Source organism: Caloenas nicobarica, chromosome 2 (genome assembly GCF_036013445.1).
Source record: "Caloenas nicobarica isolate bCalNic1 chromosome 2, bCalNic1.hap1, whole genome shotgun sequence".
NCBI lineage: Eukaryota > Metazoa > Chordata > Aves > Columbiformes > Columbidae > Caloenas > Caloenas nicobarica.
Window position 1 is genome coordinate 155,247,640 of NC_088246.1, and position 144,179 is coordinate 155,391,818.

General features: G+C 41.8%; 1 protein-coding gene across 2 annotated transcripts; it reads right to left on the reverse strand.

The window, feature by feature from the left end:
• Positions 1 to 59,109: 59,109 nt before the first annotated feature.
• CYRIB (CYFIP related Rac1 interactor B) lies at positions 59,110 to 111,431 on the reverse strand. Of its 2 annotated transcripts, XM_065628119.1 has the most exons (13): positions 111,412 to 111,431; positions 100,604 to 100,682; positions 89,121 to 89,157; positions 76,110 to 76,192; positions 69,920 to 70,041; positions 68,138 to 68,243; positions 66,960 to 67,096; positions 66,252 to 66,329; positions 66,037 to 66,153; positions 64,850 to 64,929; positions 63,551 to 63,677; positions 62,685 to 62,755; positions 59,110 to 59,944 (listed from the first exon to the last, which is right to left on the reverse strand). In XM_065628119.1, the coding sequence occupies exons 4-13, from the start codon at positions 76,180 to 76,182 to the stop codon at positions 59,881 to 59,883; spliced, it is 975 nt and encodes a 324-aa protein (XP_065484191.1). In that variant the 5' UTR covers positions 76,183 to 76,192; positions 89,121 to 89,157; positions 100,604 to 100,682; positions 111,412 to 111,431; the 3' UTR covers positions 59,110 to 59,880. The 2 variants fall into 2 exon arrangements, with proteins under 2 accessions (XP_065484191.1, XP_065484192.1); XM_065628120.1 differs by lacking the exon at positions 89,121 to 89,157.
• Positions 111,432 to 144,179: the final 32,748 nt, after the last annotated feature.

A 144,179-nucleotide genomic window follows, 5' to 3' on the forward strand; every position in this document is an offset into this window, starting at 1 on the left:
CTTTGTGGTTTTTTCTGGTTTTGGAATCCTTCTTTCGTTCAGTTTTAGAGAGCCACAGAGACAGGAACCTACCTGGTTGATAATGCAAAGAAATGGAGAACGTACAAAAAAAGTGTCAAAAAGTACGCAACAGAATCAATTCACTAAGCAGATATTCCAGACCAAATAATAATCATTAAGACATGGTTCAACTGCTTTATTAAAATAGCTTTTCTCCATGAGAAGCAGATATCATCATGCCCTCTCCTGGCCTGTGGCACTTCTACAGCTCACCTGCAAACTTTTCCCATTTCATCTCTCTCTCTCTGAAGCACTCACCCTTAGCTTAAAGTGCCCTACTCACCCTTTCTTCTACCTCTTTTCTTGTTTCCTTGTCAACCAGTTACACAGACAAAGAAACCTTTAAGAGATCTACGGAGAACACCTGCTTTAGTGAAAAAAGCTTGAAGACATGACAAAACATCTCAGTAGCTTCCCATAACCAGGTGCCTCCCATGCCATGACTGGTCTCCCCAGCTGTATCCCCAACACAGGAGCTGGTTCCAGCCTTGGGAAAGAAGGTCATTTGAGATGGTGCTGGCCTTGCCAGGACCACAAGCACCCAGGTAGTTTGTTTGTGGTAGCAGCACATCACAATGTCACTGTGATCTCTTTCCTGAATGTTGCTCCAAGACTCTGCACATATGAATAAGTGCTCCACAAGCTCATCTGGCACAGCGCACAATGCAGCTGGCAGATGTGGCCTTGAATCATCGGCTTGTTTGCTACCGAACCCTCCCCATGTACCTCCTGCATCCTTTTAATGGAAAACATTAGCTTCCACGAGAACTCATAAGATGGTCATGTGTTGACCCACAAGGGATGGGAGTCTGCTCTGCTCCCTGGCGAATGAATCAGACTCCTGAACGAGGGGGCTCTGTCTTTCCAGCTTCCACTTTCCCAGTCATGGCCCGTTCTTCTGTTCCTCGCTTACGTTAAATTCCCACACTGGGCCCTTCTTGTGTAATTTAGACTGAGATTTTCTTCCCTTTCTTTTCCCTCCCTCCACTCCGCCCCCCGCATCCTCTGTACAACAGAGCTGGCCACACAGCAACAGAGGAAATGAACAACATCTGGTGAGACTGATTCCTCCTTCTTGTAAGCAGTGTGAGCTAACAGCTGTGTCAGGCATTTCATCCAGCCCTGGAAGAGAAAAGAAATCAATCATGCATTCCCCTTTACCACACCTCCTCATTCTGGCATCTGTACCAGTCCTGGAAGATAATTGCCTGGTTCACTTTCCTGAAATTATATGAGAATCCTGTCCTTTGTACAGAGGACACTCCTTGATACAAATACAATGATTCTTTTTTAAATACCGAAGAGTTCATTCAAAAAAAAAAAAAAAAAAAAAAAGCATGTGCCTGCCTTAAAGAAAAGGAGCTCATTGGATTTAATAAAATCATGCATGATTTATGTGCAGATTAAAAAAAACAGGTTGGTTTGGTTTTTTTCCCTATGCATTTAGGAGACTAATGGCTCTTGTATCCTGTAGCTCTTGGTAGTACCTCAGCACTTAGAAAAGACGCTTCTAGGTGTAGACATGAGTTGTACCATTGTTACCAATGATGCCATAAGGGTGACAACATATCTTCTCGGATTGAAACCTTACTGCTGGCCACTCTCGAAATCAGAGCATGGAGACAGATGAGATCCAAATGAGTAGTAGCCATAGGATAAGCAGCAGACATAGCAAGAGAAGGGCAATTTTCTTATAACTTACGGGTCCCTGAGCCAGCTTTGGAGTTAAGGATTAATCTCTTCCTCTGAGTGTTTCTACGAAGGAGCTGCCAACTGTCTTTAGTTGCCTGGGAAGTTTCTGTGATGCAGACATCTGACCACTAAGAACTTACCGAAGATCCACCAATAAGCTTTCCGTAATAATTACAATCCCACAGCCTCAGCACAGCACAGCACAGCTCAGGAAGGAGGATTAAAAGGTAGTTTTTAGCAGAGTCTGAGATACCTGAGTTTTGGGCAACTTGCCCTTTCTGTCTCACAGCTGCTCATGCTCATGGTCTCGCAGATAAGCCAGCTGCAAAGAGCTAAAAGCATCTTCATATTTCGCTTGGGGTGCCATTCACTGGCATGATGGTTATGACTCAATTTCATTGGGATTCAACAAAAAGTAAGGCCACAGCAGTCTAGAAAGAGAAGCCTAGTTATTATCAACCTGGCCAGGTATCTGGTCTATAGTCACAGCCAAAACTTGGACTCCTCTGGCAGGTTGGCTGTGCAGGCTGCATGCTGGACTTTTCAGCAGAGATTTAAGCAGCCTGTGTTCTCACCACCCAATTTCTTTCCTGGGAGCACTTCAGAGTAGTGAAGCCCACCTCCAGGTCTCCAGAGATGTTTCCTGAGGGCCCTATAGGACTAGTCATGACCATGAGCAACTGAAAAGCAAAGCATGATGTCCTTCTCAGACAGTAAGATAAGATGTTGCATGTGGCACACTTTTCTCCACAGTTTTGCTCACACTGGAACACCTACCTTAAGAAAATGAGAAAGTAAGAACACCTTATCATTTTTTTAACCTCAGATACTGTCACAGGTGTCTCATGCTCACAGTGAATTTTTCACTGCCTCTGCATTGACCTTCATCCTAAAAATCTGAGCAGCAGTGAGCACAAAACTGCTATAAAGTAAATTGCAGGACATATTGTATAGCTCTTTTTGCCAGCTATACGCACATGAAAACAAGTCCTCTTCTCCAACCAGTGAGGTTCACTACTAGAAAGTGGAATGGAGAATTTGGAAGCAGGGAGAGAAAGCAACCTATGAGAAAGTGGAAAGCAACCAATAAAAGACATATATAATCAAGGGAAGCAAGCTATATGTCACCGGGGTTTGCTTGAGGTTGAAGATTTTCCAATAAGCGATGTAACGGAACAGATTTATGATTTCACCATAAAGTTGCATGATACCATTTAATGAATTAAACATTCGCATAAGGGTTCAGAGAAAATATTACTGACTGGGAGAGCATAAAAGCGTTGTGATATTCTTCACGTTTATTACTCATGAAAGCTAAAGAAAGCAAGCAATCACAATAGAAATGAAACACACTTTTCCACCCACATAGCATCTGATCAAATATTCACAGATGGAATTTATATAGGGGTTTTGTGGTAGTTTTTTTAAGCTGCAGTTGTAAGTTAGGTCCTGCTAAAATCCAAATATACACATATATCTTTAGGTATTTATAGGAGTCCTATTACCATAATAATTGAGCACCTCACCTCTTTTAATGTATTTATCCTCACACCATCCTTGGAAGGGAGGATAGGCCACCATTTCCAATGCTGAGATGGGAACTAAGGCACAAGAGAGGCTATGGGCAATAAAGTGCCTACGCTTCCTTCAGTTTGGATATTGCAATGCCTAGAAATGAGGCATTTAGCCACATCAGAGAGCTTGAAAGAGGCAGACCTAGACAGCTTCTGAACCAGTCAATAGGAAAGGCTATGTGCCCCCTTGGACACAACAAGAAGTATCTAAAATAAAATAAAATTCCCTGAGACATTCGCATTTCAGAACACTTCACCAGAATGGGAGAGTCCTGCCGTTCAGCAGAATTTAAGTAAAATGCAGCTCATGAATATACAGATCTAGAAACCAGCTGGTTGAGGGAGTTTTTTTACCACTTGAGCGTTGTCTTTGCAGATCACAAATATCCTTCAGGTCCTAAATTCTGCCTAAGTAGCCTCTGTGAATTCTGACTTAAGACAGTCTCTCCAGATAAGTGGCAAAGGCTGTGATGAAATCGTTGTCTCCCAGGACCAGGAACAGTCCCACCGAATAGAAGTGAAAACGCTCTGTGGTTATGAACATGCTCCATCACCTTTGGTCCCACCCCATCACACCAGTGCCTTCATCCCAGCAGCACTCAGCTGTGCAAAGAACGGCTCACATGAGTGACCAAACGCTGCTCAGTCACATACCTGAGTGTTTTCCACTCTGACACCCAACCTGAACAGGTCCCTGATGAGCTACATTTACAGAAGTCGCAAGATCAATATTTCTGAAGTTACTGAGCAGAAGCAAATAACTCTCGTTTTGCAGCTTCCAAACCCTTGCTCTTTGTTTGGACTCGTGTCACTGTCATGAAAGCATCTAATTGAAGCATGGGTGACATGACAGTAAGACAGGGAAGTCTTGCATAATGTGGGCTAGTTTTTAGAAATATAATTCACCAATGAGGTTGAGTATATGTCTGAGTCCCAGGAAGGGTCATTCAGTTGGATTCACACAAAGATGGGTTTCAATTCAGATTCATTGTGCTGGCACAAAGCCGAAGGCCATCTGCCTACGAATTTTGCTCAGAACAACAGAAACTCATAATGTCACAAGGAAACACAACCCAAAGCATCCAAAAGCAGTAATTGGCTCGTAGCAACATGGGAACAGGCCAGAACTACATTTGCTTCAGATACGGTGGGAAATCATTCAAACCTTAGCATCAGTGTTGTGGTCAGTTTGGAAATGGGGGTGAATTTGACAGAACTGCTGTGTTGAAAACATTCAAAAGATTTTTCCCACTCTTCTCCCATCCACACCTCTAAAGATGAGCTCAGACCTGCTTAGCCCCAAATGTTTAAGAAAGATATACATGTTACCTAAATCCACTTTGACAGCCAGAGGTTAGAGTATATCTGTATAAACAAACAAGGTCCATCTAGTTCCCAGTTACCAAACAGAAAGATTATGTAGCAAAATCCTCAAAACACACAGATATCTGGCTTGAGCACTGTATTCATTCCTCCCAAAACACACAAAGGCACCTTGTTTGATCACTGATAGGTATGTAATACAAAGCGATACACACTCGCACACCAGGAGGAAGCACAAAGTTGGTACCCTGAGGTGCTATGTGCCATTGGCTGTCACTGAACTCAATAGATGACACTGACCATCTGATACTCATCCCTCTAGACTGTGACTTCTGCAGGACACTGCTCCAGAGACTGCCTGGCCTTTTCCAGCATCATCAGCCCAGCAAAAGCCTGGACCTTAGGGTTGTTGATTCATGGCAAATGGAAAGTTAAATGTGGATATTTAACTGTATGTGATGCACTTCTCAAACCATCACCTACAACGTGGGTGCAAATGGTTGTAGTTCAAATGTTACTTGACACGCCATTCAGCTTCCCTGCAAAGGAAAGGAGCAGCCTCTGGTAGAGAGGAGACAGAAAATATTGGGGAAGGCAATTATCTCTATCATTTAGTTTTTATCTTTCCGCCACTGTGAGCTTAGGAAAAAATCCATCTGGAACTTTGAACCATCCTACTAAAAACATGCCATGTGTTATTTGTTCAGCAATGTGTTTCAGTGCATTATTGCTGTCATCTTATTTGTTATTTTAATTTTTGAAAACATTTCATTTGAAATGAGTAAAGAAGAAAAACCTCAGGCTCTTTTTTTTTTTTGGTTCATTGTTTCTAGATTGAAGCTGGAATATATAAAAATCTGTTCAGCTGTTTTTTGTCATTACTAGAAATAAAATAATGACTTAATGACTTACTATCACATGGCATTCAGATTACAAAAGCAGCACTATATAAAAACCAATGCAGCACATATTAAATAGATTAAAATTGAACTAGATTTCTAATAGTGACTGTATGATGTGGTTACTTGAAATAGCTGGGGATTAGACTCAGTGACCCAGGAGGTCTCTTCCAGAGTTAGACTCCTAAAAAGCAATTGTTAATGGAGAATCATCATCAAAGGGCTGGGTATTTTCTGTGGGCCCTACACAGATCTCCTTTTGTCCAATGTTATTCAACATCTTTAGCCAGGATGGTGAAGTTTTCAGAGGACACAAACATTTGGAGGACAGTAAACAATAATGGGAATGGGTCGATTGTGTTTACAGCTTGGTAAACTGTGTTATTTTGAACGTCACTCTGGTGAAATGCAGTATTCTTACTAGATGTAAGACAAAGTCACTCTTAGAGCATATTCAGAAGTAATCACTTCCAAAAATCTTGTATACTACCCTGTAAAACAGAAGATACAATGCTTCATTATACTAAGAGCATGTTGTGCCAAAATGAAATGTTATAATTACCCCTGCATACAGTGCTGGTGAGACCATTACTCAAATAACATACACAGTCCAAGGAGGCAGCTGAAACACTGGAAAGAGATCTGAAAAAGGCTACAGCAATGATTTTATGTCTGGAAAATCTGTCTTAAAACAAAAGACTTAAGAAGCTCAGCCTCTTTAACTTCTCTAAGAAAAAGCTGAGAGGTAATGAAATCGCAGTCTGTATTTGGGGAATGGAAAGTATTTCTGAAAATAAAAAGTTGCTCAGTTTAGCAGACAAAAGGCATGCAATGTCTGACCAGCTAGAATTTGAAATTAGATTCAGGTGAGGTGAAATATACATTTTAAATAATGAGTTCAGATAATCACTGAAACAACTTACCAAGGAAAGCTGTAGATTTGTAACTCCCATGAAGTCTGAAAGGCCAGGTATCTTCCACAATGACATGACCTGGCCGAAGGAAATATTGATCTTGATGTGGGAATGATGAGGGCCTTTGCTGAGACGAAGAAGTTCAAGCAAGTCGAAGTCTCTTTACTGACTTTAAAACCTGTGAAGAAAGCTAATCTGCCCACTTTTACAGACCATCACATGCAGTCTCTTGGTCACAATGTAGAGTCTCTCAGGAATCTCTCCATCCAAAAAAGAACATTTATTTTTACTTCAGTGAACCACCTATTAGGCCTTTATTATTTTTAAACCTTTTCATTCTTTGAGTTCTGTTTTCATATCTTCTTTTAATCCAACAATTCCTCTTTCCCTTCCCATAAAGTTGTCATTTCCTTCAGATGCTCAGACTGATAAAAGAGCCATACTGAAATAAAAGCTAAATGAGGTGAAAATATATCCCATAAAAACCCCCATTAAGGAGTTTACAGAGAGATTTCCTACTCCTCTGGCTCAGATAGCCATATTTTATTCCTTCTAGGAAACAGAAAACCCTTAATCCCATAAGAATGCAGCCAAAGAGTAAGAGGACACACTAGGCTGCAAGAAGAGGAGGCAGGAAAGAAAGAAGAATTTTAAAGTCAACCCTTCAACACAGTGTTAATGAATGGGCCACCACCACAGCTACTGCACGGAGCACAGGCACAGAATGGAGCCAATACGGGAGAAAAATATGATAAACTGGAAATCTACACGAAGTCCACGCTCAGAAAGCGCTGGGTTAACATAGTGTAATAGGCTGTTGAGTGCTTAATGAGCCAGATGCCGTTAGGAAAAATGTGTATTAGAGGAAAAGAATGGAGGGAGAAGAAAGGCATGAAATGCTTGTGTGCAGTCATGATTAATTAAGAAATTGAAAGAAACAGTAAATTTTGTAGTTTCTCATCTTACACAAGAAACTGAGTCTTCTGCAGAGCAAAATATATTCTGTCCTCAGCCAGCTCTCAGGTTATTGCTTCCCCTGCCTTGTCTGTCTATTTGGGGTTTTTTGTTCTGTGTGTGTTTATCGTTCAGTATTACAAGTTGGTCAGTGATCAAATAAGACCAGCAATTACTCAGTATAACGTCCCAGATTATGGAAAACCAGTATTTTGTGAAAGGTGCCACATACTTTTCTCAGTCTGCTCGAGCAGTTACATGGTTTTGTGAGTTATTAATTTTAAATTTTTGATCAGGAAATCTTATGTGTTTTGGTTTTATATTGTTAAACATTGATTCTTGTGATGTAAATCAAATTCTTTCACTCATATCTTTCTGGTAAAAGACGGAGAGGTTAAACCTGGTTTTGTATTTTAGTGAATCAACGCTGCACCAGATGATAGATACAGCTTTTCCTGGACATTTTCATATGTTTCTGGAACAAATCCTGCCTGAACCTCTGGCACCTTCTGTTCAAGTCAAGTACACCATACAACTCAGCACCACTCAGGACTTGGGCTTGTATCATTTCAATTATTTTTCCCTAAAAGGAGTCCTAATTATTTTTGCAATTCTTCTTGTCTTCATTGTTGTCAAATTGCTTCTAAGAAATGAACACATGGAATTCATTGAGCTTACAACAAAACCCACATTCAATTAGATATTGACGGTCTTGAAGGATAACAGCAATAAAATGTGGCCAAGGGGAAATCTGTTCACGGGTTTTGGTACAGTGACCCAAGTGTTGTGGGCAGAAGGGAATGTTGCATAATCAAAACAACGAGGCAAGCATGGGGAACGGCATTGTCTTCTCCACGCCCTGCCATCACAGCACTGTTCCTGGAACCAGCCTCACCACTTGCGAGAAATCCTCTTTGAAAATCAAACCCCCGAATTTTCAAGTTGCCTTCAGCCATATGGACCACAGATTCACCTGAACTGAGTCTGGCTAGTTCTCTGCCATGACCATGACATGTTTTCTCACTCCATCCTCCACATCAACCACACTAGTGAGACCAACAAAGTGAACTGTCATCTGTCAAGTTCAGTTCCTCAAGAAACCATGCAATTTGCCCATTATATGGACTAACCCTGAGCACATCACCCTACCATAACTTCTAGTACAGCCTCTAAGCCACCTCTCTTTGGCTGTTTATCCAGATTAAGCTGTTTGTCTGGACTTTATCTAGTCAAAGGAGAAGAATTCATCTCAGAGCAACTCATCCTACCCAACAGAGGTGTCTTAGGGAGATGACTTTGTTACTCTTTTAATGACATATAGGGACCGAATGTGCAGAGGGCCGTGTTAGATGGACTGAATTACATCCTTAATTTCTGACTTCAGAGGACAGTTTTCAATGGATGTGACAGTAAGCCTATTGAAATCCACTTTATTGACTTAACTTGGCTTTGAACCAGAGCAAACAAGAGCTAAGAGCATGAAGAAGGATGCTTATCCTCTGTGAGACCATCAAGATCTGTATCCTTCCTTGTCTTCATTGGTTATTGAAGAGGGCTAAAGTTACTAGGCTCCTAAATGAGACACCTCACTTGAATAACTGAAATGAGGTGAGGTAAATCTCTGCTTTCCCGATGTTCTCTGCAGTTATTTCTTTGCAGCACCCAGATCTGTCAGCTGTACAAATTCTGCAGTACAAATTCTGATAAAAATCCTAGCCCTTCACCTACTTTTGCAGAGATGCCTTCTCCTACCAAAAGCTGAAATAACACAGGTGAGCATCAGGCATGTCACTAAAGCTCACACACCTTAAAGCTCCAAGTGTATTTCTTCTTTATTTTCTTCCTCCAACTCACATTTAATCCTTTCCTCTCCTCCGACACTTCCTAATTGTGCACATTATTAAGTTCTCATGCCAGACTCCTTCCCACTCTCTCCTTTACCATACCTATAGGAGTTTATAGTAAAGATTGCAGCCCTGTTGTTCTGTGGGCTGAACCACAAGAGAATCATAAGTAATGTCCTATGTAAAATGCTCCCATTTCCTAGAATTCACTCCCACTTTCAGTATTTTTAATAGACAATCTTCTTTGGGAAGATACAAATAATTTTCCTTTTCTCCTCCCTGGCTTAATATCATGGTTGATAAAACCTACTAATTTCCTTTCTTCCCTTTCATAATATGTCAGATCTAAACCACAGCAAGTAGCGCCAACAGGAAAGCTGAAAACTCTCTTCTGAAAACAGCTGAGAATACCCCATACTGTATATTTGACACGATTCATGACTTGCTTTAACAGCTCAGGAACAGGACTACTCCATCCCAAGGATGTTTTGTGGCACTGTTTTTGTCTAATTTGTGGGTGACAGCATGGTCTCTATTAAGAGTTCCACCCAAATATATCTCAAATATGATCACAAATTTGTGTGACCAGACCTGGTCTTTGGTGGTTTTGCATATGTCTACCAGTGCTTCTATGTTCATCTCCAAAATAAAGGACTCAGCTGGAACTGTTGTCTACTGGACACGAAATTGACATTCCCGTGTACCTTAACACAGGTTTTACAGGGTGGGGATCCACTTTTTACTGACTTTCTGATCTCACCCATCTCTCCACTGTGCAGTTTCCATGGATCCAAGTCATAAAGCTGACTATACTTTGAGGATATTACCTTGTGGAGGCCAGTGAAATTCCTTTCCCTGCCAATTTGCTATTAGAGTCAGCAATGCCTTCCCCTCCTGTTTCCCAGAGGGAAGACGGGGTGTCTCCATCATCCCTCTCCACAAACGTGGGACATTGTCATGGATAGATGCAGCCAAAGGAGAGAACACAGTTTCCTACCTCAAGAAACACAGTTGCCGGTGAAGATATTTCATGTGTACTCTCTGCAGATCTGTGCTAAGTAGGGATGCACAACCCACTTTACATCAAAGGACTGATGTGAACTTTCATCCACAATTCAAACAAGTCTGAGAAGCATGGGGAAATGCGGACCAGAAGCAAATACATTCGCACTGGACACAGCTTTGTGTTACTCCAGTGCTAACATGACTTACTACTTACATCTTACTGTACAAGTCATTTCAAGGAGTGCCCTAAAACTAATGCTAAAATATTACAGAACAAGAATGACATGGGGGTGATAATTCAGCCGCTCTAGAGCAGCCTTATTCCACAGCCAGAGATAAAACACCAGTGGTTTGCTCCTATGTGCAAGTTACCAGCAACACCTTCTTCAGCAAGGCTAAGTCACAAATTTCTGCAATGTGCTCCACGATTCAGCCTCTTCCTCTTTAAACTGATCATATAGATAAGCATTGCTCACACCAGTTGCAGCACATATTTCTTTATTTCAATTTAAATTCACTCATTGATATGCATGACTGCTTCTTTTGGTCATGCACTATGTCTGTGAGTTCACATGACACTTGTAGTTTTTAAAGTAACACTTTCTAAGCTGTGACATCCATCTGTTTAATGAACCTGTCTTCATTTATTCATAAAAATCCTAGTTTGGGGCTCCAAACACCTGGCCACAGAAATACAATTACTCACAAAAAGCACATCAAGAAGTCCGGAAGAGCCCAGACTGATTTCTAGATTAACAATTAGGCGGCAACAGAACCTTTTTATTTTCGGCTGTCCAAATCAGGTGCTCTCCCCTTTTCTGCATATCCAGAATCATGCACCATGAGACAAAATGACCTTTTACGAGAATATTAGCTAACACATTAGATTATATATAGCTGTAGCTGAGATCAACATGCTTGTTGCCTTCTGCTCAGAGTTTAGACCTTAAGAACAAGCAACAAATGTCCTAAAACATCACAGCTAGATCCTTTGAAGACTCATTTATCAGACACTTTATGTCCATGGAAGTGAATTTTATGAAGCATATGAAAATCTACATATTAAGAGCAGTTTTCTCAAAACAAGTGTTTTAGAAATTCTTGCATTTTGGGCTCATGTAATCGCTCTTTCCTGCAGAGCACAAAGGATACTTAATTCAAATTCCAGTGTCTGCCAGTTCTGGGGAACCAGCATTTGTTCAAGTATCTTTTCATGTTTTTGTTAATTTTGCATCATGCATCAGGTTTTAGAGACTGATCTTTCACTATCACACCCTGCTGACCTCCACATACATGCATGGACAGTAGGTGTAAAAATAATTCTAGAGCAGATATTGTCCTTCTCACGTCATACCCCATCCTCTTCCCACCAGCTCTGGATGCAAACCACCGTGCAAATAATTAACACGCTTTCCTCCCTTTGGGTTGACTGATAAAATGGAATCAGACAAATGAATTTTTGGTCCCCACTGATCTTTGAGTGCACTGTGTTATGACAGGGTGTGAGGTGACATGTCAGATAATATATCATGTCACACTCCCCAACTATTTGATGCCATTTAATGTAATGCATCCTGGCATGCTGTGATGGGATGACACAAAATGAGAAAGAAGCCAAACTGGAAATACCAATTACCCACTCTTAACCCTGAGGCAGTAGGGGAAAATATGCCTGTGTCTGGGTGACCCTTGCTCTGCTTATTGCCTAAACTTCATAATTCAGGGAGTTTGTTTCGGGTACTCCTCAGTCCGAGGTCATTAATAACCATTCAGATGGCCAAAGCGTCTGTAACCTTCCACTTCATCAGAAATCCTAGAGAAGCAGCAGAGAAATCAACTGAAAAAAATATAAGTTGCTGTTCCCAGAGTGTCAAGTTGAGCTGATAATTTGTGTCTAACGAGCTGCAAAGCCACAGGGTATGAGCAATAAAGAAAAGGCAGGAGAGAGCACGGAGAAGGAAGACTGCATGGGCAGGGAGGCAGAGACGAAGAGCATCCAAAAGCTGCATGGACAGACAGGGTCAAAGCTTGTGAGCTGTCTAGCAGAGTAGAAACAAGCAGGAATAGGAATAACACACCCTGTTCTGCTGCAGGTCAGCCCTGGGAGCAGGTTCCTCTCCCATCCTACCCCGAGTAGCTCCCTGTCACCTTCCTCTCCATCTGAAGTCACTGCTCCTGTTATTTACCAACCAACCTGCTCAAGTAATTTCTGCCTAAACTGGTCCACTCAAATGATCCAAGTCAAAGCACAGCCTCCCGTTTGACCCCTCAAGCACAGAATGAGGGCACAATTTCACAAGTGGGTGTGTTGGCAGAGGGAGAGCTGAGCAGCCAGCAGAGGTACAGGGGTGGTCCCGTGGGGTCCTGTGTCTCAGCTGCCCCACAACAACACACGTGCCCAGCATGAACAAAAGTGCCCAAAATATTTCTGGCGAGTGGCACAAATAGGGTGATGCAGAATTGTGGTTTCATGACATCTGAGCTTAATATCACAGACAAGACAGAAGTCAGCAAGGTTTCAGCAGTTTTCCTTCTCAAAATCATCTTCTGATTTCACACCTTCTTGCATCCATACCATATACTTCTAAAAGCAGCGATTTCTACCCACATGTCTAGAGCTCAGATTCCAAATACGTCATACCAGGAATGATTTCAGAGCAAGGATATTGTTTCCATTTGATCCAAATCTAGTTTACCTTGTTTCCTCTCATAAATCTGCATGAGGCTCTGTTCTCCAAATACTCTTCTGCCAATCTCAATGGCAAGCCCTTTGTCATCACAGCGTTCTTTTTTCCCCAATAACTAGTTCCTAGGAAACATTATCTGTGCAGACTCACTGTCTGAGTCTTCAAGCATCTGTCAGTGCCAATATCTATGTATGGTTGCATGTGTCATGCCATTATTTGCCCATTACTTCCCCAAAACCTGTTATGATGAGTTGGCTGAAGACACCTGATTCTTCAGATTTTTTATGGGAATAAAGAAGTCAAACACTTTGGTGTGATGCAAAACACTTGTCACACAAATCCTGCTCTCAATGTGTACTGTGTTGAAACCTCTACATGAAAATTTGTATTTGTAAACTCATTCATAATATTCTTCTTGGAAAAAAAAAATCATTATTCAAACCAAAATTATACCTTCGTGAATAATGTCATAAAGATATGAGATGTGCATTCATGGTATTTGTCAAAGGCTGCCTAGGTCTGTTCCCATGCAGGCTTGTGCATTCTGGAAACAAACTATGTTTAATGATATGCTTCCATTAATTACTTCCATGGTTGGAGAAATATTACCCTAGCTATAAAAGTTTTACTGATATTGTGAGAAAGATGGAGAAATGCTCCACATTGCTTTCTGTTGCAACTGACAACAAGCATATCTTGTTATATCATTTAACAGCTGGCAACTATGAATACGATATGGCAGATCACAACTACACTGGCTTTACATACGGACTAGCAAATTCCACATTGTTCACAGCCAAGCAAAATTGAGAATTCCTTATGGCAAAGCTGAGGGAAACACAGATTACCAAAAGATGATTTTATTTTGTTGGGGTTTATACTATAGTTATTATCTACTTTATTTGAACCTCTTTTTTAAACATAAGTTCCTTCTTTGTAAAAGAGAAAAAGCCTAGCCGGTCTTCAACAGAATGGCAAAACTGAACAAATTGAGAAGTCACACCATGTAATTGCCAGAAGTGCTAAAATGATGCAAATTCCAACCTGATGGAATACCGAACAAAAAAAAAAATTCAGGCATCTGAAACTGTTGCATCAAATCAGTGTGGCAACTGCGGGATTTAAGATAAAATCTCTCTGTTAGGTCCTGAACAAATTATTGTGAACAGGAATCCAGACATGAAACACTCTCAGTTCAGAGACACAGACTCAGCCCCAAGAGTGACACAGCTCAAAGCTGCAGGACTTTTCAGACCTAGTGATGACAGGGTTGGGATTTTTTTGCAACACAATGTATTCAACACTTGTTCAATGCTTGAGACAGTCCTACACAGAAGCAAAGTACTTTTAGGACAGCAATTGGAGGCTAATAGAGAAATGAGATTCCTAGAGGCAACAGGTCAGGCAGCCTTGAGGTAAGCAGCAACATCCACCTTCACCCAAAGCAAAGCAGATAGGGGTGAGTTGGTCTTGCTGGCATCCAGTAAGCCACGTCTCTTCACCAAGTAATAAATAACCTCATTCAACACTGCCCCATTTCTGACTCCTCATCCTATAGCCCACCTCTGAAAAATGCCAGTATAGCCCTTTCAATCATCAGAGCAGCATGCTTTCCTGTTAAAGAATGTGTGTATATGTTATAAGTGCAGATATTGACATGTACACACACAAGGAATTCTCTCTAAATAGAATAAATAGGTAAAACAAGCCTCATCTACCTCCCAATTCATGTTTAATATATTTATGAGTATTTCTAGTTCATTTTTCCTTTTGACTCTAGACCTGTCTGTTGTAACTCTCTTACAGTTTAAGTAGAACACCCTTGTGTTCAGTACTTAAACTCCATGCTTTATAGACTATACAAAATACTGTTAAGCCTCAAAGGACAGCCACTATAAGAACAAGAACAGTCATAAGGATTCCATGGGAGCCTCTCCATTGCCTTAATTTCTTATTTTATTGCAGTAAAATTTTGCATGCTCAAGTCACTCCATTCTCAACAAATTGGTAACTGCAGGTAAACAAAATGCTTGAACAGTTTGGACAGTGATCAAAATCTCAGTCCTGTCAATGACCATGTTTCTGTTGTTAAAGAAGTGTTGGTGCAATATGAAACTAAAACTCTGTAATTGAAAGGTCAAGCATAAAAGCAAAGAAAAGACATCTTTTGGTTTGTTAAGGAACCTGTGAGCATCATAGTATCCTGGCAATTACTGCTTATGGGCATGTTTTCTGTTGAAAACAGTTTCCTCTATCATTCAACTCTTGATCGGTTGACATTGAAAAGACTCATCAACATCCAGCCTGAAAAAAATACACTTGATTCTGTAGTAAAATTGCCCACATAACTTGGACTGAACTTTGCTCACAGGGTAACTGCATGTGTTTAGTGGGAAGGAGATGCCAAACAGGGTCTCAGTGTCTGTGGCCAGAACAGCTCTCGCCAGAGCACGACACCTGCTAACACTGCTGCCGGGGCTTCGGCAGAAGGGAACGATCACGTTAGAGCAGAAAAGTCATTATCTTATCAAGGGTCTTTTCCAGTCTGTAGCTCAGTGTCACTAATCCAGTCTCTGTTTCCTAGTTTTCTTTCGGTAGAACATCTTTAAAAGGCTTGGATTTATTTGAAACCAATTAATATTCGTCTTGGTTTAAATCAGGAGCACCATGTAGAAAATGTTAAATCAGCCATACACCAGACATTATAGCTGAAAGGCTCTAAGACCCTTGGTTTGAAAAATCTAATCCCGAAGTTTTTATTTCTTTCTAACTTGGTTCCTTGAATAAATAAGGCTTAGGATAACAACATTTTCTGTCAGACAGTCCTTCACCAATAGCTTGAACATGTCAATCCACACCAATCAAATGTGGCAAAAGAATAACCACCTCGGAGACGCTGCATTCCTACAGTTTTTCTGAGCGTAGGTAGGAGAGCAAGACTTGTTAATGACAGCAAGGTCAATGTGAAGTAATTTATCTTATATACCAAGAATCCACAGAAATGGTACCTCTCATACCCTCCAATAGACAAACACATAAGAAACTAGATTTCTGGGACTCTACTGCTCATAACGCTTCCCACCATCCTTTACCATCAAGCAGTAAACAATACTGAGAAAGATGAAGAGGCAACTCTTCTTTATATTAACCCAAAGCAGATCATCTCCCTTTTCAATTGAATTTTACAAACAGAGGAAAAACAAGATCAAGATTGTAAGAATCTTATTCACAATGACAAGTAGTTGCTAAGACATGACTTTACATGACATTGCAGCTATCATTCACGCCTGACTGAAGGAAATAGTGCATCCCCTGGAAAAAGGTATTACACAATATTCAATCAAGTATCAGGTGCTGACTCATAAACTATCCCATCACCATGATGAGGTTTATATGGGCATAAATTTAAAGTAGTTCTAAATGAAGTCTTGAGCACTGTAGCCATCAGACTTGATAATTCCTATGTGGAGTCCTATTGTTTACAGATGAACTGCAGCCTACCATGGGAAGTAATTTATTTCCAGACTGTAAATCACCAGTCTTTATCTAGCTGATTACCACTGTAAGAACAAAAAATATAATGTAATTTAAGAAACAGTAGACACAAAGTATTATTATTGTTATTATTTAAGGCAAGATATCTATAGGTAACTCCACCTGAATAAGCAGCAGCACCATCTCTGGCCCTCAGGGTTTCAACAGACAGGTATATACAGGGTTACAATTATCACCCTCTGACCCTGTTTTGCAAAACTAATGACTTGGTCAAGCAGTACACTGATGGAAATGGAGGCACTATAGGAAAAAAGATGAAACATCAAGTCAAGAAGAACCTTCAATACTTTGATAAGATTCCCTAATTACAGTCTCCTAAGAGGATGACCTTCCTCACACTCACAAAGGGTTTGAGGAAACAAGTTTACTTCAATACTTCTTATACAGACTTATCTCAGGACAAGTTTTGTCGTTGGATTGTTGTTTTTACTTTCACCACAACACTGGGAGCCGGGCTGGGAAATGATGCTGTAATATTCCAGGGAGACATGCGAGAAGTGATGGGTTCCTCCTCCTGCAAAGTAGCTCATAAATTATATCACAGAGGATTAAGCCCTCGAGTTTTGGGGACCTGTGGTCATTCTTGGCAGGCACTTTCCCAGCAGAGAAATGCCATCTCTTTCAGCTCACCTGTGGCGGCATTTTGAGAAGTCAGCAAAAATATTCAAGCATTCTGCTTCTTGGTTCTGACATAAAATACAACCAGACTATGCCAGGAAAAGTCCAGAAAAAATAGCTGAGAAGAATCACAACCCAGTGGAGCATGACTGTAAATCTGAATGGATCAGCCATGCAGTTTCCCTTATTTTCACTAAGGTACCTGCAGAGGAAAGAATTGTGAGAAAGTGACTGGAAGTTTTCCTATATGATGATGGTCTTGCTACACTTAGCTGAAAACAAAAAAAAAAAAAAAAAAAAAGACTAGAGGGAGCCTCTGGAGCACAGAGAGTTCAGGTGTGAAGTGAGGAAAAAAAATCAACATTAAAAAAATAATTGGTTCAAAGAAATCCTGTCAGCATGAGCTGAGCACTAGTGTGGCACTTTGTTCTATTTATTATTTGTACAACAGTAGGACATAGAGGTCTCCAAGAACAAGGTCCTTTGTGTGAGGTTCCTTGCACAAGCATTGTAAGAGATACTACCTGTCAAAAAAGCTTTTCTAAATAGACATGACAAATACGGGGAGAAAGCAAGCAGTGTAATTTTCTGTATGAGGAGCTGAAGAGAAATTTGAAAATATGCCCAAAGACATTACAGAAACCACCAGCAAGGCACTGATGTGATCCCAGCCCCTTGGTCACAGTCACCAGTAGATGATTAGTTATACAGTAATCACCTGTCCTGGCACATTAATCGTATGTTAGTCCTCCCTGACTACAACTCACTCTCTTACTCAGGCCTCAGAAAATGGAAGGTAAACAAATAAAAATACATTCCAGGGCACTTAATTTTTTTTTTTTAATTATGAACATTGTAAAAAATTATTAAGAGAAGCTTCCACTTAGTTCTAACAAAACCCACTTAAGCATGTTCTCAGATAGCTTCTTAATTCCTGCTCTTAAGATTCCTGATTTCCTTCAACTAGGTGCTCTTGAGACAATCACCAAATATTCCTGCTTACTTGTTGCATTACTCTAAACGCTTCTGTCCTTTTCCTAAAATCTAGGGGATCTGTCCACCTTTGTCAGATGACTACTGCCAGTGACTGGACTGACTGGTCTGAGGAAAACAAGCAGAATTACACCCTTGAAACACATTTTTCAAAAGTCTTATGAGATCTTGATAAGGACAGCCAAGCATTGAAACAGGCTGCTCGAGGGACTGTGCTCTCTCCATCCTTGGAGATTTTGAAAACCAAGTGAGAAAAAGCTCTGAGCAACATGCTCTGATCTCATAGCTGACCCTTCTTTGAATCAGAGGTCAGACAAGAAACTTCCTGAGGTCCCTTCCAACCTGGATTTTACCCATGATCTTTTGATCTTACTGTGTGAGACAGATTATTAGCCCCACTTAGAGTGGATTCTTATTTTAAAGACGCACCAAATTCTGCAATATGATTCAGGTTAAACTATGTCTCACTTGAAGAGACAGAAATAAAAGTGACTCTTCTGTCTACATGAATTTGATATTGGACACTAAAAAGTCATTTATGTTGTTGATACTTGTGGTGGTGTTTCCAACAGCAGTCAGATAGCCTAATCACTTTCTAATGTTGATCTCAGATGCATAACTCTCAATAGGAAATTTTATAGCAGAGTGGTAAAGGGGGTCTTGAAACCTGATGTCCCAGCCCATCCTGAATCTTGTGCTCCCCTTGTTGTCTACGTGCTGTATCAACTCACACCATCTTGCAAAGCCACTTGAAGCATCTCAAAGCCCTAAGCACTCTGTGTGTAGGCATGCGTGGAGGTCTCCGATGAAATATGTATGATTTGCTGCACAAACTTGATGAACAGTAGAAACCCATGAGCAGTAGAAGCGCAGCTGCACCTTTCCAGTTGTTGGCCAGGGCAATAGGCCACAAGCCCATAGCAGAAGATAACAGTGGTGTCCTGCCTTATACGTATTTATTCATTTAGGCCAGACAGTCTTTGCCCTATCTACACAGCTTAAAAACATCTACTACAAAGGGTCTTGAATTTTGACAAGGCTTATTCATTAATATTCAATGCATCCCAAGAGCACTTAACAGTTCCTAATGAGAAAAATTATTTTTCTTGCTTATTTCTGGACATTTATGTGTTATTTTTGTTCACATGCAGCATATTATTTACCTCTGAAAACTTTAAATCAGTTTTGACTGTCTTCCCGAAACAATATGCACCAGTCGCATGGCACATTTGATTGATGAAGTGTTAGCTGGATGATGTGCTATGAGCTGTGCCACAAGAGTTTATTGCATAGACTCTGGTTGGGTTCATTACTTACGCCGTAGGTTGACAACTTCAAAGTTGACTCAAATCTATCCACACAACTCTGATTTCAGTTTGCTGAAATGTGAAACTTTCATACTTTCCACTGGCACAGTTTAGGCTGATGCTGCTGTATAATAGTTCTGCGGTACATTAAAAGAGAGAACGTGGGCTGCCACTGCCACAACCTTGACATTGCACCACTTCACAGAAGCCAGTAGCCCTATTGGGTATTAATATCACCAAGGGCTTGGTGTACACAGCTGAGAAACAGTGGCTTCATTAATTATCAGTGATCAGCTGAATGGTGGAGACTGTCCATATGATTGCTCATCTCCAGATATGTGGAAATATAATGTAACTTTAATATTCTTTATCAAAGTTTAAGGTAGGAGACTTGACCTCATCGTCAGGCCAAGAGTGTGTGCTCTGATGGTTGTGGAGAGCTATAGAAGCTCAGCTCCTACACTTAGGTGAGTTCAATTGCCATGTCTCCATTGCATGTTTGAGCCCTATGTATACTTGATTTAAGCTGCTTGATCCCATTGCCTGAGATCCCTGTGTAATGTATGGATCTAGCTCTCCACAACTTCCAGCATACCTATGCAAAAAATACAAATATCAGCTTTGATTTTATAGGGACAGTAAAGGAACCTTTAAACACAAAGCTATTTCAAGAAAAACCTGGTCATCCCAAGAAAATCATGTCATGCAACTGTTGAAAGCTAATGATGACCTACAGACAAGGGTCTGCAAAAACTGCAACAGCAATTAGAGCCACAGCTCTTTCTGTTCCCCTGAGCATCAGAAAACACATCAGATACGCAGCAACAGTTATGTAATAGGAAGCAATAATTTCCGGCAATTTCCACATCAGCATAATATATAATGAACACATTGATGTGGAACTGACCAACGACCAAGCCACAGAAGGATGTAACTTTGGCAAGTAGATTTATAACTTTTAAAAAAATTTAAAAAAAAAAAAAGGCGGAAGTAAGAAAAAATGTGCTAGTTCCAATAACATGCTTTTTTAACTAGAAATCTTCTAAGCACTTTGAAACATTGTGCAATGCACTTCTACAAAGCTCCAAGAAGGATGCCGGATGGGTACAAGCGTTCCTATTTCATATCTGTGTATAGTAAGAGAAGGATGGGAAGTGGTAAAGTAGTGGAAGGAGAATGAAGGAATTCGCATTCCTGTGCCAGCCCCTCCAGAAATACCCAACATGACATTAGGAAGGCTACTTGAAGCTAAAATTCAAAGGCATTTTAAAAATTTTGGTTACCCAGCCAGATCTTCAAATGCGTCATAGCTGGATTTTATTGATTTTAAGAGAACTTAGTGCAAAATGTTTTCAGGAATCTTTGGGATCCCTCCTGAATCTGGCACTGGTGATTAGCCCCAGAGACTATATGCATGCTTCTTGTTATACATATGTCAACCCAAGGTCTGGCTAAGTTTGTGCTTAGGTGTCTCTTTCTAAACTAGAGTTGCTAACATTGCGTTTATTCACTTGTCTGTCCAGGAGCTAAGCTTTTTGGAGGGTAAATAGCCTACCTGTTTATTCCACGCCCAAAAATGAACTCACAAAGGAATAACAATGCTATTAATAATTACTAATAATGTAATAACAAGAGGCAACATTAAACAGGCAAGTCCTTTTTAATCTTTAAAGGGATAAACTCAATTTAACTTGAGCTTATTCTCCAATTCAGGTGACCACAGCTTTTCCAAGGTGAAAGAAGGCCTGATTCAAATAAGGGGTAAGGCTCATATATGCCCCCTTAACTCTCTGGGATAGGAAGGTTTCCCAGGACATAGCATAGGAAACCACAATCTTTGTAACCTCAGTCTTGCATAAAGTACAATTTACTGTGATTTATAAACACACGCAAGAGTCCTGGTTCTTCTTCTAGGAAAATCAATGGAAGCTTAGCCACTAATTTCATTAGAAACCACCTGTGGCCATAGTAAAATATCATTAGCCCTGCATTTTTTTTCAGCAGTGATCTCTACAGCCAGAGCACGATGAACAGAAATATTGGCTTATTCATGTTTATTCTGAAATGACAGCATTGGGTTTGACAAGTGACAGACTGAACGCAACAAGTCTTTGATTTTGCCAGGCAGTTTCTTTCCAGAGTCTCAAAGGTTATGCAGATTAGGAAAGAACTGTTTTTATATTCAGTCTGCAGAGTCAGGACACCAGGGAAATTGTTCCGTTTTACTTTGAAGCCTTTGGAACATTAAATTTTATAGACATAGGTTCACATCTGCTTCCACACTTCTAAGACATTTACAGGTGATCTGACCTCTTTTCAGCCTCATTAGACTTACCAAATAATTGCAAGCAAACAATCAGATGCCTCTGAAGGAGAAAAGCATCCAGACTGTGCAAGTATGATGCATTCTTAATTGACACATCCATGCACCACTGACTATTGCTTGGGCTCATTGCCGCTACGTGATTTAATGCAGCAGTTTGTACTTCCCCCTGTGTCTGAGAGTAACGTGACAAGGGATGTTAAAATGTATGCGTCTGGGAAATATAATGAAGTAAAAATACTGGGGAGATAGCAAAAGAGCGGCTGTATATGTATAATCGGCTTTGTATAAGCAGAGCCAAATTATAGTTCTACCAAAGTTTAAAAGTGGGGAGAACACGTTGCAAAGGGGCATTTGGATAAAAGTACATGGCTAAGCACTAACAGAACCTGTGGATGCTTAGACCAACTGAAAATCATAGAATCATAGAAAGGTTTGGGTTGGAAGGGACGTTAAAGGGTCATCTAGTCCAACTCCCCTGCCATGGGCAGGGATATCTTTCACTGGATCAGATTGCTCCAAGTCCCATCCAACCTGACCTTGAACACTTCCAGGGAAATCAAGTCTAAGTGTCTCAAATACAGAACTTGGAGGAATACAAAACCTGAGACTCCTTAAAGATGAACACATATAATTTGTTGCTTGGGACTTGACATAACTACAAGGATTTACACAAACAGGTGAAATTCAGGACTCTGTAAGTGTTCCCAATTTAAACCGGTGGTGGCTCTACACTCCTGTTTCACTCCCATGATACGCATGGCTCAGGAGGTGAAGCAGAGGCACCACTGTGTCAGTTCTTGATTTATTCTGATCTCCAAAGCATCCATCACATCCCTGGAAGGAACAAGAAGGAGGCTACAGGAGAGGAGACACCTGAGCAGTCAGGAAGCATTGGGTGAAAGGAAGTCTCGTCATTGCCTCTCCTTTCACTGTTGACTCGTGGCCATATTGATCAAGGAAAGAACCTGCTCCAAGATATTTCAACTCTCAAAACTTTTTCCTTCTCCTGGAGAGAATTTTCCGTCGGCTCATTAAGCAGGCTCTGGAGGCAGTGCCTAAACAAAATGGTTAGTGTGCCATAGTTCTAAATTATCTTCCCACTGACATAAGGGTTGATTCATAAAAGGTCTTCACAGTGGGCTCACACTTTAGAAGTGGTCCAAAGGGATAAAATGAGAATGTGCTTTGTGGGAAGTGAAGGTACAGGGAATACAATGGGAAAGTCTAGTTACACTCACATGCTACATTAAACCTAAGTGTTTTGAGGTCTCTTAAGAAAATGAAGAAACTCAGCTATTTAAGGATCAAATGTGCCTTCAACTTTCCCTCCATGTCGCTTATGAAAAGTGTTGATTACCTGCAAAACTGGCGCAACAAGACTGCATCAGTGGTCATTTCATTCCTGTCCCAAGACACACCACAGTGGTTGAAGCAGTTCAGTTTCCACAGTCCAGTCACACTAAGGTCTCTGCTGAAAACATAAGCGATGCTGCTAGTGTAGCTCCACAGGACTGGTGAACCCTAGGACGAAAACATGTGTGATCACTGAAAAGTGTGCAAATCCCACCATCTCATTCCACCTGCCCTTTCCACTTTCCAAGGGAAAATTTGACGAGTACCTGGAAGGGGCTGGTGCAGGCTGGAAATGAGAGATATACATCCAACTACCACCCCTTGTGTCAGCTTGCTCAGAAACAATTTGTGAGGTATCAGGGCCACCTCTCCACTCATGGATACCAGCATCAACCAGGAACAGTGCCCCAGGAGGACCAGAAGCCCAGTGTTGCAAGAGAGAACAGAAACATGAACAATTTGGGGTCATTATAACAAAGCTCTGGAATGCTCTGGAGTGTACATCCCCACATATGCCAGAAGTTCCTTCAGCTCTCATTGGTGCAAAGAAGGTTAACAGTAAAACTCTGGGCAGTGCACATCCAGTACTTTGAGTTTCAACAGCTTCTAGCCCAGAGCAGTAAAAGGAAAGAAAGGGATTTATCTGTTTCACATGGATGGGGAGATGTGGGACATTTAATCCAGTGCAAGATCTTGTGTCCCACCTTGGACAGCAGCCAGAAGCTGGAGTCTGAGAAGAGGGCAGGAGAACCAGGCTGGTCCACGGATGTGGGCAGACCACATGGTCCTCTGCTTTCTGATGGCAACCACATTGCAAACCAAAACCTGTCCTGTGTGCCTAGAACAGCACAGGTTGTTCTTGAGTCAACTCCACCTTTTTCCTCAGGAGATCTGGAGCAGAGTTAATCATGTCTTTTATTTTCTCTTTTTGAAAGAAAAAGATCCAGATACCGCTGAAGTCAAAAGGAGTTCTCAGCCCTTGATGGGATCTGGACAGCAAGATAGAACAAGGCTTTATTCAGGGGAGACGCAGCGGACGCTCACTGACAGTGATCAATGGGTCCCAAAGTGGAGAAGAGGGAAGATCAGGGACATTGATCTCATTTGGCATGCAGACAGCATCTCTGGTTCCCTGCATGTCCAGCTCAGTGGCAGAGCGATGAGTAAAGGTCGCTCTGGTGACCCCAGTCTGGATAATGTCCCCATATGGTGCACTGACACACAGACCTGTACAATGAGCTGTCAGAGGAGAAAAGACTGGACACTTCTTCATATTAAAATTGCACTTCAGACAGAAACATGTATTTTCAGCCTTTAATCACACTGCTCAGCACAGACTGAAAGAAGCTGGTGCTTGGAAGGATTTTTGGGGTCTTCTTTTAGTAAAACAACAAGGAACTCTACACCAATTCCCTAAATTAAAAAAAAAAAAACAACAAACAAACAAAAAAACCAAAACCAAACCCAAACAAAAAAACTCTCACAGCTGATACAGTAAGATTAATTGGATGAGATTATGCAGAAGCATAGCATCATTTATAAAGATTATTCTTAATAACTACAGAATTACTTCAAGAATGAGATCCTTAATAGGGGTTGCTGAAATCATCTTGAAGAAGTCAAAACCAATACAAATATCAATTTTTCAGTCACATAGCATAGTCAACGAAACACTGCAGACAGCAAAATCTCTCTCCTTGGCTGCTGGAGAAGCCTCCAATGAATCTCTCAGTGGAAGCTGTTCCTGATTGTCGCAGATGAGTGATTTAGGGTCCTGCTTGCTGCAGAGCAGTGTTTAGATCACTTAAAGAAAAGTGAGACTTAACAGAGTTTGATGGCAAGGTTCACTCTATTACTTAGTGCATGGAGGAAATATGTGAAGGAGAATTGGGTGAGAGTTGTTTTAGAGAGATTTCTATGGGGACAGGAGATGCGAAAGGGTAGAGGCAGGCCCTCCCATTGAGTCATGAGGTTCAGGATGGATCTTCTTGCTTTCTAAACTCCTTCTCAGAGAGAAGCCTAGGTGAGGCTCGATCCAAACTTAGCCCCAGACTTGGTCAATGGTTTATGCCTGAGAGACATAAAGAGTAAGGGAAAACAGGTAAGGGATTATATGTGTTTATGGCCAAAGGATTATATGCAGACACCCGATTCTTTATATCACTTGGCTAGGATGTCAAAGTTTCATCATTCTGCACCTCAACATGCTTACCTCCCCTCCAGGGGTCTGGTGCCACGTCGCTCTGAAATCTGGACCCTAGGTTTCTCAAAGTAAGCTCTCAGGCATTGAAGTTCATTGCTGGCGAGTCTGGATCCTAGGTCTCTCAAAGCAAACTCTGAGGCATCAAAGTTCACAGAAATAAACAATTTAACGGAGTAGTACAGCAACAGGGTCAGCTCAAGCTGGGTGCCTTTGCAGAGGTGTTGAACTGAACATAGAGGTCGCTGGGTAATTATATCCTTATAGACTGCTTACCTGCCCCTCAAACAATTATTCGGTCCAATAGTAATATATGAGTCTGGGGTCTTCTTACTTCTCATTAGTTTCTTTCACTGTCTTCAGACAGGCCCTTATTTTGTTTAGCCACAGTCTATAGCTGTTTCATGCTGGCCTTGAAAGTGTTATTTGTTCAGAATGGATCCCATTTTCCTCGATAATGTATAAAACAGACCTTATCTTGCAGGTGGTGTTGATTGTTTATAGCCACTTTGTTTTCATTAAGTAGATACAAGTTTGGTAAATATGAACAGAACTTTACAACATACAGTGTAAATTGCAGCAAATTTAGCTTACTAACGTGAAGCAGACAGTATATTAAAAATCAAAAGACCTTATAATTCTAAGTGATTCATTCTGTTTAAAATGTACTTCCTTAAGCTAAATTATTAATGCAAAACTTAAATTGGGCTCATCCAATGATCTATAGTTAGTAGAAGATCATTGCCTTACAGCCATGTTTGTCTGGCAGAGAGAGCTCAAGGTAGGTTCATCCAGACTGTCATATTTATGGAATAAATGGCTCATAAGTCCAATTGCATGCAGTGGGAAACATATGCATGAGACTCTCTGCATCGAAAACTTGTGTTCAGTGTGTTGCTCTTCTTCCCTGTGGGTTTCCTAAAAGGAGTCCTTGGCACGGCTGCAGCTCAGCCTTTACCTCCTTTGGAGCCTCTACCAAACTGCTGCTGGTTTGGTTAAGGGGGGTTTTGTGCATCCATCGCAAGATCTTTCAATCTGGTAGGCCAGGCCTGAGAGAGTCCCCGGAGATTTTGCAGTCTATGTGCAGTCAATCTGAGTACCAGAGAACGAAGCTTCGTGCTCCAGACTTTGCATTCCCCATCCAGTCCCTTATACCACAGACAGGACAAATCCCATGGAGCTCAGCCTTGGAAAAGTGGACACTACACTCCTCCTCCAGCCCTTGTGTCATTTCCACCACCAGATATCCCCTTACCTGAGCATCTTTGCTACCTGTGAAACACTTCTGCAAAAGGGGAGTTGGGCACATGCATAAGTGTCCCCCGTTCTGGTTCCTTTCGAAACATTTTTCCTGTTACTAGTCACTGCCACTGAGAGCAGTGGCTGAGCTCAGGTGCTGGGGGAAGAATTGCACTGAGCCACACAGATGCTGGACACAGACCTTCTGTATGACTCCTTGGCTAGACATGGAGACAAGTACACAGCCCTCTAACGGCTTTGTCCCTTTTCCTGATTCTCCAGGCACGGAGGTAGTCCTTGCTGCATCACTTCACAACATGCCAGAGCGTGGGTCACAATACTGTTCATAATCTCTCTTGTCCTAGAAGGTATATGCATGGTGGACAAGGCTTTGGGGTTTCACCAGCGAGACAGCGCTGTCAGGGAGAGGAGCAAGGGGGGATCCAGAGTACCTGAAATCCCAGACTCCTCCCTCTGGATGTACCAAAAGGACCATGAAAAATGCTCTGGGTCAGCAGGATCTGAAGCTATACCCAGAGCCCATTTCCACTGAGGAATCCAGACCCGCCTTGAAGCCCTGCCTGGTAGACACAGGCACGTCAGAAGCAGTGTCTCCATGTCCCCCAGGCTGGAGCAGAGCTGCATGCCTGGTGGCACCAGCCAGGGCATTTCTGCTGAGGGAGAGGAACTCGTACATTGCACCCAGGAAGGGCTAAGGATGAGCAGCAGCTAACAACCTCTCATGCACAGGTACATAAAATGTCCTCTAAAATGTGACTAACCTGCATCAAACCTAACTGCTGGCACACAAGGGAGAACAGGGTCCCCTCTGTGCCTTTCTAAACCACAGGGTCGCTGTGGACCGGCCCACAGCACACTCCTTGGAAGAGCAGGATGGAGCTGCTTGCCCTACATGTTCACTCTTCATTATGATTAACTCCTCCGTCACAGAGAGGGACACAAGCATCCATCTCTGCTCGGCCAACTGGAATCACTGACCAGCACACCCCGTGCCATTTATCATCGGCACTTACGTGGGAGAGGACGACAGCAGGTGCCATTTGTGTCAGCATCGCTGCGTGAGCCGACTGATTAATTAAAGCCATGTGGCCCCCAGGCTGCCAGGAGGGCAAGGAGGAGCAGGAGGGATCATTTGTTAGCTCTCCCTTAGCACTCGCTGTCTCCTTCAAAGGCCCTTTGAGTAGAAGCACACAAATCCCACGGCGCCTTTGGGCCATGGAGATGGGAAGGGTGATCTCCCTGGGGAATGGCTCCTTGGGGTCACTGTTGGTGGATGTCCATACCCCAGGAGGGGGCATGAGGGCTCTGCAGACTCACCCCATCTCCTGAGACCTTGTTTTTAAGTATGCTGCTTTAAAAGAAGTGACAAAAAGGAAAAAAAATAAACAATCGCCCCATATCCTGCAAATGAGGGATCTCTCATAGACCAGAGCTGATGGGTGTAATACCATTTCTTTTTGTTCTCACATTACAGTTGCATCCATCCAGTTTCACCAGCCCTCACATTACCCTCAGTTCAACCAATTCCAGTAAGTCTGGACAGATACTGATGTAATTGACACCAGCATTAGACCCTGTCATGCAAGTTCCACAGCTGTTATAGAAGAGCTGTAATGACAGACCCCAAAGTGCTTTTTGCCCATTTTCAGCTAGGCTGAGTTTTGTAACGGCATGAACCTCAGTGACATGATATGCCATGTAAGGGCTGCCCAAGGGAAAGAAGTTATTGGGGTATGAGGCAGGTCTGACTCACAGGGGATGGTGCTACACGATTGCACTGGAGCAGCTATTTGGGATTGCCATCCATCCTTGGCACAGAGACACCCACCTACTTCCTACGGCGTCGTTGTTGCACATTCACCCACAGCCAGGCAGTTTTCCTCACTGCTCTGGGATGAAAAACTCTTCCTGACCCCGATCACTGGCCAAAACCCTTTCCCATACTTTGAGACTGGGAAGTAGAAGATACATTTCACTGTGGAGAGGCATCAGCCAGGACCCTGCTACTTTTCAACACTTGCTTATGTCTCACTGGAGCGAAGGGCACTGGTTTCTCTATTATGTATGCGCAATCAAAATAAAAAGAATTCCTGAACTTTTAGCACCCTAGAGGTATTGTCTATTTCCCAGACTCAAAATAGCCAGTTGGCACAGTTTAATGATGGCTTGCACTCAGATTTTTAGCCTGCCAAGTAACATTATTTCAGCAAATAGCACTGCAGTGCTCACTCCATAGCAGCTGTGCACACCCCCTGCCATAGTCTTACATCACACAAAGCTAGAAGGAGCCTAAAGGAAAAGATTTAAGGTGATTTTGCCAAAGACTGAATGTGGACCTTTCATTGGATTGTCCAAGAGGAAAATACAGTTTTTCATGTTATCAAATATACTTGCTTGCCCCTGATCATTTTTCCTGGGCATTTCAACCAAGAGCTCAGGAAAGAACTAGGAAAGGAGCAGTCGAGTGGGGAAATTCCCTCTGCTCTCCAGCAGCAGTGCCAGGAGCACCATAGTCCAGGTCAGGATGAAAGGCCAACATCTGACCTCACTGAAGAGCATTTTTCTGGGTGTATTCCCTTGTACCTGCACATCTCAACCTTGTGAGTTTAAACAATATATAATCGTAGAATATGATGACTCCTATCTTCGTTACCCAGGCTAATAGGGGGTTAAGTCACCAAAGCTGCCCATCAGTGAGGAAGGCCAGTAGAGCTCACCCCTAAACCAGAACGGGTATTAGAGATGCTCCTTGAAGTCCTGTGCAGGCTCACGTGCCAGATGTGACACATTAATCATTAGCCCCAGCTCAATTAGGATCCCCATCATTTCTAGGAGCAAACATCAGGGAGTTCACCCCTGAGGTCTATGTCCCATCCATTGACTCTTTGTCCAGCTGCGGAGACAAGAGTTGAACCGCCACAGAGGCTGAGGCACTGCTGATGCAGATCATGGGAGACCCCAAAACTTGCACCACCACAGAGGCTGAGGCACTGCTGATGCAGATCACGGGAGACCCCAAAACTTGCACCACCACAGAGGCTGAGGCACTGCTGATGCAGATCACGGGAGACCCCAAAACTTGCACCACCACAGAGGCTGAGGCACTGCTGATGCAGATCACGGGAGACCCCAAAACTTGCACCACCACAGAGGCTGAGGCACTGCTGATGCAGATCACGGGAGACCCCAAAACTTGCACCACCACAGAGGCTGAGGCACTGCTGATGCAGATCACGGGAGACCCCAAAACTTGCACCACCACAGAGGCTGAGGCACTGCTGATGCAGATCACAGGAGACCCCACAACTTGCATCTAAAAGCAAAAGCTTAACATCTGCATATCCTGTTGGGTACTATAATCGAAGCTAGGGAAAAGAATAATTTAGCAACCATCAAAACAGAGCAGTGGAAGAGATGATCTGCTGCACCTCCTCCAGTGTCCCTTTCTGTCCCTGAGCAGCAGACAGGTCCCTGTGTGCCTGGGGAGAAGGCCAAGACCTCCTGGTCACTCTGTACAGCTCCATCCTTGCATGTGAACCAACAGACAGGCCAACAGCAGCAAAAGCACAGATGGGATTTGGATAATCTGGACAGGGCAGTGGGCTTTCCAGTCAAACATATGGTTAAACACATACAAATGCAGAGTTCTCTCCTCTCCCCTCCTGTCCAGAGCACAGATCCTCTCCAAAGTCTTCTTCTTGGCCCCAACAGGAGTTTGAACATCCTTCCTCTTCCCACTGCCTGCTCAGGCCATCATCTGCACACCCACTGCCCCCCCAGGAGCTGATGAAACGAGCCCCAACTGAACCTTCCCATCCCACAGCCTTTGCTGCCATCTACAGCCCCATGACTCCACAGGGGGAACATAATGGGGATGAGGACCGGTGTGGGGTGCACACGCCACTGGAGCCCCCCCCAAGGGCTGTGGCGATTGCTGGCCTCTGCCTGTCCCCCCTACAGAGCTCCCCACAGCCGGATGAATAATGCATGGGCAGTAATTTAGTCCAGGCATTTCGCCCTTTTTTGTCTGCTGGTTTAATCATTGGGAGATAAATTGCCCACATCTCTAGCTTCCCGGACGAGGAATCGTTAGGGGTCAGACCTACAATTTATTATATTTTGGCAGAGAGAAGGTTTAACCACTCTGGGGTCTGGGCGAAGAAGGAAGGAGTTCTCACAAAGACCGTGAATTAATGCTGCTAAATACTCACCTCTAATCCTGTGCATTCATAGGCACAATGACTGCTGTTATTTGAGGAACAAGAAGGAATTGAGGCAGTGGGATCTTGCATGAAACCCTGTATGTTCAAGAACACGCACCCCCATAACACTCCAAATTCCCTAACGCGCAGATAGATGCATCCCCACATCAAGTTCCCTTCCCTCTGTACCCAGCACCACCCCAATATAAAAATAACAACAAAAATTAAGTCCTACAGAAAGGACTTTCTCAGTAGGTTTCCATGTGTCCCCAGGTGGCAGCAAATATCACCCTACCTGGATACAGAAGGGCAGGAGTCTCTTTAGAGGACTCCCCAGGATTAAACTAGAGGCTGGAGTTCAGCTCTGCAGTAATAGCACCCATGTGGAGATGAGCCTGGTGCTGATGTACTGGCAGATATGTGCTCCCATCTCTCTTGATATGCACAGGCATAAATGGCAAACTTAGAAAATTAACCTTAATGTAAGGTTAATTTTTACGTAAGTGATATTCCTTCTTAAAATCAAACAGATGCACTACAATAGTACACATTATAAAAGTATCAGGATGAGATCAGCAAAGCTACCGGTGTGTTTAGACAGTAAATAAGTTGTCGTAAGTTTTTTATTGAATCATAGAATGTCCTGAGTTGGAAGGGATCCACAAGGATCATCGAGTCCAACTCTGGTCCCTGCATATGACAACCCCACAGTTCACACCATGTGTCTGAGGGTGTTCACTTTTGTTTTCAGTGAAAACCATCCCATCTTTTTTAAGCCTTTTTGCTTTCCTCTTTCCTTTCCTCCTTTCCTCTCCTTTAATTTCTCCTTTCCTCTTCCCTTTTTCTGGATGAGCACTGCCTATTTAATTTGGACATCAAGACAAGTCAGGGATGAAAAGAAACTACATCTCTACATCTCTGTGCCCCGAGACTCCCAGCACATCCTAGAGCATCTGAGCATAGATCAAGACTGGCACATTTCAACCACTTGATCACATCACAGGACTGCACCAACCTGGGGGGAATAATAAGGCGTACACTTAGTCATAGAGCCAGGAAATCTCTTCACATGAAAGTCCTTGCCCACTCAAAGGGGCTTTAGATCTCAACCTCATGAACAGTCTTTTCAGCAATTGCACCATGTGAGGATTTAAAGGAACTTGTCATGAAAGCATTGTGAAGATGCCAGGAAAATGCATTTTGCAAACAGATTCTACAAGGAATGAGGAAACTATATCCTCCAGGTACATCCAACCACATATAACCCAAAGTGATGCTGAAGAAATGTAAAGCAAAAGTGGTGAGTACATGTTAGAGACAGAGGAGTTGACATTTCACTGGTACCTACAGCATGAAATGAACCCAACCTGCCCCGATCTCATTGTCCCAAATCCCCACAGTCATCAGAGTCATGTTAACAGAAGTGTGAATAGCTTTTGTTTATTTCTGAGCCATTTCTAGAAATAACGTGGGAGCTAAGAAACAACATGCAGTACTAAGGCAAAGGTCAATAATCCAAAGGAAAATGAAGCCAAGATGAGTTAAAAAAAAAAAAGGGATACTTCTGAGGGACAAAACTCAGCAAAGTGTGTAGGTCTTGGACCATACAGAAAAAACAACACAATTTAGCCCAGTGGTGTACTTGGGGACATCTGAGTTTGTGCACAGGCCTCTCTCCCAGCAAAGAGCAAACAGACACAGTGCTCTCCATTCCCAAAACACTACCTCATTTTTTATGTTACTGCTGGTTACTACTTACTGGATACCTCACATTTGCACGGTCCTACCCAATTGCCCCGACTCTTCCCCGACATGACTGTGTCTCTGCTGGGTCATAGTAACCATCCACAGCTGTCACAGCTGTCTACACTGGGATATTGCTTTTACAAAGGCTTTTGCTTAAAAAATGCAGAAGGCAGTAATAGTGGGGAAGCCACATCCTCCTCTGGGAAAAACTGCCCATGAGCTCATTGCTCTTCTAGGAATCTCTTCTAGAGCAGCTTTTTCTGATAGACACAAACATTTTCATTTCCAGCCTAAGCTTTTTCTTGGAATATTTGCACCAGTTGTTACTACCCCATGCTGGTCCCTAAATTAAAATGTTGTCTTGCCTCATTCCTCCAATCCTGCATTCACTCTTCCAGAAAATGCTTTCTATGCTCTTACTTCAGAAAAGAGCCTATTTCAACAACATGAAGCTTAGAAGTCTCCACTAGAGCTCCAGCCAAGATTGCAAAAGGCTCATGCAACCATCACATCTTGGGAGATATCCACCAACGGCAGCCAAACCCGAGTAAGAACAATTTGGATCTGAGCTCAGCCCTTGTCCTGATTTGGCCTTAGCTGTGCTCTAGATCCAAGCTCTGTCTTTCCTCCACTGAGAAACAAGAGAGGAGGAGAATTGACAGCAACCAAGAAGGCACTCATCCCCATCTGGTCTAACAAACTCCATCGTTTTCATTTTGGTCTCTCAGCAAGAATCAAAGAACAGTTTGGGTTGGAAGGGACCTTCCAAGGTCATGTACTCCAACCCCCCTGCAATGAGCAGGGACATCTTCAACCAGGTCAGGTTGCTCAGAGCCCCGTCCAGCCTGGCCCTGAAGAATTTCTCACCTTAGCAAAGGAGGAACTTCTAGCTTCTTTGTGATAAGGAGAGAGGTCAAGTGGATGTTTTCTGTGGATGCCATTGCAGAGGGAGTGTGTTTCAAAGGACACACCATACTCTGAGTGAATTAACTCCAGTGCCCTTCATCATGCCTGCATTAAGAGCCTGACCACCACCAACACAAACCACCCCACCACTGAGCATTACCATCACCAAAGTGGATGGAGGAGACTCTGTGTGAACCAAGCAAGGCTGAGGCTTGGCCGAGGAAGCTGGGGAACTCAAGGTAACGGAAAACAAATAGTATACTTTGTGCTGAGTTACTTCATGGCAGCACGGAATTAAAAATAAGGAACATCAGCATTTAGAGAAAAGACAGCCTTCAAAAGAGAGTCCATGCAGCTGTAGCTTCTTCACTGTGCAGGATGATCTGAGATCTGGGATTTGGTCTGTGAATCCCTGAGTCCCTGAATCCAAAGGTCTGAACCTTGAACCTTCTCTGGAGAAAGCCTGGTAATACAACTGCTGTCAAATGACTGGGTCCACCACCTTGCCAGTTAGGTGTCTGCATACCAGTGTTAGATTCAGAATCAAAAACCTTGTGCATGTTCCCCCTCGAGCTGAAAGAGACAAAACCAACAGCACACCACCCATCTCAAGGTACAAGCCAGGCTTGCCACAAGGCCAAGGCAAAAGCGCTCTAGCCTGCAACCCTGCTAGAGTCAGAGCACGCCAGAGCCTGTTACTCCAAATTCATTGCTCCAGCAGCCACAACTTCTCCTCCCTGAGACATGCCGGGACCCCCCTGCAGGACCAGGTCATGCAAGTGTGCGAGTCTCTCTTCATGTCCTGCAAAGGGATGAATCTATGCTCACACATCTCCTTTGCAAAACCCCAACATTTTTCTTTGTGAACTAACCCTTGTTCCTTGTGTTCCAGCCACAAGAGATTGATATTCAGTGTTACCATTTTGTGACAGCATGAGTGAACTCAATAAATCCAGTGCAGGCTTCTCTTGACAATGTGCCCAGCAAGACTCCTTCCAAGGCCTTAACCCACTATTTCAGAGTATTACAAGCAACAAGTAAGTAGTCTTGAGATCTTCTTCAAATTATTATATGACTCTATGATTCAGATGATTCCACAAGCCCTATTCTATAAGCCCTTTCTGCACTGAACAGCCAGTCTGCATGGGGTCAGCAGATGTGATGGAACGTTCTGTTCAGAGTTTGCAGCACACTGTTTTGGTTTTTTAGAGTGTAACAGTCATTAACAACACAAGGTGGATGACCCTGTTGGCTTGGAAAGATTACACAATTGCATGTAGCTATCACTGTGTTATGGAAATATCTTGTGCTGATACCAGGGGCCCAGAAACACAATTCTTAGGACAGAGCAGTTATGCTAAGTTCAGATCAAGGTCAGATCTAGGTGCTAAGACAACAGAGGAGCACAAAAAGGATGTGGCTTTGGGCCGAAGCCGGCAGTCAACACCTACTTTTATTAGAGATCTATTTGTTCTTGTCCCAAAACTATCATTTCTATGGTTTACAATAGAGGATTTCCACATGCATATAGCAAAAGCCCAGCATTGGGAGTGCTTCCCCATGGAAAGTTAACAGCATTCCTTTTGCATAGATTTGTAGGTACTTTTGATTGCTCCTAGGTAGATGGAAAGATAAAAACCACAGGAAAAAGCTATCCCATCTCCTGTTTTCCTATGAAATCACGATGAATAGCGATTTGTCAACTGAGAGTGAGTCTACTAATGCAAGAGCCAGGATGGGAGTTTGGGAAGATGCCTGCAAGAAGCAGTTTCACCTCCATAGCCCTTCCAGCTATGTGATGAGGTAGAGGCGGCTTTCATGTCTTTTTCAGAGATGGAGTCTGATGCAGAGGTGAATGGGCTGATTTTACACCAAGACAGAGGCCAGCAGTTCTCAGTCCCTCTGTCTCTTAAACCATTAACTTAAAACAAGAAGAAAAAGCTCTGAACATTAAAGACTCGGTCTTTTTTGTATAGCATGTTTGGGCATCATATCGGCATCATTCTGGAACCAAGAAATAGTTCATATCTGGACCTTGAACTAAGACTTCTCGGGGACACAAGAATGAATGTCACAAAATCTAAGTATATTCTTAAGGAAGCCTTTGAACAATGCACAAGTTCTGAATGACTGCAGTGCCCAATAGTCCTACCTTCTGCCCAAAACCAGTGTTCACAGTTAAGCAACCTTACATCCCTACTTGCAAAAGAAACCTGGTCAGGGCAGAGGCTTGAGCACTGAACCATGACTGCCCTCACCATGGAAGTGCTGGTGGGCTCTCTCAGGTGGTTTGACCTGCGTCAACCGTCTTCCTCCCAGGTGACATTTGGGCACAGCTCAGGAACCGCATTTTCTCAAGACTGTTTGGATATGCCTTCTCTGCTTGGCAGAAAACAAGAAGAAAGAGTTTAGTCATGACATTTGGGACTTGGCTTTTCTTCTTAGTGCAGAAGCACTCACAGTCTCCTCGTCTGGCCTGGGTAGCACCCTGTCTTTATTTCACTGCTGGTCTGTGTGCTCCCACTCTCTCCCATTGATTACACAGACACCGCCTACATCCAACAGTAAGAGCACAAACCCTGGTGTGGTTTGTTTATTTTGGTTTTTTTTAAACACACTAGGAAAGAATCAGGAATAGTGTGCAACAGGAACACTCTACAGCACTCATTCATCCAATTGAAAAAAATGAATAATTGCTGAGTATATATGTTACGAATGCTGTTTCTGGGACTGCCAGGTTTTCCTGACTAGGTTGACAACAACCACATAGATTCTTTCTTTCTGGAAACTCATGTTCTTCAAGGTCTCATTTAAGCTATAGATGATCAACCAGGTGTCAGGCCATAAGAATTACCTCCAGCTTCCCCCCATTAAAGTGAAATAAAGAATTGAGGGTCAGTGAGAAGATGAGGACAGCTCATTGGCCCATTTGGCTATATGCATGTTGGCATTTGACATTTGACTCCTCTGTATAGCAGATGCAAAGATGAAAGAGGAAAGATTTAGGAATACCAGAATATCTTTTTGTGTATACAATTAAAATCTTCTACCTAGATCACCAATTAGCATGATCATAATTTTTGCTCAAGTAATCATTTTTCTTTACTGCTGCAACAAAATAAGCACATTTTGAACTAAAAGGGAAAAAATATCTCCCTTTAATGCTTATTCTCTACCAGCCTAAATATAAAGAGGCAGAATTAATACTTCAAGTCTTGGATTATCAACAATGCTTGGTATTTATGGAACCATTTAATGTCTTTAATTCAGTAGTAAGGCTGTATGTTAAATACTACGATAAATCCTTTGCTGATGTAAATTTTCATCACTTCATTAATTCCATGTTAAAAAAGGATTGGCTGATTTTCACTAAGAAGAATGACTGGCCTTATACTTCACTGCTGGAAAGCTGATAGGTCAATTGTAGGAAATTTGTCATGCCAGATAATAAAATTGGAGTAGTTAGAATGGCAGAGAAAAGCTTTCTGCACCTGTAGTAACACTCCAGTCTGATCTGTAATGTAATTAATTTATCTATTTTTTATATCCTCTGGGAATCAGACAAAAAAAAATCAGTTATTTCAAGTATCAGATCTGAGACTAAAAGAAATAAAAAGACAATATTTTAAGGTGGGAGTGGAAAATCTATCAGGCAAGAAAATGTTTACAGTAATTTTATTCACATTTTCCAGCTCAGGGCAAATCAAAGCATATGGTGGGCTCTGTAGAAACCTTCCCAAATATAAGAGCAAAGGTTCCTATTGGAAAAGCTATTTGGGCCACAGTCACATCCACTTCAGCATCATGGAATCCTGCTGCACAGGAGCCCCACAGCTGCAGGTGGCGGGGCCAAATATCTCAGCCAAATATTTTAGTTTATGTACAGGCTTTTAAAGTTGTCCCATGTCTCACTGAGGATGTCAAGTCAGAAATTTAGTTTGTGTGTACTTGCCTGTATAAAAACAGAATAAAACCAAGGAAATCTTATTACTGATGTATCATCTAGAAATCTTCATCATTAACCATAAAAGCATTGGACAAGTTTCCACTACATGGAAAGACAGCAAAAAATAACAAAATAAATCAAATTTCTTTGGAAGAACTTACATGGACTAAATTTTTTATTTCCACAGAGAAAAAGGCCTTTTTCATTCCAAAGCACATAGGTTTTCTGTACAAGTTGTTACTCCTGCATCAGTCGAATCAGTGGGAATTTCTTTTTTTTACAGGAATAGGGTGATGCTTTCAAGGAGCCGTACAATGTCAGGGACAGGAAGGGATGAATCAGTGTCACCTGGAAAACAGTAAGTTCTACAGAATATTCTGGAAATGATAAATCCTTTTGCACAGGTAATGAAGGTGCATTTTCAACTATTAACATTCAGTAAGGTGGTGCAAATCAACAACAGCAACCATTACGCTGCTGCTCTCACACATAGTCCTGCCCTGGCATCATGCCTCAAAAACATACAACAAACTACAGGAAAACCAGAGATCAGAGGAGCATTGTTATTAAATGGAAAAGTGGCTTCTGAGGTATTGAAGATTAAACAATTCTTCTTAACAAACAAGCAGATAGCTTATAAATTCTAAAGCTGTAAGCACTCCTTCAGTATGAAGCATTTTCTTTCCTCCTTCCAGAGTAGGAGGCAAGTTCAATGTCATGCAATCATTAAGCCTAATCTCTGCTTTGCCCAGATTGTAAATGATTGCATTGGAAGCCACTAGCAGAAGGGTATTTATCTCCAAGGCTATGATTATTATCATAGGCCATTTCTTTCCCACATCTGTTACAGATGTCTATTACAAATGTTCAGCTCTTGCTGGGAAGCTCTTGCCTGCAGCTTGAAAAGTTTAAGATCCAGCCTCTGCTGTTCTCAGTGACATGAGGTGCTACACACCCCACGCTCCTTCCAGATCTTCACCCAGAGATGTTCATCCCAACAGCGCCTGGTTGGTTCAAACCTCTGGCAGCCCACAGACCAAACAACCCCACCCAGCCGTCTTTGAATCGAGCCTGTCATTTCTGGATTTGCGCAAACACGTGCGCACACACAAGCGGAGGAATGCCGCCGAGGTTAACGTCTCCATCCACATGCACCCAGCCATCGGAAAGGGCCGACACAAGTTTGCGTCACCGAAGGAAATAAGCGGTGGCTTGGACCACAACAGACGCTTGCAGTCTGGCATCCCGTTGGAGATCTTGTGACTCCGCGTTGTCCTCACAAGACAAGAACACCCTGTTTGTATTTGTCTGCCCTGCGCTGTAATGGGGGCCTGAGGCCTCATTCAAAGGCTTGAACATCCGCAACACGAGTGCAAAATAAAAGCAAGAGCTGGCTGCTCTCCAAGGATTCATCTTGCTGATGTCTCAGCTGTGCCAGTTGGAGTTAGTTACGGAGGAAGAACCACAGAAACTACCACGAGTGCTGCAGGGATCAGGAACGTCATGTATGGCGTAAACGGGAACTGCGGATTCTCATCAGGACCCGCTTGATCTTTGCAGTGTGGGAGGACACGGTGCAGTTTGCTTCAGCACAGTCTTCCTCTCCTTCAGCCCAGAAGGCAATGCTCAGAGACTGCTAATGCAGACGGAACAGGGGGAAGAAGGGAGACATTTCTAACAAATTAGATGGAATTGCCATCTTCTGGCAAAATGGGCAAGTTTCTTTTCACCTATTTTCTCTCCGACCTAGACCAGCTCTTCCCTTCTTAGCCTGCTTTTATGGGTAAGGTCAGCACGCCAGGTCTGGGGCCCACCTCAACCTCCACACCTGCTGCAGCTGCAAGAACTAACCTGAAACCACACTAGGGAAGAGGAGATGCTGCGAGGTACAAACTCGGTCACAAAGCTATTTCTGGGTATCAGACCCACATTACCCCATCCCTGAGAGCTGCCTGCACCCAGGTACACAGGCATTCTTGGGAGGCTGCACATGTCACTGCGATGGGACAACTCCCCGGCTGACATGTAGAGCTAGCGCAAGTTCAGACTGAGCCTTTTTTAAAGGAGCAACTGACATAAGCAGGACCATATTATCCTCTGTGTCCTCCCCTAGGACACGTTCATGTGTCTTTGCTGGAAATGCTTCCAGCCTAGATAAGCATTTTTTGAATTTCCTTACGTCCTACTCACTGCAGCGTTAACACACTCTAAGTAGCCAAGTAGCCCAAAGGGACAGACAAGACACACCTTGGACAACTCTTGCAGTCTTCTTTCATTCCCCCACACACGTACCATGCAGATTTTGATAGTGCTCGTGTGCAACGAGCATCACCGGGAATCACCAGATAACACAAAACAGGAACACGCTGGCCTTCTGGATGATTTAAAATCTGGTCAGCACCAGAGATGAAACATATTAGTCAAAAATATGACCTTCTTGGGAGACAGAAGATGAAAAAGAGTTAAAATGCACCATTGAAGTCCAACAGTTGTTACCAAACCCACACGTCTCTCCTTACCTCCCTGCCACTGATTTATGAATCAGATGCCTCGTCCTCTGGACAGGCACACACATGTTTCACATTGACACAGGTTTTCTTTCCCACACATCTCTGCTATGTAAGGTGACCATTTGAACTCATTAATTCACCATACAAAGCGAGTATGTTCCCTTAGCTGGTGTCCTACAGAGCTCAGGTTAAGGGCAGGAGAGTGAAAAAGACTCCTGGCTTGGGAGGACAGGCGGGGGGAAGCCAGCACGTGAAAAGTCTATCTTTTAACCCATTACAACTTCCCTTGTCTTCATCCACAGTATATGGTGTTCACATGATTTAAATGTAGCAAAATAGCTCATTAGTTCATGCAAACCAAGCTAAGCATGTCAAACTCTGGTGGGTCCCCAAGTCAGCCTAAGCTTGGAGGTGCAACCACAGCAGCTTCTCCTTACCAGAGATACCTGGAGGACTTCCAGCTCTCACACAACATTTCACTGTGTCACAAACCCTCAAAGGGCTCAGATCAACCAGGTGAGAGAGGCTGAGGTGAAGCAGATTTCCCTTAGCCTTACCCTCCACCTGAACTCCTCTGAGGACATCTCCTCTCCCCTTCATCAGGAGGTCCCACATGTGGGACACGAGCAGCTTGCGAGAAGCAAATGAGACTGCTTTGCTCTTCCCTTCAACAGCACACATTTTGGTATGAAAGAGGTGAGAACTTGTCACTGAGGTGCAATACAGCCTTGTAGGTAAAGCACAGGGTCCTGGCATCTGAGCCCCTGTTGCTCCCTGTTCCATATTTCCGTGTCCAAGCCCCATCTGTTCTCCATCCATGTAAAGCACTTGTACTCATACAAGAAGCAAAAGGACATTTACAACTCACACATAACATTCTCCTTTCCTTCTCCCCAGAGAAATCAGTGAAAAACTGGCAAATTTGCACCAACTTCAGACTTGCCCTTGGACATCACTAATATTAGTCTGGCATCTGGAAAAGAATACCTAATATTAGGCACTGGGAATAAGTCTGTTTGTGGCAAGCAAAGAAACTGAGGGGAGGAAGCAGCAAAAAAATAATTGGTGGGTGGATGTCTTTAAGGAAACAAATACATGGTTAAAAGTAATTTCATGGTCAAGAAATAAGTTTTTCCAGGAACTTTAGGGAACATGATACATACATGGTAAACCAGAGAAAGAGAAGGAAGAAAAAAAAAAAAAGCCAAACATATGTGTGTATTTGTTTATGCAGTTCTTTGTTAAAACCCCTAATACAAGAAGGGTGCCCGGTCTCACAGTGAACTTTGGGGTTTTTTTTGTAATATTTCACAAATAAACAACTGTCACCCCAAACTGTGATGGAGATTAACAAAATTCTTGAAGACGCTCAGTGCTCTTGGCTCTCACTGGCAACCCTCTGCAACTGCCTGAAAAGCAGGTCCACAATTAGTAGCCACCCGCCATGGATGGAAAAAGTCCACACCAACTGTTACTAGAATGCAGTAACTTTATTTCCAAGGGATTTTGAGATGCATCCAGAGTGAGGGAGACCTGACTGATTTATTGTATTTCACTTTTGGCAGGAAGAAGTGGGGAAAAGGGGTTAGACTGAAACTGCCAAGTAGCAAAAGAAAATTATAAACTTGCCGTGCAGAAGTTGGACACATTGGGTCACTCACTATGGGACATGTGGGGAAACAATTTGTGTCCCTTCCTCACCACTTCACAATGCCAAAAACCTCAATTGATGGAAATTATCATTCCCCCTTTGGCTTCGGTGGCATTGTGCCAGTTTGCAGCAGCTGAGGTTGTGACACAACAGTTTTCATTCCCTGTGAATGTCAACAAAGTTATGCACAAATTCAATAGAATGCATTTGAAAATTAAGTGACTTTGAACTACGTCCTATTTTAGGAATTTATTTTAAAACTCCATAGAAAAATTTGAGGTCTAACATCCTGCTGGGATAACGCTGTTGATGGCACTGCCATTTACATGAACCTATAAAAAAGGCTTTTAAATCTTTTCCTCTCCTGACCTTGCGCTTAAGGTATTACAAGGGTGGGTTATAAACAAGCAAATAAATTCTTACGGCCAACAAGCCGGGGGTCATCACTGCCACACTGCTTCTGAGCTTGAGTATTATCTCAGGCAATCGAAACTTTAAAGGCAAAAAGTCAGCTGCAGCAAAACCACCGGCTGTGAAAGCCGCATGTGTCCTTGCGTCCATATGGCTCAGCCTGCCGAGGGGAAATGCCTGTAGCCACTGACACCAGCCCACAAGGGGCCAATTTTACCAGCACAGCACTGAATTAGCAGCAAAGAAACGTGTCCTGCTCAGCTCGGTACTGTTACATTCTGAGCCAGCAGTGTGCCCAGGTGGCCAAAAAGGCCAACAGCATCCTGGCTTGTATCAGGAATAGTGTGGCCAGCAGGACCAGGGCAGTGATCGTCCCCTTGTACTTGGCGCTGGTGAGGCTGCACCTGGAATCCTGTGTTCAGTTTTGGGCCCCTCAATATAGGAAAGACATTGAGGTGCCGGAGAGACTGCAGAGAAGGGCAAATCTAGCTGGATCTTGCCACTAAATCATGTTCAGCAATTCAGCAGCAATGACCTTATGTCATTTCTTTAACCACCTGCAAGTGAACACACTCTCCTAAATATCCACAATTTTGAATCCTTCTACTAGAAGCAAAGTTGACAGTAAATACAGCAAACGTCCTGGGACAGTGACAGGTTAGGACACAGGCACCAGCCAAAGACCACAAATTGTCCTTCTGCTGCTGTCCCACCAGTCTGGTCTGGTCCCTGCAGCCTCGCAGCACCAGGGGAATTCCCCTTTTAGCAACAAAGTTAATGAGAGGTCCAGAAAGGCTTAGTGCAATAGGCAAAGTAAGGTTTAAAAGTCCAAGAGAAATAAAACCTGAGAGTCCTGCCTTCCCACTGTCAACATAAAAGGCATTTCGGTTGTAAAGACTCCTCATGTATAGCTCTTCAACATCCTCACATGCCTGCAAAGCAATCCTAGAAAACCAATAAAGAACAATACACAAAACTGACCATCAGTTGTGTTTTCATGTGTTAGGAACATCAGTGGTCTTTCCCTAACCTAGGAAAGGGTGGTAAGCCCTGGCTTTCTGCCTATGCACTAACCTGAAGCAAACGTGTGTGTATATATAAACATACACGCCCCTACATACACACACACCCCTACATACACACCCCTACATACACACACACCCCTACATACACGCACACTACTTATGCAGAAGGAAACCTCTAATACTTTTTCTTACCAAGCATCCACAGCACCTTTTATTCCAACACTGCAAGTTTCCTAATGCTTTACGTCCTCAGATCCTAAAGGGAACTATTAAAGAGCCGACGTGTGAGCCAGCATCCATTTGTGGATGAAGAATGCAAACGGCCGGCACGGTGCCGGCCGGGGGGCAGCAGGTCCTGAACGACCTCCAGAGAGCCAGGAGGTAGTTCAAAACACTGCTGCGGGGATGCTAATCCCATCTCAGCCTGCAGTAAAAGCTCCCTGTGTCATTTTGCAACGCTGCAAATGTTCTCCCTCCTTAAAGCAGCAATTTCATCTACTCTCTGTTTTCTTGTACTGCATTTAATAGCAGGGCCAAGCCTCCTCCTCCAAAATCTCTCAGACACAGCCACAATACTTGCCAGGTGCCTGGGGTAACCACTGAATTTATACAGTGAATACAAAGAAAAAGTTCTGTCTTTTTAAAATAATATTTAATTTCCTCAGAACTTCTTTCCCCCCGCAAGGAACAACAGTCAGACACATTATATCTCAGCTGGACAAAACCCATACAGCTGGGACAAAACATCTGCGCATGTGAGTTTTCTGTGCAGAACCACAACAATGAGGGGCAGCAAGATGCAGGATCTTTGGGTCTGGGGGGGCTGCTCAATCCTTGGGTTTGCATTTGCAGTTACGTACGATCGCCTCCACTCCAGAGTCTGAATCCTCAGCCAGCAGATGCTTATTCAAGTCATGGCAAGATCTTGGCAGGCAGTCTGACATTTTCAGAAGATAACTGCAGTTAATAGCACAGATCTACTTAATCACTTCAGTCAGGGCAGAATGACCCAGTGTCATCTTCTGATCTGATTTATGAAATGGTGGCATTGAACGGGATAAAGAAACTGGCTGCTGCAGCGTTGATGACATGATGTTCCTGCAGTGCTTGGTTTTGGGGAGAGGCAGAAGGAGAGCTAACGAAGGTGCAGAGACAGGGGTCACATCTTCCTCAAGGACCCCAATCTGGCGTGTTAGCATCTCAAGAAACAATACTTGGAATGCATTTGTTCCACAAGACAAAATTTGGGCTTGGGAACTTGCTCAATCCCTCTAAGGGAGAGGCTGAAGACAAAAATATGAAAGGGGAGATGCAGTCATTATTTCCAGTCCCTCCTTCCTTTTAATTCTCCTCAGCTACTGCCCCTCTCTCCAGAGAGGCTCAGCACACCATCGCCCCATGGACAGCTGGCTTCTTACTGCGGCCCCTCCATGGTCACCTTTAGGCCTGCTCCTTCCAAGAGGTCACCTCATCAGTTCTTCCATAGGCTCTGAGATCCTCCTCTCATGGGACTCATAGGTCCAATTCCAAAATATCTGCTAAACCCGTGCTTTGCAGCCTGTAAGGTATGGACCAACCACTGATGGGCTTCAAGGAACTGGAAATAATAGCTCCAAAGAAAAACGAACAAACCAAAAAAGGACTTTTCACTTATCAACAGGTATTTGACAATGTCTATGGAGAATGCTGGTAACTGGTCCATTGTCGGACAAAGCTCATGATTAATTTTTTTCTCATTGTTGTTTCTCAGTTAAGAAGTTTGTAATTACAGCTTTGCACGAGATTACAGTTCTGGTGATTTCACTTGTGCAAAACAAGCTGATCTGCAGATTTTTCTCAAAAAAGCTCAATGGTCCAATCACTTAATATCACTGGTACACTGACTCCAGTCTCTGCTTATTCCAAAGTAGAAAAAAAAAGAAAATGGAAAATGTCAGGATATAGTTGTGCCAGAGTTCCGTGACCTCCTTTGTCTTAAAGATACCTTACAACTCAGATGTCCATGCCATGAACACATACAACATACCTGTGCTGGTTCAAGTGTTGCCCTTCAGAAAAAGGCAACAAAAAAAACCCAGCATTGATCGGACACAACTTGAGTTATCTAAGAAATAAACTGGGCCATCAAGGTTCTCGCTGTTGTCACAAGCAGAGAGATACCTTCAGAAAGACAATAATCTCGTTTGTCTCACAATGTCAGGACAGGATGACTCAAGAAGACGCACCTGTATCTTTTCACTATTGAGAGAGCTTAGATGGGACTCCTGCTTTGGCATCATTCAAGGTAGGTCTGACTAGCCCAAGACAAAAAGATCTCAAGAAATAAAGCTACCTGAGCGAGCCCATTAGCCTCTAGGTTCTTTTATCTTCACCTCTTTAACAACTAATTCCTTCCAGCATATATTACAGGGTGCCAACGTGTGGATCCCTGACTGTCCAAGAGCACAAGGAATACAGAGCATGCTCCAGCCTTGGCCGGGCTGCCTCCTCCCGTCCCACCGCTCTGCTGCCCACCAAGCCCAGGGAACAAGTTCCATTAATTTCAACAGATGCTGAATCAGCCTTTTTGTCTGCAGGAGCCCAGCAGTGAGATACAAGGACCAGGAATGCATCCCATCCTTCCAGTGTATGGTTTTGCAGAGCATTACCTCAAACATGGCTAAAAAAAAAATAATAATTAAACAAACAAACAAACAACAACAAAAAACAAACAGCAAAAAAACCCACCAAAAAAACCCCAAACCAAAACACCACAACCATGATAATTCTTACTGGATTTTTCTGAAAGAGTCAACGTATTAATTCTAACTACACTTACGAATTCAAAGACCACAATCACCAGATTATCTAAATGAAGTGCTGAATAACGAGGGTCATGTCATGTCAACCACCGACTATTAGTGAAATGAAAGGCAGAGGGGGAAGATGGTTTTCATCCCAGTCAAAGTAACAGCCTAAAAATGGGAATGACCTTCCTATGTTCTTGTTGCTGAATCTTCAGGTTTTGTATCATGGAAAACCACGTGTTAAGGTCCCTGCACAAGATGCCAGGCATTTCCAGGCAAACCATATAGACCGCAGTATCATTAATTTAATCTTCCACTACTCGACTCTTCTCCTGACTGAAAAATCAATGCTAATAAGGAGCTCTGGGAAAAGACTGCGTTGATGCCTCATCTTGCATGGACTAATTTTAACCTGCTACCAAATGACTAAGTGGCTTTAAAGAACCTATAAACCCAACAAAGAGATTTTTAAATGTCTTTTTCCCAAACGGTGCTCTCCGCTGATGAAGACATCTAAATGCATGAGGACGGGTTTATGTGCTACCTCAGCCTCTCTGTCAGGAACGCTGGGGACGGAGGCCAAAGTCTTGTACTTACAACCGCATCGCTCGCGTGCAGGAAAGCACCAGGCAGCACATCCGACAAAGAGCAGTGCTAGGGGAATAAGCCAAGCCTGAAGAACAAGTGTGATTTTAAGCAGTAGTTAAGATGGGATAAAGCACAACACCCCGAATAGTCTCAGCTTCACTCTCGAGCATCCCCCCCAGCACAGAGCTGAGGGGTCTGCCTTTATCTTCAGGGTTTTTGAGGAGGCATCCCAGGAGGTCATGAGGCATCTGGGAGATCTTTCCTCACCTCAGGGAGCTGTGATACTCAACTTTTCTGAGTCAGGCAGCTTTTTCCCACTTCCTGACAAACTTCACATTGAAATTTGCTACATGGCCACATTGCCCTTACATTAAATCACGCCACAGTGTTATTTCACTCGGGGACCACTAAGTCGTGCCCAGAGAAAACAGCTAAGTGAATTAGGATATTGCCTTTTTTTAAAAAACTTCATTTTATAATAGTTGGTTCTTCCACTTCGTTTGTCTAAACCATTCCATTTCTTGTTTCTTTCTATAGCTCCTAGCACTACGAGGACTCAATTTTTAAACCAAATGTCTTGAGGTACCTTAATTTGTACTTAAACACAGATGAACACGCCAATATTGTTAGTAGCTTTTTAGAAAGATGCTTTCCTTTCTGAAGATCCAACACTGGAAAATGATTCTGAATTTTTCTAGCAAATGCAAGGCTTCCTCCATAGTGAACAGACGATTTACTGAACATTCGCTGAACTTTCAAAGTCAGATTAAATTTGTTTCCCCTCTATTCAGCAGTTCTGACCATGGAGGGAGACATGGGAAAGGATGGATCCAAGATTAAATATTCACTCAGCCTGAGAAGACGCTGTCTCCCTCTTGCAAGAGCGCCCCTCAACTGCCAATTTCACAACTCCCTCCTGAACACAATTAATATATTTATAATAACGCCTGCTATTAATACAAACGATGAAAGAGAGAGAGAGCCAGGCTGTGGAATACAGCAGGGCATTTATCTCGGCTAAACATCACTGTCCTATCAGCGTGACAGGAGTGAGAAGGATACCAAACTCCTCTACATCAAACAAGCTTTTAACACTGAGATCCATCCTGAGAATATCATGACAGATCGTTTATCAGTGAGATCTCATCCATCACCACCACCAAACAGGGAGTCTGTGATGAGCTTATCACCCCACCAGAACCGTGTTTCATTTCCCCAGGGCTTTGCTTTCACCCAAGTGACCCCGTGCCTGGCAGAGACCCGTCCGGACCCCACAAGGCGAATCCCCGAGGGACCGAGGTGCCTCTGAAAAGCTCTGTGCTCTAAGGAGTTGCCAGCTACTGTTTTTCTGCTGCAGATGAACCTGCGCCATCACTTCACACCTCCACCCTTTAACGAGGCTTCTCTCTGATACCTGTTATGTAGTCACAGCCTATGGCTCTCAGGGAAAGGAGACATTGCCATGGGCTTTTTTGGTACCATGTATCGGAAATAATGTGACATTTGGCTACCGAGTTACCAAAAAAGCATCTGCTGGGTGCACACGTGTAGGTAAATCCCACATCCCCAGGCGCACAGGACAGGCCCGTCCTGCTGTGCAGCTCCACAGTGCCGACCTCCCCCTCTGACAGCATCACCTCTGTGCCAAACGTGGCTACGAAGCCCACCAGGGCCACACCTGCCCCCGTGCTGGCGTGACGTACCTGCCTCAGACGGCTCAAGCTCCCCACCCTCTGCGCCCAGGCTCTCCAAAACCCCACGTCCTGAACACTGTAGAATCATAGAACAGTTTGGGTTGGAAGGGACCGTCAAAGCTCAACTAGTCCAACCCCCCTGCCATGAGCAGGGACATCTTCACCCAGGTCAGGTTGCTCAGAGCCCCGTCCAGCCTGGCCTGGGATGTCTCCAGGGATGGGGCATCCACCACCTCTCTGGGCAACCTGGGCCAGTGTTTCACCACCCTCATTATAAGAAATTTCTTCTTCATGGCCAGCCTGAATCTCTCCTCCTTTAGTTTAAAACCATCAGCCCTTGTCCCGTCACAAAAGGCCCTGCTAAATAGTCTGTCCCCATCTTTCCTATAAGCCACTTTTCAGTACTGAAAGGCCGCAATGAGGTCTCCCCGGAGCCTTCTCTTCTCCAGGCTGAACAACCCCAACTCCCTCAGCCTGGACCCACAGGAGAGGTGCTCCATCCCTCTGATATATATTTCTGAGACTGAGTCACCACCGATCCCCTGCTCTGCTCCCCGTGGGGCAAGACTTGCAGCTGTGTCCTCGACACCTGCCCTGAGCAGACAAAAAGGAAAGGGAAGGCGATGGGGAAGGGGCTGGTCCAGCCGAGGTCTTGGATCCCCCACCTGAGGGGGCTCTGGGCCAGCAGCACGTTGCAGGTCCTGCCAGCAGGGGCCCGGTCTGCACAGCAGGGTTCAAGATTGGCATCAACATAGAGCTATCAGGGTGGAAAACGATCCCAAAATGTGCTGTCAGTGCCTGTGGTTGTGCTTTTTTTGCTCCTGCTACAGTAAGTTACATGAAACAGAAAAACTATATATAGGAAAACTTCGTTGCTTTCCAGTAATTTCCCATTACCATTCTTTATTTGGTCATTCTACAGATCATTGCACTCACCCATCCTTAGATCATCATTGCAGTAGGAAAATGGGATGAAGCTGAAAGATAACAAAACCTTGGCCAGACTCCAACCATGATTAGACATTTTGATGAATAACGAGCACGACCAGAGTTACAGCAGTAAATATTTAAAGCTATTTTTGAAAAGAAGTCTCAGGAAAGATGTAAACTCTCATGATGTGAGGCATTAGCTAACCTCTAATGACAGAGGGAAGGGGAAGAATGGAAACTTTTCTGAGATAAGGGACAACCTTACTGCTTGTTGCGGGGTTTCTTGGAACACCCTCGGTCCGCCCCGTTCTGGTCATTGTCAGAGCCCTGGCCTAGAAGACTCACAGGTCTGAGTGAGCTTAACAGCTCCTAAATTCCTAGAAAGGCAATTGTAACTTATGCTTTGCTTGCTACAAACGTTTGAATTTCTACACAAATTATAGACATATATTATTACAGAAAATCAGATGTTTGGTTACAGGCAAACCATTACCATAGCTACCTTTTCTTTTTTTTTTTTTCTTTTTCTTTTTCCCCCCCCACTAGGAGCTGCAATTAATACTTTGTCTATTACAAACATCTGTGTTTTATTTATATAATACAAACATTTCATATGTATATATATACACACACAAATTAGATGCCTCAAACTATTTGGTAAAACACTTTTCCAGCATATGAGAAAGCTAGAATGAGAAAATACCTTCCCACCACAGGAGACTCAAGATCAAACACCTTTACAGACAAACTCTATAAAGAAAACAGGTAAAGATCATAGTACTTACTGATTTACAATATGGTCTATTTAATTCACTGAAACTTTCAATTACTATACACAGCCTCCTTTCCTCCATAAAATGTTGGATTCATTCACTGTTTTATTCTAAATGGAGGGAAACTTATTTTCACCACCCATTTTGTAATGGTTACAGCATTTGTTCTCCAAGCTTGACTGGGTCCTTTAATACAAACGTCTCACGACATACGTAGCCATACGTACCCAGGTTACCGTCCCTTCTGCTTTCAGTCTGCCAAGGCAGGAATGTGTGGAGTGGTTTGTTGTGGAAGTGGCTGGGTTTGGGCAAGTCTTTTACAAGGTAGGGCTAAAAGATGCTGCTTATGGTCAGGAAGGCTGATGGGGTCCTCAGGTCCACAACCTCAACACGAGACTGTTTCACCTCCTGCCCAAATGTGTTTGCTTTTGCTGTAACACATTATAGGATTAAATGGTCAACCTCAAACTGCTGTCCTCAACATCTGGGGATCTTTTGGATGTTACAGGCTCTGGCTCACCAGTGCTTTGGAGAAGGTGCAAGATGAGGAATGCCGCGGGAAAGCGGCACACGGCAGGATCCTGAACAGATGCGCTGGGGCGGTAGGTGCTGGTCCAGTGACACATGGCAGCGTTTTGTGCCAGCCATAGCCACCTATGCGCTGCAGGCAGTGCCGGATTTACCCTACAGCTGGTGTCTCACCGAGGGCAAATCTGTTCTTGCCGCAAGGAGGAGATACAGAAATACCTCAGCCACCCAGGGTGGCTGTCAATCAAAGCAGGAAAAGCACAAGACCCCAAGGCAGAGCAGTCAGTGCCACCACCAACAGACGAGGGGACGCAATGGCAGTACCAGCAAATGTTGACGATGCCACCACGAAGTGCCACTATCCATAAACTGGTGGTGTCAGCCAGCTGCGGCTGCGCACATCCACTCACGGGCCAGCAAGCTGGGAGCGATGGTCTGTCTTTGGTACAGACCACGCAATGCGATTTGCAATCCTTGCAGTGACGGCACTAGCACTGAGCCCACCGAACACGTCAGTAGTGGCTGCACGCGGATGTCAAAAGAAGAAAGGGGGAGGAGGTTGATTCCTGTGGGTCTTGGCAACTTTAGAAACACCAGCTCTGGGCAGTCTATTTGCCATCGCTGTTCACTGTGTGAACCCCTGTGCAAAAAATTCAAATGATTTTTGTGCATTTTCCTACGATGCTCTTCCCCAGCAAGACGGCACCCAGTGATCAGCAGTGCTGACAGACACTGAGAGGGTGGGAAGCAGTGTTTGGTCCGAGTCCTGGTAGGTGATAATCTTCCAGTCATGCTACTAAAGAGTTACCAGAGAAAAGAGAAACCAGAGGAGCATTGATGCTCTTTGTTTGCTGTGGAACAGGCATTTTTGGCAATGGGCTGTTGGTTAGAAGATGCGACAGGACTGCTGAGTGGCTGAAGCGCTCCTGAAGAAGAAAGGGAAGGTTCTGCCCTCTGGATGCAGCTCTATTAGCATCCCCAGAAACTTCTGCAATACAAGCTTTTCTGCTTTCCACATTCACAGCCCACCCCACGCTTGTCAGCATACGCACTCTCCTTGCACAAAAAACAGCCTTTAAAGGGTGCCTGAAATCTCATCGGCGACTCGGTCACTCAGACATCATTTGGGCTCCAGGGGTCACATATTTTTTGTTTGATCAAAGCATCAGGCTGCACCTGAAGCAGCGCTCAACGTGCCCGCTACCCGCGGCCACTCCTCTGGCGTGGCCCCAAAAACCAGCCCGGCACTCGGCCCCGGGCAGCCCTCCTCCATCTCCAACGCCTTTCTGAAGAGGAAGCGGCGCAGACTGACCAAATTCCGATCCCCTTACACAGCCCCTCGGAGACGCTCCCCGGGCAGCTCCTCGCAGCCCTCGGCCGCTTGCTCAGACCCGAAAACGCAGCGAGGATTCAGAGCCAAACTCTTCCCCTGCAAGAGGAGCTCAGCATGGGATATTCCCAACCTCAGGCTAATCAGACCCCAGAAACTTCTCTGCATTGGATGTAGTCTCAAGTTGTTAATGGCATTGCTGAAGGGGGGAAAAAAAAAAAAAAAGGAAAACAAAACAATTTTGGGAAAGAGTGCAGCCAAAGTCTCAGGCCGGGGGCAGGGGGGAGATGCAGCAGACTGAAGAAATCACTGCAGTGCACAATATCAGCTCCTCCCTTACCTGCAACAGAGGTTTTATTGGGAGCTTATAGCATTTGCAGTGGTGATACAGTAGGCTATTTAAAAGATATATAACATACACACAGACGCACAGAGCACTCTTCATAGCAATAGCTGTAAATGCTGATCTAGGCTCCGACCACAGAAATTTCCCATGGTCTGATCTCAACTCCCCCAGACTCCAGGAGAAATCTCTCCTCGGTGCAGACAGGGCGGGCTTGGTCTCCCATCGGATTTGTCTTTTAAAGGTTTCCAGATCGGAGCCTCGGATGAGCCATCTCTGTGCTGGGGAGCGGTTTGGGGCTGCAGGGACCAGACCTGAAGAGTAAATTTGAGTCCAGAGCGTGGGAAGGGGCCGTGAGTTTGCCGAGCATGGAGCAGCCGTTCGGCTGGATGCAAGCAGCGGATGCCACCCCTGCAAACAGCATCATCCCCAAAGCCTCGCTGGTGAGAGACAGCTGTCTCTGCTGAAGGTGATGGGGGACAGACACTGAAGATGATGGTGCCTTGTGAGGCTGAAGGCCCTTCAGCAAAGCAACTGATTGAAACCCCACTGCTCTGCTCTACCTGCTCTGCTCCCCGAGCAAGAGCTTCCCGTGTCACAAAGACCCAGGCAGTGCCTCCCATAACCAAACCCACCCTGTAAAAACTAATTAAAGCATCTAATTAGCTTTTGATTAACAGCATATTTCAAAATTCTTTGGAGACTCACAGATCAGCCGGGGCACAACTTTGGGGTCTGGGGCCATTCGTTTTTTCAAACGAGTTCCCTACTTGGGAGCAGACACACAATTACGCCGCGGTATCAGTTGCTCCTCATTTGCAAAGCCAGAGCATGAAGCAAGTTGTGTTAATGTGTCAAAATGAGGGGAGAAATAAAGAGAGCAATGGATCACCGAGTCTTTGAAGGGAAAAGTAATATTGCAGTAATTTATAGAAGGGAGAGTTTGTGGGTGGGACAGTCGCTCTCAAAGAACGGTGGCATTTAGCCAGTCAATATGGTCGGTTTGAGAAGAGCATCACTGCCACCTTCAGGACAGCCGCCCGCTCTGCCCTGCAGCGTTTTTTTGGTTTATGCAATACAAAAGAAAGGGTTTTCTGCAACTCCGGCCAAAGTTATATTTTTAGTTATTACTGATGTTTTGTGGATGATTGTTTGGTCCGACGCTTCTGAAGTTTGACACTTCAAACCGCCTACGCAGGAATATTTCATAAGTATAATTTCCAGTGCAAATTTCTGTTTAAGATGGAAAAGTCTTGTTGCAGCACTGAGAGGGGCCAGACTGACCGACATTTCCTAACAGACACCTCTCACCCTTTATTCAGTCTGGCTTAAATGTCTCCAAGGAGCCACTCTCTTCCACTTCTCTGGCAAGAAATTTATGTTAGTGTAAGAGACATGTTAGGAAACTCTGTGTGACATCGACTTTCCTTCCCATGGCATTAAATCACCATTCTTCTAGCCAGAACGCTGTCAATCAGCTGGTAAACGCAGAAAGCACCTCCAGCCTGGGTGTCTACATGGCATTTCACTCTCAGGCACTACAAACCATTTCGAAGCAGTGCAGTGCTGAATGTAGAGTGTATCATCCTAAAAACAACAGTAAGGATGCTAAAGATGATAAAAGCAATTGCTTAAAAGCTAGGAAATAGCCCAGTTAAGACTTCCTTCCACATGACTTGAGCTCAAGTTTTTCAGCAAATGCACTCCCATGCTGCTTTTAATTACACCAGTGCTGATCAGGGGTCACATAGCTGGTTATGGGGACATCGGGTTCATACTGCAACATCTCCCTCCACCCTGCAATTGGCTGCGTGTCTCGTGCCCTTTCACATGATGTGTTTCCAGCCCCGCGGGATGAGCTGGATGTTTGCACATACTCCTTTCCCAAGCCTGGAGACCAGCCCGTCATTTGGCCAACGTTTGAGCCTCACTTTGACACAATGGGCACGTGTGAAATCACACAATGCGGGAAGATGAGGAGCCAGGATAAAATAAGCAGCTCCGTTTCTTTCTTGCATTCGTACAAGAAAAAGAAGGGCCACAGATCAGGCCAATATGCGCTCCTGACAGGCCAGCTCTGACTTGGGGCTGTCTTAGACTCCCATGACTATAGAGGCCATGTCTTCTCTGCATCAGTCAGGTCATGGTGTACATGGTCACCAGCAAGGGACAAAGCCATAGAGGACATATAGATGTCACCTTCGGCAGGAGCTCTTCATGCTTCTGTAGATGGGGACATCAGTGATACGGGCTGGATGGCGAGGAAGAGGAGAACATGCAGAGAGATGCCTCTGGAGACCTTGGGATCAAAAGGGATTTGCCATCACTAACAAGCCAGGAGAGGGCACAGCTCTCCAATGTCCCAATTCATCATGGTTGCTGGCTGCTTTTAACTCCTCGCTTCATTTATGAGGCACCTCTGAGCCAGAGGTGTCAAACTCGTTTTCACCAGGAGCCACAGCAGCCCTACCTTTATACCGCCCTAAAATTACATTCAGCCCTTTGAAGGCAACTGTGAGGCTGATGTGCCCCCCACTGCGAAAATGAGTTTTGACACCCCTGCCCTGAGCCCTGCAGCAACGTGTTGTCTTCTAGATAAGGCTCAAGTGTGAGCAGAGAACGTGGGTCCCCAGGGCAGGAGCCTGCAGGGGGTACCAGACAGCTGTAGTTCAGGCTGCTGTGGAGAAGACAAATAGACCTTCTGAATTTTTCCAACTCTTGCTGTACAGAGGTTCCAGGAGCCATCCTAGGACCTGTCCTCAATCATTCTTAACCACAGCAGCACACAGAAGATAACAAGACAGCACCAACCCGTTTCCATAAATACGAGATGAATGCTGTTCAAAAGCAAAACAAAGGCTGTTGCATGAAGCTGTAACTCTGAACCACATGGACGTGACTGAGCGAGGCAGCCAAGGAAAGGCTGCAAGCAAACGTGGTCCCGGGAGCTCCCAGACCATTTGCACACGAGGGCAACCTCAGTAAGTGTGTCCATAACACACCAAGTCCATGTAACTTGCTACCAGCCTACCATGCACTCAAGCATTTGCTGGTGAAATATTAGTAACTACAGCGCTTGGAAAGCTTTACCCTACCACTTGCCCACGCCTTGTAACAACCCCACAAGTAACTAGATGACTTCACCTCTGCCCCATACAACTCCACAAACACACACTTCATGCTACTACAGCTGGGACAAAAAGGGACCACAACCTCACTCAGATTCAAGAGAGAGGGTCAGATTATATGGGGCTACATCTGCTCACCAGGTACAGCCCCTCTTGTGTTCTAACTTTGAGAGAAGCAATAAGCCTGGCCAGGCACCCTCTTATCACCACAGTAACAAAACAGGCAAATGAGACCAACCTGAAAGGATCATTAGTACCAAAGAGGAGAGAAGCAAAGCTTCCGAGATGGATACAGTCATCCAGTTTTTAAATATCCCATGTGATAACAAGTCATTACAAAATTGATACGCAAATTGATAGCATGAACTTTATCCTGGTATTGCTTTGGTCCTTGCTTCACTGCCCCAGAGGAAGAGCTGATACTGATGATCAGCCATCAGGCATCGCACCAGGCTTGGGAAAAGGAGTGAAAACACAGGGTGTTTCAAAAAAAATGGACCAAATTTCAAAGCAACGGTGATTTCAAATTGGGCCCATCTTTTTGAAACACACTGAGCTTTGCTTAGCCCAGTAAAAAGACCGAATGAAAGACCAAGGGCAAACAGCCTGGCAATGCAGGGCTAGTTCTCTTATTTTGATAAAAGAAGCTGCTTCACAAAGACGTATTTCTCATAATTTTGAAAACCAAGTAACTCCATTTCCACAGCCGGGAAGGGAATCCTCGAGGCACCAGCAGGGCTTGTTAGCAGATGCGTCTGCAGCGCTCAGTAAATATTACAGTGAGTTTCCACACAGACACACTTTTGAAATGCCACGACTACAAACTCACTGCGACTGCATAAACAACTCCTTGTTAATTATTTACATCTACTTCTGCGGTGTCATTTCAGGGACAGAAAGACAACATGAAGTGTAGAAAACCTGAAGAAAAGGAGGATGGAAAAGCCTCTAGCACAGTAACAGCCTGCAGAGTCACCGCATCCCCGCTGCAGAGGACACACTGACATTGGCTTTCATAGAATCATCTCGGTTGGAAAGGACCTTTAAACAGAGTCCAACCATTAACCTAACACTGCCAAATCCACCGCTAAACCACGTCCCTAAGGAACCTCATCTATGCACCTTTTAAACCCCTCCAGGGATGGTGACTCCACCACTGCCCTGGGCAGCCTGTTCCAGCACCATTGTGAACCAGGAGAGACCAGCCAGAGGACGGGGCATCCAGAGCGAGATGTTTGCCCAGGAACACCTCAAGTCCACCTGCAACAAGCTATTCCAGGATCTCTCTCTCCAGATCTGCTCCAGCCATAGTGAAACTCCTAGGAAACAGGGAGTATTTCTGGCAAAGTGGAACCCTGATGTGGTTTATAAGCAGAAGATAGAGACAGGAAAGCTTACTTTTTTAGGAGAAACGCTTCCGTAATTTGTGTACTTTTAAGGACCAAATCAGCATGACAAAACCAGGCTGGTACTAAAGAACTGCAGGAAAAGATTCCAGGGCTTGTGGGGTGGCACACAGACTGTTGGCCCTGTGGTCAGGAGTGAAGCTAAGCAGACACTTACTGTGAACAGTGACATGCATCGCACAAGTCACCATGGACCCACTTCCTCCAGAGACGCACCTGTGCCCCAAATTTGAGGCCCACAAGCAAGCAGCAATAGCTCTTACACTCAGTGGCCACATGGCGAGGAGGCGGCCTTCACCCTCAGCAGCTACAGGGTGGTTACACCAGCCCACAGCAAAGGGAGGATGGCTAATTTGAACATTTATTTAAAACATTAAGTGCCACCCAGCCCTGTACCCCAAGACCACAGGCTATCACACCAGGGCAGTGCCATCCCCCAAAATCTTACAGAAAATCTGTTTGGTGGCCAACAATTAGGGCTGAGCCTGCCAGCTACTCTTCTGTCCACTACCACAGATTGGAAGGGACCTCTGGAGATCATCCAGTCCAACCCACCTGCTAAAGCAGGTTCACCAGAGCAGATCACACAGGGATGTGTCCAGGTGGGTTTGAATGTCTCCAGGGGAGACTCCACAAGCTCTCTGGGCAGCCTGTTCCAGGGCTCTGGCACCCTCAAAGGAAAGAAGTTTCTCCTCATATTCAGATGGAACCTCCTGTGTTTCAGTTTCTGCCTGTTGCCCCTTTTCCTGTCATTGGGCACCACTGAAAAAATAATAGAATAATTAAAACAGAGAGAGGAAGAAGATTAAAGAGTGGTTTTGCAAGGTATAAGCACAAAAGCTCGAGCAGTGAACACCCAGTGGTTCCAGCTCAAAACTTGAGCAGCTGATGCACTGGCAGGCCTGTTGTCTTCTCCTGGAAAGCTCCAGAGAGCCTCAGAGCTGTGGGTTGGCCAACTTGAAGGCACACGCCAGCTCTAATCTCCTTCCCAGCTGCGTACACAGAGACACTGCAGAACACAAATGCTGGAGGGAAAAAAGGAAAGCTCCAATTATCCTCAGACCACAAGAAAACGGATATTTAAAAGCCAAGATATTGGCAGGACAGCAGAAAGGAAGAGCTGTCCAAAACAGCTGACTGAAGAAATTCTGTGTTGTTTTAGTCAGTAGCCACCAAGGCGGACAAAGAAATCTGCTTTATGGCTCATGCTTCCGTAAGAGTATCCAGGCTGGATTTACTGTTTCACACGTTTTCTAATGACATCAGAAACAAACTGTCAATAGATTTTAAGCACAACTTGGGTATTTATCTGTAAATTAGGTTTCCTCTAGAAAGCTTTATTTCCAAAAAAATAACACTGGACAGGAGTATGATTTGCCTCTCCCGTGATTATTATTCAATAGCTGTACTCACAGTAACAAGGTTGAGATGACATGAATTTTTTCCTAGGGCTGAAGAATGCATGAGGACAGTTAGCCTTTCAGATACATGCAGAACAGCTGGTTGTACACGGTTTGTAACACTCATACAATTCTGGGAATTTAAAAAAATAAAAGCAAAAAAAAGAAAGCAGAATCAGCCTCAGTCCTTTCTCAGCTGGACTCAACTGTGATGCTGCCAGAAGGACTGGAGAGCAGTACTGTGGCAGAGTATTCTATTCCTGCAGACAGTACATGGTTTGCTTTCTCTGTAGCAAGAAATTCCACTGAGCATTCTTAACAGTAAAGAAAAAAAAAAATTTATTACCTTGCTTAACAGAGAAAGATGCACAGGTGTCAGCAATACACACTTACACTTCCTTTGAACTCTTCCTCCGGTGTCATGATTTAAAATTTTGCAGATCTCTTTCCAACAACAACGAAAAAGAAGAATCTTCCCCGATGGTGCAGAAGAAAGTCGTGCCCAAGAAATCCAGCATGGCCACACCGGTATGTTTTATTTAGAGCTAGTGTGCCATGCAAAGTTACAAAATACTTGTCCAGCAAATAAAGCTGAGGTTGTTCATGCTCGCCTGCAGGTTTCAAATCTCCTTTCCAGGATACTGACAACTCATTTTAGGCATAATCACAACAGCACCACACACACGAGGTGCACTAATGTTTGCCCATCGATGCAAAATGTGCTATTTGCCTGAGATGCTCTTTCTAGTAATTCTCAAGTCTTGTTTTTCTGCTATGTTCTTCCCCTCCCAAAGACTTTCCTCACTGACCTATCAAAGCTTAACACTTGCTCTGGTGAAATGTCAGCCAAACACGAAACATTGTTTACTACGCTAAGATTATTCAGATTCTGCACACAGTTCAAAATCTCTAGATCCAAATAAATTAACCTCTTCCTCATCTGGAACTTCATTTCTGACGACTCTACTGAGGTGTCAACATGGGCAGCCAAGATGTAGGTTTTTCAGCAAAGTCCACTGGGATCTACGGGGATTGCACAAAGTTCTTCCCCAAAAACCCTGTACAAGTGATACTTCTGGGGATGGGGAAGCAGCACAGAGCTGAGAGCAAGAACCCTGAAACAAGCCAGGCTTAAATCAGTGGATTAGATTAGTTGTTACTGGTAATGAAACAGCAGAGTTTTCACTATATAAAATGTATAAATTTATTATTTTTTTTTGTAAAAAAATCCAAAGAGCACGAAGACATCTCACTCAAAATACTGGTAAATCAAACCACACTTAGAAAAATGAAAGCTGATTTTATTATCTTATCCACAGCCAATCATTTGACATGAACATGCATACGTAATTTTGCTACGCACACACCACAGTTTAACGTTAGTTATTAAAGGTTAAACATACAACATACATCCTTACAAAAATGAGTCAAAATGCAAACATAACTTTTAAACAAAACAGTTTTTACTCATTTAAAAAAACCTTTGTGTTGGGTACCATTTTGTACAAACACAGTTAATTTAAACAAATCTGCTTTTAATTTCCTCATGGTTGCACATGAAAATAAGCTGCAATAGAAAATGAAGTCATCAAGGGATTTTTAAATAGCAGAAGTAGGCAGTCTTGCCATGCAGAAGAAGCAATATTAAATATTAGTTTTTCAAAAAAAGAAAAAAACCACAAGTTTAAAAATATTTAGTTCAAGTCACAAATCTTTCCCCAGTACAGAGAAATCCAAATGCAACGCATAATTAGCTGCCACTTAGGATGGCTATTCTGAAAAGTAGAAACACTTTCCAGAATTGATAATTTTCATTGATTTGGCACAGAAAAGAAGTCTGAGCTTACTTAAGAACAAGAAAGTGATTAAAAAAAAAGGGTAAACAGGAAGAGAGAAAATAAAAAGCAAGAATGAACGAGATAGTAGTTGCAATCACTAAAAAAAAAAAATCTGTGCATCTCAGTCATTGCAGAATACTGTCTGTCTACAGCAGGTGCGAATTCCAGGTAATTGTTATTGCAACATGGATTTAATTTGCTTGGAGGTAGTCTCATCATTCAAATGCTTTGTTGTGTACCTAAACACAGAAATAAAAATCAAGTTGAGAGGAGCATGGATGCGCTATTTTACTTTGGCTTAACAAATACGTAATTTCATTGTTTATGGCTCAACATGATCATACTAGAGTAGAACCCTCAGCCACCGATCATCACTCACTCCACAGTTACAAGTACAGAAATCAGACATTCTGATCAGAATACGTTACTATCAATCAGAACTAGAAAGCAACAGCCTTAACCAAGTTTAAAAATAAGCCTCAGCTGGATGTTTGTTTTTATGCTCATAGGCCAATTCATAGCAAACTTGTGTTACCAGTTGTGATAAGTAATTATTAGTAAGAGTAACTCTGAGGTCTGTGGCCATGGGAAACAGCCTCGAATAAAACACAGCTCCAGAAATTTTTTTTCAAAACTTCCAGTGACCAAAACTTTCTAAGATCCCTCAATGAGAATGGATTTAATCACTTCTCAGCCTAATTTCCTGTTTACTTAAGTAACTGTGCTGCTAAAACTAAAGGGTATACAGATGTGTTTATTCCAACCCCTTCCCCCTTCAAAATTCTCTAGGACACGAGCACATTTTTAAAATCACTACAGAAAACTTAGTCACCTCTTATTTTAAATGAAAGTACCGTATATCCTTAATGATGTAATCTTTGTATACGACTACGATTAATTTCCCTTATTTTCCTTCCCTGACTGTAACCTAAAAGCAATGAAAAACTTATTCTACAATTTAAATTTAACCTACTACATTAGAACTGTCATTGTTATCCACAATTGCAGTGATACTTTAGCTTGAAGAATATACAACGCCTTTTTGTTTTGGAAATTAATATCAATGTAGATTTCAGCACTTCCTGGTAATTCATACTTTCCACAAACAAGAGGCCTAAGGTTTTCTAAAGCCCTGAAAAGTTATTGCACTTGGTATTCTGCCCATGTGAAAAAGCTGAACATGATTACAATACTTAGATGAATTTCAAATTATAAACAGCTGATTTCCCTCCAAAATCCATAGCACCTTCCATTTGCTTTTAAGACACATTATCTCCCTCTTGAGAACATGAGAACTTCCAGCACTCCTCCAGAATCACGGACTCAGATTGGGACTTACTTTCTCATGACATCATGTTAAATCTGTTTTCACCACACAGGCACATGGCACCTCACCTCTGCATCTCCTCCTAACAATTCCAAATGTGATTTCAGAAAGATTTAAGTATCCTACCCAAATGAGTAATCACGTGTATGAAATCAGGACTGTTAAAAAAGTGTGTACACATGAAATGGGCCGGTGCAGTGAAAGGTCGGCATGACGGCACAGACTGAATTTACACAACTACCCACAAAATCTTGCAACGGAGCAAGAATCTGAACAACATTTTCCATGTACTTTAACAGTGGCAACCGTAATGGGGAAAAATGGGGTAGCAATAAAGATCTGTGTTCATCTGCAGCTGCAATCACAATAAATTAGTCAGAAAATAAAAGCTAATATAGCATTTTTCCCTTTGGAAGCTTGTGTTTTTACTGATCGCCATCTCAAAGACTGACCATGTACGGGAGAGGTTCAGAGATGAATAACAAAATGATTTAGGCATGGAAATACTCACATGAAGTCTCAAATTAAGCCCAGATTTATTTTTTTTCTTTAGCTAAAAATCTGAAAAAACTTTGCAAGTGAAGCCACTTATCACATTGTTTCACTTCTTACCACATATTAACACAAAAAAAGAGGGTAAATGAAATTAAAGCAGTTTCACTAGAGATAAGAAAAACAAAGCATAACTACACACCTTCAGGCAAGACAAATTAAAGCTTCCACACTTCAAAATGAGTGCATGAATAGCAATACCCAGCTACAGTCAACTGGTACCAAAGCAGTACGGTTATTTTCAAGTGAGGACAAGAATGAAGCTTTCATCTGCCTGTGACATTCTGGCACCTTTTGCCACTCTTCTGATGCTGGACACTCTCATGAAGAACAAGCTGCTGACTACAGATAGGGCTTTATGTCCCAAATCAGCAGCTTTTAGGTTTCCACCCTCATAGAATTACCCATTTTTCTTTACCTCTCCAATTAATGTGGCAAGTTCTTGTCTCCTCTAAAGCAAAGACATTGAGACTCTTGTGTTACATACCTCCCCATAAATACTTTGTGAAAGAGGAACAATTACTAGCCACATACCAAAAAAACCTATCTGCCTTACAAGCCTGAAGCTACCTGTGAAACATAAAAATCATATGAAACTACTCTGATATTCCACTAACAATAAATAAAATCATTAAGCTATGGTGAAGCCACACACAGCTGAGGGTATGGCCAATGCAAACTGATCCAGCCATTTTTTTGGTAAGATGGCACAAGTGGCAGCTGCTCATTTGCTTACTTGGTCATTCAGGCAGCCAGTGTGACCACAGTTAACTTCTAGGTAGCCTTTAGTATTCATTATATTTTGTCATCAGTTTTAACTGCAGGTACAATGTCTGCTCTGTCACACTTACCCCTACAGACTCTCTTAACTTGCAGGTAGTTAAAATAGTCAAAAAGTTATCTTAGAATGAACAACTGCAAGTTTCTGACCCAACTTTAAAAACCAGCAGCTTCTTCACACAATCCTGTCTTAAGATACACTGGAACAAAATTCCCCTTTTACCTGTAACATTGAATGAAAACTTCACTGCTGAAGGAAATGCCCTGGACAATTTATGAAAATTCACATAAAAATATTTCAAATAAAAGAATAAGAGTACCTGAGAGCATTTAGAAGGCCTTCTACACTGTTAGGAGGCTGGTCTTTAAGAACTTTGATGCATCCTTTCATCTGGGAGTTAAAAAAGATACAGTTTTTTCATGTTAATACAGAAGTGGTTAATATTCAGTTTGTCAGAAAGAAAATAACAAGTATTTAAAAATTGCAGGACTGTGAGGACATTTCCTTTATATTAGAAAATAATTCAGATTTCAGTATTACATTTTCCTATGACAGAATGGCTTAGCTGCTTAAAAACCTGCATATCTTCAGGCAATACAACTTTGATGTCAAGCTCTGCTTTATCAAATTAAAAAAAAAGAAGGAATTGTAAGCAAAAATCTTTGTTTATCTTAAATCCATTAGGAATTATTACATTCAGCCAGTGAAATAATGACTAACTGTAGCTAATACAATGGATGACAGCCCATTTGAAACAACCACAAAGCAGTGTACAGGAACAGCGCGTCTTCCATGGACTTAACCACCAAACCAACCAAAGTTAGAGACCTGAAGACTGGTAAATGATGAACCCAAATTTTTATCAGACAGTGAGGAACAAGCCAGATGACCTTGTTATTTCCAGTCATTCTGATTTGGATCTTCCAACACAACCATTGTTCACAAGTACTTGAAGACACCACCTGAATTCCATCAAAACAGATTTTTCATGACCTACCAAGGACCATTTATGTGTCTGAAGGCCTAGTTTGTGTTTTTCACTTAAGTAGATGCTTTGCTAACAGCTACCTTTATCCATTTAGCATGCGTTCAAAGCATACATCTGCTGCTAGAACCTGTAGGACAGAAAAGGAGCCTCCATGCAATTTAAATACTCAAAAGATTATTTAGTAACAATAAACTTACATCAATTTTTGAAGTTTTGGCAAAAGCGCCCACCGGATGCACGTGGTCATAGAGTATGATGACACCCACCATTACCCTCAGACAGAATGATACTGTTTCCTCATTTGTAAACCTGCTTCTATATTCCCTGTAATTTAGAAACACAGATTATTATCTATCAAGACACAAGAGTACATAGCTAGTAACAGCCAAAATAAGATTAAAGAGAAAAATTCTACTATAATTCCTCAGAGAAAAAACAAAACAGACACAAAACCCCCACCCAACCCCCCAAAAAACAAACACCCATCAACCCCACAAAATTTTGAGTTTTCCTTTTTCCTTTGAACAACCTTCCTACAAGTCTGACCACTGCTTAGAAAGTGTTATCTGGAGATTAACAAAGATTCTCAAACTTAAAATGGCAGCCTGCTGCTACAGCATGTCAGTGGTTTTGTTTGTGGGGTTACTTTGTTTTAAGAAAAAAAATATTAAAATAATGCATACTAACTTTGCTTTCCATGCTTCCCACCCTCTTCCCCTTCACCTCCTACTATACACGCAAAACAAACTTCTGACTCAGAGAAAAGAGAAAGCTTAATGAACAATACTTAACCACTTTCTTGAATGGGACAGACCATTCCTACCTAAGGCAGGGTAAGAATATAAATGTTTGGAGCTCTTAATGTGCTCCAAAACAAATACACTGCTGTATTTGGACAGAAACTTATTTAAATAAGACATACCTCGTGCCTCAGTAATTTTACCAGTGAGAAACTATCTAGAATCCAGAAGAAACAGGTAAAAACCCCAAAGTTTAGTTTGACTTTTTGTTCATACTCCCAGTGGCTCTTAAGTTTACAGCAGACAACAGACTGCCTTTGTGCCCAAAAGTCGCTCCATAATTCCCCAGGCAGGGGCACCGTAATTTTGTTCCAGCCAACTCGCAAGGAGGTACCATCCAACGCATTGCCCATAACCCCTCTTTCAGGAGGCCCTAGGCAATCATGCTCAAATTGTGTATTTTCCTGAATTATACATGAAAAAACCATTTCTAAAGAGTGCCAAGAGGTTGTCTAGCTTTCATAGCCCTTCTATTTTTAAATATTAATATGTTCAGAAAAGCAGACCACATGATTTGCATGGCTAGCAAAATGAGATAAGTTAGTTTTATGTCAAGATTAAAAAAACTAAGTCGATAAAAAGAAAACACCACAGTTCCTAATTGCCCCAACTATATTTTTTTCACCTTATGCATCACAAGCCATGTCTTAAATACAGAGATGATTCACACACAATACAAGCACTGTTTATACTCACGGGGTTTCCAGCATGACCCTGCACACACTAGCCATGGTGCTTAAGCAATCTGTAGTATTCTCTATCGGTAAATTTTTATTCTGCAGAAGAAGATAAACAGTTTCCAATTCAATTATTGTGATATACTACACTACAAAAACTAAAATCACATCAGTGATCCACTGGCATAGCCACATGGAGGAATTAAAAACATCAATACAACTATGGTAAATTAGGGGGCCTTGCACTGGATTTTAATAATGTTACAATAAAGATTAGCAACTTAAAAGAACAAGTTCTACCACACGTGGCATTTGCTTGCTTGTTTGTAGTTAAAGAAATACACCACTGACACTATTTACTTCTGGGAAGTTTTAAAAGAATCATCTTTCTTGTTCTTTAAAGACAGAAATTCCTGTAACCAAATACCTGCATCTGCTGCAACAGTAAGACTTAAAATTGTTGCAGACAAATACCTCAAGGAACAGTAAAATAAGAGGCTGTTTTTCTCTAAGCATTTCAAGCGTAAAACAGAACTTGGTAAAAAACACTAAAACCCAAATGTATCTTTGTATTAACCATGTAACATACAATTATTTTTTATTAATAAATAGTGTGCATTCTTTGCATGCAAGACAAATCATCCCAGTTACTGGGAGTCAAGCACAATATTTGTAGTGACTGGATTTTATCACTAATTTTTATTTAGGTAGTTAAAGATAAATAGGGATGTATCAAGTTGTTGGACTACTTTTCCAGTTCAGGTTCCTCCCCTCTTCTGCAATAATGAAAGTATACTTGACTTCAGACAGCAAAACACAAGTGTCTTGGGAAGGAGAAAACAAAGCTACATTTCGATTCCCTTCCCTCTTTTAAGCACAATTTTCTGAAGTTTCTGCTTTAAACCACCACCAAAATGCAGGCAACACACTTACCTCATCCACCCCCCTCCTTGTAGAAAGCCACCACTACCAATATTGTAACGCTATCCATTAAAGCTGTGTGACATCCACATGGTGGGTAGATTAACTTACTTTAATCTCTACGGCATCCAAGAAAGATACTTTATATTTCTTGTGGCTCCAAAAACCAAGTTTGATTTCTCGATGCCAGATTAAGCCTGGTAGAAGAGTTCTGTGTTCCAAAACGTCACCTGGTCCTGCAGTGCTTTGAAGTACACTATGCAAACCATAAATTTACACTCTTACCTCTGACACAAACTTTGTTGTAGCATCGCTTAAGGTTTTCAACATTGGTGTTGCTTCAGCATAAAATAAAGACATTCTGTTTGCCAACTCATTATTTACTTCATTTTCTCCCTCTGCCTATAAACAGAATGAAAAAAATAATGTAGTTGTTCTGTACATCAAAATGATAGGTGGTAGTGTAAGATTACATTTTGTGTCATCCAAGGGTTACCTACTGGGACATTGTTAATCCTCATACGGCTCAGAGTTCTTCTGTAGTAGCTGAAGTCATTCTGTATTGCAGGATTTGTCATCTATACATATATGGAGGCAAAAGAGTTGTGACAAACTCAAGAAAAATATAAGGACAAGTTTTCATAAAATATAATACTGAGAACAAGAAAATATTCACCCTTCTGAAGTAAAAAGGCCTGTGACATGTTGGGAAGTGATATGCAGAACAAAGCTTTCTGGTTAAATTCTCAGATTTTTCAGAACAAGATCTAACAAGAACAAGAAAAGGAGTAGTCTCCTAAATAGGAGTTTGAAATTAGTAGGTTGAAAAAAAATGCCTTTGTTAGTTTAAGTCCAAGGATCAGACCAGTAAATTATTTTCTTGCTAATGTGCAAGACACGATATTAGCTGGGCTATGGGTGTGCACATACTAGAAGCAGCAGCAGCATTATCCCAAAAGATATGCCAAATCCAGATGAAGAAACATGATTAATATGAGCTGAAATACAAGTGCCTAAAGCTAATATGGTTTTTCATCTGCTTTTCACTTTAATCTAACTGTAGGTCATGGGAACAAGCCAAGCATAGTAGATATTTGAGTATCAAATCCATGCTCTATTGTAGAAGAGAACGCAACCCAGATTGCTTCAGTAAACAGACTTGGTTTCTTTTTGCTAGCTTTTGTGCTTACAAAACTACAAGTTCTTACCTTGAGTTCATCAAATCGGAGTGTAAAGTGAAGAATTTCTGCAAACTGCTTAGCAAGAGCCTGCTCTCGCTCCAGGTGCTGCGTTGGTGAATATGGAGTGCTTGTCAGGGCTCCCAACAGACCTCGCAGTCCTGCCTCTGAAACAAGAGGAGAGGATTTTACAATATCCAACGGCACCTGCCTCTTGTATCTCTGACTGTTATTCTGTGTGCTAGACTTAAAATATACATCTGCCAAAATACATGGTAGTTAATAATAACAGGGCTTGAAGAACTGCTTCTATGTGCCACCGTTATCATATTTACTTACAAACTGCTGTAAAGACTTAGTCTAATCAGCACTGACAGACATGAAAAAACTTCTTGGAAAGTTTTACTCAAGCTTTGTGACATTTGTGTAAAACCTATAACGTGTGTTAGCAAACAGCAACCTTTAAGATAACACAGAATTCAAGGAGTACATACTTATCAGCAAAAGTAATGTTCTATTTGTTTTTAAGATAAACTTATAATCTAACTTCCTGCTCATCTTGAGAAAAATACCTCACCTCTTTAACAAAGCAGAACTTGCCTGCAAAAAGCTTCAACATTTTTAGCTCTTTTTTCATGAGTTATGCTAATAACTCTGTCTAGAAGTGAGGTAACAACAGAGAGTTCGTGAAGAAAAACAAATCCAGTCTAATAGGTTTTATCAGCTTAGACACAACATCAGTCAAGCTGGTTCTCTAAAAGGCATGAACAGTCATCTTAAGTATTGCACTTGCATGAACCAAGATCGAGCATTTCCACAGACCACATTATTTCTGGTGTTTGGGAGGGAATAATGCAGTCATTTTTAATTACTCTTGGTATAAGAAACATTAACAGAATTCTTTCATGATGAATGAGTGTAATAATTTTCAAAACAATCAGCCCATTAATGCTTTCCAGAGTTACTAAAGGAGAGGATGACTATTCTGCTCCCATTCTCTCCTCTTAGGTATCCGCTGCAGCAGTTTGCTTTCATGTGCAAGAAGGTTGTACCCAGATACAAATAAAATCCAGTGCAGTGTACAGAAGGAATCTACGCAATATGAGCTTTCATTACTAACAAGGGGTTGACCTAAATGTGATCACATCTGAGTAAGCCAAATGTATTAATGAAGATAAAAAACTCCAGGTTAATACAATTCCACTTACCTAGTCTTTGAGAAAATTCATAGAATTTCTTTAGTTTGCCTACTAGTGGAACAACTGCACCCCATGCCTTCTCTTGCAGCTTCTCATCATTGGGATGCTGTATTGCCTTAAATTAGGAAAAAAAAAAAAAGGAAAAAAGTACACTTAGATTAACTGATACAGTACTGAAAAAAAAGAAAATATGCAGGACAATTGTTTGAGGAGCTAGTAATTAAAAGTTCTACCTACTGAGAAGTTTCCAGTTAAGAGACAAACCTGTACTAACCCATGCCTATTCCAAAAACCTCTAAATACTTGTGTTGAAAATAAGTATCCTGAACAGGAAAACAACTTGGAGAAAGTATGAAGAAATTGTTAAAAATAAAACTACTCAAATAAGACTTACATAATCAGATCTAGTTAATTAAAATCAACAACTTCATTGGGGTACCTCCACTAAAAAAGTTGAATGATCAAAGCCCCATCCTAATGTTGGTATCTATCGCCAATTTCTAAAGTTGCAAAGAAAAAAAAAAAAATCAAATCTGCTATGCAACTCAGGCTGAATATTTCAGTAGGAACATTTAATAATCATCAACAACATAATGCACCACCAAGACATGCTGTACACCAGAACTTAGAGGTATATATGGACAGACTTTGTCTTTACAGTAATTTTCCCAGACAGATAAAACCTGAAATTGTCTCTCCAGGTTTTTAAGATAGACACTAGACTACTTAACAACTGAAAATGACTAAGAAAACAGAAATAAAAAAAGCTCATAACTCTCCTGCTGCGTTTTCACACTCAACTGCTTCATTCCAAACTCTGTTTCAGTCTCCCCTGGGCTGTGAGCTGCAGGACACTCCTCTCTGGTCCCTAGGAAGCTTCTTTCCTGAGATGTCCACCTCCTCTCAGGAGCATCTCCTCCTCCTCCACGGCAGCTGCAGGCTTCTCGCTGAGACACACATTCCTGCCAGATCCTATAGCCTCTCCCTGAACATGCTCCTTCTTCGAAGAACAAATAAGCCATCTCCCCTTCCAAGGGTTACCCTCCTTAAACCTGCCTTTTGAATTCAACACAGATTGAATAAAAACCCATGGTACTTTAAAGCTGAATGGCTCGGAGTATCTCAAGTTCACCTAGAGTGAGCAGATGTTCCTCCTATGTACTAGGATTTCTTAAGAGTACGTTACAGTAACTCCTCACTTGAGAAGGAAAGTAACCCCATGGCTGCATCTGAGGAAGAAGGGAAGGGATAGTTGAGATAGTATTTATTCAACCGTTTCTTAAAGGTAAAATGGAGTGACACGCTGTAAAGAAACTTTGCTTCTGTTCCTAACATCGACTTTAGTAAATAAAAGCCAATTAAAAGGTTTTGAAAAATGAGATGTCTTTTGTGTCAGGATTACCACACATCAGACTTCTCCAATTAGCGTACAAAAAGATGTCGACACTACTCGACACTGCATTCTAGTCACGCCACGCTCTTCCCAAATTCAACACTAACTCAAGAAGAGCTTATGTGAGAATATAAAGAAAAATCAATAACAACAATTCCATTAAAAGTTTGAGAAGCATCATTTGCTATTACACATATGCATTAATATTATTGAAACGAGGACATATGTTTCACTGCTAAAATGGAACATTCCAGAGTAGAAATTCAAGACAGCAATTTTAATAGACAACATGCTCTGCCAAAACAGCTCCTGCAAGCAAAGTTAAAATCCAGCAGCATTTGGTTAGATCAGACAATGAACAACCACAGGTTGGGCACAATCGTAGCGCTCTAGCTCACCTCTCTGATTTCATGGCCAGCTCCTCTATATGACTGCAAGTCTTCCAGTATTCCTTCTGCATCCTTTAACACTACATTCACCTGATTATAAATTTCCTTTTCAGATTCTGTAGGTTGGGCATCTAAACGGCAGAACATATTAAATATATATATATATTTTTAACAACAATATGGAATTCAACAGGCACACCATCACCTACGGGATAAATTCTTCGTGCGGCAACTCATCAAGAACTTTCATTATCTGAAGAGCTACTACAATGTATGAGGAACTCCAAGGGAGTAATCACATCCATTTTAGTAGTCTTGTAGCTTCATTTAGCATTCCCCAAAATCCACCTGGAATCTATCCTTCCTGACTTATCTAAAATCGGGTTAGGAGAAGAAATCCTGGCAATTCATCTTTATGACTATTCTATCGGTCTCACCATGGAGTGCAGGACAAGCTCAATGGATGAGACCTGGGTGAGCACTCAACACGTTCCCTGCAGCTGTCTCAGGAGGTGTTCATGCCAATTGTTATCAAGAAATACTGCACCAGATTATTTTCCATCTTCCCTGCCTCCCTTTTTACTGGGTGGGAAAGGAATTATATTTTTTACTTCTAAATAGATATAATTCTCAAAACATATTCTTCATTGCACCAACTGTAAAATCAGATCGTAGACCAAAAAGATCTAGTGTAAACTTATCTTTTTTTTTTTCTTCCTCCTTCTTTAAGGATACATCCTGTCTCCCAGTTTTTCTATAATTAGCTAAAGACTTCCAAAAAGTATATTTGATCATCATTTCAACAAAGCTACATATACATGTTTAAAGAACTGTCATTCAATAAGAAGTATGTTTTGAGAAGAATCAAAAGGCTTTAAGCTTTAAAAATAATCACCACATACAAATATCTCAGACCTGGTTTATGTGATAAGAGACAAATTTTCCTTTAAAATTCTGATGGAAGCTAAGCTATAAGGTTAGCTCCTTTTACATTGATATTAAAAAAATAATTACTGAAGATCTTACCAAAAAAAAAGCCCCTACTTCTCTGTATACACAGGCAAAATATGTTATGAAATAAATATCAGGACATTTTAATCCAGGATTTCCCATTCCAAGAGTTAAGCTATTAACAATAGATTCCTTTTTACAAGAACAAACAAATGCTATCTATGGACAACATATCCTCATGATTTTGTGCAGTTTAAAGAGTCTGGAAAATGTCTTTTTAAAAGTGCTTTTTCCATGATCCATTTGTATAACTCCCACTAACAGTGATGGAATTTAGGTACATACATACATTAAAAAAAACCCACCACAATGTCCTAGTGTTACACACTAGAAAAAAAAAAATAGAAAATGAAGTTTGTATGAGGAGAAAATAAGTTTCGCATGCCTTGCCTGTCTGGATTTTGCTGCAATTTTTGCATAGTTCTTCTTATTTTTATGGTTTAATGCATAAAGAGAGGGCATTATTAGTAAATATGCCTATATATAGACCTTGCAACAGTTTAACTGTGATACTTTGAGAACCACCAAGAATCATCACGGGTGAAAAAAAAAGCCGGTCACTCCTTTTAAAAAAAAAGTTTAAGAGCACCACATTGATTAGGCATCGAGTAAAAGTCACCAATGCTTTTCAGATAATCACAAAGGTCACATTTATAATTTTGAAAGCTGCTGAAGACTGCTGTAAGAAATGAAGACAAAAAAATGAGGGAGAAGAGCAGACAGGTAAGCACCAGTTGACTGGCGGCAGTTCATGCACAAACATGAAATGCTACAGTGAAATACAGACTAAAACGTGAAGCTCTGTAACATTCCAGATTGTGGTGTTAAATAATGCAATCAAGACTTGCCACTTGGATCGTCTTGCACTAGGCACATCTCTTGCCTATTTAATTTTTCATGATTTCTTTTTCTTCACCCTTTCTAGTAAGCAGAGTTCATTTTTCAATGGGGACAGAGAGACACAAGAACCATCCTTCTCATTTCAAAACCCACCAACAAGCAGAACGGATAGTACTACGACCTTCAGGTTTAAAAATGAAAATCATCTTTCTGATACAAATTTAGTGGCCTTCACTGAACAGCTGGCTATGCAAGTCATCACCTTCAATACCTCTGTTTGTGTCTTTCATTTAGGATATAATCATTTCTCTAAAGTGTTCCAGGAAACCTAAAACAATGGTTAACTTAACTTGTTGGAATGGTGGGGGTTTGGGGGATTTTTTGCTTGTTTGGTTTATAACCAACTCATAAACATATATGTTTTTAAAATCCAGTAGGTACTGCATTATTTGCCTCAAGTAATAATGGCCTCAAGTTGTACCAGGGGAGGTTTAGATTGGATATTAGAAAAAAATTCTTCACACAAAGGGTTGTCAGGCATTGGAACAGGCTGCCCAGGGCAGCGGTGGAGTCACTGTCCCCAGAGGTGTTTAAAAGGTGTTTAGATTATGTTCTTAGGGACATGGTTTAGTGCTAGAGTTAGGTTAGGTTATGGTTGGACTCGATGATCCTGAGCATCTCTTGCAACCAAAACGATTCTATGATTTTATTTCCTTCGCTACGTAGTTCATTTTGGTGCACCTAGTCCTCTACAACAAAAGAAAGCTGTAAACCTGATTTGTCCCAGCTAAGTTCCTCTCTCATCTGTAACTCTTCTGCACCTAGAAAAGAGCTCAAATTAAAAAGTAAACCTAAATTCTTTTATATTCACATCACAATATGTTTAAGGATGCATTAGGACAGATTTTAAAGGCACAATATAGAAAATGTTAAAGCTCTAGTGCTGGCTGGCTCAATGCACTTAGTTTATTTGCTTCTCAGTGCACATTAGAGCATTTTATTTTGAAAGCCCACCACAGATGGGCTCCTCCTAAGCACTGCTGTGATCTTGCACAGCTGGAGGTAGGATTCCCCCGTATGAGGATGTACCTGCGGACTCAAGCTATGGGACTTTCGCTGGAGCATCACTAATAGCGGAACTCGTTCCTTCAATGTGGAGTGCACGGAGTTCACTTCTCAAGTTAGACTTGACAACTAAGAAAAAGCGACCTGGGCTGCCAGGCATCCAAACAGCAGGATGAACGAGGAATACAATTTCAGGAATTCCCCTTTTCCCTTTCCATGGATATAAGTTCCCGCTACAACTTTATGACAAGGCTTTGCCTTTATCCGGCAATGTTTTCCATAGAAAGAGCAAATACAGCGAGCACACCAAAATGTTCTGAGCTTTGTGTTGTTGCCCAGGGAGCCGACTCCTGGTTACTCAGGGCAACTTTCCCATTTATAATCCAATAGTAACAGAAGACTGAGGTCCCTCAAGTAAATGGAGAGTTAATCTTTAAAGTAATTTTAAATTTAATCAGAACATTACTGCACTAGATGCAATATACATTTAGAGTTCAGAAAGCTCACATGATAATGTATTAAAGACAAGAGAATAGACTTGAAACAATATACAAACGCTGTTATGTGAACTAAATGCTACGCAAGTGTGACAACATATTGCATGCGGGGAACACACACATTTAGTGACTATTTAAAAAAATATTTGGCTAGCCTACAGAACTAGTAGGGAGAGAAATTTGGGGTTAAAAGCTTATACTGCACAGCAAACACTATTTAAACTGAGATTTTTCCCAGGGAAGAAGAACACATCAAGCCATCTGAAACTGGCTGGGATAAAACTCACAAGCAAGGGAGAGAAAAATCCCAGACTGCTGGAGATGAAATAAATTTATTCATCTCTATCATCATGATGATGGAGAATGCTATCGTCGTGGCTCCTCTGAAATCCAGCCAAGCTCTTTGGAGGCAAGGCAGAATACTTTCAGCGCTAGTTTGAGATCACCATCTGCAACCCAAAGTACTCTGCATTTGAGCTACTATTCCAATCAGTCAATTTGGAAAGGATTTGCACCGTGACAGTAACGACACCAACGTAAAAGTTGAGCTGTAAGTTTCCCACGTTGTAGGTGGCTGGTTTACATTAACAACATTAATATTGTCCTTACAAAGCTGTGTGTTCTCCTCTGCCTACGTTAAAGTGGCACTGCAGAGAATTTAGAAGAATACTTAAGACAACTATTTGCTACAAATCGGTAAGGTGGATGACCAAAGAAAACATAAGCTTAACCAGTGTTAAGGCAAGGAAAAGCCAACAGCCCATTATATCGTTTATTGGAACATTTTTTTCTATGTATTCTGACAGTCTCACAAATCACTGGGATCTTGCACCAAGATATAATAAATATGTGAAAAAAAAATCTTAAAGTCTGAAACCTTTCTAAATTTTGGGTTTGTATCCCTATAAAGCTTTATGGACATCAGACTGTTTGTTCTTTATAGTATTGTGCAAGAAACGTTTAACCAGCCTGCTCACTCCAAAGATAGATATAGATTTAAGAACAAAAGACTTCAAACTGTATATTATTGGGCCAGGCGTAACATAGAACTGCCCAATTTGTTTTTAATACAGAGCTTACTTGCCCTTCCACATAAAAACATGACATAAAGTATCACAGGATTAAGTGCCAAGTCTTGAAGAAAGATCTTGACTGTGTCAAAGCCAAGATCCTGTCAAGGAGAGCTATCTAAAACACAGTAGAAAGAAGCATGAACACACAGTACAGCAGCAGAAACAAATGCCAGAGCAGGGTTCAAAATGAACAAAGAACAGTCTAACAATTCGGCCATGATATAAATCACTTAATTTGACTGCGTATGTAAACATTTCATGGCAGCAACCTGCTTACTCTCATGCCAAATCTTGTTCATGCTCAAAACATGCATTGAAAACAAAATTGATAGCTAAAGAATTGGTATTTTTTTATACAGCAGCAATTTTTACTGAATTGATTTCAGAATTATGCATCTTGTATCCATCTATCTTGAATTTATTTTAGTCCAATTAAATGGTTTGCAGATTAAGCCAGAGCTTCACAACTCCATTATTCTCCCATATCAGTTCTCCCCACTTCACTAAATCATACCTATTCTGATGATATGTGAGATTCAAACTGGCTTTAAACAACAGTTTTGATTTCTGATTTTTGAACACAGCCCTTGACTATCTTCCCTTTATGACTAATTTGCATGACTATCATCTTCAAATAACAATATATTCAAAATAGATAATTGATAAAATCAACAGTACAGCATAAGAGTTTAGAAAAGTTATCACTTTAAACATCATTGAAGCAATAACAATTTCTCCAAGCATTCACTTTCACATTAGAACTTAAATAACTAATTGCTATTGCTTCATCAAACAGAACTGAAAAATAATTTGAGGGAAGAAAAGAAGATATAGTGAATCTCAAATTATCCATATCACAATACGTCAGCAATTTTTTGTTGTTATTCCATTGTACTTTATCACAGGGTCAAAATGCACTTGAACATTAGTTTTCTTATTTTATGCTTGCTGATGTGCAGCTAGATAAAGCAACAGCATACCCCAAAATAAAGTAATTAAACATGCAGAGCAGCAGCCAACACCACTTACCTGCCATTCTTAGGCTACATTATATCGAGCAACAAAAAGTAAAAGCAAGAAATAGTAACAATATGTGAACCTTCCAGAAGGCTTGGCATTGATCAGACAAGTTATACATCTCTTTTCAAAATCAATTTCGTCTCCATGCTCTTAGTCCCCCTTCTAAGGAAGGATGAGGTTAACTGTCAAACTTCAATGCCAAATCAAATAAGGTTCACATATACACCTTTAATGCGATGATGTTGGAGAGCTATGAATAGCTGTTGTGAGCCAGTCTGTATACGCAGCATTATTCAGTATGCAGGGGCACACTAGAAGAAAAGTGATTCATGTTCCATCCTTTAAGGTGCATGTCTCTCCTTGTAACTTCAGTATGTCTTCAAATAATTCAAATTATTTTTAAAGTTATGATTAAAAGCAAACAGAATTTTGGTTTAAAACAGGAACCATATCAGATTCCAACAGTAATATATAATTTGAAAGCCCTGCTGAAATAAACATTCTCCATTTTAGAAATGGAGGTTGTTTTAAAACAAATTATTGCTTTCTACAAAAATCTGCTGAACAGTTATCCATAGCTCAGGCATGCAAAGCTGTTAGAAGGATGGCAAAGTGAAAACACACATTTAGTACATGACAAATGCAGTCTACTGCAGGCAAAGAGTAATAGATATATAAAAATCATCTTCTCACTTTCAAAATCAAGGAAAAAATTTGGCCCCTGCTCAAGGTCTGTGCATGTCAAAACTTTTAGAAGGTTCCCCATGTTAAGGTACCTGCCAAGACAAGAATGAGAGAAAAGAAAATTTTCTTTTTGTAAGAAGGAACAGCCCAAATATGGTTGATTGAAGCAGTGGGGGGAAGAAGACCAGAGAGTTCCATCAGGCATGAACCCATCCTTCGGGCTGTCACCCTGAGGAGTGGGGGACACCCCCACCTCGAGGGCATCCAGCTGGTGGTCCCAAAGATGCAATGCAGCTTGCCTGGAAGAAGTGACAACGTCACCAACATCTTCAGGGTTGCCCCTTCGAGAAAGGGGCAGAACTCCAGGTGAAGGCATCGCCAGGGACCAGTTCTGTCCCGGTACCCCCAGCACCAGTCCTGAGCAGGAGCAGCACGTTGAGAGCCGAGTACCACATCTGCAAACATTGCCATGGTAGCCATGCTACAGATTTTTACCCGATGGGACACCAGAAAGAAAGAGCTTTAATTTTCTCAGCCCTTACAATTTTGTCAGAAAGCCATTCTAGAAATAGAAAACATCATTTCAGTGTGCAGAAAATGCTAACACAAATATGCCACAGCTCTTTTCCACAAGTTGCCTAAAACATTCGTGAAGCTCAGGTAACTCCACTTCAGACTTTTGGATGTAAATACTGCACATTAACTGCACCATGAAGGACCAAACCAGGATCAGGAATGATTTAGTACTCACTCTTGTATAGGATTACAGTGAACAGCTGCTCAGCATGGATTACTAAGGCATACTGACAGAATTTTTTCCATTTATGATTACTTGATTTGCAGGCAGATGGACAGACATCACTGACCACAGAGACCCAAAACAACTAAGCACAAGGAAAAGAAAATTTACACAGTAGCATGATGGTGGCTTGGCTACTACTGGAGGAGAAAAAAAAGAAAAATAAAAGAAAAAAGAATGGAAAAAACACACATGCAAGTCTTTTTTTTTTTTTTTTTTCTTCCCAAATCATAGATTTGCAACAGAGTCCCCTAGCCTTCACTGCAGCAGGTATAAGCAACCCTACTGTTACCATTTTAAATGCATCAGCTGTGAAGGGCCGAGAGACTTACTTTCAAAATCCAAGAAAAAATGTGCTGCATTGTGGTCTATGTCCCTGGTTAGCACCTTAATGAGATTACCCATGCCAGCAAACCTAAAAATAAAAATGGCAAAATAATTTAGTTCCAATAGCTGTTTCCTACTTTAAGTACACGCCTGGGGCTCAGCAGAGCAGGGCTCCCATCGGGTTTTGCACACTGGATCCATCGCCTTCTGGTGGGAAGTAGAAAACATGCACTTACAGCGCATTTCCATTCCCATTCTTCTCAGGAAGGAGTGATTATTGAAAAAATTAAGAGTTATAGCTTTGACAAAAATAAAGATCTGAATTACTGGCTCTTTATCTTCCTTATTTAATAAATCTGAAGAATTATGTTACTTATGATGACTGAGCAATTGTTTGGCGTAACTGGAGCGACATACAGCCAAAGCCATTATTGCTCAGGACAAAAGCAACCTCAAATGGAACTGGTGTCATCATAAGCTTGATTTTTGCTGTCTCTCCATAATCCAAAACAAATTTCAAAAGCCTCTTAGTAGTAGTCATCTGTGGCCAACGAACACTTTTTCCCATCAAATCACGTAAAGTGACAAGTTAAATGTGTTAGACTTTTCCAAAACCAGGAGATAATTAAGTTTCAACAGTTGTTCTTATGTTTGCTGTCACATCCCAGCTAAAAGAAATGAGAAGTGGAAGAAAAATTACATAGTCATTAGATTAATCCAGGTCAGATAAATTAACAGTTGCAAACATTATTGTTTCAGAAATCGATACCTTCAGTAGGACTATGAAAACTGCATTTCATAACAAGGCAGCCTTTTCAAGGATTCTCCCATGTTTTACAGAGCTGAAAACATAACATAAGAATCATTGCCCTAGAATATCAGGAGTTCAGAGTGCTGCTGCAAGATAAGCACAAGACACTACCCGAAAATCTGACTGCAAATTATTTAAGAATAAGCCATCAATAATCTGACATGTGGACTCAAGCATAAGATCTAAAAATCAATTTCAAATTAGTGTAACTCTATCAACCTACTAGTGTATGCCTTTTTTTTTCCTCTGATTTTTACTTCTACTGAAGACTGATGCTTACTTGGAGGGAAGCAGTGTGACAGTAAGAATTATTAATTTATTAGTAATCAAGAAAACTGAAGCGACGTGAAATTAAACCAAATTGCCTGGCAAAACAAATTTTCAGAAACTCTGTTGCCAGATTTCTTGAGTTCCATAAGAAAAACACAACTGGTGTGTTAGGGAAAAGCAAACCAACAGGAGAAAGCAATTTACTTTTCAGGATCCACAAGATTCAGCAATAAATCACACAATCAACAAAAGCTAGAGAAGGAAGTGGGAATTAATACCAGATTGTTGAAAATTACTCAGTGTTTGCTTCAACAACTAGTTACATTAGTCATTGCTCCAGCAACTTCTACAGAGTGACCAAAAGTTAAAAATCTAGATTTTTGGAAAAGCAACTTTGAGTGTAATCTGACTGATGACAGTGGGTTGCGCACATAGAAGCTCATCACTAGGTGTACACTTGCTTTTCTGCACATTCAACTTTCTCCTTGAAACACCAGAAAATGTAAGTCCTGCTTCCTAAGCATTTGAACTTAGTTTTCTGGAAAGTTGGATCAGATTTCCAAGCCTGTGAGAAACACCCATTATTCAAGGAAGTTTTAATTTAAAAGTGTTCAGTTTGGAGATTTAACTTAAAAATTAATATATTAAAATGTGGGGTTTTTTTAAAGAGGCAGCTCTTCCAGAGCTTTCTATTCCACAGTTTAGTGAACTCTTCAAATGCTACAGATGCACCAATGCTGTGTGCACGAGCAACATCAGAAAGCAAAGCAAACACTCTTCACCATCTCACAAGCATGTTCTGTAACACAGGGCTGAAAAAGCTACCCAGTCCAGTCCCCAACAACAACATTCATAATCTGGAAAAAGCTGAAATCCACAGGCATTCTTAAACAAATATTTTCAACTAGGGCAATAAGAAGCCAAAAGCACAAGCTGCCTAAAGCTGATTGAATCTGTAGATTCAGATTTAAAAACCAAACCTCCATCTCAGAACAGTGTATTACATATTTCAATTCCAATGTTAAGAAGCAAGTAGCGAATACACAGCAGTGAATGGTGTTACTGCCTAAAGAGAACTCTGGCTATACCTACAAGTACTGCCACGCTTTGGCTCTTCAGCTGCACCAGCCCCTCCACCTCCAAAATATTTTCAGTACCTCAAGTAAATGCCTCTGTGTAGGTTTTGCCTTTGTTTTGATATTAACCTCTCTCCTAAGAGTCTACAGGTTCACGCATGTGGTTTAAATATTGAAGAATGTTACTTCTGCAGGTCAGAGTAGGGGCTTGCATACAGCGTTGGAGTGTTTTGAAGGTAAGTTCACAGAAGAGCACAGAGCCAGGGCAGAGCAGATGGTTCAGTTGAATCCCCACCACTTCCTAAACCAAGTAAAGGGTCAGGGGCTCAGTTTTGCAACACAAATACCTTCACTGAGACCTTCACCCCTCAAAGTCTGCCAGTAAGAATATGCGGTTTCTTTTCTGGGAGTGAGTTTAACAAATAGAGAAGCACGAGAAGAGGTTTGGGAGTACAGTGAAACAGCAGATATGAAACAAACTCAAGCAGAAGATGCAACTGACCTCACAGTAACAGTTGAGTGAACAGCCTCTCTAAGAAAAGGAGAGGAATTGAAGATGATCAGAATGGATTAATTCAACTATGACAGCAACAAGATGAAAACATATGATATAGGGATACATTTCAATTTACATGAATACAAAGCTGCATGAACACTTGTTCATAACAGACCTCCTCCCTCATGCATTCAGCATACTGAAAAAATCACAACAAACGTTTGTCATGTCATAGTTTCACATATTAAGACACCTGATCACATTTGCTTTCTTAGCAGTGAAGCATTTGTCACATATTGAGTTTTTATGGAGTGAATGGAAATCTAGAAGAGGCTGGAGAAACACAGTGTTTTTGAAACCTGTACCAAGATGAACTTTAACAGTTACTCAAGAATATCAATTATTCCAGAAGATTTGTTGCAAGAACTGCAAAATAGACCATTTCTACAAGTTCGTAATCCAAAAAGGTCAGACTTCAAGAAGCTAGAAAGAGAGCTTGAAAACTCAATTTAGACCGAAGACAAGATATAATTGATGTAGCATTTCTTGGGAGGACACTTTCCTTAGCATTCAAGGTAATGAATACAAGATCCAACACATAGGATTTTACTCTTCTGGTGAGTCTAAGCACTAGTTTCTTGAGCTCTCTTTTGACCTTCTGGAAACAAGACTGTGGTGTCACAGCATGGAACCTCCCGGATGCACGGAAGCAGCCGCAGGTCAACGTGCCATGGCTCACATTAGATGGCTCTACACTGCTGTACATCATTTTGCTTCAAAGGGTAGAGCTAAGCAGCAAGAAGAGTTGAGCTGTTGCACTCCGGTGGAACCCTATAGAAGGAAAAATGAAAACCGCCATTTCTGAGAGGCGGCTATGTCAGCAGAATACCTGATCAATCTCGAGTACAGCTGCCTAGATTATAGATGTATCAGCCTCCTGATAGATCCAGATTAACTAAAGATTCTTGTTTTGTTCAAAGTGGCTTGTCATTTGCATTTCTAATGGGCCCACGGCACAGGAAAGAAGGTCCACTACTGGCGCTAATATCAAAGATGATGACAATCTGCACGTAGTAATAGAAACAGTCTACAAAACCAGCCATTACAGGTGTCTTCAGGGACAACTTCTGCTATTTGATGCCCTGTAAAAGCATCACCAGCCCGGATGACTTTGATAGTTCTATAAATACCTTGGTAAATCACCCCCACAGGGGCATGCCCGGTCAGTACTGATGTACCAAGCACTCTTCCAATTTCCAAGTCCACAACTTCATCTGGAGTAGAATTACTGGTTTAGAAAGTCAGATGTGGTTGCAGTTAACCAGCCCTGATGCTGGGCTATCATTGTCTAGTCAAGGACAACTTCCAGCACTAACTGCATCCTTCTGGGGCACATCGCCACATCACTCAGCCCCAACTCAAGAAAGATTTGAGCCTATATAAAGAGCAAAGCCAACAGCAAAAACTAACACTGACTGAGTTTTACGTCCTGCAGCTGGGCTCTGTCTCAGAGCCAAATAGCTGACTTAGAACATTGACTGGGGGTGACTTTTGTGGGTGCTAACACAACTTCAGACCCACAATTGTTTCAGCGCAACTGGAATGAAATCCACACCGAAGCTGTAATCCTTGCCAAGGAGAATTTTGCATATTGTAATCACCAACATAAAAATATTAATCCTGACCAGCCTTAAGTACAGTTTAGGTCACTATCTATCTGTTCTTCCACAGCTTCAGATTGTCAACCTCTGTCCAATTTTATTTGGTATTCTCATTCAGAATATAGTACACTTCAACACTTGCAAACTGTTTTTTTCTCCCAGGGTTCTCATTGATTTTAAGATTTTATAGTGCAGTGTCCAGAGGTAACTCATTAGTTAAACCAAGAGTGTAAGATTTGATAAAAGCACACTTAAAACCACTGAAATCTTCTCTTGTCATGAATCCAGCATCATAAAACCAAAGCAGAAAAAACCCACTAGTATCTGTCCAAAAACTGACTGGCCCTGTGAAGCTGCCCAGAATCCCTCCTGGCATTCTCCGTACTCAGCACAACACTCCAGCCACGTGGAGCAGGTTATGGGAAATCACAGCGTGAGCCAACAACGTGGTTTAAACTTGACCTACTTGCGGAGGAAGACATACGGAATGCCACATTTCATTACAATGATTTGGCCCATTACAGCCTTATGGGGTTGTATGATGTTGCGTGTAGTGTCATGATCAGACAAGCGGAAAGCAAAGGCATATTTTCAAAACAAGCCTTGCACGCATGCCCTTCATGCTGAAAACATCCCTGACACGTTTCAGAATTTTTTTTTTCCCACTCAGCCAAGCCCAGGGGAAATTCAGTAGAAATACATGATGCAACTAAATTCAGCTGAGGGCTAAAGAAATTTCCCCCTCTCACACCTGAAAGAAAAACTGTACATTATCAAGGATTTTGCTTGCAACTGGTGAGCGACTGGAAAACTTACTCTTGTTAAAGGTAAAATACTACAAAGACATTTATAAGTGACATTTTACATTTTGCTTTGTTCTACTGGAAGAACAGTATGCTTTCAAACTAGTTTAAAAATAACCTAAACAAACAAACAAACCTCGCCAGTTAAAGAGATGAAAAAAAAAAAGTGTTTCTGACCACTGAAGAATGCCTGCTTCAAGAAAACATCACCTTTTGGAAAACCATACACTATTCCCAAGACTACTTTTAATGAAGCTTCAGACTGAACAGGAACACCCAGAGCATGAAAAATCTACTCCACAAAAACCTCATAGCCATGCCCCGGTGTCTGGCGGAGGAAGTGAAGCACAACATTATATGGAAAGCACATCTAATAAAGAGCAAATATTTTCTTCCAGGGATTGAGTTTGAAATTTTCAGTTGGTCATCTATGTGTGGCATAAACCTCCCATTCAGAGATATTTTGGTAAAATAGTAAGTGAAAAACACTTATAAAATTAAAAGCCTAAAATTAAAGGATAACATTGTAGTGTTAAACAGTTACAGTGTCACTACATAAAGAAAAACCTAGCTGAATGACTCCCTATACTATTTTTCTAGAATGATAATCCTATCAGCCTGGCAATTGTTTCAAGGCTTACTGAACATTTTCTGCCTATAGCATTTAGCCATGAACAGGGAGGTGGGGGGAAAGAGACATTAAATAGGTGGCTGCCCACATCAGCTGAATCCCAGTCAGCCCTTAGCAATACACAGCATCACAGGGCAGAGAACCTATAGGATTGAGCATCGTTTTCTCTCCCGAGGAAGCATTCGAGCTTCACAGGCACTGAGAATATATCCGCCCTCAACCTTAAAAGCCAGAGAGTGCTGCAGAGATGGAAACAGGCTTGTAAACTACACTGTAGGAATCACTATTTCAGAAGATCCTAACATTTTCCTTGGATCCAAACATGTTTTTCCAAGTCTATTATCCATTTATTTCTCTTCTGAATAGCACTGGAGGAGCGCAGATGTGCTCTGACACGTTCTAATTCCTACTATTGCTATTAGTGGTGTTTAATAAGGATCTGTCATTAAACAAAATCCCAAGGCAAAAAAACCACACTGTCCAGGCACAAAATAATTATTGAGGTAACAGTTAAAAAAAAAAAAAAAGTAGTTATCACTCAGTCTGGAAAACACATGGAAAGTATCAGCTTTACATTTAGGAAGGAGAAGCTTAGTGCTAAAACAAGTTAGATTTTGGATAAGCCAGTCTCATTTTCAGGACTCATCATAGATACAGTAAAATTATTAATACTAAACCTATCCGTTCAGATACTGCCATCTAACTGCTGAACCAAACACAGATACAAAGTGCCACACCAGTCGCCAGGTCTGCATAAAACACACAGTTTCATTCACTGCTGGACAAGTTCTAGCAAACGTAAGATTTCATCAGTTTTTCTATACAGGTTTATGACATAGTTCACAGTCTAAACCTATACAGGGATCTGTGTGGTGCTTTCTGCTCCTGACACCTAGTGGTTACTGTTCCACTAACCACTAATTGCCAGTCAACTATAATACGAAGAATAAAAGATATATATATATTTAAAAAAAAAAAAAAAGACAAAAAAAAAGACAAAAAAACAACCACAAACACATCACCAAAAAACCCCACAAAACAAACACAACACAAAACCTTCCCCCCCAAACCACACACAAACTTCGCTGAATTCCTGGGGCTTCGATCATCAATATCTTACCTGAAGAGTGAAAAAATGTTTACCCTGCCAGATACAAAATGTTTGTGTATAGGAAAGTAAGTATTCAGGCTACTTAAAAGCTGCTGAAAGCTGCTTCTGATGTTGGTCCTCTTGGCTAAACTGACTTTGATACAATAAACTGTTCTAGTTGAAACTAAAGTTATTTTTTTTGAGATCACACATCAACAAAGTCTGCTTTCTGAACAAAACCTAATTCAAAACCCGTCCCTATCAGGAAAATGGAGGCCTGCCAAGGAAAATAGTCTAGTGAAGAAAGGCTCACATTCCTCAAACCAGAATTGTGAAGTCCGGTCAGGCCAATGTTTATTCGGTTCATTTTTCCACTTAGAGGAAACCAAGAGAAAGACACTGAGGAATCCACAGTTCCTTTAGAAGAGGGACTCTTAAAGCCTTATTAATTCGGGAATGTTTTAGTAGCACAGCTGACATTGAATAACTTACTTGACAAGCTACAATAAAGTATCTAAGTGTGCCCACACAAGTCTGGAATAAACCCCAATTATTTTAAAAACAGAACTTGTATTGAAAAGCAAGAGACTACACTCCAAAAATCTGCTCTGATTCACCCTCCAACGAGTAACCACACACGTCTTCCAAGAGTGAATCTGGGGCTAAAAAAAAAAAACCAAACACCAAAAAACAAACGACCAACAACTGTACATGCTTTCCTCTTACAAAATGATACGAGCTCAACATGCTTTCTAGCTTAATTCTGCATAACGCTCTTTTTTTAAATTCAATTATATTGCAACCATCAGGAGGAAAGAAAAAAAAAAAAGGAAAAAAACCCAAAACAAACCAAACCACACACAACGATCCACTTTTTTTTAGTTCAGGGACACTTACATTCAAATGCAATTTCCCCTTCTCTTTCTCCTTCACTTTGAAATCTGAAAAGCCCTTTGCAGTGCTGTAACTCCTCCAACAGAGGTCACCACCTCACAGCTCCATCTCCCAGAGAACAGGAACCTTGGAACAAACGTGTTCCACAACCTGAGCGCCAGCAATTTCCTTCCAGCCCAAATACTGCATTTAGTCCACGATACTGTGACATTATCACGGAAACAGTGGCTGATCTTGAAGTCTGTCTTTTTTCAAAGTAAGCTGAGAATATTCTTATTTTTATCAGGTACATAAAGATGTAAAAAAAGCATTTAACAAGAGATGTGGTAGATTTATAGATTGCTTTTTTTTCTTTTACAAAAGTTTCTTACTCTACAAAAGATGGTATGTCTGTTAAAACTGTAAAACTGTTAAAACTGTTAAAAATACTACCACATTACCAAGAAAGTTTCATATTTTAGCAATGTCAGCCTGTAATTTAACAGCTGTCAACCTTGTCTTCAAAAAAACCCACAAAGCAACCTAACAATAACAATAATTTCTATAAGTCCTCCTCCTACCAGCACTTCATCTCAGTGTAAAGAAAAAAAACAACAAAAAGCCTGCAAGTTTTACTTAACTGCTAGAAAAAAAGAACAATTTCAATTCCTACCTTCGCTGTAGTGTCTAGCCCAATTCATCTGCCACCTTTTAGTCGGCATTTCAGTTGTGAAAAAGCACTCCTCTTCAAGCCTTGTTTTATTTGGAAATGTGTTTTCTTTCAAAACAGGTGAATTCCTGTCTATAAGAATCCAACTCACATACGTGTCAGCGCTCAAGCTGGAGGAGGGTGCACTGAGGCTCTGAGAAACAGCCTTGGTAATGCTGCCACCTAATGTACTAGGACAAGGGGAACAATCATCTCCTAAATACTCAAATGAAATGTTTTCTCTTAGTTTGGCTCTGAACTGTTGCACCCCTTCAGTGCCCTGGCTTGCAAATCCTACATCAACAACATTATCACAAATCATCTAAGTCATCAAGTTGACAGATATAAGTATCCACTGACATATTCTATCTCAAGAGATTTTTTTTTGAAATATCACAGTACTAAATCATGAACTGTGTGTGTACAAACTGGACACTGACTGTCCCTCTGAGAATCCAGTTCAGCGACACACCAGCTCTGAACTCCCAAGAGGGAAGGGAAGTCCCATGGCTTCTCAAATAATGCAGCTGGAAGGGCAGATTTCTGTATTTCGGGACAGCTTTTGGATTACTCTGTGGCACTGCCTGTTTCTGAGACACTAGTCAGACCACATGTGGTTGCAGAATACAGAAGGCTAATGAAACACATTAAGTTACTGATGGCACAACAGAAGATGACTGGCAGAATGATCCTCCTTCCCATCCCACCTGTTTTCAGAAACGGTCACAAAGCAGACAGGCATTAGGCAGCATGGGGGGCGAGGGGAAGATAAAATTGGTCTCTACATGGTTGTTTGCTTCTTTGAAGTTTCTTGAGAGACTTCTTGCAAGATCAAGGTTCTACAGCCATCTTTGTTATTTCCAGTTACTTCTTCAGTTAGTGTCATGAGTCAAGTATCAGCTGCTTTTATTGAGTCTGGATAGTTTTTCTTGTTAGAAAGCAAGTGTAAAAGAAACCAAAACAAACAAAACAAACCCCACCAACCCAGACCACACTGGTCTAGATTCCTCTAGGTGTGCTACATATAATCATCTTTTATCTCATTTTCCATCCCTCCTAACAAACCTCCAATTTTCTTTTAGTCTTGAAATTGAACTAAAGGTGTCCCGTAAGTGTAAGATATCATAAGACAATTTATTTTCATCTCCCTATTGGAAATATGGAGGGACATATTATATAACCTGCAATCCATTAAGATCAGTAGCAAGTCAGCAGAATATCATGCAGAGTTACGATTTCCTGCGCTAGTCCATCCACGGACTCTACAAGCCCATCTTCTCTCAGAAGGAGTTTGCAGCAATTCTTCGGGAAAATCAGGTACATATGCAAAACACAAAGCCATTACAGTATATTGAATACATTTAATAATCACATCTGGCTCAGAAAAATACTTGACCTGAATATACATACTTACTAGAACCACCACCATTCCATGCTCTCCCTGTTCCTGCTCTTCCCTAGGCATCTGCTCACATTTGAAGGTTCAGGTTTCATTGGATATTAAGCTTTTTTCAAGTCTTAACCTTATTCAGAAAGCAACATTCAGTTAAGTTTGCCTCATTCTTTGAAGCTTAACCAAAGTTTTTAAATCACCTCCAGATCTTTACTCTTGCTAGCTTATTGGTGCTTTCCTACTCACAGTGTTGCTTTGGGTCAGGCTTCTGCCAGTCCCATCGAACCCTTCATACTGGTGCTTCCCAGCTGGTTTAAGATTCTGTCAATCATTTGGCAGCTACTTTGTCTCATAATAGCTGGAGAAAGTGAAAGCATCAACAATCAGACACCCGAACTTCAGGGCTGCTGAACTGGACAACACTACCGTGGTTTATAAACATTTTTCCTTCAATAACAGAAATACTGTTGATTCATGTATTTTTTTTTTTTTTAAAAGAAAACAGAAGTGTCTTGCCATGTGCTGTAGCTGTTCACTGGACTTTTTTCCTCCTTCTGCAGGCAGTACCATTTCCAGCAACATCCCTCGAGCTTCACTAGCTTTTCTGGATAACTCTCACCTTCTTGAGGAAAAGCAGCACTGTTCTAGTGGAAGAACAAGTGGGAGGTGGGAAAGGATGAGCAAAACCAAGCGCACACGTGCAGAGGGAAGATGTTGATTCCTGGAGACTGTACTTGGTTAGATAGACTCGTGGTCTGACTCAGTTTATTATGACGACTCTTACAATGTATCCTTTGCAAATGTACCCCATGCTGTAAATCAAAGTTTGCACTAGTTTGAACTGCAGTTTTGATAATACTTATCCATGACTTCGGAAGTAAAAGGCATCAAACAAAAAAGGTCCTATTACTGCTAGTACTTGATGTTTTTCTATTAGCTTACAGTAGATTTGGAGAATATTGCTGCATGCTTGCCCAGTTCCTGGACTCATTCCATAACCCCAAAGAAGCAAGACAGGAGGCTATGAGGACTGTTGGTCTGACCCAGCATTGACATAAGCTCCCCTAAGAATTACAAATAGGTGATACAAACCTCATCAAAACCAGCGATTCTGCGAAACAAGTATTTTAATACATCAATGATGCAGTAAAATAAGGGACAATTAATTTGGTGACATATTTATAAAGACATATACTCTTAATTTCTGAATGGAGTATGCACATAGTTTTGGACACAGCACTTGGAAATGTTTTCTACTATTGTCAACAAAACTGAAGACAAACCAATTTAATCAGCTCCCCAGAATTCAAAGAGCTTTTTGATGATTAATCAGAAACAGAAGAAAAATAAATCCTACCTCACATTTGGTAGCGTTATCTTCCCAGTCTGACAGCAGACAGGCACCTATGCTGGCACAGCACAATGAACATGAAGCATAACGCACACACTCTATGCGGTACCTCAGATGACAAGTAAAAGGTTATAAAACTAAAAGCTAAAACCTTCACATGAGCACATGCTACCTCTTCAGATTTGTAAGCCAGTTCAGAATACCAGTTTCTGGTATAAGGCATCTGTTTCAGAGGATTTGAAGTTACTGTGTAACTTTAGTAAAGAGACTGAGGAAGAATGAACACCAACATCTCTTCATTCACATCTTCCAAGACGTTTAAGCACAATCTTCCAGGATAAGTTCTTCAACATGGCCAGGCTACTGTACCCTCTGCATGCTAAAAATGCCTTTACTGAAACAATGGGACTTCTTCACATCGCTACAGTGAAGAGTTTTCGAAATCACTACCAGGCTGTGTGATGAGGTACCATGCAAGGTAAATAGCAAGCACTTGCAACCTGGCTTAACATCTTTAACCACAGAGAGGCATAAACCAGTTTCTACATCAGCACTTTGCAATGAACACTAGAACTTTCAAAGTTGTAGAAACAAAGGGGGAAAGAGGAGTTCTTGGAAGAGAAAATGTCTAATTTTCAGACCAGTCAGATTTTCTGCCCTTTAATATAGCATAATTTTTGCTTCTCATATGTCAGGAGAGTTTTCAAGCAGGTTAAGTCGCAATTCTTACCTACAGCCAGTGCTGCACTCTGTTTTCGGCTTCCAGTCTGTTTTAAAGGAAAGAAAGACTATGAAAATTCATTCTTTTGGACCAAAAGTCTTAAATGTAATGCTATGTGACCTTCTAAAAGCAATGTGTTTCTATTCCAGACACTGAATCATTTTTCTGAATCTACTTCATGAACATAGTTCTAGATACACATGTCACTGTGACTGTTGAAAAAATACATCAAAAAAATAGAATGCAGAACTGTGTTTTATCTCTAGGTATGTAAGTACAGAGGGAACACAATTATTTGGCAAAAAACATGTTTCTAGGGAAAAAGGCTGCTGGTGTTAGATAATCCATAAGAACACATAACCCATAATAAAATAAACTTAATTACTGAAGAGTCAAAGCTGCAATAAAACACCAATGGCAAATTGTTCCACTTGCATTTCCCTTTGCAGACACAAACTTTAGAGATAATAAGAAAGTATCCTTAATTCAACCATACAAATTAGCTCTTGAAAAAATTCCTGGCTTGCATGCTGCCCTCCACAGAAGGCATCTTCATGTCACCACTGAAAACCATTTGCTTAACAAAGAAAACTCACCTTCTTGCACAGCCTTAGTGTGCTATACACATTATTAACCAACTTAAGGCTGGTGAAATAATTATTAGTACAGTTTAAGTGAGAAGATATGGAGTACTACAGTATCTCAAAGCAAAAAAAAAAGCGCCTGTCAGACATTGTTACAACTGGAAAAATTTATTTCTCCGTTCTTTCCAGTGTATGCATCTCTCTCACAGAGGCTTCCCCCTTGACTAGGATATTCTTTGAGTAGCGTCTGTGTTTTCCTTTACCAGTTTCAGCTTCGCTTTGCTCTCTCAGGAGTAAGCAACAGCGAGTAGTTCAGGACAACAACTAATTCACAGGACAAAAAGAGGGTTAACAGCACTATCTTGGTAGGAGCTGTTACAACTTCCCTAAAGCTCATCCACTCTCACTAGGCATAATTTCAATATGTTTTTTTCCCCTCCTCATGACTGCAAACTGTTCGGTTCATGCTTTGAGACAAAGCAACAAAAATCAGACACTGACTGGAAAATGTTGCTCCCCTGCAGGTCAGAGATGAACAGAACTGACACTGTTGAGAAGAGAAAACGAAACAGAAGTTTGACCCAACACTACAAAACCCTGATTTCCTGAAAAAAAAAAAGAAGTGAAAGAAAAAAATCAAATATGACAAAACATTTAAGAAAGCTAAAAAATTCTACCTAAAAATAGGTTTAGAGGGTTTTTTTGGGGGTAGTCAGGAGCTCTTATTAAGATGATTTTGGGTGAGAGTCCAACTTAATTCACTGGGAAGGAAAGAAAAAGTCCAAATCCATTAGAATGACCAGATGATAGAAATAAATATGAAAGTAACAGAGGAAAAACAAACAAACCACAACACTATAGCAGCAAGGCTAGGGACTTTTAGAAAAATGTTTTCTAACAGCATTAGTTCACTACCAAACAGAAATGTCTAAATTTTCAATGAATAAAATTATTAGAAAAAAACCCCAAAAAACTAACTAGAATTGCTCAGGTCTTTACATCCTTTCAGAATGAATACTGCTCTTGCAATCACAAGCACTTACCACCTGCAAGCAAAGTGTGCTGATGCTGAGGCAGCTTGTCCTGCAGGCTTCAATGAACGAGTGAACGGCCTAGTAAAGCCATCAGGCAACAGAGAAGCAACCAGGAAAACTGAGAATTATAGGGCAGTTGGACTGTCATCAATAACGGGCAATAACGGGTATTTTAGGTTTAGAGGTTAGCACTTTGCAATGTAATAAAGCACTGTCTAAATGGGGAAGAAATTGACTTGCAAATCTCTAGCAGTCAGTGAGGAATAATCAGTAAACATCTATCAAAAAAGGCCAGATATGAACTAAAGGTGAGATGAATTCTTTACACAATTAATTTTTGCACTTCCAGATGCACCTCACTTCAGACACAAGAGTATCTAAACGAACAATTGCCTATTGTCAGGTTCAGGGTGTATTACTTGGGTTCTCCCAGTTAGTACAGAGGATCTGCAAAGTATCTGAGCTGCCTTCTGACTGATTCAAATAGCAACAGGCACAAGATGAGACATGTATACTATATGATTTAATATGTAGTGAAAATTGAATAATACGGAACCAAGCATTTCTTTCAGTTGCTTGTGATTCTGAGGCAGCCAAGTATTTAACATTATATTACAGAGAGAAGCAGCTCTAGGCAGGAAAATTACCTTTTATTCAATGGGTTAACAATTCACGGATTTTGTTTAGCTTTTTTTTTTTTAAATACCATTTTATGGAGCCAAATAGCATAAAGATTAATGCATCCCACTGTATGAGTCTCTATTACACACCTCCCTCCCTCTTGACTTGCAGCCGAACTCTATCACAGCAGAAAAAGGTCAAAGCATACGCTAACATCTCAGGCCAACTATAGTAATTAAAATAACTACCACGACAGTTGGAGAACAAATGTGGAAAAATACCTACAGCCATTAGAGAGGGCCAGTGGATAATCTAAACTGCTGCTATTCAGAAGAAAACAAAACCAAGCATCACTCAGTTTGTCAGAAGAAAAGCCGGTAGCCGACGTAAGTTAAATGGTACCCAAATACAGAAGATACACTGAGTAAGCTTGGCATCATTGTAGATAGTGAAATTTGAAAAAAAAAAAAAATCTAATAACTGGCTTACCACTGAATAAGCCCTGTGTTTGGGTATCCACCTCATATTGGAACTGATGTTGCTTAACTCGGCAGCACATGAAAGATTTCAGAAGAGGAAAAACTAACCAGTAACTTCAAGTGTGAAACCAGTGTCTCCTGCCCAGTGCTGACTGACCTAATGGAGAAGGCCCTAAACACAAGCACAGACTTGTCAGCAACTGTCAGTCAAAATCTGCTACAGCAATGGTCATTTTGCGAGCTTTGCCAACACTCGGGTTTTTCTGCCTAGGAAGAATTGAAAACATTTGAGTAGTAAGAAAGAATCGACAACAGCTCCGCAATAAGAACCTAATTTACTGCCTGTGTACCCGATTGGTACCTCAGCTCATCAGGGATCTTTGAAAGAATTACTTCACAAAGCTGACAACAGTTTATATTAAAGAAAGCTTGCACAGGATTCACATACACCATGTGAAGTATTAGGCATCCAGGCTTTCACAGAGCAAATGTTTAAATTGAGTGTTTGAAGTTCAAGTTTGCACAAGGATCTCCCTTGGTAAGCATCATCACCTTGACCTCTGTAAGCCAGAGGTGGACTACAGCCCAGATGTTCTCCATCCACGAATCTTAACTCCTTTTACACATTGCTGAATGGAACAGGCTCTGGCTCCAAGCCTGCACCACTCCAGTAATTTTTAGACACTTTTGCTCTCTTGCTTCAGTTACAGACTTGAAATTAAGTTGGAGGAAACCACTCCAAAAATGGGTTACTCTGAGAAGCACACATTAAAATATAAAAAATAATCTCAGTCCAAAACAGAACTGCAGGTCAAATACATCCCACATCTCGTAGGTAATAAAAAAAGAACACTAAGAAATGTTTAGTAATAAAACTTGATTTTTACTCTAGTAACAATAACAGATGGCTAAGCTGTAAAAAATAAATCATAGATAAGATCACGTTTCAAAGGAAGTTTCGGGGCATCTGCAGGTGAACCCACAGTTCAATACTGAACGGAGGTGAACTCCAACGTTACCATCAGAAATTCTAAAACAAGATTCTGAGATATCTGTATGTCAATCAGGCATTAGATTAAGTCTATGCAAAGGCAGTGCAACACTACTGCAAAGTGACCTTAGTTCTTTATAAGAAAACAAATCCATGGCTGCCTGCTATAAAACCACCTTTCTGACTTCTGGCTCCAGCTCAAAATCTTCCTTCTCATTTTTCTTTACCCTTCTGAAGCTAAATTTTATCTTAAAAGTCTCTGTGTTATATTAAGCTCTTTCCTAACCTATATAGTTTCTCAATGCTGTCTTACAGCATCTCGTATTACTTGCAGCACTCAAACCTGTGCTTTAGGTTTGTAATATAATGATAGAAAGGGTGATCTGATATGAAAGCTTTCTTGGCAGTTCTCAACCTGTTAGACACCTGCCGAAAGCACACGGTCAGCTTGGTCCTTTATTCACAGATTAAAATGCATTTATGCCAATATAACTCATATTCTACACAGCTACAGTGGCACAGATAATTGTAAAGCTTGTATGGCATAAGAGAATATTTACATATATACAAGACTAATATTCAGCATGAAAAATTGTATTTTATCCACTTACAGGTATGTTTTCCACAACAAATCACTGCTTTGGCTTAGTGGAAACAGTAAAATGAACTACCATAATCTTCAATTTTGCATCTGGTCCAAGCTTTACATAGAGGAAAAAAACCTGCAAGTTGAAGACCAAGACAAGGGATTTTTTTAACCAAATCAGAAAATTAATTCACATATTTCCAAATAAACTTTTTCACTTCTCAAAGCTAGCTAGAATATTAGATGTTGGGTAACCAAAAGACAAATAAGGACTTTTAGGAAGACAGAGATGGGACTTCTTTAGATTGTTTAATTTGGGGTGGATTTTCTCTGTTTGTGGTGAGGTGGGGGGGTAAAACTGTGATATTTCAGTCCAGGCTACGCAACTTCATTTACTGACGGAAATAAAAAAAAAAAGAAGCCTGCAGGAATTACTGAAGCAAGTCCTGTGTCTAATAGTCAATTATTCAAACAACTGAACTTGCTATTTCTGGTAGCATATTATCTCCTATATTCCTTTTGAACTTTCCTAAATCTAAATCCTGAAGTGATTTAGCACTGGGTATATTACACAAGGAGAATTTAAAGAACTATATATCATGCAGGTTTTCAGTCCTCAAAAAAGTGCTTAAGTATTCCTAAGCTAGGAAGAGGTATGTTGGATGCCTTCACATTAAATGATATTGCCGTTTGCTGTGTATTGCATGTTTAACTTCCCTGTGACTCCTTCACGTTGCTATTTTTCTGCAGTAGGTGCTTCCTTTGATGTTATGCTGTTAAACACCCAGTTGTAAAGTGTTCCTGAATACCAACCAAGTGATTCAACAGCTTTTTTATCTCGGCTATACAAATGATATAATTTCTTAGGAATACGGCAAAGTTTAAGACAGAGTTCCGACTCGAGATCAGCCTAACAGAAACGAAACCGTACCCTGTCCAAGGAAGTTTGCAGCAACACTCATAACAAAAAAGTATGACAAGAAAAGGTCAAAAGGGCTTTCCCATTCACCATTATTAGTGGTGTATCATCAGCTCTGAGCAGCCCCAAGACCCATAGCCCTATTCGGTAACACTTAAACAGGAGTCCTTATTTCTTAGAATCTGGGTTTCTACGTTCAAGATAAAAAACCATCTTCCTCAGGACTGCACTAAGCCATATGAACAGAAAGGAACTTCTACCATGAAAGGAAAACCACCATGGAAGAGTCTTAGCCATTTAAAACAACTTTTTACTGGTTTTATTGAGTTCTAACCATAAACTGGTTCCTCAACAGTTATCAGAAATTGAGAGCTGAAGCCATAGTTAATGCTCTAGTAGGTAAAAGTGTAAGATTAATCTAGACCTAAGCTGATTAGGCTACAGCTACAAAGTTTCCCAGACAGCAACTCTGCTGCTCAGAGGCAATGGATTTGTTTATCCCAGATTTCAAAGAGCACAGACTAGCTTCCAAAAAGGCTGAAAAGCCCTTCCTATGGAAACCTACACCAGTAAGTTTTGCCATGTGCTTCTCACAGACTCAATGTCTGAGTAGGTTATATATCCAAGCAGTTCGCTTTAAGTCCTTCCCCTCTAAGTTCCCTAGTAGTGCTTTACTAAGCCAGTCTCAGTAAAGACAGCCTCTCCATAGTCCTAACTCACGCACAAGCCAGGAGGCAACAGTGGGCTCCATAACAGAGCTTTGGGACAAGCAGTGATTTCTGCTGAGAAGGATCAGAGGAGCTCTGCTCTGGCCAGAGTCGCTGTCATATAGTCATATAGGACTCCTGACTGCACCTCCAGCTTGCCCACGAGTGCCTTGAGCTCCACCTCCTACATGGAAAGATTTGTAATAACTGTTTCAGCTGAATTCTAAAAAAGGAGGAAAAAAAAAAGTGGGAAGCTTTTCAGAACAGCTAAACACTAATGTTCCAGTAATAGAAGTTTGAGATTATTCTAATACAAAAAAACCCACAGGTGATCAGACGTCAGAAAAAATTATAAGAATACTCAAAAAAAATCATGTCAATCACTAGGTGTCCAGAAAGGAAGAACCTAACCATGTTATTTTTAACTTGTGACCAAATGTTTATTGGGTAGCATTTAAGATGGAAGCATGCACCAAAGTCACACAATATAGGGTATCAACCATAACAGACATAGCACAGGAATGTCTGGGCCCAGCTTCTAAGGACCATTGTCTGTACTCAACAGCTGTGTCCAACAGTCAGGAAAAAAGCAAACAACAAAAAAACAAGAGCGGTACAAAAAGGTCTTAATTCTTGCACGATAGCAAATCAACAGCTGCACAGTATTTCTGCTCCACCATTTCCGAAATCAATTCCACAATGAGCTAAAAAGAGGCAAATGGTGTCAGGGGAAGCTCAGATTGGACATTAGGAGAACATTCTTCACTGGGAGGGTGGTCGGTTTCTGAACAGGCTCCCCAGGGCTGTGGTCACAGCACCAAGCCTGCCAGAGTTCAAGGAGCACCTGGATGATGCTCTTAGTCATATGGTTTAGTTTTAGGTAGCCCTGCGGGAAGCAGGGAGTTGGACTTGAGGATCCTGATGGAATCTATACATATTCTATATTCTAAATAACAAAACTGCAATTCTGTGGTCAAGCAGTAAGCTGAACATTAACCAGATCTGAGGGACTATATGTTAATCATCCAAGTCCCTACAGAGTTAAAAACCAAAACAAACACACCTCCACCAAACCTAGAAATGCCCTTTAATAAGCACGTGAGAGTCCTTCTGTAAGTCTGGAAATGAAATAAGAAACATTTGACATGAACCTGATAGGACAGAGACATAAAATGTAATACTAAAGTCCAGTCACTTGTCTCAACAAACACAGCTTTTCAGGACAAATGTCCTTCTGATGAGAAAAGTTTACGTATTTTGCTGGTCTGTTTAAAAGTGACTTTTCGAAAAGTCAAAACAACCCTTGAATTTATGTCTTTGATTTGAAGGCTCATTGGACAAACAGAATTAAACAGTTCACATTGTCCTGAACAATTATTTACAGGTGGAGAAAAATAGCAGCTTTACCTTCATAAACATTCAGCATGGCTGAAGTCTCAAGTAGAACACAGTTTACTAAATGAACCATTAAACCAGACTCAAAACTCACTTATTTTTAAACTTACTCTATTAACTGCTGCAGTGAGATTACTACATGTAAAGAAAGGATATTTTGGAAGAGTTCCACTGAATTCTGCTTGATTACAGTAAAGAAAACCCTGTCACTGATCATTTGCAGATTACCACCATCTTCATTCAAGGTTTTAAGTAATTTTATGTCCCCTGTGGGAGGAAAGATACCACTTTACGTTGCATCAGCACAGGTAGATTATTTGCATTCATTGCTAATATGTACTATTAGACTTCAAAAGACTCAGGATTGCACAAAATGTTTTAGCCTCTCAATCTATTTCTATGCTATGGGAGCCGGCCACCTCAAACAAGCCCCAAGATAAACTATGACAAATAAATAGGAGACAGCTCAGTTTGGCCTAAAAAACTATCACCTATTCCTCCTCCTTGCATACCAGCATAAATGCAAAATAAATGCATACTGGTAGAATAACAACAACATGGTCTAAATTTCTACCAACATACTTTATAGTGAGTATCAAAAACGCAAGAAGTACTTAATCTCCATATGTTGAGAACCATTTCAACAAACCCACTTCCACATGAACAACAAATCAATTCAGGAAGCTCTGCAAATAGAATTTATAGGCAAACCTACAGCAATCTATTTAGAGCAACACTACCAGAGGATATTGTGTTTTACTTGTGGCACAATCTGGAAGTAAAAGTGGTTTCAGCTGTCAGAAAACTATCAATTTTTCCTCATGTATTTACAGTACACAACTTCATTGTGAGGGATTATTCTTTTACCCTGATGGTTTCCACATCACCCTACTGCTGGTCTCTGCAGTGAAAGCTTTTCAGGTTGCTCAGAAGCATTTGTAACTTCACCACTTTCTACGTTGGTTACATAGGTTTCCACAAACTAAAAATAACCCTTCTGAAGCACACGTTAAAAGTGGCACATTTTTAACATCTATTTCCTCATTTAATCGAGGAAACATTTAGCACTGAGCAAAACAAACCAGCACCTTGCTTTATATTTCTTGCAGCACATTTGACTTTATAAACTTCCCAGACAGTCAAAGCCATACAGAAGTCTGTAACACATGCAATATGCAGTTACTCAATGCAACATCTCTTCTGAAAGAGGTCCTTCACTTCTAACCTTTTGTAGGCACACAGGTATGGGGACAACTAGAAACAAACCCCCCTGCTCTTTTTAAGTTCAGCACATATTGAGGGATTTGCACTAAAATGCTTGAAATGGTTACCAAAGAGATTTTAAAGATTCTCCCCGCAAGGAAGCAGAACATTTAAAGATGTGTCAGCCAGACAAATGCTACTCTTATAAGAGCTATACAAGCCACAACAAAGAGTTCTCAAAATTAATAAGAAAATGCCAAGTACACATTTGCTTCCACTTTGCAAACATAAAGGTGTTTTCATATTTATTAAATGTTTTCATATTTATTAAAATTAGCATAAAATGCAAAAACTGTTAATCCACAAACACTGCAGTACCAGTGCTGGAACAGGGACTCTACAACACATTAATCCATTTGCTCAAAACATCTCATTATCATTACAGGGGAACAATTCTAAGTTGCACAGAAATATTTTTAAATCTTCAAGCATGCAGACAATTTCAAGCTGCATATGAAAGATAAAGCTATCAAATAAGAATAATTATCAGAGACATATGCAAAAGCAGGAGATAATTAGCAAGATCTTTTCTAAATGACTGATACTCTGGAAAAAATAATCCCATACAAGTTAACATAATGAAAAAGAAAACTTAATACAAGGAAAATAGGGCGAACATTAAAATGTTATATGTCCTGTAGTGTATGTGATAATGGACAGCTGAAACTTCAAAAACCAAAAGAAATACCACCCGGATAGAACAGGGACACGTGTCTTATACAACCATTTGCACCAGTCTGCACCACATCAAGGTCCAGCTGGTTTCATATTTCTGTCTCAGCACCACTCATGCAAAACCCAAACACTCTCTGCCCCAAGGGATGTCGTGTTCATGTGTTGCGTTCTCTTTTCAGCATATTCCCAGATTTGGGGGCTTGAGCCGAGACCTGAGTCAGGTCTAAAATGTGGCTCAACAGGCTCTCAAGTTGATGTCTTCCCAGATCAAAGTTAATGCTGGAAACAGTGAAATCAAGTTTGTGCAGCACTACCCCTCAGCTAAAGAGCACTGCTTGGTTCTAAAGGAAATGCTGAATTAAGGCAAATTCTTTACTACAGTTGCAGACAAATATCTACTTTCTAGAATTACCAAGCTTCATTCAGCATGGTCATCTTGTTAAACTCTCTCAGAGAGAGATGGGGGGATGATGGGGTGAGAAGAAAAGCCAAATCAGGGAAGTGGATGGAGGACCTCTCACTGTTAGTCAAATGAGCTTTTCAATTCTCTGTACAGGGCAAGCTATGCACTCAAATTTAGTGACAGACATACGTTAGTTATTCACATCATATGCGATCAGAACAATCCAAAGGATTAACCTAAAAATTACTACCAGATAATTACAATGTGGTTCAAAACTTCTGTTGGTAATAACAGTGCCTTGGTACCTCAAATTGTGACATACTACATGCCAGTGGTTCCTTCTCCTGTGAAGTGAGGGACATGCATTTTGAAAGTGGGTATTTGGGAAGGAGTCTCATACATATTTTAGCATCAGGAGCTGCAATTTTACAGAGCCAGGCAACAAAGGTCTTGAAATTATCACCCACTAAGCTGTACTACACAAGTCATCTTTATGAATTTTTTTTATCATAAAGTGAAACGTATTCACTGTGTCATTTCTCCTAGATGCATATTATTGACCACTATAAGCCTTCAAAAGTTTCCTGTCAATCTAGGTTTGGCAGAGTAACAGAACAAAGTATTTCAATATTGTCTGTGAATGCTGGTTATTACCAACAGCTACACAACACAGCTTCATAAAGTTAGACTGGATTCCTTAAAAAAATTTAGGCAAATTAACTGGCATGTGAAGATCAATAAAGCATCTGTAAATATTTAGGTCATAAAAGCTTAATGTTTCCTTACTGGTTAAGATGCTGCTTCTTTCCAGTTTATCCTTGGACCCAGGTGCATCAGCCTGTTCCCAGCTAAGAACCCTCTCCTGACACAAGTTTACTCAGCTCGGCAGCTCAAATGGCGAAAGGCAGGATTCAAGCTTTACAGAAGGTATGTAGGGAAGTATAATCACAGAGGAACAGAGTTGTTTAGTTTACAACATTGTGGATGTCTTCCCCCATATCAAAGACTACTATTTCATTTACAACATTAAGTATTTGAAAAGTGAGCTGTAAATCTGCTACTTACTATCAATGTGATTTAGCTATGTCAGGACATATTCAGAGGTCCTAAATTCTCATGTTTCCTTGTCACAGTGCAGCTCAATGTCTTAACTTATGGGCTGGTAAACTGCTACTAAGTGGTCACAGCCTTTCACTGATGATCCTTCTACCATTCTGAACCTACAGGCATCCTACAGATGACTTTAAATGCCTGTGAACTACAATACATCCTCGGTTTTATTATCACATATTACTTTCAGTGAAAATTATGCCTCAAACACCCATATGATAATGATGAGCACATTAATGGCATCTTCCAAAGCACCTGGACACTCAAATTAGCATCTTAGCCATGTTCGGATTCCAAACAAGGTTTACTTGAAGTTTCCTTCTTTCTCTTTCTCCAGGTTCTGAGGCATCAGATTTGAAGTTTCAGTGCTTGCACTATCACACTTCAAATTGTCTTTGTATCATAAAAGGCTGTATTAGTATTACTGTATTAGTCTCGGTGGAAAAGGCAAAGAGACAATATTTGATGTCCCACTACAGAAAAAAGGCTGGTCTTTTCTCTCCTACTGTGAGAGCAGAAATTTAATCACTTCATATTCCAAGTTAAATACCCACGTTATCCACTGCTACTAAGCCTTTTGTCTGGTAAACTACAGTTAACTAAAAAATATTGCATTAACTACTTGTGCTTTCAATAGATCAAAATACTTTGTACTCCTTAGCCTAAAAAAAATATGGGAAACAATGAAACATTCTACAAGCAAAGACACCTAAGGAAGTGTTTACCAGTTTGTAGTATCTTCTTGCAGTCTTAACAGAGAACTCCCTTCCTCAGATAGCCAATGCAGCAGCTCGTCTTCAGGATCTGAACAAAGAGAAGAAAACCATTAAATATAAACAATACACAGTATTTAAATTACATAATCCAGTGCCAGGGGTAAATCACAGTTAACCCTGCAGTGCCAAGGAACCTACATAATTCTTGAGGAATGCAAATAAAACACGCCAATTTCAAAACCACTTGAGGTTCTATGGAAGTCACACTACAGGCAAATGCAGAGGCATCGTTACAAACTCTTCTGTGACTCAGGAAAGCAATTAGCTATCCATGATCACAAGCATCAGAAATAGAGCATTGCATCTCACCAGCACTGAGTTAAGTCACACATAGTTACAGCATAAGAAAATAGAGCATTACATCTCTGCATTACTGAGCCAAGTTACACATAACTGCAGCAGAAAAAGTAGGTTTCGGTTCAAGTTTTATTTTACAGTGTCATATATATTGCGCACAGGAAAAAACGCTTCATGGCTACAACCTGATTTATCAGTTAAAGACAAATTTGGCCAATGGCAGTTTTTACCTTTCTGAACTTGCTCTAGGATTACTTAGATTTCCTGCTTCAAAACTAAGTTTCTAGTTCAGAAAATCAGTATTTGTATAGTCAGAACAGCATTTCTTATGGAAATGCAGCACTGAGATACACTGCAAACATTCTAAGGTTCTTTAAGTTCATTTGGAGGTTTATGCAAACACTCTACCTTTTTTAGTACAGTAACTGAATGATGAACTGGCCAAAACTGGCAGCTTTCTGTTGTGGTGAAAGCTTCATAAGCCTTTTCCATTTGGGATTTTATAGGCTGCTTCTGTTTCAGGGATTTCTTCTAATTTACATAGCTGAGTATTTATCATCAACCTGTCTCCAGTAAAAGCACTGTTGCTCCTACTTCAGGTATTGTTCCTGATACCAGAATCCACCCTGTCAATATGTCACATCTCAAGGTTTCTTTCTAAGAGTGATCTTCCCATTTTGTACTACAATTCTCTTTCTACTTATACAGCAAAGTCAACCCCATTCTGCAATGCACCTGTTTTTAGCACAAAAATCCTCCTCGTGTCATTGCAGGTCCAGCTGAAGAGACACAAAGTATTCAGCACTAATTTGTATTTATTGGCTGTCGGGAGCTTCTCTTACATCAAATAATCCTGATTAACAAGCATTTAACAAAAACTATGCTGCTTTGCAGTGAAATTGGTATTACCGATTTGTCCTAGCTTAGGAAGAGCTATGCAGTATCGGGGCCTGGGGATGATTTTTGATGATCGTTTTCACTGTGACTAAAGATACCATCCATTCCCTCCCCCCATCTCTGCAAAAGAAAACCTTGCGACCTGAACAGCGCAGCTAGGAGAGGAAAAGAAGGCAAGGACTCTGAGTTACTATGCAAAATTTAATTGACAAAAACCACAAGGGATCCTATTTGCAGTTACACTAAAGCAAATAGTTGCAGAGAGTTCAAAACTAAAAACAAAGAGAGTAATGTGAGTCAAAGACAACTTTTGCCAATTTGTGTCAAGGCAGCATCTAAGATGAGCAGGCGTCTGGCAAGTTTAGTTGTTTGGTTTGGGTTTTTTTTTGTTTGGTTGGTTTTTTCCCCCTGCAAGTGATGTTATATGAAGCACTACTTATCTCTTGGAGAAAAGAGAATCTAAAAAACAGCAAGACACCTTATTCACTTTGTTAAAACATAGGCTTTAACAATTGTTCCACTACCGTATTTCAGACACTTCCATTCACAGTCCTCTTGCCAAGCAACTGTATAAAGCTAACAATTCAGTCAAAGGCCAAAGAATGGAAGCCATACAGTCTTACGTGCTGCTTGGTAAGTCGCTGAGCAGAGCGGCACTGTCACTGTCTACAGCGTGGTAAAGGGATTTGAAAGTTCTCCTGGCTGAGTGACCATTTATGCAATTGCAACATCTCCAATTTCCTTCAACACACTCAAAGATACTTCCTCCGACCCCGCTACACTGCAGTATGAAAAACTTCCTATTCAGTTCCAGAGAATGGATTTTTTTTCAAGCACAATTGATCATTTCATTAAACAGAAAACTTGTGCTTACTTCCACTGGACCAACTCACATATCACGTTGCCAAATCTGAATGTTTAAACTCCCTCATTGCTACACGCCTGTTGTGATCAACAGTGCAGGGTTTGGTTGGAGGCCTGTAGTTAGTGGAGTCCCCCAGGGGTCAGTGTCAGGTCCAGTCCTGTTCAACCTGTTCATCAATGACCTGGATGAAGAGACTGAGTGCACCCCACTAAGTTTGCTGATGATACCAAGCTGGGAGGAAGGGCTGACACACTAGAGGCTGTGCCGCCACTCAGCGAGACCTGGACAGGCTGGAGGACTGGGCAGAGAAGAACCTGCTCAAGTTTAACAAGGGCACGTGTAGGGTCCTGCACCTAGGGAGGAATAACCCCAGGCACCAGTACAGGGTTGGGGCGGACCTGCTGGAAAGCAGCACTGCAGAGAAGGACCTGGGAGTTCTGGTCAACAACAGGTTGACTGGGAGTCAACAATGTGCCTTTGTGGCCCAGAAGGCCAATGGTACCTGGGGTGCATTAGGAAGAGCGTGACCAGCAGGTGGAGGGAGGTTGTTCCTCCCCCTCTACTCTGCCCTGGTGAGGCCGCATCTGGAGAACTGCGTCCAGTTCTGGGCTCCCCAGTTTAAGCAGGACAAGGAATTACTGGAGGGAGTCCAGCTGAGAGCTACAAAGATGCTTAGGGCCCTGAAGCACCTTTCTTATGAGGAGAGACTGAGAGAGCTGGGTCTGTTCAGCCTGGAGAAGAGAAGGCTGAGAGGGGATCTCGTCAGCATTTATAAATATTTCAAGGGTGGATGTCAAGAGAGTGGGACCAGACTCTCTTCAGTGGCACTCAACTACAGGAAAAGGGGCAATGGCCACAGACTGAAACACAGGAGATTCCATCTGAATATGAGGAGAAACTTCTTTACTCTGAAGGTGCCAGAGCCCTGGAACAGGCTGCCCAGAGAGCTTGTGGAGTCTCCTCCTCTGGAGACATTCAAACCCACCTGGACACATTCCTGTGTGATCTGCTCTGGTGAACCTGCTTTAGCAGGTGGGTTGGACTAGATGATCTCCAGAGCTCCCTTTCAACCCCAACTATTCTGTGATTTTCTTTTCCCAAAAGCAGTATCTAAGCCTGCATGAGACCCTCCGGTCCCACACAGCTCTGCATTGCTCTCTCCTCCTGACTGCTCAGCCTCCCCCATGCCGTCATTCCTCCCCAGTAATACCCCATACCCACAGACCAGTCTCCAAGTGAACACGGGAAGCAAGTGCCAGCAGGCACAGCTGCACAGCAGTTCTGCCTGGGAGAAGTCAGCCTGGCAGAACAGCAATACGCACCATGGACTGGAGGGATCACAGAAACATCCACATGCAGAAGACTATGTAACCTGCCAGTGCTGGGCACAGAATGAAGTCTGGTGGGACAGGAGGAACAGGAGAGCAGCCGCTGCACAGTGGGGCCGGCCAGGAGCAGCCGGGCAGCGCAGGACATCGAAAGGACGGTGTGCTGAGGTGGGGGCAGGCACAGAAACCTGCAGACATGCGGTCTCTTTGGAAGATCTAAGCTTTCAAGGAAACAATTCCTTATACACTATCTAGATTAATCTGGTTCAGTTGAAAAAAGCCTGTCAAGACAGCTTTTTTCTTTTTTTTTTTCCTTAAATAACAGATCCCCAAACCATAACCTACAGTATAAACACCACAGCTGAGAAAAGCTAAGCTGCCAACTTGGTTTTCAGTCAATATTTGTTCAAAAATTAATTTTCTTTACTTCAGATGACCTTTGTGGAGCAAATTAACACTTCCTTTGACAGGCTAATGAGAGTAGCAGGTGAACAACAGAGTAAGCTCATTCTCAGAAGGTATCCTTGCTTGCCCTCCACACAGTGTGTTGGCATAGCTTTGTAGGATGAGTTCAAAAGAAGGAAGCAGACAAACTTACTTGTTCCTGGTAAATTAGGGAGACTTCACCTCTTCATTTAGGCGACTATGCCTTACTTCATTAGTTTTGTCACTTAAGGGGAAGGTGGAATTAAACTCTGAAGTACAGCACCTGATTAAATCTTGTTCTCCACACGAAATTCATGCTCAAGAAAACTATTAAACATACAGATGCAAAAGCTCTTCTGTGAATTGCACAGTGTTTGTTTTCCTCTGGCATACGTGTTTCAACAGGCAGAATGACAGTCATCGTTCCCAAGCCTGCAAATTTTGCACTCATTGGAGCTACAAGGAAGAACATTTCTGAGAAGTTTTTTAGTGGCTGGGTTCTCAGGAGAGAACAGTAAAGCCAGTAAACGCAGGGGTCAATATGTTTTACTGAAAGATTCGGACTACTTCATGCAAGACAGCTTGCTGAAACACTGGCAAAACAGCTACTTATTGCCAGAAATAGAAGTTTTGAGGTAGGGGCTTAAAATTATATTAAATAATTTTCCAGCTTTTGCCACCATTAAATAAGACTGCCACTCACAGTCCAGGTGAGTCCTATGTTGGAGCTGGCTGTAAGTCTTCACAAGCAGGTAACAGGGATGACTCAGGGCTGAAATGCAGAGGGAAACGGAGATCAAAGCAGCATTTCCCTAAATTCTGCGCAAACCCTCAATGGCCAACCCAATAACCTGTGCTCCAGTCAGACACTCACCTCCCAAGGACACTACCAAGGTGACCAACTGGGGTGGCCCAAGATGTCATTTCATTTCCTCTGCGACTGGTAACTTACACAGCATCTTCAAAAGCCCAGAGAAACAGATTTCACAACTTAATACGCAGGTTATTTCAAATGAAAAGCTTTTTCTAAAGTACATTTAGGAATAAATCCACCTGGCATTAGCTTGTGTACCCAACACTGTTGTATTGATACGAGCTGCATGTAAAATCATGTTTCACACATCATCTTCACCTGTGCCTGACTTTGCCAAGCCCCAAACATAGAGAGCGCAGAGAGACAGCAACAGGGATTTGAGGTGATGTAACCTCCCCAACACAGATCGCAACAAAGAGTGACAACAGCCCATGAACAGGTTAAGACACATCTGAAGAGCAGAATAGACCAAAAAAAAAACCCAAACACCACACCAACACACACAACAAAACACAAACACCACACACATAAATATCCATAAAGATAACTAAGTGTCAGAAGGCTTACGGTAGCTTATAAAGAACTCTGTTGCGAGACATAAGACAGCGCACAAACTGAGCAAAGTAATCCCTGCAGAGCTTCTGACAGGCTACTGTTCAGAGTAAGGCGGCTATAAAAGAGGCAGAAAGCAACACATCCAGTGTCCTGCAAAAATAGGAAAACCTATAAATACTAATATTCATAAAGATCCGTAAGTTGTTTGAATATTTTCTCTCTTGCAAAAACAGACTACTTGTTTTTTTGCCTTGCCAACATATATTGCCAAAACTTTAATTTTCAGCGGAAAGAGGAGATTCTCCTGTGATTTGAGGAATTGGTGGTCAGAGATGTATTAAAAAATCCCCAGTAGTTTACTTCTACACAGTTGAAAAAGTTCTCAAACCTTTACTTTCAGGACAGTAATGAAACTGAGCGTTTAAGATCCAAATAACAATACTAAAACTCAATAGTTTGAGCTTCAACTATACATCATACAGTTAATAACAACAATGCTATGACATATCACAAAGTTAAAACTATTTACTTCCAGAAGATTGCCCAGCTCTCCCTCCAGGTAACACGACAGCCCTCAAGAGATACACTTTTCAACATCAAATTAGTACTTTTCTTCATTCAACAGTTACAGGACTTTAATATGACCTTCCTTATATGTTTGAGCTGGAAAGCATCAAAACGTATTCATGTACTAGAAAGTTAATTTTGCGTGTAAATGAAGATTGTACAGCTAATTACGAGTTGCAAAGACAGAGATGAAAAAGACTCACATGTAACCCTCCCTTGTCCCCCCAGCAAACCTTTGGCACAGGTTTAAAGCATTGTCAGTCTCACACAACACATTCATTCAAGTGTAATCTACCAAACAGAACACTGACCAGCTTTTCCTCTGTTAATTACTCCAAAGTCATAGAAAGGATTTCTAACTGTGAACACTTTTTCTCCTGTCAGTGCCATATCTCAGCTTTCAAACGCTGGCCTTGATATTTTGAGCTCAGCAGTGTTGCATGCATGCTTTAACACCTTCCCTTAAAAATAAAGGTTTTCAAAACAACTTTAAATGTTACAGAGGGACTGAATCTTAGAAGATGACTACCCTTACCAGCTTTATTTTATTACCTATTAATTGCAATTGGGAATAGAGTGTGCTGCAGATCCAGGAGGGTTTGCTGGCACTTCAGCAGTTCTATTATCAGACTATTTCTTACCTTCCAGCTCTCATTCACCCAGCTCCTTGGAGCCCAGGAAACTACGCCTATATTTACTGTAAATGCAGCAGTAGGAAGAATGTAACTCTTGTGTAAAAGAGAAAAACAAAACACCTATTCCATTAAAACATACAATGACCATATTCCTCTGTTTCAAAGACAAACGCGGAAGTGCAACTGTACTGTACACAATCATTTGAATACGCTAATGTAAGACAGACTATTTGACTACAGGCAATCAAGGATATATTTGAGGCTGGACTTAAAAAAAAATTCTTCAGCTCCTCTAAAATTGAGCTACTCCTTAGAGATCAACTCAAGTCCTTAGAATGACTCAACTCAGAGATGACGAGGCAGGACACAGGTGACATGTCCTCCAGATCAGTTATGGAACAGGTTTCCATAGCAGGGTGAAATGGGCAGGTACGTACAGTTACATGCAGACTGAAACAGGACTAATCTTTTCCTACTGCTGCTGTGAGGATGCTCTTCACAAAATACAAAAGGAGGAAGACAATTATGTTTAGATCATAAAACTTACAAAAAGTTGGTGAGAAATGTGCAATCCTTGCAAAGGCTCTGATGATTCTGGCAATCAGATGTCAGGAGCAAGTTATTGATATGTACACTTTGACTTGTAAACTTTTAGCCATAGAGAGAACAGGCACGACTTGGAAGGTTTCTTCATTCTGAAGTACAGATGCTACATATCTCTTCACCCTAGATCCCAATTAATATATGGTTGCTCCTTGGATACTCAACACCTGACCAAAGGATTTAATTACACTGTAGAAAGCAGGAATTAACATCGGACCAGTCTTAATTTTTCTACTCTCTAGAGAAGCACAATGAAAGAAAATGAAAGAGGCACAATGAAAGAAAAGGAAAGAAGGTCCTTGTGTGACCAGAGCCGGCAGACCAGCAGGACTGCTTTGGAAGAGACTGCTTTAGCAGTCAAAGGTATGAGCGATCTACATCAACTCTTCAGTAACTTAAGGCTTGTTAACATGAACACAGAAGTTGCATATCCCAACTCCAAGAACAGTTTTAAGATTTGCTTTGGACAAAGATCTATTGTAAGCAAAAACTAAACACAAAGACTTTCACACTCCATAAAAATTCCTTCTCACCAGGTTCTGCTGTGTTTAGTCTTTCCTGCATCCACCCCTTACACCTCTATTCATGAAGTGTCCCAGCTTCAGCTGAGCAAGGCATCAGCCTGGCTCACAAGTAGACGCTGAATTCAAGAGTCCTCAAATATAGGTTAGAGTTAAGGCTTCCTTTATGCTACAATCAGTAGGTTATTATGCCAAAGAGTCTCCGAAAGGGGAGGTGGGGGGAGGAGAGATGCTATGAACCCCTGGATCTAGATAGTTGGTCAATATATACTTTTTTTCCTGTTTCCTAATCAGCTGGATTTACACAAGCTTGTTATCTAGTTCACAGAGTGGCAGGCATTACTTCCAGCTCTTAGCCATGTTTACAGTACCTAACTTTATCTGATGTGTAAATACTTTAAGCTCTTAGCTTAAACAGTTTGAATGATCTTTTTAGAATCCAATATTTGCTTTTAAAAAAAAAAAAGATACTGCAGAGCTCATGTTTGAGACCTTGAGTGGGAAGTGTCACCCTCAGAAGGTTGCCTGCAGCCTACCTCAGCTTTTACATCCGCTTCTCACTAGAGAGACATGAAAGGCAACTGGACTCTTGTTTCTGCACAGGAAATCTGATGAACTTTAAGCCATTCTTACACTCCCACATCCTCCCATTTAGGTCTGCACTGAGAGAGCACAAGGTCTTTGTTCAAAGTGTACTTGCAGATGCCATCATCTCCAGAAGCACTTCTCCTACATTCAATGTGCCTGTTTACAACCTCAGTCAAAATAGAAGCACAACAATTTTTCTATATTACCCTGTATTTGGAGTAACAAAGGAACCATTTTAAGAACAAGTCTTACATTTTTCTACTGAACTGAAATAACAAACACCAGCATTCAAACAGTTACATACATGCAACAAGGGAGTCAGTTCATCCTTTTCAAATCAAACTTTACCCTGGAACAGCAGCAAGGTAGAAAAACACCCCTACTTTTATTTAGAGACTTGTCACACTGCAAAGCTTTTTTCCTACTATACGGCTTGAAAGACTTACTTGAAGGCTAACAGATTCTGAAATACCTTTTTTCATGAAGAAATGCAGCCACAAAACTCAAATACACACATGAAGCAAAGGCACTGTATGACATAAAATTCAGATAATAACATAAAATTCGCATTGTAGAATCAGGCTTATCATAATTTCGATAGACACGAAGTCACTGCACGTAAGTAAAACTCCAACACCAGACATGCGGCCGTAGCAGATTCCCTTCATCCACTTACCATTAAGTTTGCAAGTGGATGCAAGCACATGCAACAAGAGCACCATTAGTACAAGCACTGGACATACCTTCCAGCACTCGAAGTCCTAGGACCATGAATTTCAATAATAGTAGAGTAACAGGGATAAATGGCACTAATAAGTGTAACCAGACTTGAAATTAAGGTGCCTGGCTTCTACAATCTCCAAATTTAGGTGAGGGACTCAGTTTGCAAAGTGCTTTCAAAGCATGTGACAAGAGAGTCGCTCTACAGGTGGAACGTGCTTGAGGCTGCTCCTTCACGAGAAACCCACAGGGCCCTTACCATGTTGGGCAACCAGAGCATATGAGGTTTATGTTCAGCAAAATGAAAGGCAGGGACTCCTGAGCTCTTCAGAAATGCAACATCTGGAAAGGTGTGATATGGATTGTGTAATGAAAGCGCAGAGCAAGCTCCAGCTTGGCAAGAGGTGTAAATAAAGCGTGTGCACACATAGCACGGACACGTGCCTTCGAGGAAGGACCTGGCTCCATCATGTGGTGCTGTAGTACTCATCTGTCTGAGGATTATGAGTCAGTGCCCACAGGGCGTGTTGGATTTGGTGCAGATGCACAGATTAGCTGTACACCACATATGTGCCTGGCTGACAACAGGAAAAGGCTACACACACATACACAATTAAGAGCCCTCGGAGAAGTTAAATAACCTGCTACAACAGGACTGATTAAACCTTTCTTGGCCTCAGATTTGCTCAGTGCATCTACAGAAAACTTCTGTATCATCTCTGTTGTAAGGAGTCTCAGAATAAGTGAAGGTCGTTAACTTTCACAATAGACAGGGTTTAGTTTGAGGTTCATCACGGGTTAGAACAAACATTACCTACTATGGAATTAATTGCATTGCCACTCATGAACTTATGCAATTTATCAGGGACATCTCATGTGGCAAAGACACTGCCAAAGAACTAGATGATTTATGGGTATTCTTATAGCAAAACCTCCTATAGTGGGAACTTTCCAACACAGCAGACATTTGCCAGCAATCTCTGAATGCTGGAATATGACAGAAACAAGCCAGAGGAAGCAAGAAGACTTACATAATGATAAATCTCATTAATAAAGATATGCTTGTCACTGTGGCTAAACCAGAAAATTGCCTTCCAGTGCTGTCATGAGCATCACAGAAAGTATACTAAATCAGGCAAGCCAGCTTCATAAGAGCAATGCGAAACCCCTTTGGCCGATCAAATGGCTTGCGGTAGCTTGTCTTTCAATAAAACCTAATCTGGCTTTCAAAGATTTAATAACAAGACAAATATTAACTTATTCAATGTCTTATCCCCCAAATCTAGAAATGGATGTTGGCCTTCTTGGCCTCCATCTCCCATAATTTTTTTGGTGGAAATTCGGTTATTTGCTTAAGAATACAAATATCAGCAAAAATAGAAGAAAAAACACCACACAACATGACTGAGTTCTACTAGATCTGAAAGAATGAAAGGTTTTCACTCGGATATACTTTCAGTCAACGTGTCATTGCGGAGGAGCTAAAGAAGTTTCACAGGGAATTACTAACCCTGCTCCTATCATATAAATGGGTTTTATTAGGAGTTATTCAACTACATAAACTCGGTCTAATGTTGCTGTAATTAAAGAAGCACACATTTGATCCCAGTTTTTAGCTACAGACTTCCTATTTGCTTTCAGGTAATTAACAGTGCTGTACCTCAGTTCCTCATCTGTAATGAAGCAAAGCACAGCAGGACTTCAGCCAGGTGTGCAGCCTTTGAATTCTGTTAGAGCAAGAGTTGGTAAAGGTCGCGCTGGCTGAATCTCGAAGGGGATGATCACAGAAGAGGCTGTTTATTAACCCTAAAGGCAGTCAGTGAGTATGCACGGGGTGAAGCACACATGCAGAACACCTCCGAAATCTCCGCAGTACTCCACATTACGAACAGAAGTTGCTGAAGCAGTACAGACTCCAAAAATCAGATACTGCATTCCTACCTGGCAAAGATATTGATGTTAAACTCCCATGTGTCAACCTGAAAATAATGAAATTTATTGTTTTACTGCTGAAAACTTCAGCTTCTTGGGCCTTACAGATAGTAAGAAGTTAACGAATCATTTGAGACACTCCAGTCTAATCCTGGACATAACAAACAGTTACTGCACTTCAATAAATGGATTATAGTTCTACCTATAAAATCTTTTATTAAAACTATTTCGAATAAAAAAACATTACGCAGGTGTTCCAAACTGCTGATCAAGTTAACCTTCCATGGAGATTGCAAATAAACATAATTAAAAGAAGGAAAAGATGCACATGTTAAACATGCTTGAGAAAAACAAAACCAGTTTCATCCAGGTCGGTGAACTGTAACATTGGTTCTTGTTGGATTATTACAGCAGAGCATCATAAGACATCCTCTAGTTAGAATCTGCTTGTTAAAAAACAACACTGAGCTTACATTAGGACAACTTTTTAAGATGAAAAATGAGCGTAAGAGTACAATTTACATTCTACTACGTGTACTAAAATAAAATGTATAGAAAAAACTGCTCTCATGGGGAAGCCTTACGATTAAAAGATAAGTTTGTGGTCTTCATGACAATGTAGAGCTCAACTCAAACCACTAAAAAGATCCACAAATTCTACCCTGCCTCATATACCAAGAGTCTGAAGAATAAACCGCCCCTGGAAAAGTACAACCAGTTTCTTGGTTTGTTGGTCACCCAGAGTATTCTCCAAGATCACGAACACCACGCTTATGACACAACTAAGAACACATACAGTAACAGCGAATTTATTGAGCAGCTCACGAAACTGTGGAAAGATATTTTTCTTAAGAAACTAGGTAGGGAAACAAGGCTAGTTCAGAAAGGTGGTACCTCTCTAAGCCTGTGTTCCATGGCACATTCCTAATAGATAGCAGAGGCATTAGCAGTTGTACTTTTCTTTGCCAACTTTGAAACCTGCAAATAAGGGGTACCATTCCCATAAGAAGTGGCTTCAAAATCCATAGCTTTAGGCATACAGAACTTTCCATAGATGGTGTCACATCCTGGCGATACTGGAAAACAGCACCAAACATGAAGGACATTGACAAGAACTAATTCATGGTAGTTGTAGGAAAGCCCTTATTTGCAAGGCAGTTTCTCAAGCCTCATTACTGCTGTTGCACACATACACAGCACTGCGAGAGCAACGCACAGCAGGAAATTAAACTATAAGGAAGCAATTTCTTCATTACCATAAACCCCTGTACAAACACTAATAAAGTTTTGATTATCATAAGAAGTTATCAAACAGTATTTTACAGACATTCAGCTTCTGCCATTGAGCACACTGTCCATAGTAGGAAAGAGCTGCTTGAGCACTCACTGATGTCAAGGATCACTGTTTCAAAAAGGTACACTGAGGTAGTGCCAAGCCACTGAAACAGATTTATTTCAGAAGACATAGTTATAACCTTTCTACCAGGCAATAAAAGCTACACTGCTTAAGGGCAGTGACTCTCAGCCTCCTTTCAACTGCAGTTCTTTCTACTTTGTCATAGGCCCATAATCCATAAAGCCAAGAGCAGAATACTTACTTCATTTTCTTTGAGACTTTTATATCACTGGTAAGAGCAGATGAACAGCAAAAGCCATTTCCTCAGGACCCAGACTCAAGTAGCTTTAAGTCATGTTTATGCAGAATGACATGGAAGTTCAAAAAAAGTACACTTCTCCTTTCCATCTTGTGCATCAAGTTCAGACAGGGCCAAAACAAAAGAAGAAAAGAAAAAAAAGAGAGGAAACCAGGCCCCTAATGGTTATACCTGATCCATCTACTCTTCCAAACGTTTCTGTTGATGAAAAGGTTTTCAATCAAGAGTCACTGTACTCTGTCCTGGGCTCCCACAAAACTGCTGTCTCACATACACAAAAGAGCTAGAAAACTCCCAGTTTAAATTGAATTAATATTTAATGCTATCAATTTTACATGCAAAGTTCAGTTGTGTGTCTTTGCAAGTGAATAAAATGATTTAATATGGGATATGCATTTCACATCTTACATCACTAGATATTCCCAATGGAGAGTGAAGCAAAGAACCCTCAACACCTCACTCTCTCTACAGAGGAATTATTCTAAATTTCACTCAGCCACATCAGAACCTTTCACAAGGTGACAGTCAGAAACATGTTCTACAAGACAACATCACAATAGTTTAGGGTTTTAATCTGAATTTATCACTGCACTTTATCAAAAATCAGAGCTCCCCAGAAATTTTAACAATAAAACGTTCTGAAAGTTTGATTAACAATGGTTTTATTAAGTTGTATTGTTTGTGTCACTGTTCATGATATTTGAATCTGTCAATGGTGGATTTCATCTGCCATCAAGCTGCACACTTACTCCCAACAGGCTTCTCTGATGTGCAAGCATTGTTATCAGAGATATTCAAATCAGTAAAGCACTCAGAAGTGTTGCAACACAGTTCTAAGTCACTCCTATAAACACCAACCCCAGAATGCAAATTCGTAGTTTTCAGCCTTTTCTTTAGCCTCTAGCCCTGCGTTGAAGAATAAAAACTTATTCCTGGCCTGTTTGCTCTTTAAAAACGCCGAACTGGGTATTTTAAGGAAAAATGAGCGCTTCTGAAGCGACTGAACTTTAAGACTTCATTTCTGCTTTCAAAAATGCTCTGCTTTTCCCTATTTACAAAATAGATACTCAGAGACTAAAATAGACATTATTGTAAGTTAGAGAAACCAAAACCTGCCCACATGCATAGAATTTTTTTTTTTTTTTTTTCCATTTCTGAAGGCAGAGAGCAAGCAGTCCCAGATGCTCGGTGTAGTTAGGAAAGACATTAAAAAAAAACCTGTCCTACAATCATTTGCAGAAAAGAGACCAGGCCAAAATAATACAATTCTGATAGAAATCTCTGCATATAGAACCAAGTCCTTGTCCAAAGTTTCATGAGCAAATTATTCAAATATGAGGTAAAATTTGAACCTACCTGAGATGCCAGGGAGAATGAAGAAGTATCCACAGCTGCCAGCCTTGTTCTTATAAATCTCTTAACTCAGAACTACTCAAAGCATTAATTTCTACAGCTGCATTGTATTGAGGTTAAGTGCAGGCAAGGTTTCAGCTTACCACTGTTACTTGACTAAAAGGGGAGGTTAAGCAAGACGTGATATCTGCTCTGTCAGTCAAGACTAATGTTCTTCTGGTTTTAAAACATTACTTATGCTGTCTCTATATAGCTATACTCAAAGAAATGCAGAGAAGTATTCCTTATTGGCAGAGAAATCGTGGCAGTTTGTTCCTTTCCATGGCAGAAAGATAAAAATCAAGACATGTCATTCCTGGGTTCTTTCTATGTTGAGACAGCATACAAAATGTAAAAGCAATCTTGTATCTATATGAAAAAGCATGTGCAAAGAAAAAGGGCGAATGAAATATCTCCTTGTGAGTGGAGTCTCCCATTATATCCTAAAGTAAATACAAAACTAATATTAAATGAAACTGGCACAAAGGCACATAATTGAAAAGCTGGCATCAAGGCAATCAGTCCCATGTTACTTCTGAATGCACATTGACAGTAGCGATCACACGATTATCTCCAAACTTTGCTTAAAGCATTTGCCTTCACAACTTTGATGGAGGGACATTTTTTAAAAAGGTATTTGCAAGACAATAAGTGGTTCCCAGCTTAAAGATCTGTTCTGTTATCAGACCTGAAAATGTCTGTTTCTCCTCCCCACAAAAGGAAGATCAGTTGGCCTGAATGACCAGCTTTTTTTTTTTGCCCTTAGAATCCATCTAAAAGCAGGAAGGATGCTGGAATTTCATAAGACAGTTACAGACATAACCCTTTGAGGTCCCCCACAAGTTACTTGTCAGTGGTAACAGTTTATCACAGTTGGATTAGTAAGACTTACTGCCACTTCTTTACAAGCTGGATACCGTCAGAAGAAAAGCCTTGAGATACACAGACTTAAAAACCTGAAACTGAAAATGAACATCATGAACTATAAACATTGACAAGGACTGCTGCAAGTTTATTTAAGCTGAGAAGGAGCTACTAGACAGAGGTAGTGGTAGGAGGTAATATTAACCACTTTATCACCTGTCCCCATTATCTCCTCAGGGAGACAGGAAGATACATCTTTAATTGCTGTACAACACAAAAAAGTTAGCTGCAAGAAAAAGCAGGAAAAATAAAATAAAAAATAAATAAAATAAATAAAAATTGGAGGGGAGGAAGGCTGTCATGGCAGGAACACAGAGCCACACTATAGATGAGAAAAGTACTGTAACTGGTTCCAATAAAGCAGCTGTAGTTACGGGTTAGGCAGCAGTCTGGCTTTGTATTGGAGTCAAACTTTCATCAACGTCTGTGTTACCACAGAGGAGTCCTTCCTGTCAAGCACACTTCTATGTATACACTTACAGCTTTCTTCCATCTAACCATTACAAACAATCTCATCTTTCTTGTTGGCAGGTAAGAGTCACCACTGTGACTTTTCAACCTTCTTTTATTCTAAAGGTTTTAGCACTCATACAAATCACCACGCTTCAGAGTAATTCCAATCCCAAGAATACACAGCCCTCAACTCAAAATGCATGACAGTCAGTCAACATATTACTGTTATGTACTCAAACGGATTTCAGTTTTACTTTGCAAGCTTATTCAACACAATTCCTCCCAACTCCTAAGACTAAATAACGATTTCTCTGCCATTTGCCTTACGCTTTAAAGACTGCAACAACACCAAGATTGTCAAGTGCTCAAGAGTTCCCCAGAAAACTCAGTTGTGCCACCGTGAACACTACACTTATGCAGTGAGACCATATTATCTTCTGAGTTTACAGACGAAAGATTTATCAACAGTGAGGTTTGTGTTTTAAACCTTCCAGCCTATCTTTCACACAGCCGAGCCTAGTTCTTCTACCTAACATAGTTTCCAGCTATATCATGAGAAGAAAAATACTGTCCACTCTCATGAGACAGTTTTAAATGCAGCCATCTAAAGTCAAATCTAATCAAGTTGTGCTTTACAAATACTGAGATACAAAAGAAAAAGAAACACTTTGTCAGTGTACAGAGACAACAGCAAAAAGAATTTGCTGGAAGAGGTAAAAATCTTTTTCACTTCCCCAGACACCATCTATAGCACTATGCCAGCTATCGTAACAGTAGCCAGCACAATAATCTGCTGTACAGGTGGAACTGCAATCATTTCCTGACCTTCTTTACACACATGCACAAAAGCTGCTGCTCAGCAACAAAAATTATTTTAAGTTGTAAAAAGAGTCATTAACAAATACTTCTTTTGCTAAATTACTGTTTCAGTTAGATACACAATTCATGTCAGTTTTACACAAAGATACAGTTTAGGGTTTGGTTTGGGTTTCTTTGTGAGTATGAAGCCACTACAAAGATAAGCCTCCCAATTATCTTGGAACAAAACAGTTGTCGGAACCATCTGGGGGGGCTAGTGCTTATCTCAAGTTTGCTTGGAGACAACAGGTTAGTAAAACAAGGTCTTAAATAATGACCACAGGGCAGAGATAAGTCACATTTGCAACAGATTTCTGAAAGGATCAGAAATGCAACATTATATTGAAACAGATCTGGACCTGAAATAATGTGCTGTTTAACTTCTTGGTAGGGCTTATGTTTAACATGAAATGTATATCAGCAAAATCTTGGATCTTTAGGGTATTCCACTAACTGCCAGCACTAGGTAACAGTTTCCCTGGCTATTTGCACTAGCAGCATAGTGTCACAAGAAAATAACAAGCATAATTATTATCTGAGGGAGAGTTAAACTCTAGCTTTCCTCAACAGCATGTTATTGACTGCCTTTTGATGACCTCCAGATTAGGACAAACTGTTCAGAGATTTTAGCAGGCAAAAAAGTTCATTTCAATTTTGCTGTTTGAACAGGTTCAACCGTTTGTTTATGAAACTGCTCCTTCTTTATTGAAGCTAAAGGGGGCTAAAAGCCAAGTAAGTGATTAAAACACTCACAAGTCCAAAAATTAAACTGTACCACACTGTTTTAAGTTGTTCTTCCAAATCTGATGAACTACATATCCTTAACAGAACATGATGGAAACATGCAGTTCAGACCATGAATCTATAATGCAAAGCCAATGCAAATCAGCAGATGAGAGAAACAGCTACAAACAGGTTTTCCCCGCCCATCACTGCTGAGACTGCTCAGAATCATGTTACATTTGCGAAGAGAGGAGGACTCCGTGGTCTCCCCCAATGTCCTTCTCTCTGAATTGGAGAGAGTTGGATTTGATGTCTAAACTCTTTGGTGGGTAAGGAATTGGCTGGATTGTCACATCCAGAGAGTAGTGGTCAATGGCTCAACGTCTGGGTTGAGACTGGTGACAAGCGGTGTCCCTCAGGGGTCTGTGTTGGGACCAGTACTGTTTAATGTCTTCATCAATGACACTGGGATCGGGCGCACCCTCAGCAAGTTTGCACACAACAGCAAGCCAAGTGGTGCGGTTGACACCCCTGAGGGATGGGATGCCATCCAGAGGGACCTGGACAATCTCAAGAAGGGGGCCTATGTGAACCTTGTCAAGGTTCAACAAGGCCAAGTGCAAGGTCCTACACTTGCTTTGGGATTAAGAACAGCCATGCTGAGAAGGACTTGGGGTACTGGTGGATGAAAAGCTGGACATGAGCCAGCAGTGTGCGCTTGCAGCCCAGAAGGACAAGAGTGTCGTGGTCTGCTTGCAAAGCAGCGTGGCCAGCAGGTCGAGAGAGGTGATTCTGTCCTTCTGCTCCGCTCTGGTGAGACCCCACCTGGAGTCCTGTGTCTGGCTCTGGAGCCCTCAGCACAGGAAACACATGGACCTGTTGGAGAGGGGCCAGAGGAGGCCACCGAGATGATCAGAGGGATGGAACAGCTCTGCTGTGGGGACAGGCTGAGAGATCTGGGGTTGTTCAGCCTGGACAAGGCTCCGGGGAGACCTTACTGTGGCCTTTCAGTACTTCAAGGGTCCTATAAGAAAGATGGGGACAGACTTTTTAGCAAGGCCTGTTGTGATAGGACAAGGGGTGATGTTTTTAAACTTAAGGAGGGGAGATTCAGGGCAGACATGAGGAAGAAATTTTTTATGATGAGGGTGGTAAAATACTGAAACAGGTTGCCCAGAGAGGTGGCAGATGCCCCATCTCTGGAAACACTGAAGTTCAGGTTGGGCAGGACTCTAAGAAACCTAGAATCATAGAATAGTTTGAGTTGCAAGAGACCTTTAAAAGTCATCTAGTCCAACCTCCCTGCAATGAACAGGGACATCTTCAACCAGATCACATTCATCTAGTTGCTTTAAAGGTCCCTTCCAACCCAAACCATTCTGTGATTCTATCATAGCAAGCCTAGGAGGGCATCCTTCCTCGTTGGTTAACTTGAGTACTTGTGACAGGAAGTTATCTTCCACAAACTTCAAGAATTTCCCTGACCTGTTTGTCGCATCAGTAGGGTAATGCCATCTGATGTCTGGCAAGTTGAAATCTCCCATAAGGGCAAGGGCTACCGATCCAGAGATTTCTCTTAGTTGCCTGTAAAATAACTGCTTGGTGCTTACATCCTGGCTGGGCAATCATTAATAGACACCCACTATGTCACCTCCTTTGTTTTCCATCCCCCTAATCCTCGTCCACAGGCTCTCAACTGCACCACTACTAACTATACAATCAAACCTCTACCTTATGTATAGCGTGACACCTCCACCTCACCTGCCCTGCCTACCCCCCTGAACAGCCTGTAGTCCCCCATCCCAGCACTCCAGCCATGAGGCTTTTTCCACCAAGCCTCACTAACACCAATGACACCCTAACTCTGCGAGATGACCACAGCTTTCAGCCAAAGGCATCTGCAACCACAGCACCCATAGCTGCTTTTAGAGGTAAGGACACCCCAGCCCCTCCTTAGTCCTTTCCCTTCCTGTAAGGAAGTGGGGAGGCTCTTGGGGGTGGGGTGGAACATTGGGAGCCCCAACATTCCCTCCTGGGCAACCCTCAAACAGAAGGCCACAGCTGGCAACCCCACAGAGTCCTTGGCAACCAAGAGATAGAAGGGATCATGGCGCCACCAGTAGTGCAGCTCCCACTGTGCAGCCGCTGGTCCCCTCAATGCTTCAGCTTTTTGTCCATCCTGAAACCTTCTATCCCAGAGGTAGGGACCAACCCCAACCCCTGCAGCCTGGGGATGCTCTTGGGGGCAAGAACAGAGGTGGCTACCAGCTATTGCTCCTCTCTCAGGCTCAGCAAACCTGTACAGACTGCCCATGCAGAAGCACCGCTTCCCCACAGCCTGTGCACCCCCAGCAGCGGTGGTACCCCAGACACCCCCAGCAGGTATGACATCCCCTCTGCTCTGGCACCTTCAGCATCCCCAACCCCTGGGCACCATCAGCATCCCCAGCATCCCCATCCTCCCAGCATTTTTAGCACAGGGCTTCAGCAATCCTTTGCGAGCATCCCTGCATGATGCGTGCCCAGTAAACACAATTTACAGAGAATTTCCCGAATACTTGGGGCCACCCTCCTGTTTCACCTCCTATAGGTGATTCTCCTCCTTGATCTGCAACCCCATCCTGCCAGCACAGCAGGTCAGCCCCACAGGGAATGCCCCAGCCACAAGCTCCCCACACGCCTGGTGCAGAGCCAGGGGACACCAACAGTCAGGGCTGGCTCAGCAGCTGACCTTGAAGAGTCTCCCTGGCCCAGCACAGCTCTCACTCACCCATGCGGGTCTACAGATGGCTCCCTGTGGCTACCTCTTTGATCCTCTGTTTTTCTGCACCCCATGGATGACCACCAACCCGCCTCCAGAAGCCACCACCACACTTGGCCATCATGCTGCATCTCTGCCAGGTGCTGCCCTGTGGGGCCCCAGGAACCCTCCAGCCTGGGCAGCCCCTGGGGCCCCCCAGGGCCAACCGCAACACTTTACAACTTTCAGAGTTTGGAGATGAGCAGTGCCCCAGCCAGGCTGCTGCTGCCACCATACTTTTGCGGGTACCAGGACATGAAAAGGTGGTTTGCAAGGCTGAGCCTTGACAATAGACAAACCCCCACGGAGGCACCACAAGGCAACAACACCCTCTGCCGCTGTGCTGTCCCCCCACACATCCAAGCTGTTGGGGGCCCCAGGACCCATCCAGCCTGGGAAGCTCCTGGGATCCCCCAGGGTGAACCACAACACAACACACCCTTCAGCCTTCGGAGAGGAGCAGCAGGCCCCACCACATCGGTGCTCCTGCTGGGCTTTCCTGGGTACCAGGACATGAAGAGGGGTTTTGCAAGGTTCAGCCTTCAAGACATCGCCACCCCCACAGGGGCAGCACCAGGCAACACCATCCCCAGCCACTGTGCTGCCCCCCACACCCAAGCTGTTGGGGGTCCAGCGGATGACCAGCCACTACAGAAGCAGATGCTACAGGACTGCTCCTTCATCACCCAGGACAGTCTCGGCAGCGTCCCCATGCCTGGGGACCCTGCTGGCACTGGCAGAGCCAAGTCCAACCATATTAGCTCGCTCTCCCTGCCCGCGGAGCTGCTCACCCCCAACTACAATGTCCCTGAGACCTCCAATGACATCCTGAGCCTTCGGCAATTCAGCACCACTGGGATGGTGCCCCAGGAGCCATGGTGGGATGTGGGGATGAACCTGCCACCACCCCAGTCTGACATACCAGAAAAGCGGGGTGGGGGGGGGGGAAACCAACAGAAAAGCACCTCTGGAAAGGCACCCAGCAAGTGCAGGGCACTAGCAGGCAGGAAGGTGGGATTAAACCCATAGAGGGGATAAGATGGAGACAGGTGACATGGGGTGGGGTAGGTGGGAGGTGGTGGTATAGTCAGGGGGCAGGGGGAAGCGTGTTATAGTATAATAGCTTTCATGACACTTTTGCTCATTTTTTCACATAGCTTGTGTGTAGTTTATAGAATGCTATTAACTTCAGAAAAAGTGAAGCCACCAAAATAGCTACAGTTTACACAATGTTTTAATACACACAGGAATCAAGATAACTAAAAAAATCAATCTGAACTACACCTCTTAGCAGAAAAATCCCACTTTCAAGCACCAAAAGCTATCAAGTTCCATTTTGCGCAGACCAGCATCAATAATCCAGTTTTTATAGTATCTTCATAAAGGGAAGAAAAACAATACGGCTCAGAAAAGTAATTGGCAAGTACATTCTTCCTGCCCTCCTCTCCCCCCTTTTCAGCACATTAGCTTCACACTAACAAAAGGAGGGAGAACTTGTTCCTTTTCCATTCGGCAGGATAACCTGTTTCTCCTGCTGTACACGGCAGCAAAAGAGACACTAACTGAAGCTTAACTCAGTCACAAAATTTGGACTTGCAGAGCAAGAGACTCCAGGCCTAAGACGTTTAAGTCAGTATCCTATATTTACATTCTAAGATATTCAATCATCTTAAACATTAGTTTTGTCTATGACCAGATTTTACAGAAAAGTAGGCATATATAGTAATTTACCAGCCAAGAAACTAGGTCAATCATTTTCTGAAATCCATGCAGATCCAATTTCTGCAAACAAGCAGAAAAAGGCAATGATAATATGGTGTGGTTTTGTTTGTTCGTTTTTAACTCTTCAGCTTTTATTAAAGTTATTTTCCGGAAGCTTCATATTTTTTCTTTAATGCTTTGCTTTGAGGACTTGCGGGGTGGGCAATGGTTTTTAGTGGTTTGTTGTTGTTGGTTTATGTTTTATGATGAAGAATGTAAGAAAATACAAAACTGTTTGGCTGCTGCATCTTCTATTCCTTAGCTAGCATACTACTTTTAGACAAAAAAAAAGTCTATCATAAAATATGAAGTTTAATATTGATGCTTACAACTTCAACTTCTAAATTTGTACTGAGCACAAATTCATAAGTGATAAACAATGATAGGAATCATCATATTCAGACATATGAATGACAAAATGGCTCAAGTATTTATAAAAAATGGAGAACTAGTAGTATTGTCATCCTGTCCACACCTCGCTTGTTTGCGCACCAGTGTCAGCAAACCTGAACCCACCACCTCAAACTCCCATCTCATACCAACGAGGAAACAAAGCATTTTGTACCCACATCATAAGAAAGGGGGGAAGAAAGCACAGGACTTGACACTCCTTTGGATTGAAATTATTTAAATTAAGGGGTACGTTGCTTTTTTATTTACATGCAAAATGTCATTAACTGCAGTGTCTTTTTCACAAAGCCAAGAACACACCCATGGCTATGCTGTCCCTACTTTCCACGCACTGTACAGTGATTCTATGTTTATTTAGCAATAATAGTGAGCCTGCTGCAAAGGTCTGCTGTTAAGTTCTGAACAGGAGAACAGCCTATATTTCATGTTTCCTTCCTTCTGCAAGGTTGAGTCACATCCTTAGGTCTCCTTTCAGAAAGCTAACAAACCATGCTAAAGGAAAAAGAAAACATCTTTAATGGAGAAGCCTCACATTCAAGAGAACATACAGCACTGACACAGGCCACTGTTAATTCTTTGGCTCATTTTCTGCAGTGACACAGACAGGAGAACTGCACACCTTTTTTTTTTTTTTTTTTCCCCCCTGTCAGAAGCAAATCTGGTGCTCTTCACAGCCAGACAACTTTGTCAAAGGATTTCAGAGATAAATGAAAGGCCTTAGCATTTATGACGAGTGAATTAGTGCAAACTAATTCCTTTAAATTAATGTATTAAGAAAAAACAAAACAAAACACACCACACACAAAAAAACACCACCACAACGCACAAACGATCCCTCACATATGGGAGAAAGCAAAAGGTTAAACTACCTTTAAGGTCAATGTCTTTCTAAAGAGCAAGCTTAGTATAAAATTAAGATCTGTATTTGTTTCCTTCAATCTCTCTAGCACTTCAAATAAAGGCTTTCATCCTATTACATTTTAAGCTGTGACTGCCAGCAGAAGCAGCAGTTCTTGCCTTATTTCCTCTATTGTACCAACATGAACAGCACTGAGTTAATAAGTTCCCAGGTTAAAACTAGTTTGAAATCTGGACCAGTTCCCCAACTCTGTTTTGTGCAGCCCAACCAGTACACAGGCCTGGGAAAGCAAAACTTAACTTAAAACAAGGAAATTCTAGCTTTAGATAGCTACTCCTATTTATGGAACGTATAACTACAGGTCATTTCATCACAGCAAAATGGATGGGCCTCTTTAAATCATCTACACATTTGCATGATCAGAACAATTAAACAACTGGGATTAGAGCACCTCAGTCAACAAAGACAGTGAAATAAAATCTCAGATCTGCTGGTACAGTTGGTCTTGCCAGTGCAACTTTCAAACAAATACTCCGTCTGTAAGGTTTTGAAACAAACAATAACTCACATACCACATATTATTTAATATTGTGTTTAAATATATTTTTATATTGATAGATTTTTAAATAGTATGTTTATATGTATTACACATTAGACCATGCATTACCATCCACGCCTTCCAGTGAGTCAGAGGCTGGGCAATGAGACAAATGCAAATGTAATAATTTTCTTATAAATGTGACAAGCAGACAGAACTGATCCCCTGTTACCAGGCAAATAGACTAGGCAACACTTTTCCATCCTTTCTGCTCTAGAGGGGCTAAAAGCCCTGACATACTGTTTCGGTCTCAATATGTACTGTGGTTTGCTATAAACACAGGTTTAGATAAAACTAATACATGTAAGTCAAATGTAAAAGGTGCAAGCCTCGTTAAGCATGGGACAGTTCTGGGGCTGTAGCTTTCAGAAATATTTTCCAAAATAACTTACTTGAAGTCTAACTAGCTATTTTAACAACAATGCAGCACATTTAGAAACCATGACCAGACCACTTCTATTCAAAGATTAAATCAGTGCCATTTTAAAAGGTACACAGAGTCACCTATTTGGAGCAGGTGCTACAGCAAGTTTCCAGGCTGAGGACATGGTTACTGTGTCAGAGACAAACTTCCCCAAAAAGTTTTCTTTTCATAAGTCACCTACAAAATGGGTGGGAGGGGTGGAAGGCTGGACAGATGCCATCCACCAGAGAACAGAAGATGACCTTTTCCAAAATTTTCAAGTCAAACTACAAAAGCTCATTCAGATTTTCAGAATTATTCCATATGAACTAAGAAATATATGCCATTATAAAGTCTCATAGAATAACAGATACTGACAGAGTTGTGTCGTTCAACACGTATTATCTGCAGCCTATGATAAACACTACTCAACCCCGTTAACAAAAAAAAAAAAAAAGATGCTGAATTTACTACTTCTGCTCAAATTATACTAGAAAAGCTTTAGGTATTGACCCTGAAGATCAGTTCCACTGCAGAAGTGAGAATTTTATCCTCTTTTTCTAGAAGCACTATTTTGGAAAGAATAAGAGTTGTGCTCATGGCTCTTCACAAAGAACAAAGGTTTGCTTCTGTACTGCAAGCTTTACTCAGACCCAGAAGGAGTACTTGTGAGAAAATCGGACTACTACAGGCACAAAGTCTGTCCCAATTACAAGTACTGGGAAACCCTGAGAACCACACTGTAAAGGGGAGGGAAAAAAAAAAAAAAGACGACGCATCCTGTTCAACAAGCCATCCCCAATTCCAAAGCACAGTTCACACAAAACTTGTCTGAACTTCTAGTCCAACTGGCCCTGCATTCAGAGTTGAAAAACAGACCCTAAGAAATGTGCTTCCAGGATTCCCCAACCTGCTCAGTCAGGAGGATGGGTGGGAACAAGAGGAAAAAAAGAAAAAAAAAAGAAAGTTCAAAGACAAAATTCAAACCATTTTCTTTTCAGGCAGTTCCAGCCCCAACTCCATAGAGATGTTTACAAGTATTAATGATGCTAAATGCAAGCAGCACTAGGATAACAACCAGAGCTACTGCACTACTGAATTAGATGCTACTAGTAGCAGTTAATCTAGACATTTTGATTTTTTAAGTATTCAGGGGATAATAAAGTAGCAAAGTGTGGTTGGTCAAAGCAAAAGAAAACACAAAGAGTGATACTTATGTCAGATATTTCCTGAGGTACTAGCAAGAAGAGCTTTCTATATAAAATGCCAAATAAAAGAGGATTAGAGAGGACAGAGCAGTAAGAGTGAAACTATCTGATCACACGCAAAACAAGAGCATGAACCCTGCCTTCCGGTTCCTTCTATTCCACAGCCTTTGCCTTTCCGTTACAAGCCTGCCCTGTAACAGCAGCTCAGCAATTCGCAAAGCGCAGCACAGCTGACGGCAGTAAGGAAGAGATGGTGTTACGCAGGGTAACTGGCTGACAAGAGAAAAAAAAACTTTTATGAGGTGCCCTCCTTCAGTGAAGGGCAGCAGATGAAGTGTAGAAATCCGTACTCTGGGATCTCCTAAGGCAAGGGGAAAAAAGAATAACTAAACCAGCTTTAAATCAAACAAAAAAACTACACAAGAGCATCAAAATGTACTTTAAAGAATTAGGGTATTTATAAAATACTAAGATGACTATGACTATTCAGACATACCTAACAAGGCTTTCACTCACTGTCTTCCATTTCTTTTCCTTCCTCTGAACTTCCAAAGATAAGCTGTAATACCATCTCAAAAAAGACTGAACGCTGTCCTTGAAAAAAGATACACTTAAGTACTAACATTAAATAGTTTATTTTTCTTATGATTAGGTTATTAAGAAATATTTTGAACTGTTAAATCAAATCTGTGCTCTATTTACGACACATGAAAAAAATGAAACTCATAATCCTTTTGCTGAGAACAGCATTTTACTAGCACTAAACTAAATACATTTAGTTGTTGTGGTTTGGGTTTTTTTTCCTAACACTGATTCAGAACCAGGAAATATTAATAGACCAATTCTAAGCACAGTAATTGTGCTTTTCATTTTGAAGAAAGCTTTTGGCTTTCAATTTTCAACATGCAAAAATACTAAAACTAAAGACAACGTTCTCTGAGGAAGTTAAAGCTATACAATTGTAGAAGCTAAACACAAATAACTAAGTTAGTGACTTTTAGTTCTTTTTCTGAAGCTACTGCATATACATCAACAACATAAAATTAAGCAGCATTGAATCATTCTGGCAGTGCTGTAAAGCCAACGCATTTTGAAAATTGAACTACATTGTACTCGGTATTTTTTATTTCCTGACAACTGTCAGCAGCACATAGTGTGCCCTGATGAGCGACTGCACACGTGTTTGTCCCCTGGCAGAGAGGAGTGTCCCCAACAGATGGAACAAGAGCATAAGCAGAGCCTGTATCACTGGCATATCAAAACAGAGGCTTGAAAAACCACTTAAGTAATTCAGCTAGCAATTAAAATATTAGTTTGCTAGTAAGACATGTGGGGTCTACATCAGCTCAAATTCACTTAGGATACAAACTGCTCTACTTGAGTATTGCATTGAGATATAATATAGCTAACCATACTGAAAAGTGTCTGCACACACGAAGGTACGTGGATGCACGTGTGTTTTTATAGACATAGACACATGCATATAAAAATCTACGCACAAAGAGTAACTATACAATATGAACTATATTCACCTTATTGCACTCCCATCCTCTGGAGACAAGATGGTTGTTGATTTGTTGTTTTTCTGGGGTTTTTTGTTGTGTTTTTATTAGTTTATGTGGGTTTTCTGTTGGTGCTTGGTTGGTTTTGTTTTTTTCTTTTTTTAACCAAGTTTTATCATGACTGTACTTCCTTTTCTCTTTTAGTGCTGCTACTCCCAGCTCTCTCCTGACTCACCCACACGTAGCAATGTTTCAGCATGTTGCACTTCTATATTCTTTTATAGAGTGTCACTACAATTCTTACTTGAACTGAAGATACCTAAATTGCATAAATCCACCCACAGAGGTAAAGGTGGGCAGAGCTGACAGATCACATAACTGAACACACAAAGCCTACAACAAGGCCAGAAAACAGCACCCCAGGCTCCCATTGTTTAAAATCTTTAAGTGTCCTATTCCACATGAAAGTTCCTCAAGTTTGAACAGTAATGTTTGCCACATACCCACTATCACATCAGAAGCCAGCTGTGCTTCTACGAAACCCTGTGTACAGACTGAATTTTCAGATCAAACACACTCCTGTGATCATTCCCCTCACTAGCAGCAGAGAAAAATCTCTATCTTACAACCCCAAAAGAGATTTCCTACCAATGAATGCAAAGCTTTCAAGAGAAAGCAAGTTTCCAGCAAATTTAATCTACAGCAAGTATTCTTAGTCCTGGTAGCTGCAAAGCTGAACAGCCAAATATTAACTGAACATAAGCCAACACAGTAGGCCTGACAAGAAAAGGCAAAAAACCACAGCTTCATCAGCAGAGGCTGCTGTTCTATTCTTTACTCAGGAGTAAATACTCTTTTTTTTTTAATACTATACAGTTTGCTAACCAGTATAAGCATCATTCATAGGATTTGTCTTAAACAGAAGCTCCTAAGAAAAACTTTGTGTGACGAACAAACAAAAAACAGGGTAGCAAAGACTTTTTAACCTTCCTTCTAACGACAGAAGAAATAGAAGCTTTATACTTCTTACATTGGCTGATACGGCTTCTCTAAAGAGAAACTTGAGAAGCCACAAGGCTCTACAAACCAGAAAGAGTTTATGGTTCCTCCCTTCCAGTGGCTAGAGTAGCACAGAACTATCTGTCAAATTAAACAGCCAAGCAGAGCAATGTAGACGACTCAGAGAGTCCCAACTGAAAAATAAAAATCAGCTCATTCCTCCTTCCTTCACCATAAAGGAAAGCAATTCAGTGCCCACAACTCTGTTAATAAAGTTGCAAACCACCACTTCCATTTTTCCATGACATCTAAACACTAAAAATAGGTTTCTTTTTACAACATATGGCAGTTTAGCCCTTTAAGTTTGGTCCTAAAACTGTGTGAATGCAGTACGGCTAAGGAACATACCAATCTGCATCAATACCAAAAGTTTGCGGGAGTTACTAATACCAGAGTATGAGTTCTTGAGAGTCACACAATGGCAGAATTAATCCTTCCTCATTTCTCTGAGTAAGCAACGTATTTATACAAGAAGAAACAAGAAAATAACTTTGCCTTTATGACAAAATGAAAAGGCCGCTTTCTGCTGCTGCGATAAACACAACGACCTTGAGCGCTGCCATGTTCTCAAATTCCTTTATGGCAGCTACATGTCCAAAGAGACGACAAACCAACACAGGAAACAACTGTGAAGTTATTAGCATACGGTATTAAAATGAAGTCGTAGCAAGAGAAAAACAGCAAGTTGTATGAGGATGTGGCTGCAATATGTAAAGTGGTCTAAAAAGACTCAGGTTCCAGTCCTTTCTAACCATGCAAAACTAGCTGAACTTCTTCGTGCCTTTGCTCCTCATGCGTAAAATCGGAAGGAAACCACTTCCTCATCTCACTACACCATCCTGATAACAAATAACTGTACAGAAAGCTGTACCGGACTATCCAAGAGGAAATTAACTGTATCTCTGAAGCGACCTAGGACGTGCATGGTAAGGTATTAGGGAACGAAGACAAACCATTGAGCTCTTGTTCACTAAACTAACACCAGCCACTTCATGCTGGGGATAAAGCAAGGGTTCCAATGGATGAAATGGCACACAATTATGTATTCAAAGGTGCTTTCTTTCTGCAGTTTCTTTACTTTTGAGCACTGCTTTGCAGCTTAACAGAAAAGACCAAGTAAAAACTCCTAATTAGGAGATAAGCCCAGACAATTAATCCTCATGGCTACATGGCACATCATCAGAAACAGAACCATTTGCTCACAACACTGATTTCTACCACCTAGAGACACATACTAAGCTAAAGCAGTGAAGACATGATAGCTACCAACAGCAATGGACAAAACTTTGTATGTTTTATCTCACTGTAGTCCCTTCCTTACAGTTCTTCTGACTCTCATCATCCCAAGCTCCTTGTCCAACAGACCCATCTGCCTTCATTACAAAATCCCAGCTTCTACTCTTACTTCTCCTGTCCAGCCTTCTCCCCGTCAGCTCTTTTCCATATTTTCTTGGTCTGGCAAGTCCCCATTTCCCTTGATGTCCCCAAGATGCTGTGTGAGGGGCGGCATCATTCCTTGGTACCTGACTGATACTCTCCACAGAGCCAAACTTGAACCCCTTCACTAGTTTTTGAACAACTTGTCCCCGACCCAGTCCCAGATTCTAATTAATATCCTTCCCTGCTTTCAGCTCAAAGCATGCTGCTCCTCCTCCTAGTTAATTGTCATCACTCCTCACCTCAGCTGTCATCTCCATCCAAACCCATTTCTTCTCCCATGCTGCCTGGCTGGATACATGGTTATTAGAGCATGAGTTTTCATAGGACTGTAATGGGGTCAAACTGAGGCCCATTCTGGACTAGGGACAAGGAGAGAAGCAAAGTAAGAGGTGTAAGCCCTGCAAAAACACTCCACTGTAAAGCTGAGAAACACTAGAGCTATTTGAAGAGCTGTCAAAAGATTTTAAGACTACAGTTACAACATCTGTTCCCAAGCCTCACTTTTGGCAGCTACTGAAGTAGTTTGACTGAAATTCCTTTGAAAATCTGACACAATATTAACATTAATATTATATAACATTATTTGCTCAAAGTATTAGGTCTTAGTAGTCTCTCACACTGCCATTTACTAGACTTTACTGCCAGTCTCACCTACGGTAAGCTCCCTATAAGGACACGATTCTACTCTGTGTTTATTAAGAAGCCACAGTTACAGAACAACGGATAGTTTCTCCATAATGAGTGTGAATGTTGCTAAAACCAGAAACTTCAGAAAAGATAACAAAACAACTTGGGTTTTGTTCGGCTAGTTGAAAGCCTTGTGTAAGATCATCCTCTGAACTTCAAGCTAGGAGATATCAACTAGGTCGCGTTGCTCTACTACTATTGCTAAGAAATTAATTCAGCTCTGAACTCGGAGATGCAAAGGTAAAGTTAGAGCATTTAAAGTACTCTTAGCATTTAGGAGAATATGACTTTAACCAGTTGCACATGGGAACAAGCAGCAAGTAATCTTCTACAAGAAGTACTCTGCGCAAAAATTTCAAAACTATCATTACAATTCAATTGCCTGTTCAGCTGACAAATCCACAGCTCCCCACATAAGACTTCTACACACAAGCAGGAAATCTAAACTCTAAATGAATTAACTACTATACATAAGCAATCTTTAAATAATGCTCTGCCTCATCTTTGTGATCTTCATTTATACAAAAAGTCAGCAATTTTATCTTTGAGATGAAGCCTCATGAAGTCTGGTGGTTACATATTTCACTTCCACATTAAGAAAGAACAGTTTCAAATAACTGCATGTCTCGGCACATAAAAGCTGCAAATACAACAAAAAGAAATGAACTGGCTTTTCATGCCCAGAATGCACTTTGCTTGAGAAGTTTCACTTTCAGGGACAGTAAACAGGAAGGCTTACCTTTTAAAAAATAAGAGCTATGAAAACATATCTTATTAATGCTTACAGCTTTTTTTTTCCCCCAGACGAGCAGTGATAGAATTCAGAAAACTACTTTTTTTTTCCCCCCAGTAGAAAGGTCAAACTGATTTGTACATCAGAAGTCGAAACAAACACCTTTGTTGTCCAACACAAAAAGACAAGAATTCCCTTTCCCTATGAGGACATCACCCTCAAGACTGCTACAATAAAAAGGAGAACCAGCCATCATCCAGTGCCACACCTGACTGGGAGCATAAAAAAATTAGATCTAACTTTTGAAGTTGCACAACTGCTAGAGCCACTAGTCACAGAAACAGGGCTTTCCAGTCAGCTAATTTACAACTAGGGCTCCTAGGAACTCATCTATTGCCTTATACAGTACACCAGAAAAAAGTTACTCATGCTAACACTCCATTTAATTTAATAATCTAGTATTGACGGAGAACCAGAATTGCCTCACGGCTGAATTTAAGAGTCTTTTGAAGTATGCCAGTTAAACAGAATTCACTCACAGAATTGCCTCCTGCTACGGGGGAACAGTTAAGCCCTGCAGTCCGAAGTAAAAAGTGTTTTAGAAAGTGTATCTAGGACAACATTCTGCTGCACTTTCTTATATATAAAAGTGATTACCAATTTTTTTTTTTTTTTTTTTTTTTTGCCTGGTGGTCACTGATTCAGGTGAAGCATCTGCTGATGGGAGTCAGCCTTCCAGACAAACATATTAACTGCCTACAGGATCAAGCTCTGGGTTTTGGTGTGGGTGGCAGACAGAAGGCCTGTTTTGCAAGGCATGCTATTTTTGTAGCTACAGCCACACCAAACTGAATGCACTCGATCTCACAAGCTAAGCTGTCCCAGACCCAATTATACTATTTGCACGGGGGCCACCTGGGAATCCCAAGTGCTGTAGATATAAGCCAGAGAATCAGCCAAACACTTAGTAAACGAGACCACAAACCATACAGCATTTCCACTGAACTGGAGTAAATGAATAAAAATAAATCCTCCCATACAAACATTATTAGAGGAAACTAACTCTATACACTTTAAGACTGCATATAAGTACAACCTCTTTGTTTCAGAGGTATTTAGTCTCCATTTTTTCATACAGTCCCACAATGATTCCATGTGGCAGAAAACAGTACTAGGCTTGGTCAGTCATATATCATTACCCAAACGCAATACTAGAACTTCAGGTTAGTGCAAATAAGGCAAATGATCTTTACTGATATACATGAAATAACCAATACTTATCTAGGTACTACAAACAAAAATTCTTTTTCTAGGTGCTGAAAAAGTAGTGTTAAAGAGTACTCAAAAATAGTAAGTCTGGTACCTAAAGTCCTTTTACAAGTCAATTTCACAGCCAGTATTAACATTTCCAGAGTTAACCAGAAATAAATTACTAAATATTTCACCAAGACCACCTGATTTGGTAGCAATAGTAAATGAAGATGGTAGCGCAACCAGACGACAGATTCTGTCAACAGATGTGAGTTCATAAGCCACATACACACGCAGAGCAGGACACTGTCAGCCTTTGCCTCACATCTACAACTGTTCACAAGCACCTTGAAACTCAAATTATCATGAGTGAAAGGCAAAAGAATGCACCATTTCAATATGCTTAGCCTGTACCGAGTTTCACTGTTTCTACAGTGAAGGCATTCTCTGCACACCAGGCTTTCACATGACAGAGAAGACAAAATGCCATTTCTAAAAAGAAGAATGCAATCAAAACCACAGGAGATGGGGAACACAAGAGAAAGTGCTGTAACTAAAAATACTTCCAGCTTTACCTAGTCAGTTCTAAAACTGCTGATTGATTGATGTCAGTTTCTGTTAAGCTCTGCTGTTTATATAATTGCAATACATATACCTCCAGCAAGCACTGGAATTGCAAATGTTAAACAGCATCTATATGAGAGCCTATTAGCCTCAGCAAATTTTAGACAGTTTGAAACACTCTGCCAGCTGCAGCAGCCAACTTGTGGCACTTGAGAGAACATTCCTGAATCACAGAAGCGGGGGGGAACTGAGGTGAATTTATAAGAGATCCTGAAATTAAAGGCAACCAAATAAGCCCTTCATACACATTTCTTCATACACATAAAGAGAAAAAGCAGACTTCTCCACGTTGGGTAGTTAGAGGTGTTAGGTTTCCCACAATCATAAGGAAGAAAATATTAATACTCTTAAGTAAAGATTATCCATAGATTAATATTAAATGAAGATTTACAAGGTAAGCACAGAGGACCATCCCTTCATTCGTAAGTGCTCTTCGTAAATGCAAACGCATGGGAGCAGAAAAGACATCAAAAAGGTGCATACAACTGACCATCATTTACAGCTGGAAATACTTTGAAATAAATCTTACTCTGCTTAATTGATGGATGTATTTCAGGTGCCACAGCTAGTAAGTAGCTCCAATGCTTTACATTCCCCAGCACTTAACTCTTTCCGATCCAAGCACAGCTTCCTTCGCATCCCCAGCCCCCTGGCTCTCATCACTCTGCAACCATCGTGACAGACTTGGGGGGGAATTCAGCTGGACCAAAACAAAGACCAGGATGACTCTGCATGCGGGTCCTAAGCGCAGGAGTTGGCACTGACATTCAAACCTGCATTAACTTGCGCTGCGTAGCTCACCTGTAGCTTGACAGCTGATAGTCCATGAGATGCAATTTGACAACACTCGAAATGTTTCAGCTTTGGACATGTATTTTCAAACACTTTAAAAGGTAGTAAGTCCCATCAAATTGATTTATAATACCCTTCAGGGTAGTTACCATTACCTTAAGAGACAGGAGTCATTCTTCTTAACTTAAGCCCATCTGAATCAATGACTAAAACTATCAGTGTAATTATAAAAGCACAAGCTTTTAGGAAGGACAGGTGAAGGTGATAACCTTGATGTACACCCAAAAAACAACCCCCAAACAAACCCAACACACACACAAACTTAACTGCTTAAAAACCAAATCTGACTTCTTGCGTTTAAGGTTTAGTTTTTCCTGTCTACCACAGGGTATGCATTAGTTCCATTTATTTCCCAGCAAGCAGGCAATAACAAAAACCAAAAAACAAACAAACAAAAAAAAGCGGGGTGGGGGGGCACGTTGCTGCAGGCTGTCTGTATACGTGTATTCTCCTAGATACACAGCAAAGGGAAAAAAACTGCATTTACATTTACCATGCTTAAGCGGCTATATAAATCCAAAGTGGCCCCTACATAGGCTTTTCCAAATGACAGAGCCAATTTCTCTTAGTGTATTACTCAATAATTCAGCAGTTAGCAACACAAATACTGTCTCTTTACAGTATTAATTCCAGGTGTCTAGTAAGCACCATTAGAAGTCTGGTGACAGACACCTTGAATTAAGTTCCCCACATAACTGCCCCTAAGCCATTCTATTAATTTCAAAATTAATTTTTCTGCCAATATCTATAACTACTGAAAGACACAATAAAAAGAGTTTCCATTCTCTTTAACCATTTCTCTTTGACATTAAGACCCCCACGGAACTCAGATAAGGGGACAGGACAGTTATGTATGCAAGAACAGAACCCACTAACATCACGTTTCTATAGTCACTACGGTTCCCGCAGAAAAGGTTTCATACCAAGAGGCACAGAATTTCAGAAGACAATCTCTTCAATAATCTGTCACCTCAGGTGGCCCCAGCCAAACTGCAAACAATGAAGAAAATCTAGAGCACCTGATGACAAGTGGAAGTTGTATAAGAGACAGGATCAAATTCCTTCCTTACTTTCATATATTCATGATACTTCTTGAAAGAAATATTTTAAAACAGATTCTGGAATCGCTTCTTTCCATAGCCCCTACTCTCTGACAATAATAATATCCGCAGTAAGAAAGCTGACAGTTCGGATAAAAAGCTATCTGCTCTTCTATTGAAAGCTTCCATTTCAACAATGGAATATTCTCTGTACGCCAAACAAAAAAACATTCCTATTTAATCGAAGAGCAGTATCTTATTCACGTGGTTTAGGTTTTTACTGTTAAACTTGCCACACAGAACTGAAGGTATGTTTTGCAAAGTCTAACAACGCACCTTGCTAAACGAAGACATTTATCAGGTGGAACCTTCTATGTCTGGATTCACATTCCGACCTTGGCAATAGCAACCTCAGGTTAATTGCCAAATGTCTCCTGTCCAGTACCTCTATCCGCCACAACTTACTACGCAAAATGAGAGTTAATTTACGAGTATACTTAAAGTCCAAACAGAGAACAAAAAAAGAAAACTGTTTGTGTAAATACGAAAAAAAAAGTTTGATCAAAACAGACTTTGCAATTTGTAACAATAGAACAGTAACATGAGAGAAGATGGATTATTTGGTCAATCTAGAAAATATTTTACTGCCTTGAGGATTAACATACATGCTACTCAATACTTGTATTTCCGCACTACGTTATCAGAAATTCAGAATGACAGATTTTAAATGTTAGTACATCTCCACTATCACAGCAGAAAGACAGCTGTCATACTGTCACTGGCATGTGGATCCAGGATGCTGATGCATTCTAATAGAAAAAGAAAAATGAAAAATCCTTCAAGAAGCTCCATAACACACAGTCACTTGATTTCTTTGATATCTGAAATGTTCCTGTGATGAAACTTCTTGTATTTTATTACCGTGTATGATGTGTTATCAGATTTAAAAGTAACAAAATAAAACTGAGTTGCACATGTCCTTATGCTTGAATTGCACATGAGAGAATTAAAATCCAATTAAAATTTGATTTTATCAGCTATTTAATGAATAGGTTAGAAACAACACCCTCCTGTTACAGCTTCGGGATTCACCCTAACCCTACCTGGAATTAGAGCCCTGGCATCGCAGAACTGCAGGATACACCCCAGCTATGCCAAATTCGCAGCGATTTCTGTATTCTGCTTAACTCACTGCACGTTCGAAAGCGCGCGATGTCCCTTCAAGAGGTGTCCTCCCCCTGGTTAAACGTTACCACTGTCACTGCATTCCTGCCCATCCCCAAGCGCCGGGGCCATGGGGCTCCCCGGACCCACCGCCGGCTGCCGCCGCACGCCGGTGGAGCCGCCTGCGCTCGCACCGGGGAGCAAAGCGGCTCCTCCGCCCCGACCCGCCGCGGCGAGGGGAAGCGGCCCGGCCGGACAGCGGGGGAAACCCGGAGGGGGCTGGTTTAGCACAGCGTGGTTTCCCCTGGCGAGCGAGGCAGCGGCCGCCGCTTCTCCCCCGGCCCCGAGGCCCCGGCGGGCGGGCAGCCCCGCCGAGCCCGGGCACAGCGGCGGGACGGGGCGAAGTTGCTGAGGGGAAGCGCGTCCAGCCCGGGGAAGGTGGGGGGGGGAGAGCAACAGATGGGAGCCGGGGCGGCGGGAGCCCCGTCCCCTCAGAGGCCGGCGGGGCCCCGGAGCGGGGGTCGCGCCGCCCGCGCTGAGGGAAACGCGGGGGATGGAACCAGGCGCCCCGCCCGGCCCCCCCCCCCCCCTCCGCGCCGCTGACACTCACCGAGCCGCCCTGCGGACGGCGATGCGGACGGCAGCCGGAGCCGCCGCCTCCCCGCGCTCGGCCGGAGGCAGCGACAGCAGCAGCGTGGCCGGAGCCCCGCGCAGGGGAGGGCGCGGATGCGACAGCGCCGGGGGGAGGGGGGAGGAGGGGGAGGGGCAGCGAGCCGCACAGCACCACAGGGGACCGGCCGTGCGGGCGGGCGTGCGGTGACCCGGATGTACCGGCGGGGCGGGAGGGGGGGGGGGGGGGGGCGGCCAGCAGGTGACTGCGCAAGCGCGCCAGGCTGCCAGCGCAGTGCGCATGCACCTGCTTCGACTCCCAGTGTCTTAGGCGGGGCGGGGGAGCGAAAGAGAGGCGGGCGGGCAGGCGAGGCGGCGAGCGGGTCAATCCTTAAAGGGGCCGCGGGGCAGCCCGGGCAGGGGCGGCCATCTTCCCGCCGCTGCCTGTGCGGGGCCGGCACCCCCGCCTCCCGTAACAGCTCATCAAAGCCACTCACGTAACATTATGGATCGCTGCTTAAGCCAGCTGTGTGATTTTTGATTTTTTTTTTTTTCTTCTTTGAGGGCTGACTCAGGGATTTTCAAATGTTTGCTGTAGGCAGAGCGGGGATGGGAAAGAAAACGAGGCTTCTTTGCGAGAAGCGGGGTTGCTGACTGGAAGTCGTGCATAAATTTCTTCCCAGGTGGATCAGTTTGTAAGATCTAAGCAAAAAATAAAAGTGGGAAGTTCCATCCCTTGGTGAGCCCTGAGCTGTCAGCCCCCCTGCCCCCAGCCGAGCTGCGCTCCGTCCCCCCTAAAATGGAAAATACATGCAAAATGTGTTAAAAAGCACCAAAATATATTTTAAGGGCATTTCATGCACTTAATTATGTACTTCTCTCTCCATGCACACATCCTATTGATGAAGGTTGCACCTTTTTATGCCTGTATCCAACTCGGATTTGGGTGTTGTTACACCGGGACATCGCACGCCCTGAATTATTGCTACTTGTGGTGTGGGCGAACGCGCCAAAGCAGGGCGATAACACAAATACCCTGCTCTGGGGCTTGCCTCATCAGTCAAATTGCACGTATACACAGAGAGAAAGCAAAATAAAAAGTTGTTCTTGTTTGGTTTTCTTAAAGTAACCTGGAATCCAGACAGCGGCCGTCACGCCGAATGGTTCCTCTGGAGCCGAGGGGCGGCTCACGCCGCGTTGGGTGACGCTGGGGACCCGATGCGGCCCGGGCAGGGACACGGACGCAGCCGAGACCAAACTCCCTGCAGCCCCGAACAGCGGAGCGTTATCGCTGCCCAAGGCGATTATTCAATCTGAAAGAGGCAAACCCACCACGTGAAAGTCCAACCGCTTCTGCCGCTTCCTCTTCAGGAGCCAAATACCAGTTTGGTCAAACTGCCAAATCTTAGTGAACACCAAGGTCCCCCCGACCCACTTTGAAAAAGAACAAAAATGGAAAGGACCTCAGTTTTACTTATACGTCAACATATTTATCTTCTTTTTATTTTCCTACCTGTATATGTTGACTTAAACTGAGAAACTTAGTTCCTTTCGTAACGTGGTAGGATTCAAGACATATGGATTCACTACACTAATAACTTTAAAGTATTCTAGATAAAGGAGTAGCCTGGGATTTAAAGGAAGCCATTTGTGAGTATAGTTCAGCTGCAAAACCTGCCTGATTAACTCAAAGGAAATCACCGCGCTTTAGTTTTGGTCCTTGGGTAACGTTCGGGCAAGACGTGGGCTGGTACATCCCGCACCTGTCTGCTGCCTTCACCTGCAAAGGGAACGGGGAGTGCTCGGGCAAGCCTCAGAGCCTCCTCGAAGTTTGTTTAGATTGCAGCAAATAGCAGATGTCCAAGAAGACGTGAAAGAAGATTTCCACAGAAGCAGCTTGGGCAGAATGACATCTCCTTCCCAAGAAGGAATGATTTTTGATGGTCATAATATTATCAACTGCTTGGGGCTTGGCAGGTTGAGGTGGGACAAGGAAAATTTCCTACTGAAACCATACACAGTTTTATAATAATATTTACTCTTTAGGGCTCTCCAAAATTGTAAGGTACCCTGGATTTGGATCTCCCATCTTTCAGAACTACAAGTAAGAACACCCAGACCCAGAGCATCACTGATACTTTGACAGCAGCTGCATACTAAGACATCCACATCCCACGTAATAATTGAAGCATAAAAAAATTATTGAACACTGTGGAAAATATTGTATGACTAAAAAACCCATCAATCTTCTAGTAGTTCTTTGCTTTTAATTTTTTAAATTGCTCCTTCTAAATAGAAAATTATCTTACTAGGTTATTATTGTAATATAAAAAACAAAATTAGAGATTACATTTGCCAGCTAGTACCATAAAATAAAGGAGTAGTCACAGAATGTAACATCTTTTATGCTCCTAAATGCCTGTGGATGGTTTTGTTAGCAGGAGTATTGCTGCCAGGTAGGTATAACAGACACTAAGGCAAGAAAACGGGTCAAAGCATTTTCACAGAGCAAAGATTAAGCTCCAAATGTACAACTGGATGTATGTGTACTATGTATGTGTGCATATCTACCAGCGACAAAAGATGACTTTATATTATATAGAGACAGATAGACAGGTAAATAAAAACGCAGAAGCAAACCTGCCCTTAGGTGCCATGCACGGTTAGAATACTTGGGCTACTTTTAAGCTTAATGGTAGCCCAGAGGAGAAAGCCAAAAGGGGAAAAGGGAGTCATCCCCTCCCAGTTGTCCTCAGCAGGGACAACAACCTTCTTTGCCTGGGCGGGGAGGTGGAAACACCACTAACTGTTCCATTAAATGTTTGAAAATAGAACACAAGCATACATACAAAGATTTATTTTTAATTCTTAAAGAGAGGAGATCTCTTGCAGCAACATTTCAAGAAGGGAAGGGAGAGGCAGCTTTGCAGAGGTGCCCTGTCACACTGTTGTGGTTGACAGCACCTTTCAGTTCAGATAAAGCCGACATCAGGTTTCGCCTTCCCCTTCCAGACCTCTCCACCTTCTGGAGCGCAGGGCGAGCAGACAAGGGGCTGCATGAGCAGTCACATTCTCACTGCAGCGTCCTTTAGGGCTTTCGTTTTGGGCAGGACGAATCCTCTGACATAAATGTAGCTCTTCGGAAACACGAACAGTTGCAACAAAATGTGAATGATCTACACAAATTTTGAAAAGCGCAGACAAAACAAAAAGCCAAGGTCAGATCACGGGGTGCTTACAAGGATGCCTGAAGTGCTCCCAGATACTGTAATGCCAAACAATTACAATGCTTTATACTTACATGGAGTCAGGCACTCACAACCTCAAAATGCCTTTCCTCCCCTCAAAAAAAAAAAAAAGGTCATTTTGATATTTAAGTGGCAAGTGGGGAAACCAAGGTGCTTCAGAAGCTCATTCGTTTTACTCTGACAGACCTGGTGAAAGTCTGTTCTCTCCTTGTGCTGTGCCCCTGTCACTTCACGTGACTAATTAACTACATTAGTCATCTCCTCTTCTGCCACTACAAAGTCTGAGATTATTTTTTGAGTTTGCTCATCTGTTGATGCAATTGCTCCCTGCAAACGACCAGCTCGGCCTCTTCGTATGGGGAACCTCAGCGAATATATGCAGCCCGCTCTCAATTAATAAAAACTTCTTTAAGTCAAATGACGCACGAGGGCTCAGTGTTGGGCCGTGATCTAAGATAACGGTGACTTTACAATATAAAACTCTTTTGTTTTCACATTTTGCTGCCTTTCCGGAACAGTACAGCTCACCCGTATGAGACAGGGAAGCAAAAAGAGGAATAAAGAGAAAATGGCAGGTGTTAAGCCTGCATTAGAAAGAAGATTAGACCAGTAAGCATAGGGAAGGTGGAAAGAGGAACTGCAGCTATTTTAATCATATTTTATCTGTACTGGAAAATAGAAACATATACTAGAGTAGCAGACCTGTTATAGAATAGAGCAGAACACGATATTAAACACTGAGATCTTTAAGCTGCTTATTAAAGTTTGTGAAATACAGAATTTCTTCAGCGACCACCACATGGACACCGTTGCACTAAGATGCACTTTCAGCAACTACGATGGTAAAACCTGTACTGCGAACAAATAGGTGAGCTGGCCAGCGAGAGAATCACAGAACAGTTTGGGTTGGAAGGGACCTTCAAAGGTCGTCCAGTCCAACCCCCTGCCATGAGCAGGGACATCTTCACCCAGATCAGGTTGCTCAGAACCCTGTCCAGCCTGGCCTTGAATGTCTCCAGGGATGGGGCATCTACCACCTCTCTGGGCAACCTGGGCCAGTGTTTTGCCACCCTCATTGTCAAAAATTTCCTCCTCATGTCCAGTCTGAATTTCCTCTCCTCTAGTTTGAGACCATTACCCTTGTCCTATCACAACAGGTCCTGCTAAAAAGTCTTTCCCCATCTTTCTTATGGGTCCCTTTTAAGTACTGAAAGGCCGCAATAAGGTCTCCCCAGAGCCTTCTCTTCTCCAGGCTGAACAACCCCAACTCTCTCAGCCTGTTCTCACAGCAGAACTGTTCCAGCCCTCTGATCATTTTTGTGGCCTCCTCTGGCCCCTCTCCAACAGGTCCATGTCTGTCCTGTGCCGAGGGCTCCAGAAGAGCCCTGCTAAGCAATTGAGATAATCCAGCATTACCAAGCTCAGGAGGTCACGGCCACAGACTGCGCTTCCAAATTTATGGCACTCAGATGAGGAAAAACCCGTCACACATCCATTCTTCAGCAGGGGTTTGCTCAGCGTAGTGGAAAAGCGACGATCACTTCAGGAGGTGCTGGGTCATCACCTCTGCTCGTGCGAAAGGCACCTTTGTCCAGCAAAGCTCCTGAATGTCACTGGATTTACTCTGGGTAGCAGTTGGTGCCTTTAGTAAGAGCTTCACTAAGTCAGAGGCGGCTGCGGATCAGGAGGACAATGTAGAGTGGCGGGCGTTTCACTTGACCTCCCACTAGCCCTCAGTCAAGCCAGTTTATTAACAAAGCAAACCACCAGGACCACAGTAGGAAATAAACCATATATCTGAACTGAAACTTTCTCATAAGCCTCTTCCCCCTGCCTCAATGTTTCAGATCAATCAGCAATGTAATAGTATTCCAGTTAATGGACAGAATCAATGTTTCAGAGAACAGGGAAGGTAATATTTAAGAGGTTTAGACTGTTTCATTAGTCTCTGGAAGAGAACCCAATACTTTTTCGGTTTGGGTTTGTTTTTTTTTTTGAGCGAACGCAATCGTACTGCCCTGATGGAAACAAATATTCATCGATTACATTGAGAATTCTGCCTAGCTCAGGAGCATGAGACTGGTGTTTTACTTTGATCACATCTTTTGTAGCGATATAATCATTGGAGGCTTTTGTTTATTGCTTATTTTTTTTCCTTTTGCCCCAAAGTGCTTAATTCATTTGTTATTAAGGAACCCTCAGAATAGCATTTGGCTCTTAAGTGATTTTTTGGGCTGTGTCAAGGTGTTGCCAAGGGACATTGTCAAGAGAGGGTTTCACTTTGCCTCAGCTGTTTCCTTTGCTACATTGGCCCTTAGTTTCCTCTTCCGATCACAGGGGATGTTGCAATCTTTTGGCGGGGAAATAGGTAAGTTAATTAAAGCACCTCAGGGAAAGGCTCTGGAGAGCGTCAGTCTCAGGGGCTAATTTCAGAATTCAGTGAACAAACACGGACTTTCACAAAACAATGGTGTTGGGCATCGCTGGGTGAGACGTGAGCAAGGACAAGCGTCTGAGGCTGCATCCCACAGCACGTTCCTCCATCTCCATGGCCCGGCCACGAGCCAAGGCTGCTCAGCACCCGCAGGGCTGCCCTGTCCTGCCACTGTTCTGCCCTTGCACCACTAGTTCGGTTTGAAAGGACCTGCCTGTTTATTCCCATCTGAAAAGCAGAATTCAATTCAGCTGATCACAACCCGGATGGGTTTTGCAACACTGATTTGAACCAGCGTAAACTAAATTAACCTTCATTTGTGATCTAAGTGACGTTGAGTACAAGGCTACTGAATAATGGGAGAAAAAAAGATTATGATGAAGTTATTGGCCCACCAACTCTATCTATCTCTTTAAAATAACAGTTATGATACAGTCATCTGCTATATCCCATCATACTGCTACCTTCCTGCAATTCCATCAATATGCTCCAAAGAGCAGCAGCCATTAAAATCATTTTAGTGTACCCAGTTGCTGAATGCAGAGAACTTTGAAGAAACCCTTTTCCCATCAGTATGCACATTTTCTTGTACACCATCCAGTGCCTTCATAAGAAGTGGGTAGGTACCACTCTTTTTCTGTGCGATAAGAAATTCCCAGTCACCCATCACCTGCATGGTAGGTATATTTCGTTTCTAAAGTAATGTCTTTGAGACTGATCATTTTAAGAAGCCTTGAAGGAGAGAAACAGAGTCCTTACTGCTCACATAAGCAAAAGTCTAACTGCAAAGCAGAGTTTGCTGGCAGAGGAAATGGAAAGCCAGGACTTTTTCCCCATGCCGTAATCCGTGAGGGACAGAGCGGGTGCAGATGAAGGCTGCCATGAAACAAAACACATAGATTTGCACTTACACACTTCCTCTGCTGAGCAACTGAAACGCTGCACACCAGGCGCCTTGTTCTTCCTTTTTCCTGAGTGTGAATATGGCACCTAGGACTAAATCTGGCACCAGATGCAGCTGTTTAATATTCAGTTAGCAAGAAAAGGGAGTAAAGCTGACACTGCACGTTGCAATTACTTAAACTTATTCCAAGCTTACCCAACTGATGAAAATATAATCTTTTTTATGTCCAGCTGATAAATCCCATGCATGAGCTGGGAAACATTCTGTGCCTGTTTATACTGATCTGGATACAGTCCCATTTGAGACACCTGGGTTCCTGAAGTCAGAGCTTAGGTGCATGTTCTGTTAATGATCAGACTAGATCAAGCAGCTTCCCACCATGACCATGCATCACAAAACAGTGGGGTTTTTTTAAATACGTGGTCCTTATTCTAAATGATTCCTGTATTAGGCAGTGAACAAGCTTAAAAGTGGAAAAAAGCAAAATAGTCTTCTCTTGTGAGGTACCAGGCTGCAACTCAGAGAAGCTTAGGCCATTTTTCTGGCCTTGGACTTCTTGTATGAAGCAAGATGTCTAGGTAGCCTGTCAATGGTACCTCCCATTCTGATAATTTCTAAATGCCTAAAGTGACACTGTTAAACTTCAATGAAAGCCTCTTATGGTGCTTTACAGTAACACTGGTGCAATTCCTGCTCCAAGCAGCTCGCAGTCTAAGTCCTAGATGAGCGGAAAACACAAATACTGAGATCAGTTGTACACACTGGTTTTCTGCCACTGTAGTGAGGTGTCTCTACATGGCAAAATACAACATCCTACAGAAGTCACCAAGCTGGTCCTAAACCAACTAACCCGAGTACGAAAGATGGAGCAGTACAGCATGTCTACTTTTAGAAGGGCGTTTTACGACGGGACAAGGGGTAATGGTTTTAAACTAGAAGAGGGGAGTTCAAGCTGGACATGAGGAAGAAATTTTTGACAATGAGGGTGGTGAAACACTGGCCCAGGTTGCCCAGAGAGGTGGTGGATGCCCCATCCCTGGAGACATCCCAGGCCAGGCTGGACGGGGCTCTGAGCAACCTGATCTGGGTGAAGATGTCCCTGCTCATTGCAGGGGGGTTGGACTGGATGACCTTTGAAGGTCCCTCCCAACCCAAACTGTTCTGTGATTCGATGTGCTTCCCAGC

Excerpts from the sequence above, each read along its gene's own strand:
- CYRIB (XM_065628120.1), bottom strand. The coding sequence starts at position 76,182 with ATGGGGAACCTTCTAAAAGTTTTGACATGCACAGACCTTGAGCAGGGG. Across the intron at positions 70,042-76,109 it reads TTTTTTCCTTGATTTTGAAA|ATGCCCAACCTACAGAATCT; the intron begins GTGAGAAGATGA and ends TCTGCCGTTTAG. Across the intron at positions 66,154-66,251 it reads TGAGGATTAACAATGTCCCA|GCAGAGGGAGAAAATGAAGT; the intron begins GTAGGTAACCCT and ends TTCTGTTTATAG.